Genomic DNA, 107839 nt, shown 5'->3' on the forward strand with positions numbered 1-107839 from the left:
TCCATCAGCGTCTAGCCCTCTTTACTTAGCATTTGCGGGCAGGCGGCGATACTCCTATCTCGTTAGATAAGGCTTAAACGAGTTAAATGTGGACATCGCCGTGTCACTGGGTCGCTAAACACCACTGAGCTTTGAAATCAAGCCGTTAATTCTTTTAAGAGTCAGGCATAGCTGTGTTCATGCCCGATCTGCAGCGCTTCAGTTTTCCGTGCCGTAGCATGCATTCTCCTCTCCATCATCATTATCAGCAGCAGCAGCACCAACAGCATCAGCATCCTGAAGGACCCGGTCATCCCGATTCTCCCTCCGGTTTGCTCCCTGAGGCTGCTGTCCTAGGAGCTCCTGACCCATCCTCGTTTTTCCTCGGGGAACAACCCAGCCCTGCTGGCGTCCCCCAAACCGCACTTGACCTCACGGGATCCTCTTATCTGCACTTCAGTCCATCCTTCCACTGGTCCCAACCTCCTCCACCTACAGCCATGGCATTGAGGAATGACCTGGGATCCAATATAAGCGTCCTGAAGACCCTCAATCTGCGGTTCCGATGCTTTCTGGCTAAAGTGCATGAACTGGAGAGACGCAATAAGATATTGGAGTTACAGCTACAGCAGGCTTTAGACTGCAAAAACACAAGTGGAGGTGTGGAGGATGGAAAGACCAAAGAAGTTGGTGTGCAGACTGGGTTTATTGGGCCTATCGCTGTCCGGCCTGGGTCTTTGTCCTTTCAAAACACCAACAACTCTGCTAAACGACCCACTACGTTGTTAATGCCTTCTCTGACAACTGTCCTCAAGCTTGAGCCCAATAAAGCTGACGATGAGACCACAACTGGCCCAAACACCAATAGGAACCCAACCATTATGGTTAGTCTTTCAACACCCACCACCCAACCCGCCTCGGCCAACACCAATAACTCCAACAATGCTCCGCATGTGAGCAGCGTTGGCACCGGGACGTCTCCCAACCTTCCCCCTCGCTTCCTCCCGGGGACTATCTGGTCCTACAATCACACCCGTAAACTGGGAAGCGGGTCAGAGACTCGGGTCACCAGTCCCGGAGTGTCGTGGGTCCACCCGGACGGCGTGGGTGTCCAGATAGACACCATCACCCCAGAGATCAGAGCACTTTACAACGTCCTGGCCAAAATCAAAAGGGAGAGGGATGAGTACAAGCGAAGGTGAATATGGAGAATATAGATGCTTTTTTGTGGCTAAATGTTTGTGAATGAGAAAGATGTTTCTGTGTTGGGTCCATATGACATCCTCTGCTTCAAAAAATCATGCTGGCTTTAAGACATGATTGCTGCCAGTCTGAATGACCTCCTGAGATCTAGAAACTATTTTGTATGTTCTTTCTTAATATATGATATAAATGTTCAAATTGTACCTGACACTGATAAGCCGATAATTGATTGATGTTATGGCTGAACACTGATAATTAAAACGAAATAAATAAATAATACACTAAAACTGGTGTAACACTGAAAATTCAGCTTTGCCATTACATTTGAAATATACATTCAAATAATAAACAGTTATTGTGAATTGTAACAACATTTCACAATATTAATGTTTTTACTGTGTTTTTGATCAAATAAATGCAGCCTTGGTGAGCATATTAGACATTTTTCAAAAACAATGACAAAAAAAATATTTTCCAAACGTATTATACTAATTATTCCCAACTTTTGAGCAGTACTGTAAGTTCAAAAATAAGGAGTTAATAAGTAATAGTTGAACAACTAAACATTGAAAATCTGAGATGCATGTTTTAATTCAAACCTGGAAATGAAAAGATTGTGGGATAGATAGATAGATAGATAGATAGATAGATAGATAGATAGATAGATAGATAGATAGATAGATAGATAGATAGATAGATAGATAGATAGATAGATAGATAGATAGATAGATAGATAGATAGATAGATAGATTTTAATTTGTAATCAGAATGTATTAAACTAGAAAAATTCTAACGATTTTCTCTATAGAGGACTCAGGCTGCATATATTGTCAAATCTCAGTGGCAAAGCCTTATTTCTGGATCCCAGGAGGATAAGACACCTGCACACTGGGTTATTTCAGTTCTGCTCCTGACTCGCTCTGACCTCTGATAACCTGTGCATCTGTCACGAACATCCCTGCTGTAATGCAGAGCAGACTGCAGACACAGCCTCACATGAAGTGGTTTCTTTTCAAACCTGAAAAGGCTCGACCCTGCAGGTGTTCAAGACAACAACAAAGTAATATTGGTCATGAAAGAGAGCGAGCTGTGACTTTTGTGGGATAAAACAAACTATAAATCATATACTTCATCTGCTAGTAGTCATGTGCAGAGACATGAAGTATATATTTTGGTCCTTATTTCTCATGACTGCTTAAGTTATTTGAACAGACTATTGCAAAATCTATGGGATAAATGTGAAGGTGATATGAAGAGGTTTTTAGGATGGGTGGAGACTGGGCACTGTAACATATACCGAGGGATTTTAGTAGTTTCAAAAAGCTAGAGGTGAACATGAGAAGCTAAAGCAAGGAAGATCATATGTACTGTAAATAGTCGATAAGAATCAGCTGGAGGGGAAATAACGGCCGTGTTTCTCATAAATGATGGTATTCAGTCAGTGTCACAGCTCTTTGTGTCCAGACCTGCAGCAGTCGGAGCTCCACATTCCACCTGCTGTCAGACACATATAGCAGCTTCATTTAGGGCTTGGACGGACTGTCGATTTGCAAACTCATTACAATCTGTTGACTCATCAGGACAGGTCAAAAACTGTTGAAAAGCAGAAAAGTCATTTTGGCTCTCTGTCTTAAACCCTTTTGCTCTCCATAACAGATGTTATCTTGTGTTCAGCGTCTCGCCGTCTGACTGCTTCACCATTTGCTCTGGTTTCAGCTCTACTCAGACTTTCTTTTCTAGATGTATGTTCTGTTTTGGCTTTCTAATTTAGTAAGAAATCTTTTGTTGTCTGTGGCTCTCATCCTCGAAAGGGTTTTTCTATCTGTCTATGATATAGCAAAAAAAAAATCTTGTTAAAAATAATCAAGGCATGTTTTCCGAACTCTTTTTGAACACAATGAAGAATGATATTTAATAATTTCTGTTTATTTCACACAAGTTTTTTTCTTCTTCTCATGATCACCAATAATTCTGTGATTAAAAATACAGTAAATAATTTTATTGGAACATTGTGAAATAATATCATAATTTTAAATAACCGCCTATTTTTATATATTTTCAAATGTAATGTATTCCTGTGATGGCAAAGCTGAATATTCAGCAGCCAATACGTTTAATTAGTAAAATAAACTTGAAGTCTTTAGCCTGATTATTACGTAACATTTTTTTGTAAAAACTGGGATACATTTTTCAGGATTCCATAGAAAATAGAATGGAAAATGGAAAAGTAAAAACAGTAATAGAAATGTCATAAGAACGGCATTTATTTGACTTTAAATGAATGATAGTATTTATTTTGAAATTTAGAATGTTAGTGTTTATGGCCAAAAGGATGTGGACACCCTTTTCTAAAAACCTAATGCTACACTGAAAACCAGCTTTGTTGTAACAGTTTTGTGAAATTCTTTTCTGTCCCAAGATAGCCTGTGCACAAAGCAGTCCATAAAGAAATTGTTGTGACTGTAAAGGTCCCATCACTCAACGTCAGTGCCCGACCTCCCTGATGCTCTTTTTTTCTTCTTAAATATTTCATTTCAAAAGGGTGGCAAGCACATTAATCCCCCTTTGCTGCTACAGATTTACACTAGATGTTGAAACAAGGATGCAGGGATTTGCTTCTATTCAGACCAGAGAGTACTTGGGCCTGGTTCACAGTCTGTGTTCAGATCCTAAACAATCACACGGTTCATATCCACAAATATAACAAAACAGTCATAAACAGCTAAAATCTGCCAATGCATTATTTAATGAAACAGTTAATATAAATTTTTTTTGAACTTTCTATTTTTAAAAGAATGAAAAAATTTTTTTACGAAGGTTTCCACAAAGTAGCTATTTTTAACAGTAATATGAAAACTGTTTCATCAAATCAGCATATCAGTACAGTATAATACAATGATTTCTGAAGGATTATGTGAAACTGAAGACTGGAAATTCAGCTTTGCCATCACAGGAATAAATGACATAAAATATGTTAGAATCTAAAACAATCATTTTTATTTGGAATAATTTTTCACAATATTACTGTTCTACTGCATTTTTGATCAAATAAATATGGTTGAGATTTCTTTCAAAAATATAATGCAAATCATACTGACCTTAAATAAAAAGCACATTAGATTCACATTAACATTTCTGAAATTAAACACACTTGCAATTTGTATAATTTGTCTCATCTAAGATGCTCCATTACAATCAGCCACAGCATCCAGCAGCAGTGATGGATGTTATATCTGCATTGCAGTACATGCATAAGGACTCAGAGAAGCTGCAGAGAAGCAATCTCTTTCTCTCTCTTTCTCTCTCTCTCTGTTCTCTACTGGCTCCTGTTATCTGTCGCTCCCTCTGTAATTGTATGTTTGCACCTTGAATTGGCAGTAATGCACGGCCTAAAACTAACCTTGCAGTCCAGTGAGGAAGTTGAATAAATGTAGAGGCTACTGCAATGCTTTGAATGTTAAGTAGCTTTACATAAGTACAGGGCTTGTTTGGTTCCACGTCACTGCACTATACTACTCCACTGGACAACATTACTGTTGAACAGCCATACAGTAAATTACTGTAGGGCTGACTGGGCTGATGGAGCATTTAAAAGGACTGAATGGATGCACTTAGGTTGAGCTAGAATACTCAAACACTTACACTTTAAGATCACACACACACACACTGAATATAAGTATGTTTTCCTGTAACAAGAGTAATACAGTAAATGTTTTGCATTTGTTTCTTCCTGCTTGACACAAGATCTTTCCTAGCAGCATTAAATTGTATTTATTTGATATGGATTTTATATAGTATTTAAAAGATTAGTTTGCACAAACAAGAAACTTTTGCCATTGTTTACTCACTTTCATGTCATTTATTATGTGGAACATGAAAGAAGAAGTTTTGACGAATGTACTGGTTGCACTTTTGCAAACAATTACAGTGAATGGAGGCTGAAGCTTTTACGCTAAAAAAGAAAAAAAAGGATGTAAAAAGAAGGAAATATTTTGCAGAAGTTGTATGGACCACCTTTTTCTTTTCTTTTCTTTTTTTAGCATTGACATTAAATGTTCCTGTTGTTGGGACACAGACAGGGCTGGATTTTTACATACCCTTACGAAAAAGAAGTTAATTCAAGTGTGCTATTAGTATACTTCTTTTAAACTAAAAATGGGAAAGTATGCTTTTAGTTTAGTACTTCTCAGAAATGGGCTTTATGTACTCCTCAGAAATATACTTAAAATGACATTTAAGTAAACTTGACTTATACTTACAAAAATTCTAAATTTATTTGAGCTATACTCCTAGAATCTGTGTTTTCATTATTATACGGTAGAGGGCGCTAGTACACATCTTCTGCACAGAATTTCCCAAAAAACACCAGTGAAGAAGAAAAAAACAACAGATACTAACACATGTAACTCGGTCATCTGACATGAAACAGCATCAAAACTGTAACATTATGGAATAAAATGTCGACCGATGAAGAGGTAATAATTACAGTCAACCTTTGGGGTGTTGATCGACTCCATCTATGTTTTGGTTATCATTCTGAATCCAATTCATAGTATTTTTTCAGCTTTTTGTTCAAAATGTTATTTCTTTATTTTTTATGAAACTTTCCCACATTAAAGTGTTTAAAAAAAATGCATGAAGCTAGAATAAGATGTTTTTGTTTACAAGCAGATACCCTGTTCTTTCTTTGGATGTTTTCTATGTTCAGATATTCATACAACAAAATATATACAAATTCAAACCTAAATAGGGACATACAGTAATAGTATACTTAAAGTATGATGTAGAGTTCCCTTAAATAAAACTTATGAGTATACTTGCAGTATAAAACTAGTAGTTTACCGAGACTATACTTCATAGTGTACAAAGTATTTAGTAAACTATCAGTATACATATACTGTAAGTTCACTTTTAGTATAATTGCAGCACAAACTACAAACATAGAGGTAAACTAGTTAAACTACTTAAAAGTATACTTTTATATACTAGAAAGTGGGCCAAGGAGTACTGAAACAGTACACTTACAAGTACACTACTAGAATCCTGATTTTTGTATACTTGCTACATAAAGTATACTTAAAAATATACTTGAACTTTACTTAAATATACTTAGTAAAATAAACTTGAAGTATACTACTATTTGGTAAGGGTAGACATTCTAGGAATGTGCTATGCTTACAAGTCCCAGGGGGCCCCTAGTACAATCAATTAATAGTTATTAATTCTATAGGATACCTACAACAGCAAAAGAAGCAAAACTAAATAAGACATTAACCAAGCAAATTAATCGAACAAACCATACGACCATTTTTTCAGACAAAATTACGTTTTATTCTCTACAAACAGCACACTTTCTTTCTCCTGCTCTTTCTCATAAAAACACACACACATACAGTATGACTCACAGTCCAGTGCACATACAGAAGTGATACAGAAGTGCGAATGCAGTTTTGAGTGATGTGGAGAGACACAGAGGAGACTTTTGACAAAGGAATTGTTGAATAAAGTCATTATTTTTTGTTTTCTTCGCTTACAAACAGTATATTCTCGTCGCTTCATAATGTTACGGTTGAACCACTGATGGCAGATGGACTATTCTGACAATGCTTTTCATAATTTTCTGGACCTTGACAGTGTTATTTATTTGGAAGTCTATGGGACAGTCATAAGCCTCACGGCTTTCATCCAAAATATCTTAAATTGTGTTCTGAAGACGAATTAAGCTCTTACGGACTGATTAATGACAAAATGTACATTTTGGGGTGAAGTATTCCTCTAAAGGCTCAAGTCTTCATTAGTAGCTCTAAATCATTTTGTAATCAGTAACGTGATTCTGGCGTAGAGAACACTTTTAAGATTTCCATGGATTAAAACAGGGAAGAGGGGCCCAAAAATGTATTTTGCCATATGTCATAATAAGAGGTACATCTGGATACAAACAATGCTGTTGGTTCTGATGTTCTGGTTTTCTGCTCTCAGATGGGAAGAAGAATACACCATGAGAATGGACATGGAACAGAGAATGAATGATCTACATGAGGTGAGGAACACCTTTTCAAGCCAAAAGATCGCCTTCCTTTTTTTGCATTGGTTCAATCAAAATACATTAAAACAGTAACATTGTGAAATATTTTTACAGTTTAAAACAACTGTTTCTATTTTAATATATTTTAAAATATAGTGTATTCCTGTGGAAAAGGCTGAATTTTCAGCAGCCATTATTTCAGTATTCAGTGTTACATGATCATTCAGAAATTATTCTAATATGTTTTTTACTTTCAATTCTGATCAATTGAAACATAAGAAACTCCAGGTGATTCATTTCAGCTTGAGACTTTTGGAATGTTTTACTTTTGGGATCAAAATTTAAATACGTTTTCAACAGATTTAAACTGTCAGTGTATAGACATTTAAAGGCAACGATTATAATAATTATATACACTAATATATTATATAAATATCATTTGTGTATGTGTGTAGGACCTACAGGAGAGTGAGGTGTGTCAGGATGAGTTGGCCCTCCAGGTGAAACAGCTGAAAGCTGAACTCGTGCTCTTTAAAGGCCTCATGAGCAATGTGAGCAGCAGAACACACTCTCAGTCCACTCAAACACAGTTATGAAAATTATCATCTAAAATTATATCATTTACTCACCCCTCGTGTCACCCCAGCTATACTTCCTTTATAATAATATAATAAAAATATAATTTATTTAGTTAATTTTATGTGCTTAATTTATTAAATATGGACTTTACATCACATCTTTCATGTAGATTAAACAAAACTGTCCTTGCAGATAATTAATTAAATAAAAGGCCACTTAAGTGAACTTGGGAGGACACTTTCATGTTTCTCAACAGACTTAACCACACTTTCAAAAAAATGCTCTTTGTAATAATGTCAAATTAAAAGATTTTTTATAAGTAGATTTTAATTTATTATATTGTAATAATTTGTTTCATGCTATAAAGAACTAAACTTATACTGATGTGTACTTGTTGACTAAAATACTAAAGCACATTTAAAGTGCTTGATTTTAACTTTACTTATAGTGTGTTATTTAGTATTATGTTTAAAATAGGATAGCTCACCCCAAAATGACATTTCTGTCATCATTTACTCAGCCTCATGTTGTTTCAAACTGTATGAGATTCTTCCTTCTGTTGAAAACAAAAGAAGATATTCTGAACAATGTTGGTAACCAAAAAAAGGTTGGTAAAAGCTATTGACATCCATAACATTTTTTCCCCCATACTGTAGAAGTCCAACATAATTTTTGGGTGATCCATCTCTTTCATATATTTTAAATGTACTAAATTTCAACTTCATCATCTCAAATGTGTAATTGCAAATATATTTAAATAACTGACATACAAGTTTCAATAGAAATGACATTGAATTACTTTTAATATACCGTAATTACTATTACAATCAAAATAATTATGAAATTACATATAAAGATGTACTTAAAGTAGCTAAAAGCTAATTGCATTTAATATAAATTTTCCATTATTTTACATGCATTTTTATTTAATTGCTCTGAACGTAAATATACACAAGATATTAGGTGTTAAGATCATATTGGTTGAATAGCACTAAGAGCAGCTCTAACCAGCACAAACCAGCAAGGTGATGCACAGAAATTCATTCAATTTACGATGGTCTAAGCTTTATATGACAGCCATTTGATTTAACTGCATTGCTCATGAAGAGTTAAAATCAACAAATCACACACACTCAGGGGTTTGTTTCCGGCTAGCTCATAAACAACAGGGTGTTTCATAGCAGCTACACTCATATCACTCACGTTTTTTGAGAGCAGACACAGTCATTATCACATTTTCTGAAGAAATGAATGAGCTTTGTGCCTTTGTTCACATAAATCCTCACACACAAGTGCATGCACTGAGTACACTTAGAATTTCCCACCTCCATATTTTCCACTATTAGCACTTTTAGCACACACTATTAGTGATTCATGGAATTTATTATCTGAAAATGAAACATTACCATCCTATGTATCAATACCTTTCCCAGAAATGACATATCAGAGTTCAAAGAGTTAAAAAAAGCTTGTTTTGTGAATGAGTTTAATACATACATGCTGTTCGCCGTAAATGCAAGGAACGATACAGACATCAAAGTTTGCCTCATTGTGAGCCACAATAGAAATGCCACTATGGTTTCAGTTTCATATAATTTGAAACTCCAGCATCATGAATATTAAATAGATTACCTAGAAATGTGTTGTTATTAGTTATCGAATTATTCTTCTTTCAAATGACAAACAAATACCCCCGCAAATACAGAACCTGTCGGAGCTAGACAGTAAGATCCAGGAAAAGGCCATGAAAGTGGACATGGACATCTGCAGACGCATTGACATCACAGCTCGCCTGTGTGATGTCGCCCAACAAAGAAGCTGTGAAGATCCAATCAAGATCTTTAAGGTATTCACACACTCCCACATCTGCACTTCCTCATTTTTCTGTTACTCAGACATTACAGTTATACTATTTTAATCTCTACTGTTGATATGTGTCGGTGAAATTTGTTGGTGCTTTGTAATAAAACAAAAAAAAATAATAATAACAGATCAAAAAATTCTTAAAGATGATAAAATTACTTAAGGATCAAAATTTAATTAAATATGAAAGAGGCTTTGAGGATGCAAAATTACTATTAAATTCAGAAACCACTGTGAATGATCCAACATTACAAAGTCTGCAGCTTTTGGTAAACGCTCTTCCCTTTTTTGATAAACGTTTAAATAATATGTAAATCAAACTGGCTTAAACTTTACTATATATCATGGCACATTATTTCAAACAAAATGAAATAATTAAAAAAATTAGTAAATTAGTAGACATACTGTTTATCATTAGTACACATACTGTTTGTGAAAAAAAATACTTTTTGCAAGTATAGATATTGAACTTTTTTGCCCACTTTCTGTTTCATTGTGGACTGATTTTAACTATTTTTTTATACAAAATTCTTAATTTCAAAACTTTTTCGAAATTTTTCCACAATATTTCTGAAATACAAAATTATGTTATAAATCTTTTAATTATTTTGCACAGTTTTATGTATTATTAAGACAAGAATGAATCAAAAGAATCTCAGACACTTACTTTTTTGTAATACTGCTCTATAGTGGTGCAATATGTAACTATAGAAATATTAAGATGTTATCATAGGCGGATGGTGAACCAGGCTAGCCAGGCTAAAAGCAGCCTAATCTATTAACTACTGTGTCTTTTTAGGCAAGAACCAGACATGGGTGACATGTAGGCTAATAAAATATGTTTAATGTGATTGAATTTGTGTTTAATGTGATTACAATTTAATTACAACATTAAAAACTTATAATAATATAACGTTTCCTTCCCATGGTTATTCAAACGGGGTATAAATTCTGTACAGAAATGACATTAACACTAAATTTGTCCTAAATTCTGTCCTAAAAACAAAACTATTGTTATAATCACTGAAGCTGTCTACACTGCGAAATGAATCTCTTACTTACATTGTACGTACATTTTCACTTGGTTGTTTATGATGAGAGAATTTGCGGATATCAATCATCGAACGTGCATGCATTCAACAAAGCTGATGAGTTTCAGCGATGACTCATCTGAACATCTCTGATTGGCCATTGCATTCCTAAGCTCAACAGAATAATGTTTAATTGGTTATAATGCGCAACACTGCAAAAACACCTAAAATGAAATACGTGTAACATGAGCATGTTAATTTAATGCCACAGTCAACACTTTCTATTCATTAACACTTTGTTAGCAACAGACGTATTCTATTTAATTTGTTTGTGCAGGGGCATTTTTGTCCAATTTAGTGACATTTAGTGCCATGGCCAACATGCTCCGCCTACGGATATTATAAACATTTACAATTTGATGTTCTATAAAGAATGTATACTGTGAAAAGCGCAATAAAAATAAATTTGACGACCTGTTTTCAGCACAAATCTAACTAATTTGTGCTTAGTACACGTGCAATTTAATGCCTGATGATTCTCAAGTAAATGTGTAGTTTTCAGTTTCAATCTTATTACTGGAAAACAAACCAAAATGATTTTCTGCACTGAACATCATCTATAATCTTGTAATCTTGCACCCTTGTAATTCATATGACATCCCAGCCTCCACCCCCATGTCACTGACTCAGCTACTGTGAGTTTCTGCTGATGCCAGCTGTAGTGTCTGAGACAGAGAACTGATGTCTATTGCATTATGGGTAGAAGAGCGGAGCAGTCTAACCTAAATATCTTTTTGCATGTTTGTTTCAGTACTATGTTGGGTCAGATATGTTAAGGTTATGAAATGGCCTAACCTTTTCTCTTTCTCTTGCCATCTCAGGTTCCCAGCCCTCAGAATGTCATCGCCTCTCGTGCCCGCAAACAAGCCTCACAACCTGCCAATGGCAGCGAGACAGATGAGCCGGTCAGCACTTCTGAGAGTGATGGAGGTGGTGTGCGAGAGGATGAAGTGTGCACCCCTTCAACCCTCCAGATCAATGAAGAGATGCAGAGAATGTTGACCCAACTGTGAGCGATTAAAAATGCTTTGCAGTGTTTGGTCAGACCTGTGGTTCCTAACTGTTCTTTTTACAGTCTATTTATAACTATTGTAGTAACTTAACCATGTCTTTGCCAGGCGTGAGTGTGAGTTTGAGGATGACTGTGACTCTCTGGCTTGGGAAGAGACAGAGGAGACGCTTCTTCTATGGGAGGATTTCCCAGGATGCACTTTAACAACAGACACCAGTCAGGGGGAGGTTAGTGCACTGCATTCTGGATTCAGTCTGGCCTATATGTGGTTGATATTTGTGGTTGAAATACAGTTCTTGTTATTTCTTACTACTTCCACTTCCATATACAAGAGACATGCCCATGCACATATAAGCTGAAGCCTATAAACACACATATCCTCACCCTCATTTAGTAAACGTTGTACATTGTCATGTTTTTGTACATATGAAAAGTTCCCCATGATTAATAGGCTTTTTAAATATTCAAGGGTCCATATAATAAAATGTATTTTAAAACTTCTTAATGAACATTTTCCAGTTCTAAAAATTAAACAGACTGTTTTTGCTACAGTAACTTTAACACTTTTATGCAAATGACCTCTGTTATGATTGCCAAGCCTTGGCAATTCTGCAGTTGACCTTGATGTCAGTTGTCACTGCGTGGGAGAGAGTGCTGCCAAGGTATGTAAATTGGTCCACTGCTTGCAGCTTCTGTCCCTTCACTGTAATGGTGGGCTCCTGGTGTTGGGCTTTCAGAGCTAGCTCGTGCATCACTTTGGTTTTCTTTGTGTTAATAAGGAGGCCGAAGTTGTCGCATGCTGCTATGAATTTGTCCATGCTTGCATTTCCTTCTCTGATCCAGCATACAGGGCAGAGTCTTCAGCAAAAAGGAGGTCTCGTAGCAGTCTCCATTATCTTGGTGACACCCTGGAGTCTTCGCAGGTTGAGCAGTTTCCCATCTGTCCCATATCTCAGGCTAACTCCCAAAGAACTGTTCTGAAAGGCATCTGAAAGCATGGATGAAAACATCATGGTGAACAGGGTCGGTGCCAACACACATTCTTGCTTGATGCCATTTGAGATGGGAAAAGCCTCTGAAGCTTTTCTGTTGTCCAGAACACGAGCCATCAAGCCATCGTGGAACTGACATACCATCAGAATGAATCTGTCATGGCACCCAAATTTTGACAAAATGCGCCACAGACCTTCACGACTGAAATTATCAAAAGCCTTGGCTAGATCCACGAAGATGATGCACAGTTTATGATTCTGCTCTTGACACTTCTCCTGGAGCTGTCGGGCTGCGAAGATCATGTCCACCATGCTCCTTAGGGAAGCTGAACTGTGTCTTGGGTAATAGACCCTGTTCCAGGTGGTCAGTCAGGCAATTCAGCAACACTCGTGCAAGGATCTTGTCTGCGATGGACAGTAGTGATATTCCTATATGATAATTGCAGACTTGTCAATTTCCTTTCCTATTATAGAGGTGTACAATGGGCGAGTGAGTGAGCTGAGTGAGTTTGTCGACAAGCACTGCACTACCAGCCTTATAGACTTCCACTGGGACTGTGTCAGATCCTGGGGCCTTGCCACTGGACATCTGGCTAATGGCCTGTAAGGTTTCAGTCTCTGATGGTAGGACATCCAGGCTGTAGTTGATATCCACCTGGGGCATTCTGTTATTTGCCTCATTATTGATGGAAGATGGGCGGTTCAGTATGGATTGGAAGTGCTCAGCCCAGCACTGTAGAATCAGTCTTCTCAGTAATGACAGTTACACTGAGTCCAGTATAGGGGAGCTCCCTGAGAGCTGAGGTCCATACTGAGCTCCCTGAGGGCTTCATAGAACAGTTTGGCATCATTTATGTCAGCAAACTTCTTGATTTCATCTGCACTCAACCAGGAGTCCTGCATCTTGTGAAGCTTTCTCTGTATGGTCCTGCAAGTGTTATTGAAGGCATTTTTCTTAATTGTTGACGATGGGTCGTTCTTATGAGCATGGTGAAGGCAGTACTTTTCAGCAAGTAGGGTCTGGATCTCTTCATCGTTTTTGTCAAACCAGTCCCGCTGTTTCCTGTGTGAGGGCCAAGAACCTTTAGTTCGGAATGCACAATATCCCAGAAGCCCAGTGGCGTAGCCAGGGGAGGGGCCATGGGGGCACTGGCCCCTCCTGAAAACTGATTGGCCCCCCAGTGTGCCCCCACCCTTCTACTTGTCTGTCACTCACAAATTCAAATCATAATCTTTCAGTTTAGTAAATAACTCATGATTGCGTCGCGATGCTTCTCAACGAGGACCAAGAATAGCGAGCTGCTGTTTTCCAATGAAAAAAAGGACACGGTAAGTTGATATATTTTATATAGCTTATGTTTTTCGATTAGCGAGTTGTTGCAGTGCAAGAAGTGTTTGGTACTAACGTTAACGTCTTTCGGTGTTAGACAGACCAGGTTCGATGACGATGTTATCTCCTAGAGCAGACCAAGATGCTAATCATTATATTTACTATGCTCCTCTGATGCTGAATGTAAAAGGGGTTTACTGCGTTACGATTTACTTATTTTTCAGCCGAACGCGCCGATATAGGCAACAACGCAATTTAAAGCAATGGTTTAAAAAAAGTATAATTGCAATTCTAATGTCATTATTGAATCATGCAGTCGATTAGCGACTTTTTTCACTTAAGTGAGGTGACGAAACAAATCGTATGATCTAACGCTCCACACTTGAGACTTTTTTTTACAGTCTAAGGGTGAGACACATGCAAAAACATTGTTTTTTTTACTGGTCGATTTTGAGATTTGGGGCTGTTTGTCTTCAATAACATGTCTTCTTTCAGACTTGTGGTGAAAAAAAGTCCAAAATACACATATAGGTCTTTATTTTACTACACCTTTAGTCTATTTGCGTCTGTAGATTTCTCATAAATTCAGTTGGTGTTCTAAATCACCATGGTGCTCCGCGATTGCTGTCTGCACCCTGGAAGGCTCTCTCTTGCTCTCTCTCCTGTAGTAGTGATGGGTCGTTCGCGAATGAGCCGACTCTAAGAGCCGGCTATTGTAGGTGAATGACGGGAGCTGGCTCGCATATCTGAAGAGCCGACTCTATTTAAAAAAAATAATATAGCCTATAGAAATGAAATAATTATGTAATAATGAAATAATGGATGCATTTTATTTTATTTAAAATAATTGATTAATTCAAAGAACAAAAAAAATATATATTTCGACTGTCTGATCAGCCTCACATTCTGTTCCTGTCAATCATACACGAGGTGTCAACCAATTATACGGCATGAGGGAGGGGCCAAGACATCACACACACACACACCACACACACAGTGTCAAACTCGGAGAAGAGGAGAGGAAAAACACAACAGCTTTTGAAAACAAAACAAAAGCAGGAAAGTGAGTCGGAAGCACAGCAGCATTTGGAATAATTTTAATAATCATCAGTCCCTTGCATTTCTGAATGCAAATCTCTCATAAAATTAAAATATGATCAGCATTGTGTGTGTGTGTGTGTGTGTTCATGCTAGTTATACAAAACATAATTATTGAGATAGTTCATGCTGACTATATAACATGCCAAAAAAAGAGGGACCAGTTTAATCCTTTCAGTTATTTATTTTTCTTTAATATGGGTTCTATTATCTTGTTCAGATTCAGATTGTATTTGTTTTGTAATGTTGTTTTCTATAGATTCAAAAGTTGTAATTTAAATGCAAATGTTTAATAGTATTCTTTTTTCATAACAAATCAATGCATTTTTAAGGAAATTGTGAGTATGATTTCATTTAATAATTTAATTAGAATTGTTTTTCATAGTCAAAACATTATTGTTTTTTAAAGAGCCGTTTGTGAGCCAAAAGAGCTGGCTCTTTTCAGTGAGCTGAATCAAATGAGCCGGCTCACGAAAAAGAGCTGAAATGCCCATCACTAAAATGTTCTCGGATCCAAATATGGTCATTTCCTTTTCATCAGCAACCAACTTTGAAAGTACAATGGGGCATTTAACACTAAAAGTGAATCTCATTGGCTGATGCCAATTTCCGACAACGTGATTCGTTCAGACGCATCACGTGACGTGCTCTGACATTTCCACAGTGTTTTTGACCGTTTTTCTGTTTAGTTAAAGGCCATAAATGCTGAGTTATAGGTTTTGATGTGTTTTAGTTGGTTTGTATTGTTGATTGCTAAGGATTTGACAAGATATTGTGTCTGTAAATAGCTGTTTTCCACTAAAAAAAATAATTAGCTTTTACATTACAAATTTTTAAATGCCGTTTTCTCAAAATGAGTTTTTTGTCATTCTTCAGTACAAACATCTTAGCCTATGTAGCAGCTATGTGCACCAAACTCTCCAGTTATACACTTATATTCTGTATTCTGAAGATATCTCCAGGGGAATTTGTTAATAAATCATTACTGGCCTGATTAATGAGACATTTTAATAAAAACAAAAAAATATGCCGAAAATATATAAATATGCTGAAATCCCTCTGAACATCTTTTTTCATCTTGTGTGTAATCAAAATGAAAAAAAATAATTTAGCTCCTGGCTTTATCATATGTTCATCATATGTCCGCAAATATCATACATAAATATTTAATGCATGATTAAATAGCAATATAAATAACTAATACTAAAATAACACTGGACTAATTAAGCTATTCTAAACTGTTTCTATAGGATCCACATATTTTACATGTTAAACTAAAGCTACCTTTTTGAACAAGTAGCTATCTAACAAAGTATGGATATATGATATTTTTAAATCAATATGCTCAAGATTAATTAGCCTTGACATAAGTAGATTTTGTTTATTCATCAATGCAAATTTACTGCAACTGCTGCTATGCAAATTGAAAGGGATGTGGATAATAAACAAAAACAATTTATTATATTAAATTTATATTAGTTTTATTAATTCATTAATTGTGTATTTTTTTCTATGAATTATTAATGTTATTCTGCATTTATATAAATAAGGCTATATATATATATATATATATATATATATATATATATATATATATATATATATTATATAAGGCTATTATAAATAAATTCTATTATTATTATTATTTGTGAGTTGTACACTGTTCATACATTGGATTCTTTTATTTATTACAGTTTTTCTTTCACTTTTGTAAAGTGAAAAGTTAATACAAATTCTATTTGATTGTTTTGATTTAGAGCAGTGAATAACTGCTATTAAAATATAATAGGGTATCACTGTTTATTACAGATTTTAAAGGTTACTGAACTCTTGAAATGATTTGGATATACAGTTCAAACAACACAAGATTGGCCCCTCTGTATTAATCGTGGCCCCCCAGTAAACTTGTGCCCCCCAGTTGACAAAATCCTAGAATCACCCCTGCAGAAGCCTTCCAATTAATTCTCAGCAGTTCCCTCTAATTGCAGCTCTGAGAGTTGGTTGTCAAGATCTTCTATTAGTGAAGCTGCTGTGTTGGGATTCCTCAGTTTGCTGACATTTATCTTTTTAATAACAGCTTTGTTTCCCTGTGGACGTCTCTTTTGCTTGTTGTAAAGGCTTAATTTTGAGATGATGAGTCTGTGGTCAGTCCAACAGTGAGCACTCGGCATGGCCTTGGTCACCCTTACATACTGTCTGTCTGTCCTCTGCACGATGACATAATCAATAAAATCCCAGTGATCGGAGCGTGGGTGCATCCAGGATGTCTTTTTGTGAGTGTACAGGCAGAAGATGGTATTGATTATGATCAGATAATGAGTCAGACATGTCTTCAGTAGAAGTAGGCCATTGCTGTTACATTTGCTGATTCCATTTTTGCAGAGTGATTCCAGGCAGAGTGATCAGACCCTAATCTCGCATTGAAGTCGCCAAGTAGAATCCACTTCACGGATGAGAGTAGTGCATCAAGATCTTCATAAAACTGTGGGTGTGCACTGATCGGTGTGGCATGCTTTCCACTCAGTAGTGGGAGATGTAGTGTCATGAGTCGGTTGTTCACGCCATTAGGAAGACTGGCAAGTTTGCGGACAAGATAATTCTTAACCGCAAAGCCAACTCCAAATTCACAACGTTCATCACTGCTGCATCCACACCAGAAGAATGTGTAACCTGCTCCTGTTTCTGTGAACTGACCATTCGTTGGCTAGGCAAGTTTCACACAGGGCCCACAATATCAATGTTAAATCTTGCGAGTTCTCTTGCAACCAGGGCTGTTCTTGTTTCTGGTCGATCTGCTGAGGGGTTGTCTTGAAGCGTGTGTACGTTCCATGTGCCAATATTGAGTTGTGTCACCTTACGTTTTGTTTGAAGCTTTGTTTTTCGACCGCATGAGATGGGATCCCCTCCAGCTGTGGAATGCTTGCCAGGTTTCTGTGAAGCAAACAATGTTTATACTACGGAGGTGAGCAGTGCGATCCTAAAGAGGGCTGCTCAGTCACTCAGGTAGACGCTGAATCCAGCTGGTGCTTGGGTCAGCAAGAAGACGACCATTAGACCTGAGCGTGTGCAGGTCCGCGGCTACAGCTTCCAGTGAATCCATACCTGCTGCTTCGTCGCTCGCCTATCACCACAGGACTTTAAGGTTTACAGGAGTTGGAGGATGTCAAGATGTCAAGACTTGCGAGTGGATTGGATTAAAGTGAAGGAGAAGTGCGCATAGTCAGCATCACTCTCTTTTCCCAGAATCCATCTTGCTCCAGTGGCAGGACTAAAGTCGAGACATTTGGAGATGGGCTGAGTGCAGTGGTTGACCAGGGTGTCTTTCATGTCTTGCCGTTCTCTTTGCATACCACAACGCTTGCAGAAACCACCTTCATGACCATTGATCCTATTTTGATAGGCCTCATCCACTCAGTCCGCAGGAGTCTGTCTTCACATGCTCAGGACATACCAGTTCCTATCTCGCCAAAGGTCTATGACCCAGCGGCTACCCTCAACCTGGTTTGGCCAGCCTGCCTGAGCTGATGGGGGGTGGTTCGACATTAAACATTACTGACATTAGTCAATGCGATGTTGGCTGTAAGTGTGTGGCATCTCATGGCAAGCTCAAAGTATTCAAAGTGTTTAAGGTTTTCCATCATTGGGGTCATTAATCTTGTATTTTTTTTCACTTTGGTAAAAATCTCCTCTGCTGGTGAGTGCTTATGGTTCAGTATGAGATAATGTGTTTGTCGGCTTTCTCTCCCTCTCCCTCTCTCTCTATCTATCTGTCTGAACAGGAGGAGTGCCTGGAAAAGGTGATTATGGACACAGAATGTCTTTTTCAGAACAGGGAGAAGGAATATCAGGAGACTATAGACCAGATAGAGGTAAAAAGTTTACATTAACCACAATTTTACTTTACATTCATGCTTTATTCATTCTGATGATTCTGATTCGTCAATTGCAATATTATGTTAAGCAAGATAATCTACAGTCAGCTGATCATTATCACAAAATAAACCCTTCTGGGGTTTCGGAAAAACACCCTGACAGGATTCGGCTGCATACATCGAGGCATTCTTGTTTTAGAAAAGCAACCGTTATATTGAAAAGAAAGAAATTGCAGTATTTTTCACCTCATGTGGGATAACAGTTCGTTTTATAAACATTGAAAAAATTAAAGATGCAGCTACAGTAGGAAATCATATATTTTACAAGTAAATATGACTATTTTCATTTCATTCTAACTGGCTGTTAAGTGCAAAGTGAATAAATGTACATATGAATGGAAATATAGAAGCCAGTCGTCCCAGTCTTATGCAGTCTGTTCCTCTGTAGTTAGAACTGGCCACAGCAAAGTCAGACATGAACCGTCATCTTCATGAGTACATGGAGATGTGCAGTATGAAGAGAGGACTGGATGTGCAGATGGAAACCTGCAGGAGACTCATCACTCAAAGTGGAAACAAGTATGCAAATATTAATTTTCACAAACATGGGCTTTTGACACTTAAATCTGTTAACTTGGTTATTCTTAACCCTGCTTTATATGGTTGCACTCCTGATTTTGAGATTTTACACAGTACCTTTATAAACCACATACTTTTTTTTCTCCTTGAATCTCTTCTTACCATACAGTGAATCCACTTCTCCTGGACCTGGAGGTGGTACAGATGCAAACGGAGAAGCAGACAGAGATAAAACTGAGTAAGGATGAAGATAATGATACCATCAGATCTGAAGAAGGTGTTTGCAAGAAGAAGAAAAAGTGCCCCTCATCTCTTCATGGCACCCATCATCAGCCCTTCTCATGTTTTTGCAGTCTGTCCAGTCACTGCCTCTAGTGGTGGTAGTGGAATAAAATTGTGTGTTTTCAGTGTACTGTGACATTTTCCCCCTGTGGTTGTGCAGAGCAGCTTAACTGTTTTCACACCTACATCCTTTTAAAAGATGAGAGTCCTGTCAACATTGTTTGCTTTTATCTGATTTCACCGAGCCCATCCACTGGCGGGTATCGATCATGTTTTCCGATCTGATCCCCAAATGTCTGAGTCATCATATTTTCAGCACTGAATACAATGACTTTTGTTTTCATATGTCTCGCAGAGAATCACTGACAATGTTTTTGCAAAGTTTCCATTTCCTAGAGACTTCAAGGGGACATTTGCTAACTTCTCGTTGCCACATTTAACGTTACGTGCCACTGCAAGCCGTGGGTCAGTAGGTGTGTTGTGCTTCCTGTCTGAGCTGTTGTAAATACTTGGCTGTTAATGCAAGTGAAGGGTGGAGGTAAGTGTAGCCTGCACTTCCCCCATCTCTGTGCTCAAATTCACACTAAACATATGATATTTCATGCTAACGGTATTGTGCTGATGCCAGGCTGTTTCAGAGTCTCGCTGTATGCGCTCTTAGAATAATGAACTTGACGTCCTCTCTTGCAGGTGGAAAACATGAGTGATAGGTGAGGTCAGATGATTGAGATTTGAGATTGTTATGGCTCAGAGTAGATGTCAGAGCGTTACGCATGTAAAGTTTTATGTTATTTCCTTTCAACTTTTCCCCTCATTTTTCGTCTTTGACATCAGCGATATTGAGTCTTTTCCTCTGCTGGTAGAGATATATTTCAGAAAATTTAAGTTCAGGAAAATGCTGTATATATAACGCTGCTGTAGCTGTGAGACCTGCTTCAGTCCATAAAATATCTAGCATTTCAAAGGTCTTTCGATTTCAGATAATAAAACCCTTCCCGTATAGTTCTGGCATTTTTCTGTTTCGTATCCTCTTAGCTAAGACCTTGCTGCGGGTTGATGCAAAGATCTGTCTGTTTGTCTGACCAGTTGTTTTCAATGGGAACTTTCTTGTAATCCAGAGTAAGTGATAAGGGGATGTCAGTGAAGTCCTTTAGAGCAAATTATTTTCATAATAGTGGTTCCTTGATCCTTGGGAGTTTTTGAGAGCATCCCATCTTGTTACAGTAGACAGGTCTTCCAGTGATCCTTTAGAAAGTGAGATCTTGATAGGTTAAACTCATTAATTAATGATCTTACTAAAGATCCCATTAAATATTTGACAAACTAATATTATTATTATTATTATTTGTATGCTAATCCCTTAATGCCTGACAGTTTAAAAAAGAAAATAGTGACTTTGTTTCTTGTAATTGAGAGTTAATATCTCAACGTTGCAACTTTATTTCACATAATGGTGTAACATGGAGGTGTGACAACGGAGTTGAGGATCCAAGTGGCAGGGCCAGTCTACAGTAAAAAGGTATAATACAGGATGAGACAAAAGAGTAATCCATTTGGATCCTCAACTGCGTTGTCATGCTCCCCATGTTACAGATGGCAAGGTTATATCTCACCATTGCGACTTAGTTTCTCTTAATTAAAACTTGACGTCTCATAGTTGTGACTTTATTTCACATATTTGCAGCTCTATATCCTACATTTGCAGCTTTATGTCTCAAACTTTAATTTGAACTCTTTGACGTCCTCTCTTGCAGGTGGAAAACATGAGTGATAGATGAGGTCAGATGAGTGAGATTTGAGATTGTTATGGCTCAGAGTAGATGTCAGAGCGTTACGCTTATTTCCTTTCAACTTTTCCCCTCATTTTTCGTCTTTAACATCAGCGATATTGAGTCTTTTGAAATTGTGACTTACAATTATAATATCTTTCGATTTTGACAGATAACTCACAGTTTTGATAAAATATTGCTCATATTTTGTGGCAATTCTGATGCCAATAAGAAGCACTGCAAACAACTGAGCCATTGGTCATTTACATAATTGTTTTATTATTATTTTTTATTTTAGTTCATTTTTTAGATTGTTTCGCAGCACTGTGCTGAACTATGTGTGTAAGACTATGTATGCATGCTTATATGAATGGAGTGAGCACTCCAGGTTTCTGCAAAAGTAACTGGTTATTTTTTACAGCAAGTTACTTATTGCTTGTTGCTATAAGACCTTAAAACAAAAGTCTTTTACTTTTGACTTCCTATCTCACAATTACAACTTTTTTTATTTCGATTTTGACATATCTGACAGTTTTGACTTAGTTTTTCTGTAATTTCAACTTTCTGTCTCACTTAATTTCTAGTACTAGTTCTAGTGACTTCATAATTTTATATCATAATTTGACATTGTTTCTCATGATTTTGAAATTATATCTCACAATTGTGGATTTTTCATAATTATGATTTCATGTCTCATAATTGCAACTTTGTTTCTCATAATTGCAACTTTATATTTTATATTAAGATTTGTTGACTATTGCTTAATATTGAGTGTGAGATCTTGATGGGTTTGGTCCATTGGATAAGACCCACTGGAGATCTAACAACCCCATGAAATATTTTAATGAACAAATTGTCTTTTCTATCCTCCTAAAAGGGTGAGATCCCAATGGGTTAGATTCACTGGAGAATGATCTTTCAGTCATTTTCTTGAGCAATATATTATGCAAATGAATGTGTAATCTGATTCTAGGCTTAGGTTCTCAAGAACCTCACATGATTTGTAATAATCTTCTCTTCTTTTGGAAGAGCACTCTCTAATTCTAACCAAACGCCTACAGGGACTAATACTGTAGTTCCAGAACAAACCGACTTCTTTTTCACTTTGTTGGTCATTCATATCTGTAGTCAAATATGTAGTCTGCATGTAAACCACATCTTGGATTAAAGAATAGAGACTAAAACTCTTTGACAGAGACATTTTGAGTGCCAAATGTGAAATAAAACATTCAGGAAAGACACTTCACACAGTGAAAATAAAAACCTCATGCTTTTGAAAACATGGTGTTGTACATCCAGCATGTAAATTTCCGCTGTAGAAAAACAAAGAGTGAAAGCTTTAATAAACATATTTCAGTACATATCACTTTCTATGCTCAGCCGGAACAGAATTTAATCATTGAAACAGTATGTTATGTACCCTCCTCTGGTTGTTTTTCTTTTTATCTTGTTCTTTTTTTTTGCATACTGACTGGTGAATAACACTGTGTGTCTGCCTTAGGTTTTTCCCTCTTACCACTGTGAAGTTCTGATGGGGTTTTGCTGATTTATTGTGATTTTATTTCTGTCAGCAAGTTATTTCATTTAAAAATGAGGTTCTATGAGTACGTAAAAAAAAAATTATTTGTTTGAAAAAAGAAAAAAAAACTCCCAGACAAATAAAAGGATGAGCTTGATGATAAAGTAAAATGTTACAATTTGATTTTGAGGAAAAGGCTTTGTCTGTCTGTGAACTAAATATTGCTTCGCATATGTTTTCTTGCACTTCTGCTACCAAGAAGCACTGTAAATATTGTTCATTCACAGAATTATTTTATTATGATTTTTGTTTTAGTTTATTTTTTTATATTTTTTCGCTGCACTGTGCTGAACTATGTGTGTAAGACTATGTATGCATGTGTATATGAATGGAGTGAGCACTCCAGGTTTCTGCAATGAGTAACTGGTTATTTTCTACAGCAAGTTACTTATTGTTTGTTGCTATAAGACCTTAAAACAAAAGTCTTTTATGAACAATTCAATAACCACAAATCTGGTCTTGTATGAAAAGGACAATAGACAGTCAGGAAAATGATTCATTGGAACTGACTGAATTTTTGGATATTCCAAATTAGCAGTGGCTACAAACTATGTGTAAACTCCACACAATATCTTAACCAAAATCAAAATTAAAAAAAAGTGCTTTAAAAGAATGCTTATTGGCAATAACTGTTTGAATGCAACGATACTGTAACCTAGAAGAGAGAAAGGGAGAGTTGTGTATGCTCCAATGCTGGCTATGCAAGCAAGTCCTGAACCTTAACAAGAGAAATACAACATGTGAAAAGATCGCTTGGGACGTCTGAATGATTTCATTCATAGCATCTCCGTGTCATTCTGTAACATCTCACAGGAATGAATCTTGCTTCTACTGTGGAATTGTATGGATGTTTCTGTTTTAGGGACATCGAAGGGTTCTCTTTAAATTTGCACATGTGCCTCTGGTTGTGGATAATCAGATGCTGTCCAGTGAATGTTTTGCTCCAAGGACCCACCCAGGGAGGAAAAGGACCCCGACTGCAGCAATGGCACATGTGTATTTTGATTTAAAGAGGACTATATGTATATAAATATGTGTATGTAACCAAACTCGCTTCACTGAAAGTGTACAGAAAGACCGGAGCTTTAAAATGATTTCAGAATAAAGGTTACTGCTGAACTAACATATTGCAAGGAGTGGAGTTTTTGTGTCATGATGTGTTTTTTTTCTTTTTCATTCTATACTAGGTATTTTTTTCCTCTAAGTAACTGCTGTTCTGTCAGACTGTTATGCACTTGTTTTCTTAATAAGGTAATACTGGAAAAAACGGGCCAAAAGAAATTGTATAAACTGAAAAGACATTTTTAAATCAAAACCACAGACATTTTCTTGTGAGTTGACCTTTACTCTTCATCTGCTTCATGGCGGTGGTTTTCAGTCTGAGAACGCAACACTAAAAAGGTGATTGTTGGATATAAAACTATTCTTTTTTTAGTCTATACATTTCAAAAAGAAAATCACTTAATCGAGTTCATTTCTTTTTGTGTGCAGCTCCATGAAAACATGTTTGCAAGCATATGAATGTGTTCATATATTTATATTTTCATGAGGCATCCCAAAACTACTCCATTTTTGAAATACACTCACATTATGAATGTATATTGCTTTAAATAAACCAGTAATAATGAAACGCCAATGAAACCGTGACAGCTGCACAGTGAAGCTATTGCTTGCTTTCTCTCTCTCTCTCTCTCTCTCTCTCTCTCTCTCTCTCTCTCTCTCCACAACAGTAAGCAGGTGAAGGGCAGTGTCAGAAAGAGAGGGAGGGGAATGACAGGAAGACACAGCAGGTAAGGAAACAATGAGATGAAGTGATCAGAACAGAAAACAGACTGGCAGAAGACAGAAAAAGAGTTTGAAAGAATTTGATGACATTTTGGATTCGACTAATTGTGAGGTAACAACTATTTTCACTTATATTGCAGTTATTGTTAGGTCATATTTTTTTGTTTTTTTTTTCACTTGCTTTCATTTTTCAAAAATGCCGATCTTTCTTCTAAGATTTTGACTACACTTTAAAATGACTTAAAGTAAACGAGCCGGTCACATGATTTTTTTGCATCAGATCCACAAATCTACTTCCCCAAAGATTTTTTGAATAATGCAATATGTTATTTTATTAGACATGAACATGTGAATATCGAAGTGAAACTTTAATCTGTGCTAAATCACACTTCTTTATTTGAAAGGTTGAATGTGTTTGTTCATAAGTTCTCTAGTGACTGATGGAGGGTGTGTGATATGGGGTCTGTGTTGATCACTTCTTGTCTGATAAAGTTGTATCATTTACAGATGCTTGTGACAGTGATATCTGTAGCCATGGTGATGCTGACAGGTCACCTGATATATGGCCTCCCCATGGTAAATTATGTTTTAATATGTACGGTATATATTGCTAACATCCTAGTTGCCAAGCCGCTTTGAGGTGAAGACTTGTACTATGTTGCATGCTCTGTGTTCACATGAATCAGTTCATCTGAATTGTGAAACGAATTAGCGCAGAACCGCACTTCAGTGTGCATTTTAAACTCTGTGTCACTCTATTGGATGCATCCAATACTAATGATCTCGTGTGTTGTCGTTTGTTTTGACCAGGACAGAAATTCTAGAGCCGTTTCAGAAGAGCTGTGTGATGCAGGTGAGAAAGCATTTCAGAGCAATATTTTTCAAGGTCTCTTGTATCTTGCATCAGTTTCTCTGAATTCTTTCCCTGTTTTGCGGAGTGTGTGAGTGTACCTTTCTGTCACAACACTTCCAAGTATTGCATATGTGGTCTAAGCAAGAAATCGCCCGAGAAATCAGTGGTTATTTATTAGGTTTTTCTTCATCTTTTTTTCTTCTTCCTTACCCTCTCTTTTTTCTCTCTCGTGATGGGAAATGGTATGTTCTGACACAGAAGCATAAACCACTTCCTTCATTAGAATGCCACTGCCTGTTTGAGCTACTTTGTAACGTCCTGTTTTTGATGCTATTTCTCATCTCTCCCCTTGAGAGACCTCAGTCAGCAAGTCTGCATAAAAGTGTGTGTGTGTGCACGTACGTGAGTGTGTCTGTGTGCGAGCACCCACATCCGCCTTAAAAAATTCAGTATATGCCCTTTGAGCTTAACGTCTTTGCAGTCAAATATAAATTTAGTTATTACACCTTTATATGTTACGATAGTCATTTTAGTATCTATGCTGTGCAATGCATTCATTAATTTTTTTTAAGATACTAAAGGGACATGATGAAGGTAAAAAGAAAAAGAGATGGGAGGAGATTTCAGTGTTTTTGCATCCTCTCACAAAGCGTTTGCACTCCCCAGAGAAACTTTTGCGTTCACTTGCAAAACCTTTGTTATGGAAATTATTTGAGGTGGGAGGGAAAGCTATATTGCTATATTTCAGATTCTCAGGGCAACACAATAGTTTTGCCAGAGAATGAGCTGTTGATTTAAAATGTTCAATTAGTGCAATTCCTTATTATTATTATTATTTTATTAATAAATCACAATAGCAAGTAAAACCATCTTATTTTTCAACAAAGAAGTAAGCTATTTATTAGCCACTATAGGTAAATAAGTAGAAGAATGATGATACACTGTAAAACTATTTGCATTACAACTTTGTGTGCTTAAATTCTAATAAAATATGTAGCTGCAAGCAGCAATTAAGGGCCCAAGCACAACAGAGGTAGAATGAGAAGCTAAATTTCAAGGCAGCAAGCATCAGGCCAACTGCAATTATTAGTTGATAAAGACATTTGTAGATGGTATTAAGCAAAATGGTTGAAAACTAATAAATAGAATCACTTATCTAATGTAACATAATTGCTTATTATGTTTGTTTAATAGGTGGCGTTGACACCAAATTAATGTGGTGTAGCTAATGTGAGATTACAGTGACAAAGTCTGGTGTCAGTATGTCAAAGCTGCAGACATACAGCCTCAGATGCATGCCATCAAATTTATTGATGTGGTATAGGAAAACTGTTCTATCAACACGAAACCCATACCTTTTTGCCAGCATAGTCTGAAGATGAACGGTCTAGGATAAGTAGGGTTTTGAATAAAATAAAATGGTGTACAGAAAAGTGTACAATTGGTTTATACTGTAGGCCTTTTGCCTATAAAAAGTATTTAACATTTGTGAAAATATAGCATTTTTGTCAAATTAAGTTTCTTGTTATTCGAGAACGGTTTGACTAATCAACTTTGCATAAGTTTTTGTTGGCATGGTCTGAAAATGGTTTAACTTTCATGAAGTCTAGGAGTAGTAGGTTTTTTTGACAATTCAAAATGGCGGAAAAATGTTCATGATGGAAAAATGTGTGCAACTTTGGACAGTTTGTGGCTCTAGTAGCGCTGAGTTAAAGACTCCAAATTAACTGTGATTAATGTCCATATTGTTCTCTATTAGTGTGCCAAATTTCATTTAATAACTAGTGGCTGAGACCCAAACCTTTGAACACCACAAGCTTTGTTAAAAATGGCTACACCTACTTTTCCCTTAAAAATAATGTACATATAAGAAAAGCACACCTCACTAAACCCAACTAGCAGGTGGAGGTAATTCACACAAATGGTCTCAAAGTTTTTAATTTTCGATTTCCAAGTATAAAGTGCATGATTTTAGGCTAAATTTTAATTAATAAATTTGTTCTCTGTTTTTTTTTTTGGATTTTGAGGACAAAAGCCCAAAATCTGAGGCAAATTGGTAATTGTTCATGTGAGTGATAATCGCATAGTGTGAATGATCAAAAACACGATCTGAGATAAGTGCCAAAGCCCAAGTGACCTCACTCCTTGTCACTCGCCTCCTCGTGTTGCAAAATACAGGTCAAGGGAAATCAGGGGTAGGAGTCGTAGTCTTGCATCATTCCCTGCCTGCCTTTTTGTACAAGAGATTCTTCCTGGTGAAATATTGTGTAATGTTTGACCCCCAGTCACTGATCCATTGTATAATGTGCAAACCACAGCAACTTTATGATACCCAAAACAGTATGAAAGAAACATTGTTCCGACAAATGGAAACTTTTGAATACACAGTGTCATCAATTCACGGCACTCACACAAATGAGAGATGTAATGGACCAACAAGTGAATGTCCTCTGTCTGCCTTAGACAGACTGACAAATTCGACTGACTCTAAGATGTAGCGGTGTGAACTTTAGTCCAGTGATAGGCTTTAAGTCACTAACATCTTTCTTGTTAGTTTGAATTCATTTGACCTTACTGTTCTTTTTTTGTCCTCTGCATTTCCACTTCCTCTTTTTCCTCTCTATCTTCCTGACTGTTCATCATCTCTTAGGATATTTCCAGACAGAGTCTGGTTGTGTTCAGTGCGACTCCGGTTTCTTCACCAGCCAGAAAAACAGAGAAACCAGTTGCCACCGCTGCTTACAGAACTGCAGACCTGGTATGAAGCTCCTTACACATAATTAACTCATAACAGTATAAACAGGATGAAAGGAGAATAGAAACAGGAAGTATGTCAAAACGTTTTGAAAACAAATGTGTTTGTTAGAATTTCACATGATGGTGGTGGAGGAGTGTACGCTAACATCAGATGTGAAGTGTCGCTGTCGGGAGGGTTACACTTGTACCAAGACCGATCCTTACAATGGCCAGTGTAAGGTGTGTGAACCTGTACCCACCCCAATCCCGTCCTCCACCTATGCTGATGTCCCTTCATCCACTACATCCACCACGTCATCAACAGAGGCAGCTGAGATCGGGCTGGGTAAACTGGGTAAGGTTTGTTTGTATTTTGAGTTTTGCCCTTCATGACATCATATAGGGCGGATTTCCTTGTATGGGCGCTTCTCCTGGATGAGTGTGAAAATCAACATTGTCACCAAAGAAGTGTGTTTTTCGATGTGAGGGAAAAATAACCTTGTTCAGCTTTCCAAAGAACCAATGTTAAGGGAATTAAGTCGATGTCACAGCTTGCTAATTTACACCCTTGTATTTATTTTACAGGTGAGCGTAGTGTTGGGGTGTGGATTTCATGTGGATTCATTTCTGTAATGTTATCCCTCATCATCCTTATGCTGTTCCTCCAGCTCTTCAGGAAGAAAGAGAAGGAATGTTTCAAGCGTTGTGAGTAACACAATGCACAGACATATGTACGCAAACACATTTCTTCTCAGAGGTTTTGTGGGTTAATCTTACCTATCGCCCTTCTCTTCTCTTCATTAGTTGTCAGGAAGTGCTCGTTGGGTAATATGGAGGTACGTATCGAGTTAATGCACATTTCTGTAGTATGTGAACGTGTCATGAATCATCTGACTCACAGTCCTTCATTTTCTTCAGATGGACAGTGAGAGTACACCTCCTACCAGCCAAACAGATGAGCAGCCCCATGCCCAGGAGATGATGTCACATGGCAGCACACCCACCAATCACAACAACGACTGCTCGTTTCATCAGCCAATCAGCTTAGAGCAGGCTGTGCCTCCAGCCGGCAATTTAGGTACTATAAAGAGCTGCTTTTTGTGATTTTCTTCTTTTATTAAAAGAATTGTGATGCTCATTTATCCAGATCTACTAATTTGTTTAACAATATGACCAAAATATACATCTTTATGGCATGAAGTGAGGGGCATAAACTAATAAATAAATAAATAAATGTGCAATAAATGAATTAACATTAAAATGATTAAATTCTTGAAAAGTAAACATGTGAAATCATGTCATGTGGCCAAACTTATATGCAGTAAAAACAAACAAACGGGAAATGACATCATAGAGATAACTACTGCAGACCGTTATGGTCAGTAAATTGCTTAAATTGTTTTTGAATTTATTGAAAGGATTGCCCCTTGAGATGTAACATCTTATTTGCAAGGGGGTCCTATAAACACAAAAACATAATATTACAACATAAATAAAATACTTTTAACTTGCACCAGATGACATTTGTATGAATTCTTAATAATACAATAATAAATTACATTTTATATAAGAATTAAATAACCAGACATATAAAATAATAAAATATTAATAAAAAAAAAAAAATATATATATATATTATTATAATGTGTGTGTGTGTGTGTGTGTGTGCTTACATACATTATATATATATCCATAGAAGCCTGTTTCCGCAACTGAATAAAAATTTAAAAAGTTTACATCACACAGTTCAGAATTTCTTTCTCAGAATTGACATATAAACTTGCAATTTGACCATAAGCACAGAGCGCTATTAAGAACTTCCAAATAAAGACGAGCCAGCTCGTAATCTTCCGGTGAAGCTCATTTTATATGACCTATATATAGGTAGAGACTCTCACAGAAACCTCTCCTTCCTCATTCTTATCAGAAACTGAGAAACAAAATAAATGCAACACCATAAATAATGATAGCGGAATTATCATAGAGTTTCATGTTATTATGATATACATGATTTTATACCCAGGGTCTGGTAATCCCAGGAAAGTGCCCAGACACGTAACTGTACATTTAAATGCTGACAAAAAAACACTATTGTATCTGTTTAGGCAGTTAGACTAAGCTCTCAAACGTCATCGTAATGGTATTCTCGATAATCAGTATCTTACCTTATAGCTATGAACACATTTTTAAATCTTATACAATTTTAAAGCCTTTGTTATTTCTCTACTTGATGTAGTAAAATTTGCTTTATTAAAAGTTCTCTTGGTGAAAAATAAAAACTTTTAAAGATGAAAATGAAATTATAACAAGGAGACGGCAGCAGAGGCTCACTCATTGGCCAAGGCTGCAACTCCCTAACTTTTGATTTATTACAAATTAAATACTATAGCAAATTTAGTATTTTATTGCACTGAAGTATAATGCTGTGTTCCAGGCAGGTTTTTGAGCCCGTAAATCACAACTTCAGACCATGACTCACGACTTTGTAGTATTCCAGGCAAGTCACGCCAAACTGCCTGAGAGCAAGGAGTTGTGATATCTAGATTATTAATTTTAATGCAACGCTATATTGTCCTAAAGTCTTTTTCTCACCTTGTACCACTTGCATAAACACCGCATCTGTAGGCAATATTATCTATAGGAGATGCCATTGTTGTCTGGCAGGCTATGTGACGTCAGAGCGCAGAACTGGGAGTACATCAATCTAGTACGAGTTCACGAGTGGGAAGTCACGGGTTTGATTGGCGTTATGGGGCACTTTCACGGGTAGAAGTTTTAAAAAACACAGGTTACGTGTTGGCTGGAACATCAAGTATAGCAAGTGCAGGAAGTCACAAAGTCACTTGCAATTAAAAAAAATAATAATTATAAATAAGGCCAGACAACAGCCTATAAATCTGGATTATTTAAATACCTATATAGTCAAATACAAATTAAGTAAGTTGGTATGACAATTAAATAATGCATTCAATACTTTGAAATGTTTAGATGAAATTTAATAATTACATTGTTTATGTTTTATCCAACACAGATTTGCTGCTGTAGTTGGGTTATTTAGTCTGAATCACTTAATGCACAGCTCTGTATTGACATCGGCTCATCAGATGACTCATTCCACTGTCACATTAATGACTGGCTGCATGATTTAACGGATTCACTCGCGTTTGCGTTTGTCATTCCTAAAACTCTATAAGTGGACGTTTGGTCCTCTTAGACAAACAAAACTTTTCTTCAAATTGTGAATGGATTATGTAGAGAAACAAAGGGAGCACCACTTAAGGCGCAGTACAGTTCACCGGAAATGACTGAGCTTGCTTATCTAAAACCAGGAAGTAACCTACATGTGGTCGATTGTGAGAAAAAGTCAGAATTTTGAGATTTAAACTCACATTTTTTTTCTCCCTCATAATTGGACTCACTAACTCTTAAAACGTTTAAATCTCACAATCAGAACTGTGTTTCAAAATTGCACGATATAAACTTGCTGTGAGAAAAAAAAATGTCTGAATTGCGAGTTTATATGACGCAATTCTGAGAAAAAAAGCCGAAATATGAGTTGTAAACTCGCAATTGTGACAAAAAAAGTTGGAATTGTTGAGATAAAAAGTCGCAATTACCTTTTTTGTGTTTTATTTTTTATTCGGTGGCTTCCATGGGCTTCCATGCATGACACCCCTCACATAAAAACAAAAAAGAAAAACTAGCAAACATGCAAATAGTATGAATATTCAACATTCTCACTTTCTCATAGGCCCTCTTCACATCTACGGCCCCCAGACAGTTTTTGTTAGCCTGCTCAATCAATTTGGATGGGATGGCGGCGAGAAAAAAGCACAAGAACTCCAAGAAGAATCACTAAACAACATCAACGTGTCCTGCCCTCAGTCTCCCCCCGTCCATCTGTCTGAGGAGGAAAGGAGCAGAGAGAACGATTTCATCTTCTTCCCATCTCAGGAGCAAGGGAAAGAGTGCCACATATCTAAAGAAGAGGCGCTGTGAGGGACGATGGATTATTTGTGTCCGTTCTTCCTCCGTGCTGTTCAGCTGCTGTGTGGTTTGTTTTAACTGATATTTCGTGAGTACCCAGTATTAAAACTCTAACCGTGGCAGGGGATTTTTTCTTGAGAGCAACAGGCTGCGTTAGGGGAAGACCTGGATATGTGACTAACAGTGTGGACTTCATACGTGTGCGTATGAGCTTGACAGTTCATGTCAGCTTTGCAGTATTATGCATAACCTACTGATACTGCAGTGGGATGCTGATGTTGACTGCATGAAGAGTCGATACTAAAGGTTTATGATGGTTAAACTGACTCAGGAACAATGCTTGAAAGTGTTTGAAAGCAAAGAGCAGCTCTAAGACATTCACACATGTTGAGATATTTATTTTATGTAAAGTTCATTCAAGTCACAAAACATTTGTATTTATTTGTAACTCTTATTAATCGCAGTTAATCATGCAGTTTATCAGTGTTCGATCATATCAAGTCCTTGGATAATGTTGTCAGTTTTCTTCCTCTTTTCTTTGGTTTTTATGTGACAGACATGATGGATTGTACCTTCAAAAAGCCCTGACATTTTGAAGGTGGTCTGGAAATGTCAACATCATTTCTTCATTCAGAAGTGTATAAGCACACGCGATAGCAATCGATTGATCATGTATTATGTTTTATATTCACTGTAATATACATTTTTTTATGCTTGATATTAACTGTAAAGTGCAATAAAATCAATAAAAGTTTATTTTTTTTATATGTTTCCCTGAGTACTTCACTGCAAGACAGCAAATACAAATCCAACTACAATTCTCTATTTTAGCAACCAGGTAGCTGACAAAAAAGTACTTCTTATAAGTGAAACGTTATATATCTTAGATTTGAATTATTGTGTTCATTCTGTTATCATATTATACATGCAGCTTCTTCATAATATTTTGAGACATATCTTTAGTTATTCAAAAATAGTGAAAACTTTACATTCATATACATTTTAACATAAAATCTTGATTTGAAAAAGTCCATGGGCTTGTTGTGCAAAAACTACCCAATTATAAATACAAACAAGTGTGCAGAGAATAAAACCTTCATTTGTTGAAAAAGATTAGCTCTGTGTTGTATGTTAAGTGTCTCCTTGTGTGCAGTGGTAACTCAAATCTCTCTCTATCTCAGCATTTCTCAGGAAGGACAGTCATTCTCACAGAACCTTCATATGGGCCACCTGAGTGCACATTTTCTCTTGCGTAAATGGCAGCAGCAGGTTTGTATTAGAGTAAATACTCAATCCGTAGACGCATCAGCGGTCTTCTTCCTGCTCTTTTCTCAGACATCCTCCAGTTTTTCAGTCTTTCCACACACCTCCTGCACTGGCATTGGTACCTCCTCTTCCTCTGTGCACTGACTGGAACCAAGGCTGCTCTTGTCGGAGGAGCAGAGACCTGATGACCCAGTACAATACACATTATTAGAAGCGTTTTCCTGTTATGCAGTACAATTTCATGCCATGTCTTAATATATTGAGGAAAATAATAAACTCAAAATTGTAAAATATGGAAATCACATTAATTAGATTCCCGATCATAATGTTATAATAAGGTGATCATAGAGGTGAATCGAAATTAATAATTTCACAAAATTGTAAGTCTATTAACTTGGTGCTCTGTACTTCGAACATGTCTAGCTTTAATATTGTTTTGATCACTTAAAACAGTTTTAATTGATGACATATGTATAGGTTTTCCTGTTATCGTCATTGCTTTCCAATCCTTTTAATTATTATATTATATTATATTATATTATATTATATTATATTATATTATATTATATAAAAAGTTTGCATTTCATTTACTTAAAATTCAAATATATTTTTTTAAATACTTGTAGAAATACTTTTTAATTATAATTTTTTTATTAGTTGGGGTTAGGTTTTATAGGTTTTAGAATATATTATATTATATTATATTATATTATATTATATTATATTATATTATATTATATTATATTATATTATATTATATTATATTATATTATTTAAAAAGTTTGCATTTAATTTACTTTAATTAATTTTTTTAATAGAATTATTATATTATATTATATTATATTATATTATTTAAAAAGTTTGCATTTAATTTACTTTAATTAATTTTTTTAATAGAATTATTATATTATATTATATTATATTATATTATATTATATTATATTATATTATATTATATTATATTAAATTTTATATTATTAAGAAGATGATTGGGCTAAATCAGATTTCAGTATTAAAGTTTACATTTAATTTAATTCAGTTAAAAAATGTCTGAGCTTGACCAGTGTCAGTTTCATTCATTCAAAAAGTACTGCAAAACAGGAATGACCAAAACACAACTTGTACTGCCGTTCTAGATTCTACAGGTAGGTATACTAAAACTATGCATGCAATGTAGTGTCCGTATATCAAGCACTCATGCAAGTGTATAAAGAGCAGTTCCAAGGTTTTCTTTCTGAATTAAAAGATTGATTTGTTGTTTATAGTGGCACTGACCGATTGATGTCGACATGATCCGTCCACATGGTCGTGCATGTCTGCTGATGAGAAGGAAACAGGTGAGCAGAGCGCACACACACACACACGCAAAACACAGACTCACCGAGATCCACACATTATCTGGAAGAGGTTGATAGAAAGGGAGCAAATAGATGGGGAAAAGGAGAGAGAAAGAGTAAACAGGTCAATAGAGAATACACCTGATATACTCTGTGTGTGTGATAGTCTGTTTGCCTTCAACAGTGACTATTTTAACACACTGATGACAGTGTGTCAGGGTTCAGGCACTCACCATGGGTGGGCGATATTGTTTTAGTAGAAGGAGGAGTAGTAACAGTAGTTGTCTGAATTTTCTCACACGACTCGCATTTGCTGTCACTGCATCTGTAGCCGTCGTCACATGTACAATTTGCATCGCTTGTCACCGTACAGTCCTTCATATACTTCATATCTGCAAAATTAAAAGGGTTAACGAGGTTATGTAGAACTGTATATCAGTATATCAGTGTTTCTTCAACTTTTATTCAGAAAGGTCACATCATATTGATCAAAAGAGACCACCAAGGCATTTCTAATGTTACAAAAGATTTCAGATTCAAATAAATGCTCAGCATCTTACAACTGAAAGGTAAAGCTGAAATCTCCTAATTCGAGTATGAATAAACCGTCTAGGACACCAATGTGCCTGCACTCATTTGTGCGTACAGTCATTTCAACAAGACACAAGTGTCAAAATAAAACAGCAAGCTCGAACACAGGTTTTTTTTCTCTTTCTGCTGACTCACAAATAACTCATGCCACCTCAGGATATTCACTTTTCATTTCTGCTCATCGCTTTTTATCACAAGATTGTTCAGCCTGGTTATTTGACCATAGACATCTACAATCTGAACTACAGTATCATTACATGTCTGACAACTCTGCATTATTAACCAGCAAGTCTAAAATTTATGCTGGACTTTTCGGCGAGTCCAACTAAATACATGTTTGTTCAGTTACTTCAAATATTAGTTTCTCTTATATGTCTCCTTTTCTTCCCAAACGACCATTTTTTCTAGTTGTTATCTCATTGTCAGATTCGATCTTTGGCAGGACATCTGCATATCAAAATATCTCAGACATCTAAGTAGGCAGTTATTTCCGTTTCAAAGAACAACTTCCACCACTCAGGTGCTTTTTTCCCCAATGCTACACGTGTATTTTCAAGATTTGATGTCCTATATCATGTTTGTTACCAGAGACTCAGACGTTTTTCAGACCCCCACCTACCTCCATACTAAAAACCCACCTAAATCTGCTGAAGGGGAAGCCCCTGCTTTGTTTTACTGTCATGTTTGGTATTTCTAGTTCATGACTCTTCATACCGATTCATCTAAACATTCAGAACATAGCTGAACATATCATTCTAAGAACCTACAACCTGTTTTGTGATCATAAAGAAACTGAGTAGACATACTTTCCTTGGTGCACGTTGTGCAGTGTTTGCACCATTGGTAATTGATGTTATAGTCGTCCGTGAAGTAGCCATTTCCACATGCCTCGCACACAGTTTCAGTCGTTCCTTTACATGTCACCATCATAAGCTCCCCTGTATAAACACACACAAAAGCAGGGAAACATGCATGTAATGAGACATTAGTGATGCTGACTGTACAGACATTTATGAGTATGGCATTCAACGCTGACTGGTTCGAAAGTCTACCAGGTTGAGTTTAGGGAACAAGTCATCCTCATCCGAGAAACTTGATGTGTCATTCTAAGACCTTAGGTAAATGTCAATCAACCATACTATAGCTAAACTCTGAAAAATTCTTACATAATGCAACCAGGTTTTGATATGTTGAAAGATTACATCCTGACTTTTTCAAATGAAATATGCCTCAAAAAGCCGAACAACGTTTAAGCAGCAGATTCTTTTGCTTCAGTGCACTTTATGTTAATTATCTAATCTTAACTGAAGAACGGCTTAGTTCTTTTAACTCTGACTCAACTCTGTTCTAAGTGATGAGGCAGCTGATTTCGTTTACCTGGTTTACACTTTTTGCAGCACCGGTTGTCTTTCAAATACTCTGTTCTTTCATCGCACTGCAGTGACTGGACGAGAGGAAGGACATGTGATGAGAGCAGGAGGACACTGAGCAAGGCAAGCATCTTCCTGGAAGAGAAAAAAAGAAGCATGTGAAGATTCAGAATGACACATGACACCTGGAATGACTTTAAATGCGTTAGCAGAGAATGCAAAGAGTCATACAAATCATGAATATATTACTTGGCCTTACTGTTAAATGTTTAGTGCAATAATTACTGATAAATATGACTGTTTGTTTATATATTTGTCACACTTTTGTCAAAATGATCGATTATATATATATATATATATATATATATATATATATATATATATATATATATATATATATATATATATTGTATTTGTTTCAGAATAAAAATGATTTTAAATATATAACTTATTACAAAAAGTAATATATACATATATGTGTGTTTATGTTTGTGTGTGTGTTTATTAAAATGGAATATTTTTATAATTTTATAAACACACACACACACACACACACACACACACACACACATATATATAACTTTTATTCTGAAACAAGCAATAAGTCAATAACGTTATGTTGCCATTTCTCATCTCTATACTCTGTACGAATAAGTGAATGAAATAAAACATTGTGTCAAAGATTATACAATGATCTTTTGAGCATAGTTACAACAAGCACCAGACAGATCCGGTCCCTCGCTTGCTTAATTCAGCTTGACCTAGTTATGTGCGTTTTTGTAGTTGTATGTAGTTGTTTTTCATCTGAACTTTTAATTGACATTGATCAAAACATTTGTATCCTTACAATAAGATCATAGATTTGCTTTTTTTACCATCCCTGTTAAATCACACATGCTTTAAATAAGCACCAAGAGAGCAAAGTCTGTAGAAGACAGTGAATGAAGACTTACCTTGAAAGTGTGTACAAGACAGTAGACAGCGAGAAAAAGACGAGCGATGTGAGTTAGGCGGGCCCCTCTGAAACTTTGAAGATGAGGGGACAACTCTTCAGCATTAAATCTTTATCAGAAACGTCAGATGAGTCATATATAAACTAACGTTATAGATCACTCTGCTAAGGACCCCCAACAGCAGCAGCATGTGCTTTAAGTTTATTCTTCTCCTGAGCCTCTTTTTCCTCTAGCCCAAATGTTCCATTAAAAGTTTTCTGTCTAGTTTTAACTTGGTTCCAACTTAGTTTTAACTAGTTCCAAAACAAACTGTCTCTTTCTCTCCACCTCCCTTTGAAACGAATATGTGCGCAGACGAACACTCTAGATGAAAAGGGTCTTGTGTCTCATTCTGAGTAAAAGCATGAGTAAAAAACACTAGCTCTTCTGCAGCTACTCATTCTGAGATTATGATATTAGTATATTAGAGATATGAGCTTAGTAGTGAGGCTAGTGGTTGAATAACGTCCAATCACACAGAATCCATGAAGCTCAACATTTCATCCTGAGTTTAGATTAAAACGTCTGGTTAGCATAAAGTACATTATGTCTGAGAGCTGCCATAACGGTTTCTATTTTGGGTTTATTTTCCAAAACATCTTTATCTACCGTCATCTAATCTTAATTTGCTAATTCTTTCTCCCCAACTTTTACACTTATGAGCTGTCAGCTCAGTTTTATTCAGTGGAACTGATACCACTATGAGAGAAGAGTCATGTCCTTCTTGTAGTTTGTAGATTAGACATGCAACCACGGCACACGTGCACACACCAAGAGCAATTAGTGTTTACAGTAAAAGGAGGGCTCACCACAACACCGCTCGAACTGCTAAGATATAAGAAATGTGACATCAACTCCTGCAGATAACATCACCTGCTGACAGGCATGCAGCTTTACAGAACTCTAACCTTCAAGTAAAAAAGTTATCCCCTTATGAGTGAGACCCCTCTTCAAAAAGGTCCTATTAGATCAATCATAATTTCTGTCATGTCACATACCTTTTACTGGTGTGGTGTGCTTTGCATTCAAGTATGTTTCTTCTAAATATTTTCACACTTTTCCTTATAAGTGACAGTTGAAATTGTCAACTGACGTTCTTTCACATCAAATGTTAGATGAAATGGGAACAGGTGTTAAGGGCCAGAGATGGGAGGTGCTCACTCTTGGGTTAAATTATCAACTCCTGCAGATAACATCACCTGCTGACAGGCATGCAGCTTTACAGAACTCTAACCTTCACGTAAAAAAGTTCTCCCCTTATGAGTGATACCCCTCTTCAAAAAGGTCCTATTAGATCAATCATAATTTCTGTTATGTCACATACCTTTTACTGGTGTGGTGTGCTTTGCATTTAAGTATGTTTCCTCTAAATATTTTCACACTTTTCCTTATAAGTGACAGTTGAAATTGTCAACTGACGTTCTTTCACATCAAATGGTACATGAAATGGGAACAGGTGTTAAGGGCCAGAGATGGGAGGTGCTTACTCTTGGGATAAATTTCTGGTAAGTGGACATAGTATCTGCAGGGCCATGTCCGTGGCCTTACTTACTGTAGTTGGGCCAACAAACTAACTATAACCTTTCAAGAAGGTGTCTCCCATCAGATGGTCAACTTCTGCTGTATTCTTGAAGTATGATTCTGTAAGATGGCTTCCACAGTCAAAAGAATGCAGCTTCAGACAGAATTCTCAGCAATAAAAATTTAACAAACAAAAAGAAAAGCAGGTAACATACTCAAGTCCAACAGAAACAAACAAAGTCTGTAACATGAGTCTTATGATTAGAATGTCGAAGGCCGGTGAGGATAATCGCTTGACATGTATGGCTAAAGCAGGAAATGAGGGTGTTACAGCAGGATCTAAAGTGTTATTTTGCTGCAATTAGCTTGTTGCAGTGTTATTGCAGGTAAGTATAACTTTCCAGAACCAGTGGTTCATCACCAGGGGCCTCATTTTTAAAATGTGTAAGTTGCAGTGGGTTTTAGTGTATGCATACTCTAAGATCAAATCTGTGTGTAGGCAAAAATCCACAGCAACGTTCATATTTATAAAAATATTTTTTGACATGGAAAAATACTAAGCGCCACGTCAGGGTCTGAGCAGGCGTACACACTTTTCCTTGTGGCAAAGTTGATTACACGTACCTGAGAGATTATAAATATACGTGAAACGGACATATAGGAGCACAGAGGATGCAGTATGAACAGTGCTGCACTCTGCACTGACACACTTGGACAATAACAACACATATGTATGGATGTTGTTGGTTGACTTCAACTCAGCATTTAACACCATCATTCCCTCCAAGCTGACCACAAAACTTGGAGACCTGGACATTAACACCTCCCTCTACTGGATTATGGACTTTCTGACCAGCAGACCTTACCACACCTGCTCCACCACCATCACACTCAACACCGGCGTACCACAGGGCTGTGTACTGAGCCCATTACTTTACTCCCTTTACACCCACGACTGGAATAACCTGCTCCTTAACACCAGCAAGACAAAGGAGCTCATTGTGGACTTCAGGAAGAAGAAAGGAAGCACACATGACCCCATCCACATTAATGGGATGGTTGTTGAACATGTCTCCAGCTTCAAGTTCCTGGGAACCACCATCTCGGAGGACCTGTCCTGGACCACAAACACCTCCAGCCTGGTCAAGAAGGCTCACCAGCGCCTATTCTTCCACAGGACACTGAAGAAGAACCAATTGTCTTCAGCCATCCACTTCTACCAGTGTGCAATCGAGAGTATCCTGACCAGTTGCATCACAGTCTGGTATGGGAACTGCTCAGTGGCTGACCGCAAGGCACTGCAGAGGGTGGTGAAAACTGCCCAACGCATCACAGGGACACCACTTCCTGCTATTGAGGACATCCAGAGGGAACGCTGTCTACATCGAGCTCACAGCATTCTCAAGGACTCCTCTCACCTTGACCACAGGCTGTTTAACCTCCTGCCCTCTGGGAGGTGCTTCAGAGGACCAGCAGATTCAGGAACAGCTTTTTCCCTGCAGCTGTCTCCTTGCTGTACTCTGCCCTCTGACACCAACACCCCCCACACCACACACACAGACTCCTCACCCCTCCTCATCACTACATCTGATTTATTCATTTATTTACAACAAGCAAAAAACAGTAAACTTGTTATTCCTTGCACTACTGTCTGTCATCCAGAAACACTGAGTAATCCATTTGCACACTGAAATATTTTCTATGCACTTTACTGTCCATTGCACTAGTGTAAATAATGTTCATATGTTCATAGTCTCTCCCTGTAGTGTACACACACTTGACATAATCCATCTGTATAGTATGTTCATAGTACACCTATCTGTATATCATGCTGATAGTATTTAAAATCTGTAAATGATGTCCATAATACTTATCTGTATACTGCTACTACTACTATGGCCATTCATGTCGAGTATGACGAACTGCTTCTCGTTTTGAGCATCTCTCTTCCAGAAATGACTTGTAGGCCTCCTGAGAGTCCCTGCGACCGTTGTCAATTGCTGTGCGCCAGTTGGGTCTGTCATTTGCAAGTGCCTCCCAGTTGTCCAAGTTGATGGAAAACGCATGAAGATCCCTTTTAATGACATCTTTAAAACGTAGATGGAGGCGACCATGTTTGTGGGGGGCATTTGCCAGCTCGCCATATAGCAAGATTTTTGGGAGGCGGGTGTCTTTCATTCCACAAATAGGCCCAGTCCAGCGGAGGTGGCGTTCACAAAGAATGGTGTACATGTCACTGAAACCAGTTCTCTCAAGTATGACAGAGTTTGGCTCATGGTCCTTCCAGCATACACCCAGTATGGAGTGAAGGCAGCGAAAATGGAAGGCGTTGAGGCGATGTTCGTGCCTCCTGTATGTTTGTCACTGTCTCACTTGCATATAGTAAGGTGCTAAGTACACATGCATGGTACACATGCATGGCATGGACTTTGAGGAGCAATGAGAGATACTTGTTGTACCAGACAGACTTGCACAATTTTCCAAACATTGATGATGCCCTCCTAATGCGCATTTCAAGCTCTGTGTCAAGGTTATTGTTTTTTGATACTGTGGAACCCAGGTAGGTGAATTTGTCTACCACAGATAGTCATGTGTTATTAATGTATACTGTAGGGTTCAGGGTTGCAGGTTGGGCAAGGATAACTGTCTTTTTAAGACTAATCTGCAAACCAAACTCTAGACATCCAGCGGCAAAAGATGAGCAGAGTAGTTGTAGATCTGCCTCTGAGTGGGCAACAAAGGCAGCATCATCAGCATAAAGCAGCTCAAATACTAGAACATGGCGTAGTTTAGTCTTCACCCGCAGTCTGGCCAGATTAAACAGTTTTCCTGAGTTGCGGGTGTGTAGAAGAATACCTCAGTCATCAGGGAAGGCACGGCGTAGTAGGGCAGAGAAGAAAATTCCGAAGAGGGTAGGAGCAAGGACACAACCCTGCTTTACCCCACACCTTATCTGGAACTCTTCAGAGCGAGTGCCTTCAGACTGTACAATTGCCTTCATGCCACCCAAGAAACTCAGTGACCACCTTCAGTAGCTTTGGAGGGCAGCCAAGTCTTTGTAGGATAAGGAAAAGTCCAGATCGATTAATGTAGTCAAAGGCCTTGGTCAAGTCTATAAACACCAAGAACAGAGGTTTATGCTTTTCAATACAATTTTCCTGTAGTTGTCGAACACAGAACACCATGTCTGCTATAGAGCGGCCTGCACGAAACCCACTCTGGCTTTCGGGGAGGATACGGTCAGCAAGGATTTGTAGACGTGGTAGAATAGTGTGAGCAAATATCTTGCCAGCAAGACTGAGCAGAGATATTCCTAATTAATTTGTTACAGTCTGCACGGTCCCCCTTGTTCTTATAGATGGTGATGATGTTGGAATCTCTGAGGACATCTGGTGATGATGTAGGACAGAGGCATCATCACCTGTGGGAAGTTGTGGCCTAATGGTTAGAGAGTCGGACTCCCAATCGAAAGGTTGTGAGTTCGAGTCCCGGGCCGGCAGGAATTGTGGGTGGGGGGAGTCCATGTACAGTTCTCTCTCCACCTTCAATACCACGACTTAGGTGCCCTTGAGCAAGGCATTGAACCCCCAACTGCTCCCTGGGCGCCGCAGCATAAATGGCTGCCCACTGCTCCGGGTGTGTGCTCACAGTATGTGTGTGTGTTCACTGCTCTGTGTGTGTGCATTTCAGATGGGTTAAATGCAGAGCACAAATTCTGAGTATGGGTCACCATACTTGGCTGAATGTCACTTCACTTTCACCTGCCTTATAAGCCTCAGGGGAGAGGCCGTCAGAATTTTTCAGTGCTTTAAATGAAATTTTATTAATAAGATTCAGGAGGAGCGCGTCAGATACTTAGCCTAATCAACACAGGTGGACCATAATCAAGTAATCAATCCCATAGTATAAATATCGCTGACTTCCCTCTATCCATTGACGGTTTATCAGTGTAGCGGTTGTCCCTCTGCGTTGTGTAATTTCTTTTTTTTTTTTAGAAATAAAGGACTGTCCACACAAACTAGTTTTGATGCGGGTGATTTAATTGTAGTGCCTGTATTAGTAACCAAAACACACACAGGCACAATCAGCGTTGCTTGTTCTGCAATGCCTCTCTCCACTAACACCATCGCCGGAAAGAGAGAGGGCACCATTCATAACATTTACATACACATATTTACATTATATATAACAATATTATAATATCATATATAGTATAATAATATAATAGTATAAACAATAATATAAAGTGAAATTCATATAAATTTTTGTACATTTATACCAGAAATACAGTGTTTAAGACATCAATTAACATACCTGTATTAGTAACCAAAACACACACAGGCACAATCAGCGTTGCTTGTTCTGCAATGCCTGTTAACCACAAAAATGTACGATAAATGTACCAGGTAGTTAATCATTAAAACACATATACTTTCACTTTTTAATATAAGATTCGTTATCTTCATAATACAATACATCTCATTATAACCATATACATATATCTCTTATATATATATATATATATATATATATATATATATATATATATATATATATATCATCTATCTTTATATCTCTCACACACGACACATGTCTCGCACACAATACACACTCGGCGCCGCCATTTTGTATAGTTCGCTGTTCACCCGATAATTAAACTCATAAACTTAATTTAACACACTGATAACTCGAACGAACAGTTTGACATAACATCAGCTTGAATACTTTCACATATTTTATCGTTTAAACATGACGTGAACACTTATGAAACATACTGAAACATGAAATGTACAGAGCTCGTGAGATCGTACCTCTCTCCACTAACACCATCGCCAGAAAGAGGACGAACCTAGATTGCACCGCAATTTTCTTCTCTCACCTACGAATGACGTCAGCCGACGTGCATACTGTGATTATTACTTTTAATATGAGCTCACAATAGTCTTTCAAAATAAAATACCCCATAACAAGCAATAATAAGGAATAAAATGAAATACTATAAACAAATAAAATGAATAATCTGGTGTAACAACATATCCCTGCTACATCCACCCCCACTGTTTTACACCAGATTATGAATCACGTACAAAAACTTTGCAAGTTAACAATGTCACATGTTCTGAGATCACATTAGATCCGATCAGCTCTCAACTATCTCTTCTGAGATTAAGGTAACCCAGGGGTAGCTAATCCCCAAATTACCTATAGAGAACTATGCCTTTTACATAGTTCAATACATGACATCCAGAATTGTACCCATAAATGTACATCATACAAAGTATATGGCCAAGAAAAAAAAAAAAAAAATGTCGTCAAACAGTGTAACATCAATTAGTTTTCGTTCAACACTTTAAATCTCATGAATTGCGTGTACTCTCTGTGTAGACATTGACTGTATTAGCCTGTTTACTGGTCTAATGAGCCTTCCAAATCTTGACCTTAGGCCTTCTTGACCATTTGATTCTCTTTCAATCCTCTGATCTTGCACACTTGACACAGGAGTTTCTGTAACAGCTAGATTATTAGGCTCATCGACGTTGGAAGCACACTCATCACTCAAAACTGCTGATACAGAAGAATCATCAGACACCATTGAACATACTGACAGAACTGAACTGGGTAAGTTGTCGGAATTTCTCTCACACACAGATTTTCTGTCCATCTTAGTGTCACATTCTGCAACCATGTCATCAGTTGCATCACTCTGATCAACGTTGAAACACTCAACAGACTCCTTTCTCGTCACATTCGAGGCATCAGTAAGATCGGCCACCCAACGAGATGTACGATCTTCACTCTGAGTTTGATTGTCGTCTTCACAAGAAGCACAGACAGTGGAATTCTCAACACTGTCACCACTATCACTGCCTTCATTCCAAGCAGGCACTGGCAGGAAGTTGACAGGCATCAACAGATTACGATGTACAGTCTTGATTTGACCTGTCCCAGGATTTCGTATCTTATACGTGTTCAAAGTGTCACTTTTTCCCACAACAACATATACTACCCTCTCCCATCGATCTGCTAACTTTCTTTTCCCACGTTCCCCCTTATTCGCAAGAAGCACTCTGTCACCCAACTCAAGAGAATGCCCTTTTCCTTTTCGGTCATAATACTCCGCTTGTTTAGTCTGTTGCTGTTTGGCATGCTCTTGCGCGACTGACATTGCTTCCCTCAGGTCTTTCTTAAGTGACTGAACGTACTTATGAACATCAACAGTTTCATGATCCACGATGACACTTTCAAAAAGGACATCCACTGGTAATCTTGGTGTTCGTCCGAACATCAAGAGAAACGGTGGATACCCAGTGGTTTCATGTCTTGTACAATTGTACGCGAAAGTAAGAGTGTTTATCATCTGTGGCCACTTAACTTTGTATCTCGGAGGAAGTGAACGGATCATATCACCCAGGGTACGGTTAAATCTCTCAGTTTGTCCGTTCCCCATGGGATGATATGGAGTTGTGTGTGATTTTCTCACACCGGACAATCTCAATAGCTCAACCATCAACAAGCTCTCAAAGTTCGCACCTCTGTCGGAATGTATGCGACCCGGGAATCCATAAATGCAGAAAAACTTGTTCCATAAAACACGGGCAACTGCTTCTGCAGTTTGGTTCGGACACACATACGCGCAAGAGAACTTAGTAAAATGGTCAGTGACCACTAACACATCGACCGACTTATTGTTCGCATCTTCCGCTGACCAGAAGTCAAGGCACACCATTTCTAGCGGAGCAGTTGTCTGAATTGATACGAGTGGAGCCCTCGCCTCTGGCTCAGGTCGTTTACTCAAAACGCACCTCTCACACTCATTAACGTATTTCTTTATGTCTTCCTCCATAGACTCCCAAAAGAACCGTTGTCTAGCCAACCAGAGGGTGCGATGCTGGCCTTGGTGGCCAGCATTATCATGCACACCTTTCAGAACAGTACTCCGGAGAGCTGTTGGCACCACAAATTGATAAGTCTTTTTCTTAGACACCGGATTCTTTGAGATTCTATAGAGAATACCCAACCTCAAGTTAAGTTTGCCCCATTGCCGCAGATTTTTTAGAGTTCTTTTAGACTCAAACACTTTTTCTCTGCGAGACGGACGTCTTCCTCTCTCTACAAAGAATTTCACTCTGTCAATTACAGGATCCTGACTCTGCTTTTCCAGCAACACATCATGAGTAAGACTGTGAAGCTGACTCTGCTCTACATCCGCCAAGCATTCCAAGTGTTGCAAATATGCCATACTCCTAACGGCTGCACCATGCTCCCAGTCCTGATGAGATCGAAGAACAGCTGACAAATCTTGACGAGAGACTGTCCCAATAAAGTAAGTAGACCCAACATACACATTTTCACCACCATTTGTACGTTCTGAAGCCCCATCCACATCAGTGCCATCACACTGCCTTTGCTCACATGTAAGATGGAACGTATCCTGCACCTGCTCAACAGCAACAGACTTTGCCTCATGCCGCAAAACATCGTATGGTGTTCTAGTTAGTCTATGCAGAATTTTTGAAGTCGCAAATGGGTGTCTGCTTAACGCGTCCGCCACTACATTTTTCTGTCCTGGGATGTATTGAATGTCAAAATCATACGGCGACAACTTCGCTACCCACCGCTGTTCACATGCATCCAGCTTGGGTTTTGTGAGGATGTACTTAAGTGGGTTATTATCAGTCCACACAGTAAACCTGTGTCCCCGGAGCCAATGACTGAACTTATCACTAATAGCCCACTTCATCGCCAAAAACTCAAGTCTGTGTGCTGGGTACTTTGATTGTGCATGATTTAAAGATTTAGACGCAAACGCAATGGGCCTAGCCACAGCACTCCCCTCCTGAACCTGCGACAAAACGGCACCAAGCCCACTAGTAGAGGCATCCACAGACAACAGAAACGGCTTCGAAAAATCTGGGTGAGCAAGCAAAACTTGACTCACCAAGACAGTCTTCAAATTTTCCAGGCTTTGCCTGCAATCGTCAGTCCAATCAGATGAAGAGAGGGCTCGACTTCTTTTCAATCGCTTCATTCCTCTCCCCATCCTAGGTCTTTTCTGTCCCGTCAAAAGCTGAAACAATGGTTTAGCAACTGAAGAGCAATTCTCTATGAAATGCTGGTAGTACACTACCATGCCTAAAAAGGACCTGATTTTACTCGCTGATGGTGTTACGCCGTCATTCTCCATCAAGTCTTTCTCTGATATATTCACAATAGCTTCAATTTTTGCTGGATCACTGGCGACCCCTTCCTCAGACACGATATGACCCAAAAATTTTACTGACCTTCTCAAAAAACGACATTTTGAAGGAGACAGTTTCAAATTGTGGTCTTTCAGACGCCGAAACACCATCTCGAGCCTTTCCAAACTCTCCTTTTCAGTCTTTCCGAAAACTAATAAATCGTCCAAATAACACAAAAGGCTCAAGAAATTCTGGTCCCCAAACACAGTCAACATCATTCTCATAAATGTTGCTGGACTGTTACACAATCCTTGGGGTAACCGATTATACTCGTGGAGCCCCAAAGGTGAACAGAAAGCAGTGAATTTCTTATCGTCTTCGTGTAAAGGAATGTTGTAGTACCCGGAAGTCAGGTCCATGGTACTAAAGTATGCATTCCCCCCCAAAGCCGCCAGCACATCAGCTTGATGTGGAAGAGGGTGAGCATCCTTCACAGTGCGTGCGTTTAACCATCGGAAATCAGTGCATATCCTTAACTCACCATTTTTCTTCCACACCAAGACCAATGGAGACGCAAACTCACTGCTCGACTTTCTTATGATTTCTTTTTCTTCCATTTCATCTAAAGTCTCTTTCAACTTCAAGTAATGTGCGGGAGATAGACGACGATATGGAAGACGAAAGGGCTTGTCGTCTGTAACTCTGATACGATGACAAAACCCCTTCGCTTCGCCACAGTCCAAACTGTGCCTGGAAAACACACTTTCATATTTCTCAATGAGGTCAATGAGCTTGTTCTGCCAAAAGGAAGATACTTCACAGTCCCTGACATTCAGATCGCTCAGCCCCAGGTCACACAACCTACGGTCACCTACTGAGCTTGCTGCAGATGAAGAGCCACTCGTCATCATACTACCACATGACCTATCAAAACGTACTTCACCTGAATTTTGGCTAACCATCACATCTGCGCTTTGAGCGAGATCCTCCAAAGCAACACAAGGATACACGTCGGCCACCTTCGCATTTCTCCTCAGCACAATTTCTGCACTGGTCGGATTGATCATCTTTACAGGAAGCCAGCCATCACCCCACAAAGGTGACACAACCCTCCCAACCAACACGTTCCGATGCACACAACGCGAAGTACTTGGTTCAACGACCACTGTGCTCCCTGCTGACAGTACTGACCCTGGAGGCAAACGACCCCAGACAAGGTGTTCACTCATAGGCCGCAGTGTCACAGACGACCTCAGCCTCAGCGTACCCACCCTGTCAGGAATTGAATCACCCCTCCATCTCTCTATACATGAAAGCATTCGCAAAAAGTGGCTATTCTCAGATGGTACAGCTGCGTCAGGTCTATTCACCACTCTCCAAAATTGGTCTGTACATTTCATCTGACTTATTAGAGGTTTCAGAACATTAGTTCCGAGGATGATTGGGTCCTTTTGACCACTCACAATTAGAACAGGGACACTGAAACTAACCCCGTAGACTTCAAGCTTCAGATTACATACACCATCAGGACTAGTTTGTTTTCCACCGCAACCTACCAAGACAATATCTGAAGAACTCAGGATATCCTGGTCCAGCACCCCAGCACTTCTGAGCTGCGGAACTAAATCAGCGCTCAGAGTAGTTGCCATGGAGCCACTGTCCAACATCCCCTGAAGTTCAACTTTGTCCTGTAATAACACACTAGCATAAAACAAACTGCTACTCTGATCAACTTGCATGCTATTCTGAAAAATTACGGTTTTCGTTTTGCAAATACTCTCACAGAAGAAAGAATAAACGGACTCAATATCAGTCTCACCAGAGGAATTGCTACACAGCCCCACCTCGTCCTCTGCCCGAAGGGAGCTGTCTAGTTTCCCTGTGGTGTGACTTCAGTTTGCCGACCGGAGCCCACCCTGGACATTGTTCGGTCACAGTTGTAGCTCACGTGTCCAGCTGCAAAACACTTGAAACACAAGTTATACATTTTACAATGAGCAGTCGTGCTGTGCTCACTGCTCCGACACACTCTGCATTCTCGACTTCTATTCCGTTTGTTTAGGCCAGGGGCCCCGTGTAGACTGAGCGTTGCACACTAATGCTTTTTCTAGCAAGGTTAAGACTTTGTCCAGCGCATTCTCGTCATTCACGCCTGCACCCTGTTCAGACTTAGATGGTGGGGGAGTCACGTTAACTTCTGGTTCAGAGACAACTGTGGTAAATTGTTTGACAGTTTGATTAGTCAACTTGCGTTCTCTCAATAACTCATCAAGTTGCTCTTGGACTTCTGATGCAGTCCATGACTGTACAGGTTTACTCTTGAAAACAAAAGCTAACTCTCTGTCAGGACAGTTGCGGATAAACATAACTGCTAACTCTTTGCTTCTGTTATGCAGAGTTCTGCCTTCCAATCTCAAGTTCTGCTCAGCAACATCTGCTGCCTTGTTTAATCTTATCCAATAATCCCACGCACCCTCTTTAGGATATGGTCTCACAGAATAGAAGTCAGCCAACGGGATACCTGAACTGCTCTGGTCCCCGAAGTGCTGCTTCAAAACAGAAAAGAGAGAGTCAACAGTAGGAGTTGTCGTACCATTGCGCAGCCACACTTTCATTACATCTCTGGCCCGCCCCATTACTCTGTTCATTATTTCATCAACCATGTCAGAATTGGTCACATCTAGTTTGTTCAAATATACCCTCATCATGTCTTCCCATTCCATGATTGAGTATATATATATCATCTATCTTTATATCTCTCACACACGACACATGTCTCGCACACAATACACACTCGGCGCCGCCATTTTGTATAGTTCGCTGTTCACCCGATAATTAAACTCATAAACTTAATTTAACACACTGATAACTTGAACGAACAGTTTGACATAACATCAGCTTGAATACTTTCACATATTTTATCGTTTAAACATGACGTGAACACTTATGAAACATACTGAAACATGAAATGTATAGAGCTCGTGAGATCGTACCTCTCTCCACTAACACCATCGCCGGAAAGAGGACGAACCTAGATTGCACCGCAATTTTCTTCTCTCACCTACGAATGACGTCAGCCGACGTGCATACTGTGATTATTACTTTTAATATGAGCTCACAATAGTCTTTCAAAATAAAATACCCCATAACAAGCAATAATAAGGAATAAAATAAAATACTATAAACAAATAAAATGAATAATCTGGTGTAACAACATATCCCTGCTACATCAGCATGCTGGTTCGCTTCGTCTGTCACCTTACCACAGACCCAATTTTCGTACCAACGAAGAGAGCTACACAGGGGATTTATAAGACCTGCTGCTTTTGCCGGACCCGAGATCATTTCTACTAGGGCTGGGCGATATATCGAATATTAGCGATACTATCTGAATAATTTTGACGACGATGTACAATTTTAATATATCGGGAATATCGAATATTTCAAATTCAAGCATTCTTTCCCGAAGGAACGCGCCGAATGTCCAAAAAAGGAACCTGTAACTGCTGACTGCTCTACGCCCCTCTACTACGAGAGCTGTAATGATAGCGGTCGCCAGATAACAAGAGTTTAAATCTCCCAATCAGACCTCCAATGTTACAAGGATACATTTTCTGCCCGGTGTTTGCTTATTTTAAGCAATCTGGCAACCATGCGCACGTGCTCACTCCTCATTGCGGAAGAGCCGCCGACGATAATCTGAAAACACTAACAAGCTGGAATTGAGCGATCTAATGAAAGCGTCGTTCAGCCGGTCTGTGTTCTGTCGTGAGATCTCAACTGTATTGTTTGCATTTGTGATCGCAAAATAAATGCACTTACTCGACCGCTGATGTTTGAATAGAGAAACATAGGCTATGGCCATTTGGAATTACTATCGGGGAATTTCACTGATATGTTTACCAGTTTCCATAATATAGACAGAGAGAATGCAAAAGTCTTTGGTATTCATTTATATATATTTATATATAAGAAATAGCTATGTGCTTCAGCAACTAGCTCCCCATCTAAGAGGGATTTTAGTGTCAGTAGGAACATAGTTTCATGCCACAGAGCTTCTCTTAAAACCACAGACAGTTGACAGACTTGTGTTCTTAGCTTAAAAACTTGTTAAAAAATTAAAATAAAATACTTATCCCAGTTGCATAGTTTAAATTGTGAATTGCATGCACTAAAAAGTTGACAGAATGCACTTTCTGTAACTGTTACTTAATTTGCACTGCTTCAGTTACATAAAGGCCTACATGTATTCATTAATAAAAATCAGTAAGTGATCTCTTGGTCTAGATTTTTTAACTGCTTAAATTAGCTGTTTAATCTAAATGTTTTTTTTTTTAATGGGCAAAAGAAAATCATGTTTTATTTTTTATTATTTAAATGCAAACATATCGAGATATATATCAAATATCGTAAAAAATTTGACAATATCGAGATATCATTTTTTTTTGTATATCGCCCAGCCCTAATTTCTACCCAGCCAAACACGGCCGTTGAGCAGCATTAAGCGTCATCGTGACAGCTGCTCTCCTCGCCAAGCCACACGTCGCGGCCAATAGACCGTGCAAACTCCGAGCTCGCCTCGCTCGACACAACGATCGTGCCGCCCGAGACCGAGCTCTCCCCGAGCGCTGGATTGCAGCAGAAAGAAGCCAACCAGCCTGGGCCGAGCCCCAGTTCTCACCGCGGCTCAGCCTTTCACCCTGGCGTTCCGGCCGGGTGGCAGTTTGAGGCCGCTTCCTCTAGCGGCGCAGACCGCGGGACGTTAACCAATACATTTTCAGGCGAAGACGCTAAAAACAGGTTCTTCTTTTTCTTCATTGGATTTTTTCGGCAGTTGGCATCCAAAGTGTTGCATCTAAAAGCAGGTTCGCGGCTAAAGTTTGTTAACCGACGTCATGACGCAGTTCCGTCTTCTTCTGCTAGTGTTTTGGCAAACCAGCGTAAAGGTGCATTACCGCCACCTGCTGATCTGGAGTGTGGATTGCGCATAGATTTGGACTACAGATACAAACGTTCCATCGGATGATGATGCCACTTTTAACCACGAAGCAAAGGCATTACATTCGCCTTACCGCGCACGTTTAAACCTCACGGAAATGATACAGACATAAGTTCCATGAAAAAAAAAAAAAAAAAAAGCTCGTAAGTCTCTGGATAAAAGCGTCTCTGCTAAATGCTTAATTTAATTTTAAATTTTAATTTCCATGCAAGTTTTCTGGTAGGACCAAATCATTTAGGGACCTATCTCACCATTCACCGGCGTGATCACTCAAAATTCATCTAAAACGCATCTGCCCTAGTGTTCCGACGCAGGATAGCAAGTGCCTTTTAAAGTCCACATGAAATCAAAATTGACTATATTTACTTTGTTCGCCTAAATTGATCGTTTTGTGCTGAACAATTCATCCATGCGAAAAAATCCACACAAAAAAAACAAAAACAAAAAATTTTTTGGCTTCATAATCTTTAATCAAAATCTGAAAATGCCCCTCCCCTCTGCATTGGAGGACCTTCACTGATGACGTAGGCTTGAGGAATTTAGTGTCTGCTTAATCCGTAACCATGCCCCTCCAACTAACACTGACAGTAGACAGGCTGCCTGTGTGTTTGCGAGCATTGACAGCGCGTGAAAGGAGAGATGGCGAGGAGGTGCATTTTTGTAAATGATACTCCTCGTGTTCCTGTTCTTCATCTTCCTCCTCCTGCTGAAAACTAAATTGCGGTGATTCAGGTGGCGAGTAATCCTCAACAACCGATCGTAAATTTGCGTTTAGATCTGCCTCCATTTTTTGAATTAAACACCTACTTATCTAGATCCAATCAGGTGCTAGTTGGAAAATAAGCCATGCCCACTATTTTCCTCATGTATTATTCCGTTTCTCTCGGGAATACGTCACAACACTGGAGAAAAGTCGTTTGCAACTTCCGTTTCAAGGGGACTTTAAGGACCGTAATACGAAAAAACTGACAAGTAAATATCTTTAGAAACCACTTGGAAGCGATTAGCACATAACTGCTATTAACCCATTTGCTTGCAAGCATCGCCAACGGCCCCAGTTTATTATCGTTTCACTTTCACAGCACGTTAAACATCACTCTCTTACTTGATCTGGATAAACCCTGCATCAATTGAAAGTCTAAAGACTTTGGCTTTGATATTTGACCAATATTTCAATAAAACATCATTTCAGTGACAGTTATTTAGTAATTATGTCAGGAAAACGATTCCTATTCCCGAATGGTAAACGTCGAAGTGTTAGCTCATGGACAAATGTTGATCATGGATCTAGTCAGAAAGAATCATGAGCAGAAACATCTTTATCTTGGGTACGTAATTTCTGTCTCCATGCCAAAAATGGGGGGTGACTGCTTAGGGGTTAACGTTACTGCTGTAATCATGTCTTTCGGTACAACATCTTACAAGACTAAACATGCTTCATCGTTTCCAAAAGCCTCTGTTTCCACAGTCCATACTACAACGTGAAACAGCGTTCCAAACGTATCCACTCGGGAGACCGTCTAAAGAGCCCGGAGGCCAAATGAGAGGAAAGATGCTTTTCCAACAGGAACATAATAATGTGGACAAGGCTTGAGGAATTGTCAAATCAGGCAACCAATTGCTGAGCTGGTGACACAGTAGGCTACCCATTCATTTTTAGCTTGCCCCATCAAACGTCACTAACCCTTTTTTTTTTCTCTTCCCACAGCCAACATCTACAGCAGCCGAAGCAAGTAGCCTTGCACGTACCTCCTCACTGCCGCAGCAGTGTCTGCTCCCACAGGAGCCTTTCCCGTATCTCTCCACTGCCGCAGCAGTGTCTGCTCCCACAGGAGCCTTTCCTATACCTCCTTACTACCGCAGCAGTGTCTGCTCCCGCAGGAGCCTTTCCTATACCTCCTCACTGCCGCAGCAGTGTCTGCTCCCGCAGGAGCCTTTCCTATACCTCCTCACTGCCGCAGCAGTGTCTGCTCCCGCAGGAGCCTTTCCTGTATCTCCTCACTACCGCAGCAGTGTCTGCTCCCGCAGGAGCCTTTCCTGTACCTCCTTACTACCGAAGCAGTGTCTGCTCCCGCAGGAGCCTTTCCTATACCTCCTCACTGCCGCAGCAGTGTCTGCTCCCGCAGGAGCCTTTCCTATACCTCCTCACTGCCGCAGCAGTGTCTGCTCCCGCAGGAGCCTTTCCTGTACCTCCTTACTACCGCAGCAGTGTCTGCTCCCGCAGGAGCCTTTCCTATACCTCCTCACTGCCGCAGCAGTGTCTGCTCCCGCAGGAGCCTTTCCTGTACCTCCTTACTACCGCAGCAGTGTCAGCTCCAGCAGGAGCCTTTCCTATACCTCCTCGCTGCCGCAGCAGTGTCTGCTCCTGCATGGAGCCTTTCCCGTATCTCCCCGCTGTCGCAGCAGCGTCTGTTCACACGCAAAAAAAAAAAAACCACACACATCACCTCCGCTTATAGGTATGCCATGCATCCTAAGTTGCGGTGATAGCATCATGTATCGACAATCGCCAAGACGATATTAGGCCCATATCCACCTAATAACATTCAATCTCCAATCCACGTTTTTTTTTTTTTTTTAATAATTTTTAGGCGGCCTACCATAATTCGGCTATCAAACCGCTCCGTTATCCCATCTCAGCACTCCACTTCACGCTCGCCCGTGCTCTCAAAGGATGATGTGAGCCTGTAGGTGGCAAAGAAGTCTCCATCCACAAATAGACATGCATCGTTAGCAGATATAAGGTATTCCATCGTACTTTAACAGGTAAATCCGATACGTGCCATATTTTAAAGGAGCTCCCCGGTTCTCTTACCGGTTTTTGAATACCTTATATTTAAGGCATTTGTTTAAGTCAATATTAGGGTTAAATCGTTGGACTTTAAATGGAATCTACTATCGTAAAAAAAAAAAAAAAAAAAAAAAATTAACAGGACAAGCGAGATGACAGTAGTGCCGACTACATGAACCAGCAGTTTTAAATATAGTATTTTATATTTAATGCCAGTTTATCAGCACGTCCGAAAAATATATATTTTTTCGATTATTGGTGATTCCATAGGCTCTTTCGTGCACCTGCATGGTTAAAATAGCAAATAGTAAGCTCAGACAAGTATAAAGAATCTTTCTCTTACTCCACCCATGCACGATTACATCGTCGATATGTACCATCTATCTCATGTGCTGACAATATGACAATTCGACAACGACCACATCGCCGATACATGGCACCTATTTGGGGTACACTGGCACAGGAAATCCAATTTATTTTTGCACACTTAATTTCGAATACAACGACTGCACCAAAATTTTTCGGACTCATTATCGGAAGCAGCTTATTGGATTCGCTAAACAATTATTCAAGTAAGCCTCACAGCGTCTACCCTCGTAGTCAACCAAATCCTCCTTAGTATCGAACTCTCTGTCAGGCGCTGCAAGAGTGCTCCCGGTTTAGCCAACCTTAGCCTTCTCCGTTCAACTATCAACAAAGCTTACTCATATGACATCATGAGTATTAAACTCCTGTCAGATGCTTTCCCGCTTAAGCAATCTGGGACTTTCCATCCGACCACCAGCGACGATAACCAGATAACTTTACCTTGTTCTATCCTATGGCCGGCAAGGCTTCTTTCTTCGATGCCAAGAGCTCGAGCTCCCATCGGATGCTGACGAGAGCCTCCCGGCCAGACAACCTAACCTTTTCCATTCTGCGGCCAGCAAGGCTTACCCGTTCTTTGCCAGGAGCTCACACTCCCTTCGGACGTAGGTGAAAGCCCCCGGCTACCCTTTTGCCATTCTGTCTTACGTACGGAGAGGTTTACCCATCCAATGCATGGAGTCAAAGCTCCCATTGGATGTAGGGGAGAGCTTCCCGGCTAGACAATCTTACCTTTTCCGTCCTTTGGCCAGCGAGTCTTAACCGTTCGATTCCGGGAGCTAAGCTCCTGTCGGCCGAAGGTAAGAGCCTCCCGGCTGGACAACCTTTTCCGTCCTTCAGCCAGAGAGGTTTACCCGTTCGATTCCTGGAGCTAAGCTCCTATCGGACGTCGGTCAGAGCCTCCCGGCTAGACAACCTTACCTTTTCCATCCTTGGCCAGCGAGGCTCACCCGTTCGATGCGAGTGCTCCCATCGGACGCTGGCGAGAGCCTCCTGGCCAGCCAACCACGATCCACGTGGTTTAGGTTACAAAACCTACAAGCAAGCCGTTCGATGCCGCGGGTACCAAACACACAAATAAACCCTCCCTCCTTCCTACGGTCGTCAAGGCTTACCCGTCTCTTGCCGTGAGTAGCAAACTCCCATAAGACGCCGACGAGAGCCTAACGACCACACAAACTTATCTTTTGCATCCTACGGCCTGCGAGGCTCACCCAGTTGTTTTGGGGAACAGGAAGTCCCCGTTGGATGCTGGCAAGAGCCTCCTGGCCACCTATCGTTACCTTTTCTGTCCCACATCCGGAGAGGCTTACCCGTTCGATGCGAGCGCTCCCTTCGGACGCCGGTGAGAGCCTCCCGGTTAGACAACCTCACCTTTTCCTTTTCTATGGTCAGCGAGGCTTACCCGTTCGATGCACGTGCTCCCTTCGGACGCTGGCGAGAGCCTCCTGGACAGACTTGCTTTACGTTTCCACTCTACAGTCGGCGAGGCTTACCCGTCCGATGCGTGTGCTCCCTTCGGACGTCGGTAACAGTCTCTCGGCCACGCAACTTACCTTTCCATTTGACGGTAGGCGAGGCTTAACCGTCCGACGCTACGAGTCTCGTCCTCTCGCCAAATCCTGCAAAAAAAAAAAAAAAAAACCCAACAACTCTCAGCTGCCCTCAGCTACCCTCACATCTTTTAACCCCACCTGGCGAGGCTTACCCGTTCGATGTTCTGAGTTTAATGCCCCATCGGATGCCGCGAGAGTCCTCCCATTTGGGTTTTCCTTTCCACTCTCCCCGTCCGGCGAGGCTTACCCGTCTGATGCGTGTGCTCCCTTCAGACGTCTGGCGAGAGTTCTCCCGGTCGGGCCTATGCTTGCCGGCCGCAAGCGAGTCTCATCCATCCGATGCCGTGAGTCGGGATCTCCCTTCGGATGTTGCCAGAGTCCTCCTTGTCGGCCAGCCCAAAGCTTTTTATTTGCCAAACCGAGAGGACCCAGACGTCCGTCATTCTGAGTCTCAATCTCCTGTCGGAGGCTTCATGGGCCCTCTCGGTCAGCATTAGACCCTTCACCCACTGAATAGCAGGGGCTATCAGCCAGTAGGGCCCGTACGCCGACACGTGACCTATTCCGGTCGAGGCAACTCGGGTCCTCCCGGTCGGGCACCACAACCATGCTGCTCCTCCTCATCGGCCGGTAGGGCTCACCGTTCCAACGCCACAAGCTCCAGTTGAGCATCGGCTCGAGCCTTACCGACCGGGCGCCAACAACTACGTAGTTCACTAGCTGCAGCCGGTAGGGGCCTACTCTCCCAACGCCCAAGTCGCTCCCTCTGGAGTACGTAGGCCCTTCCAGCCTGCCAACGAGACGACTTCTCAGGAAACCAAATCAGCCCCCGCCAGTACTCTATGCTTTTTGCTGTCCTCTTGTATATTTGCTTTTTTGGGGGGTACTTTAGGTTCGGGCCATTCCCGAGCTCGGAGTCCTTCCCCGGACAGCACGCCAAATACGCATACCATACCTCAGCTAATTATATGTAATTATATAATTATATGCAAAGCGTGAACTAGTGAAATGAAATTTTATTAATAAGATTCGGGAGGAGCGCGTCAGATACTTAGCCTAATCAACACAGGTGGACCATAATCAAGTAATCAATCCCATAGTATAAATATCGCTGACTCCCTCTATCCATTGGCGGTTTATCAGCATCCCACCTCCACCCCATCTCCTCACTTTAAGTTCACTTTATAAATAGACGGGGAAGGGGGGGTACTCTAGGTTCGGGCCATTCCCGAGCTCGGAGCCCTTCCCCGGACAGCACGCCAAATACGCATACCACACCTCAGCTAATTATATGTAAGCGTGAACTAGTGAATTGCAAATTTGACATCCTCAATGGTAATATCTGCATCCAGGTCAGACATAGGGGGGAGTTCAGGAACAGCAGAAGTTATTGCCAGTGTGTTGGCTGTGACAGGCTGAGCATAGAGAAGGCTGTAGTGCTCTGCCCATCTCGCCAATTGAGATTTTAAATCAGTCAGAAGTTCAACTGATAGGGAACAAAGTGGAGAGGATTTTTTAGGTACTGGGCCCAAGGCTTCTTTCAGACCTTCAAAGACTACTCTGATGTTTCCAATGGATGCACTTGACTCAAAACGGTCACACAGTGTGCTCCAGTAAGTCTGCAAGGCTATGCGAGTGACCCGTTGGACATTGCTGCATGCCTGCTTCAATGCTGCCTTATTTGAGCGAGTGTTATGCTGCAGATAGGACAGTCTGGCTTAACGCTTCGAATCAATTGCAGGTAGGAGCAGGCTGGCATGGGTTTTGAACCAGTCAGGTTGGAATCTGGATCGCTTTCCAAAGATGGAGAATGCAGCCTTTGTGGTAACAGAGTGGAAGTGCTGCCAAGCAGCCGTGATGTCTGCATGAGGAGGTGAGGAGTCAAAGCTGGAAGCAAGTAATTCCTGAAACGCATGCTGCGACCCAGGAGCATGGGTTGCAGAAACATCCAGACGAGGAGTAGGCTTGGGCCTGGTGTAATGAAACTTGCTTGGGACCATTCTTAGTTTGCAACATAGAAGGGCGTGATCAGTGTCACAATCTGCTAAATGCACTGTATAGTTATCTGTATAGTTATTGTACATAATGTAGACCTTGTATATTCTGTACTTACTGCTTATTGCACTTCTGGTTAGATGCTAACTGCATTTTGTTGCCTTTTACCTTACATTTGCAATGACAATAAAGTTTAATCTAATCTAATCTAATCTAATATCCTTAGGTTTCTTTGACTTCAAGGACCGCATTGTGTGTGTGTGTTTGTGAAAAGCAAGTGTTTATCTTCCACAAAAAAAGTGTATGAGGAGTTACTCGAAGTAGTAACTTGAGCATTTGAAAGGTTAAAGCTAGACTGCCCACAGGGGCAGGAGGCCTCCAAGTACTCGAAGATGGACGACAGATTTCTGTCAGGTGGCTGTGGGGAGGGGCCTCAGCGACAGTCTCTCCCCTTCTTTGGCGACCTCCACGACAAGGTAACTTGTTCATGAGTAAGACCTATTTGTTCTGTGTCTTTGTGCCATCGTGTCAATTTAAACGACCATCATGGATGCAAAAGCACGGGGGTACATAATGATGCCCTAGGTGGAAGAGATGTTTGCGGGCTATCTTTCGCCTGGAAGCTCATCATCTTTAAAGAAACCTATGCTCCCCACCAAACCTTGTAGACTGACATCTTCACTGGTGGGGAAAGCTTTCCAAGCAGTGGGTCAGGCTGGTGCTTAACCGCTACCTCAGAACATACACTTTCAAAATGTTGATAACCAGGATGGTTGTGTCTCAAATCCAATCAGGCGATTGGTTTGTGACAATCAATCTTAAGGACGTGTACTTCCACATATTCCACGATCTTGCCACAACACAGGAAGTTCCTGAGGTTTGCTTTCGAGGGCGAAGCTTACCAGGTATCAGGTTCTTCTGTTTAGCCTAGCCTTGTCACCTCGCACATACACAAATTGCATGGATGCAGCTTTGGCTCCTCTACGACTCCAGGACGACTGGCTGATTTTGGCTCAGTCTCTGGAGCTAGCACTTCGGCATTGGGATGTCGTCCTAGCTCATCTCGAATCTCCGGTGTTGAGACTCAATGCCAAGAAAAGTGTTGTCTCTCCTGCTCAGAGGACAACTTTTTTGGGGATTGAATGGAATTTGATCACGATGCAAGCACAGCTGTCTCCTACACACATCAAATCAATTCTAAGCACCCTAAATAACATCAATCTAGGCCAAAAAGTTACAGTTAATAACTTTCAAAGGGTTATAGGTCTCATGGCAGCTGCATCCATTGTAATACCTTACGGCCTACTGCACATGAGACGTTTCAGTTGTAGCTCAGAGCCATTTCATCCAAGGGCCAATCCCCAGAGGCAAATAAGGGTTACCCACCAGGGGCTTCATACCCTTGCTTTGTGGTTCAGACCCCGGTTTCTGACTTTCTAAGTACTAGGGCTCCCTCCACTTGAAGAAGTTATGAGCCAAGTAGTTGAGGCCACCCACTAGAGTGACAGTCCCTTTATGGGACTTAGCTATAGTGCTTGAAGGTCTGGTTGACATCCCTTTTGAACCACTAGAGTCAGCACCTGTCTGGTTTCTGACCCAAAAGATTGATTTTCTAATGGCTATTACTACTCTGAAAAGAATTGAGGATTTGCAGGCTCTGTCAGTCTCGCCATCCTGCCTAGACTTTGTCCCTGGGCTGGTCAAAGCTATTTTCATCCTCACCCTAATTATCTTCTGAAAGTTCCATTCTCGACCATACATCGGGTCGTTCCTGAAGCCTTCTGCCCTTCCCCCGTTCCCCAACACCAGAGCAGGAAAGACTTCACTTACTGTGTCCAGTACATGCTTTTCAGATTTACATCCACTGCGCCAGCCAGTGGCATAAGTCAGAGCAGCTTTTCACATGCTATGAGGGCTGCAACTGGAGGGCGGCTGCCACTAAACAAACTATAGCACATTGGGTGAGGGATGCTACTGCCCTAGCCTATGAGGCACGTGGTAAAGTTTCGCTTTTGGTTATAACAAGAAGTGTTCCCTTGCAGCAAGTGTGTGACGCAGCAGGCTGGTCCTCTCCGCACACATTTGTCAGATTCTATAGTTTGGATGTCCATGCTACTCAGGGCTCACAGGTCCTTGAATCAACATCCCAGAGTCATGTCTGAGATCCCGTCAATGCTTGTGCGTACACACTACACAATCTTGGGGGGTCCAGACACTTCCAGTATGGTGGTGTTGGTTTTTCTCATTCCCATAAGCATTATTGAATGAAGCATCAAGAGTAGCTTTTGATAGGGAATTTCTCGGGTTAGATGACTGTAACCCTGTTCCCTGGAAAAGCAGGAACAAGATGCTGCATAACAATGCCGAAAAAGACAAGATAAAGACCTCAGACACCGAGGGATGTGTCCATTTCACATGTATTTATAACCTCTCAAGTGCGTGTAATCAATGACGTCAAATGAATGTTCTCATAAGCGTTATATTTGAATAAAATACAGTACATATTTTTGTGTCAGTGCATTAATTTCACATTTGAGTAGCATTAGTAAACTGTGTAAATATAAAGAAATGCCAAATCACAATAATCGAGTAATAATTAATTTTAGTATTATGATATGAAACGTCTGTTGTTTTTTTCTTTTTTGTGCTAGTCATTCTCATAGAAAGTTGGATATTTGGCGTGTGCTCTTTAATATGGTAATGATATTAATTAGGAGGCATTTACAAGGTGGAGATCTGACACCAGTCGGCTGCTCACAATTTCAAGATTATTTTCTATTTATAAATGTCACATCTGGAAGAGAGGCGTATGCATGTGTTTTTGTGTGCACCATTTGTTTTCTCTGAATCACCTTAACACTTTTGAGAAATGATCTTTAAAAAAAATTAGAATGGTTTATATGCAAAAAATTTAAATTAGGCCCAAGGAGTTTCACAGTTGAATGGTATTATGTGAAAAATGACTTCAATAAAAGTATATACCATCAATAAACAACCTTGTTACCTCACAATAGGTCTGTTTTTAAATGTTGATACATTTTCATTAAAAATCAATTGCCCAATGTAGAAAATTAATGGGATTTTTCTTCTGGAACCTGACTGTTGAACTCAGTGGCATCAGCCAAAGTGATTACCCTCTGCATCCTACTCTGCTGACATCTGGAACAAATATCTTGCTTGAGCATTACATTTAGATCTGATTGGCTGTGTAATGTGGCAGCAAACCATGTTGGTGTAATATCGGCCCTGTTAGTCAAGCTAATGAAACAGCACCATCTTTCTGGTTGAGCAGGCAAATTGTCAGTGGTTTATAAACTTAGTAAGGCCTGGAATCAGTTGTGCTATTTATGCACTCATGGACAGAGGTGTGATCTCACCTTTCACAGCCACACCATTCACCAGAATTTTAGTACAGTTAATTAAATATATTTCCATTCAATATATAGGTGGAAGGAAAATAACTAACAATTGTGCCCAACAACAACTGAACTGTCCCAGGAAAACTAAACTTGTTATCCAGGGATAACATACCTCGGAATGTCGCCACGGACCAATCAGAATCAAGTATTCCACAGAGCCGTGAAATATATGTGTGTGTGTGTGTGTGTGTGTATATATATACATATATATATATATATATATATATATAGAGAGAGAGAGAGAGAGAGAGAGAGAGAGAGAGAGAGAGAGAGAGAGAGAGGCCTATAGAAATCAAGATTGTTAGCTTTCTGTGTTAGTGTATTTTCAACTACCATCAGACTGAAAATTAAAAATAACTAAATAAAAAAATATGTGCTTAGCATACAATGTGAATTAAATAATACCCAGCAAACTATGTTTTTTGTTTTTGTTTTGAATTGGTTTTGGTACTATGCTAAAGAGCAATCCGTGGGCATTTTTACAATCTCCATGGTTACATTGCAGGTCACAGGGGAAATAGAGACAGGATGTGGTTTTAGAGGTGAGGAAGTTATTTCTTTGCCTCAGTATGCAGCTAAGTAAATACATTCTGTCTGAGATAACCAAAAAAAGTATTTAACCAGTCTTTAAATCTATTTATTAGGTCATATTGTACCTGGAGAAAAATGAAGACAAAACATGATATTGTAACAATGCTAACAGAGCTATCTTTTCCCCCCATAATTTCATCAGTTCTTGCAATGCAATGCAAAAAAATAAATAAATAAATATATTGAGTCTGAAAAATATTAAATTAAAATTCTCTCACTCACCCTCAGTTGAACTCATATGATGAAGAACTATTATTCTTTACATGCATTGCATTGATGAACTGTATTGATTCCATGCATTAATGAATGGTGACTAAAGATGAATGAATGAATGAATGAATGAATGAATGGATGAATGAATGAATGAATGAGGCATTTACATAGCACTTTATTTTGTATTGCTATACACCCAAAGTGCTTTACAATCATATGAGGGGGGTCTCTCCTCAACCACTACCAGGAAGTCAAGCCTCCAAAGGGAGGGGAGGTGGGTGGCGTATGTGCAAAAATAAAAATTACCACAACATGATAAAAGCAGTGCATATAATGGTGCATATAATCAGTTTTCTGAAGTCATATGATGGATTTGTGTGTAGACTGTAAACGTGCTTTGTCTTTGGGTAACTGGTGTTGGGTGCAAGTCAGGGGCAAAAGTCATGTAAGTAGAGATGTCTGATTTGTGAAGAATGATTTGAGTCCGATCTTTTCAAAGAATCTGATGATTCTATTTACAAAAAACCTTTTTGAATGATTCAATCTGATCTTGTTCTAAGTTCAGATAATTCCCTCAGAGATGTAGTTGCAAGTTTCAACCATTAACCAGAATATTCTTCAAAATGTCTTATTCCAAGAAATAAGAAAGTCATGACATAAGTGCGTTTAGGCTCAATTATGATTTATTTATTTATTTATTTTTACTCTAGTTTGACTTTCTGATAGGCCTACATAAAAGCTATGTGTATTAACCAACGTTCAACAAAAGACATTCAACGGCACAGTAATACATTGTCCAAGGACGTTTTGTCTCCTATCACTGTGTAAATACGTTAGCCTACTGTTCTTTTCTCAAAGTTGCAACAGAAGCTTTAGAGTACTTTCGGTTTCATCCAGCCTCTAGAATTCCTTCATGAGAACTGTCACGCGAGGAGGAGCGGACTGTGTGACGCATAACACTTCCAGTCAAGACTACCCTTCTCCTCCGAGGAAATGCACGGTAGCGATTCTTCACCAATCTCACATTTTAAAAAAACGTTTTTTATATATATATATTATTTTTTAGCTCAATTGGTGATGACGAAAAGCTTATGGGAGAGTAGGAAAGGACCGTGTTGGATCGCCATGAGTAGAGGTAAGGTCGCGCGCTGTGAATGCTCCACACGGAACTCGATTGTTATCTCCACTGTGGCACTTAAGAGTGTGGGTGTCGAGATTGTGTCGTGGCTTCGAAACGGATGGAAATGCTAAAGCGTCACCTCATTTGTCTTCTTTCCTAGCGTATATATCTGTGGGGGTCTCAGCTGGCATCAACAATAAAAACTGTATTTTAGATGTTACTGTGTGTGGTTTTGGTCTGATTGTTAGTTTCTCATTTAGGCACTATTTCGCAACAGGTTACTGTAAGAATATTCTCCTTGATATACAAGGACAAGGAGTTCATGAAAACTGTTGTTGTTTTTTCTTGACTATATAATGCTTGCTAAATTAATAATTGGAAAATGATTAACCCTTACTTGCTCATCTGTCCTCCGCCGACCCGCCGCGCTGTCCGGTCAGCGAGTTTGGGGAAGTGAGAAGTGCTGCTTTAGCGCCCCCTTACAACGGCCATGAGGAAATGCCAGCTGTGCGCTTATGTTTTTCTGGTAAGATATGAGCCATAATTTTCAAAAAGTGCCCCAGCTGTGTTGATATGTTTCATGGTTGATGATCAAAGAGGTGTTTTTATTGGTTAATTATTCAGCGACTTTATCTATGCATAGAATGAACAGTTGGGTTCCATAAATTAAACAACAACATATAAATCTTTTAGGACAGACATGCAGGGAGGTTTTGTAAGTTATGGTGAGCATAAGCCATGAATCAGTGTAATTTCATTCAAATAAATAAATAAATGTAATAATGAAGAAACATCCACCAATAACAGAAGTTACTCATTTATAGCGTTATAGTTCATTCCTCCAAAGAATTTAAGTGAAGCATTTTTTTTATTGTGGATTACAGTATTGTACTGTGCACTCACACATAATAAAAATGGCATGCTATTCAAAAGAATAGTCACAGTCATTCTCCATTCCTTTTTTTAACCTAAATGATCCTTTGTTCCCCACAGGTTCTAATCAGCCAGTCAAATACAATAGCATATTTTGCACGTGGACGTGAAAATTGTTCTGAAAGTGAATACTGGAATGAGAAGGGATTCTGCTGTAATAAATGTCATCCAGGTAAGGCAAATTTAAATACAGGCTTTATATAGCTTATAGATGTATATCATGTACCTTTGAATAAGAACATTAAAAGAATAACATTCATCATATAATGAAGCAAAGCTGTTAACATTTAAAATAGTTACCCATGGATAAAAACCTATGGTAGCAACTGGGTGAAAAAAAACTTTTGTTTTGTTTTGTTGTTATTTTTTTTTTTTTTCAAAGAAAACTTTTGTTCAGCTTTCATAGATGGTTCTTTCTTGTCCTTTGTCCTTCTGTTTTCCATTCTAGGGTCTAAATTGAAAGCATTATGTCCTGAACTAAACATGAGGTCTGAATGTGAGAAATGTGAGGCTGGAACCTATCAAGATGTCTCAAACTATCATAAAAACTGCTTCAGATGCAAGGAGTGCAACAAACGTAATGCCATTTTATTACTTAAATTTTCATATTTCTTGTTTTTGAAGAGATAATTACCCCAAAAAATGAAAATTCTGTCATCGTTTACATAACTGTTACATAATTTCAAATCTGTGTGACTTTCTTTCTTCTGAGGAACACAGTTTTGAAGAGTGTTTTCAAACAGTTTTTGTCCAAACAATGAAAGTCAGTCGGGTCAGAAACAACACTGAACTCCAGTGACTTTAATTATATTGACAAAAAACACTATATATATATATATATATATATATATATATATATATATATATATATATATTGTTTTGTGTTCCACATAAGACAAAAATTTTGGAAGAACATGAGCGTGAGTAAATGATGACAATTTTCATTTTTAGATGAAATTATCACTTTAATATGTAAATTATTATTAAAAACTTCACAAAGCCAATTCATTTGATTCTTGCCCAGGTTTCATATGTCTTTCATGTTTTAATCACAGCCCATTCCGAAGAAATATCAAAATGTACAACCAAAAGCGATCGGGTGTGTGGTTGTGTGCTTGGATACTACTATAAGAAACTAGATGGGTTGACATGGGTTTGTAAGGAGTGTAAGAAGTGTGGACCTGGTCAGCATGAAACTGTGAAATGTAAGTTCCTTGAGTTTAAGAGGTCATATGATGTTTTTTTAAAGATCATTATTTTGTGTATTTGGTGTAAAGAATATGTTGACGTGCTATTATGTAAAACAAAAAAACACATTCATTTTCCAATTCTGTACATTATTTTAGTTCCTCTATGCCCCGCCTCTCATAAATGCATCATTTGCAAATGCAAGTCCATCTTTCTGACAAGTGCACTCTGCTCTGATTGGCCAACTGACCCAGTGTATTGTGATTGGCCGATCACCACAAGCACTCGTCAGAAAAATTACTTCAACACTAATTCACTAATTGTGACGTAGACTTGTGGGGCGTGTTTGAACGAGCCGTTTTAGGGGGGCGTGGCAGAGTCTTAACTTTGATAAAGAATATCTCTTTGGTTTTGAGACTTTAGTCTTTGCAACTTCAGGGAACTTATCTATGCACAATTAAGCTTGTAAGATTCCAAAGAGAAATGAAAACTTGAAATCGCATCATATGATCCCTTTAATAAAGCTTCCTAATTAATTATAGTTGTATATAAATTTTGTACATAGATTGTAGCAAACCCTTGGATAATGTTTTCACTTTTGACAGGTTCTGGTGATCAGAATACACAGTGTAAATGCAATGAAAACCATTACCAAGTCATGGGAAAAAACATCTGTGAGCCGTGTGCTAAGTAAGTCATTCTTCAGTACTCTTATTATAGTGTGGCACCTGTTCAGGGGTTAAGATGATGAATTGAACTCATTCATCTTTTGATTACAAAAGTCTACAAGTACAGACTTTCTTCCTTGGAAAGAATTTATGTCTGCTGTCCTAAAAATGTTGTTATACTTAAAATACTTACATCCATGCTTAAAGTACAGAGCCAAATGCAGTACATAAGTACATTTCTGAATGCAAATGCATTTACCTACAAAAGCTCAGTTTTGTGCGTTATTGTGTTTTGAAATGCGTTTAACCAGTATTAATAACTAAGTGCAAGTACACATCTTGGATATTGTTATTTTAGACATTGCAGACAAAATAATCAACATGTGTGTTCTTTATGCCTTATAGATGTCAGAAGGACTGTCCAGACGTGTGCATAACCACCACACCTCGTAACCCTGTTGAGTCCGCCAGCCCAATTAGTCCTTCAGGTGAGTACTATCTGTGATCTGTCCAAGGGAGGCAGTGCCTCTTCATAAAATTGGATGAGACAACTATGCAAATATTACAAAATATGACATCAAAAAAGAAAACATATCATTTTTTGTTATAATATATATTTTTAAGTAGCACTACAACATTGGTTGTCTCTCCTAAGCCTATTGAGTTTTATACTTATAAGCGTGTGGTGGGTTTAGTAATTGAATAAATGGTAAGTCACGTAAGAAGAGGCAATGCCTCCATCGCGCTATGATTGGTTCATGCAATAAAGCGCGCCTCCTGTTTTTGTATGTGTTATGCATTCGATAATCAGTCTGAATGAACAAACTGATGTCATTAATGGGAAGTCTAATTAAAATGTAAGTAAACCGACTCAGATATCACCCATTCATCACGTCAAAATAAAACTTGAGATGTCCTGAGAACATGATCGGTGGGGTTTTTTTTTTGTGAGCAATTAGCTTGGTGAAATTACTTATTTACCGAGCTTTGATGACTAATGATCCGAAAAGTTAACTATTAATAAGAACAGCTGAATAGTTATTATTTTGGAATGAATGTAAAAAATGCTTAAAACGCTTGCTTGATGAGATTTCTGCTTGGCTTAATAAACAGAACATTAATTACATTGTTACTGTACAAATAGAAAATAGAATCGTATTTGGTTTCTTTCTTTCATTCTTTCTTTTTGATTGTGTAAATAATATTTAACCAGGAAAATGAGTAACTGGACAAGAATTTACTGTTATTTCAAAAAAAAAAAAAAAAAAAAACCTTTCCGCACCCCACTGGTACTCATCAACATTTATCCAAAAATGTGTGCCCTTCAGAGACTAAGAAAATATGGCACAGCTGTTGATGTCTGTTGGCCTTCCTAATATTGTGGATGCCAGACAGGCAACTGTTGCCAAACCATGGCTTTAGAGTGTTTCAGTGTTTTTAAAAAGCGTGAGTAATCTTGGGAAGTCCCCTCTCAAGTTCTTGTGAATTTGTCTTGCCATGACTAAGCTAAACGTATCTGTAAAAACATAATGTGTCTTCAAGCAAAATATATATATATATATATATATATATATATATATATATATATATATATATATATATTAATGAGTGGTTTTAATTTCTTTGTTTCTCGTCACATTGATGTTTCAGGCACATTACCACAAATACTGGTCCCCGTTTGTGGATGTATCACGGCTCTAGCACTGGGAGTGTTCATGTTATACGAATGCATCAGACTTTGGAAGAAAAAGAGGCAAGCTTTGTCATCGGAGAAATCATTAACTGCCCTCGAAGATCAGGTAAAATACTTGATTGTCCTATGACAAACAATGGCAAGGACACCACAACCCTTCTTCTTCACAATGCGAGTGATTCATATTTGATGCTAAACACATTATTACTGTAGCTCTGTTTTCACAGAAGATGATTCATGTTTTATGATAAATACTAATACTTATACTGTATTTCTGTATTTCTGTCACATGATAAAATAATACTAATACTTAATAGCTCGAATGTCTTCATAAATAAATGCTAAACTGGTGCTGTATTAACTGTTTTCTGTTTCACACACACATATATATATATATATATATATATATATATATATATATATATACATTTTTTTTTTTTTTATGTAATTCATTCCTGTGATGGCAAAGCTGAATTTTCAGCAGCCATTAACAAGTCTTCAGTGTCACATGATCCTTCAGAAATTATCTAATATCCTGATTATTGTCATTATTGAAAACACTTTTGCTCCTTAATACTACTTTTTAATATCTTTTGTGAATTAAAGACCCCTGATATATAATTACTAAAATAAATGTTACAATGATTCTTAGTCCATAGACTCTTGCAGGACCTCCGTGGAAGCCATGCGTTTCCTCAAGGTCGTGTAATGATCATGTGATGTGTTATATCCTATTTGACTGGTGTTGTTTTGATTATTGTGTTGTTTTCTGCAATGTTATTAAGTAATTAATATATATTTGTAACGTTCTTCACAGAAATTGATTATTAGAGTGGAACCAAACACAATATGTGAGAGTGTTTCTTTTGCAAACCAGCCGTGTAAGACAGAACAAAGTGGAAAACTCCCAGACTGCGTCCCAAGAGAGATCAAAAGTATATCTGAGTTTATTTGTTTCAACACATAAATCATTGGAGGCTTAAGTAATGATGCTTAAGGATGATTCACGTCTGTTGTCTGTCTCTCACCATTTCTTCCTCTGACTTTTGCTTTTGTAGTTCACGAATTCTTCTATTTTGTGCTGGACGAGGTGCCGATTGGACGATTTAAAGAACTTGTACGTCGGCTCGGTGTTTCTGAGCAGAACATTGACAGGGCAGAACAAGACCACCGGAACTGCAAAGATGCCCACTACCAGATGCTGAAGGTTTGGAGTGACAGTGGCAGAGGAGGAGGGAGCAATGTTTTGCCATTTCACCGCATCCAGATGTTCGTATGCACTCTGAGGGACATGTGTTTGGTTAACTGTGCAGACAACATCGAGAACATGTTCCTTTCACAGGACACAAGTGCTTCACGCTGAAACTGCTGAAAGAGAATGAAGAAGAGGGCATTAATAGAGAACTTAACCTTTCACCAATTTCCAATGGATTCCTTTAAGAGCAAAACTGGGTCTTCAGCTGAATTTTTGTCATTTTATTTCATGTTTCCAGTTGTTTGAAGATTTCACACTAATTTTTTTTTTGTTTGTTTTTTATGAGCATGCATATGTTCTGTGTTATATGTTTGAATGTTATCCAGACTTTTGTTAGTGAATGTATCTGAATGAGAGTGGTGGGGTGGTTGGGATTTGGGTTGTAATTTTTACATATATGTAATGGATATAACATAATCATGCATATTATCTCCCAGATCAGTTCTCCTTATAGTACACATCTCTTAATAACATGTCCAGGTTACACACACACTGGTTTCTGTTTAATAGGGTCATTCCATAGGTATAAAGGTTTTATACTCTACAAACTGTATTTTACCCTAACCCTAACCTTCACTCAAATGTTTTTTCAAAAAACTTCATTGTTGTATGATTTATAAGCTTGCTTGATTCCTCATGTTCCTCAAATTTACTTGTATTACTGTCCTTTTGGGGAAATGTGGTCCCCATAATGTAATACCAGGTGTCACACTATTGTTCCAAATTTTGGGAAAGGTTAGGTTATTGTTCTGTTAGTTGTTGTTGATGTTTTTGTTTTGTTTAGTTTTTCTTCGCCAAGACTATTACAGTCAAAACTACAGTCCAAATAATGTTCTGTAATTTTTAGCAGACATTTTGTTTTTGGGGATGGGGGGGGGGGGTTGCTCTTGATAGGTTTTGTGAGAAGCCTTATTTACCCAATTATGGGGTCTGTATAGATGAATGTAATGCTGATAGCAAAGGTATTTACATGTACAAAACAAAAACTATAATTTCATTTGTACTTGAGGGGTGATTTGTATAATTGCATTATTCCACAGGCTAATATGGTGCTTCAACTGGAAACTAGCATTAAAATTCAATGCAAATTAGAAAGCTGATTTGACCCCATATTATTTAAAAAAAAAAAAAAAATTATTATTATTTGTATTTTTTTTTTTGCCTCAACCCTAAAAAAGGCAAGAGTAGAAAAATGATCAGCAAAAAAAATCCTTTCACGTCAACTTTTTATATCATATGGTCTTAAGTAAATCATATTCAAAGTAATTTTTGTAATATTTGATATATTTAGAATTTTATGAGTTCCCTCCCAGGATACGTTGCACTTTTAGGGAATAAGAACAGCTTAAGTAATCAATAATTCTATGATTTTTTGGATGCAAACAAATATACAGTATAATATTTAAAATATGCTGCACATATGAAATATATTTTAAGTGTCCTTAATTTAAGGCACAGACATTTCTTGTATTTTTACATTTCTCGTTCCCCTTGAGGTCCATGATTCCTCACGGTTCGGCTCCATCACTTAGCAATGTTTGCAACCTTTGATGCAATTTATCTCCACCATACCCCCCCCCCCCCCCCCCAACACCTCATGGGAGAATTTTATCAAAGGGGCTCCCCCTAGTATTTTCTGTGATTTTTACACCATCTACATTTTCTGAATTGGTGTACATGTTGGCTTTAGATCAAACTGACAAAACAAGCACAGAAACTTTTAACCAAGTCATGTGACCCCCAAACTCCAAACAACCTCAACTATGATTATAATGAGAGTATTGGATTAAAAATTATTCCTGGTGCCTCCTACAAAAGAATAAATAATATGTATCCTGTGGTACACGTTGCCTGTTTAAGGCTTAATGAAAATGACTGTGAATAACCCAGAAACACAGAAAAAAGGCTGTAGAAGCAGAAAATGAATTGCAAACAAGTAACACATTGAATTAAACATTTATAAGTAGGACTGAAGTGGTATTTTCTTGTAAAATGTACTTAAATAATTTTTATGTGCTACTTGGAAATATATTATTTACATTTGGTGAATATATATATATATATATATATATATATATATATATATATATATATATATATATATATATATATTGCCCATTCCACAAATTATGCTTATATTTTTAATTCATGTGTAGTTTGCTTTTCATTTGAAGTCATTCCCATGTTAGATGAAACCTGGAAGTACATGCTTTGATGAAAAGCCTCATATAATTAGAACATCATCAAAAAGTTGATTTATTTCACTAATTCCATTCAAAAAGCGAAATTTGTATATTATATTCATTCATTACACACAGACTGATATATTTCAGATGTTTATTTCTTTTAATTTGATGATTATAACAACTAACGAAAATCCCAAATTCAGGATCTCAGACAATTAGAATATTACTTAAGACCAATACAAAGAAGGGATTTTTAGAAATCTTGGCCAACTGAAAAGTATAACCATGAAAAGTATGAGCATGTACAGCACTCAATACTTAGTTGGGGCTCCTTTTGCCTGAATTACTGCAGCAATGTGGCGTGGCATGGAGTCGATCAGTCTGTGGCACTGCTCAGTTGTTATGAGAGCCCAGGTTGCTCTGACAGTGGTCTTCAGCTCTTCTGCATTGTTGGGTCTGGCATATCGCATCTTCCTCTTCACAATAACCCATAGATTTTCAATGGGGTTAAGGTCAGGCGAGTTTGCTGGCCAATTAAGAACAGGGATACCATCCTTAAACCAGGTACTGGTAGCTTTGGCACTGTGTGCAGGTGCCAAGTCCTGTTGGAAAATGAAATCTGCATCTCCATAAAGTTGGTCAGCAGCAGGAAGTGCTCTAAAACTTCCTGGTATATGGCTGTGTTGACCTTGGACCTCAGAAAACACAGTGGACCAACACCAGCAGATGACATGGCACCCCAAACCATCACTGACTGTGGAAACTTTACACTGGACCTCAAGCAACGTGGATTGTGTGCCTCTTCTCTCTTCCTCCAGACTCTGGGACCCTGATTTCCAAAGGAAATGCAACATTTACTTTCATCAGAGAACATAACTTTGGACCACTCAGCAGCAGTCCAGTCCTTTTTAAAGCGAGACGCTTCTGACGCTGTCTGTTGTTCAAGAGTGGCTTGACACAAAGAATGAGACAGCTGAAACCCATGTCTTGCATATGTCTGTGTGTAGTGGTTCTTGAAGCACTGACTCCAGCTGCAGTCCACTCTTTGTGAATCTGAATGGGTTTTGTTTCACAATCCTCTCTAGGGTTCAGTTATCCATATTGCTTGTACACTTTTTTCTACCACATCCTTTCCTTCCCTTACCCTCTCTATTAATGTGCTTGGACACAGAGCTCTGTGAACAGCCAGCCTCTTTTGCAATGACCTTTTGTGTCCTCCCCTTCTTGTGCAAGGTGTCAATGGTCATCTTTTGGACAACTGTCAAGTCAGCAGTCTTCCCCATGATTGTGTAGCCTAAAGAAACTAGACTGAGAGACCATTTAAAGGCCTTTCCCGGTGTTTTGAGTTAATTAGCCGATAAGAGTGTGGCTCCAGGTGTCTTCAATATTAACCTTTTCACAATATTCTAATTTTCTGAGATACTGAATTTAGTATTTTCCTTAGTTGTCAGTTATAAACAAAAATTAAAAGAAATAAACATTTGAAATATATCAGTCTGTGTGTAATGAATGAATATAATATACAAGCTTCACTTTTTGAATGAACTTTTTGAACTTTTTGATGATATTCTAAATATATGACCAGCACCTGTAAGTGTTTTGTTAGTAGACCATTAACCACTAGACAAGCACCACCCAGCTGTGTTTCCTTTGAAGGAGCTTGTGTAATTAAGTCCTGGTGTGTGTCGGTAAAAATCTTGCTCAATGTTGCCTTCAGCATTCCTGTCCACTGAATTTATTTCCATCTGATATTTCTCAGACACGCTCTCTCTTCCTTTTTTTCATCATCTGAGCTGCACATTTTCACAGCTTGACTGGAGCCATACACTCTGTACTATAGACATCAGTGATTTTGACAGTTGATCAAAAATCAGATTTACACTAAAGCAAGAACTTTTAAATCTACAGCCAAATCTTGGTACCTATATATTACCATGGCATTATGTTGATGGCTTTTTCTTGTGTAAGCACCTTCCAAAACCTCCCAGCATTTTAATTTCCTGATTGTAGACCAAATAACATCTTTCTTCCTTATTTTGTTTACACCTTTGTGTGTGTGTGTGTGTGTGTGTGTGCGTGCATGCGTGCGTGTGTGCGTGTGTGTGTGTGTGTGTGTGTGTGTGTGTGTGTGTGTGTGTGTGTGTGTGTGTGTGTGTGTGTATGTGTGTGTACACATGCTTGTCTTTCTGGGACTAAACCACAAACCTATCATCCTTGTCTAAAGGATTATAACCTTACATGTTGTTGTGTACCTATGATCAACAGCTGGTTGGTTGTCAGTCACAGCAGAAATCACTAATGGTCCAATCAGGTTTATCTTCTCAGGGTGCAGCCATGCCTGCGATCTAAGTCTGAAGAATCTGGTCTCGCTTGCTTAACCTGTTACTGAAGGAAAGGTTAAAGAAAAATGATATAGAAAGAGACTGAAGACTCTGAAAGACAGATACAGGAAGACAGGAGGGAGAAAAAGACAACTTAAAGATGTCTGACTGAGGAAAATGGACTCGGTTAAATCCAGGTATCTATTAACTGAGAGTCACTGTGAGTGTGTGTGTGTGTGTGGTAAAGGAGATTGTCTAAAACACATCTAACTAATTAAAGAACTGAGACTGCACTGTAAATCTACTTTCACTTCAGACTTTGTGTAAATGGGATGTGAATCTACTATTATATCACCAATGGTGAATTTGTTTTTCGAAATTATGTGTTATGACTTACGTGTTTATATATATATTCCATGTGATGCCTGTATTTGTAAGTATATGTGCATGTATGTGGCCATGTGTGTGTGTGTGTGTGTGTGTGTGTGTGTGTGTGTGTTTGTTTGTTCAGGGTATTTTACCCTAAATTGATGGCTGGTGATAAAGTTGACAAGGTGAGTCTGAGTAGAACTGGTGTATTGCCAGAAGTGATGTCAAACGTGGGTGGATTTTTAGATCTTTCCCTGAACATGTGTTTGTGAGTCTCCTGAATCACACAGCCATGACTTTCATACATGACTGGTTAAATATGGCTCACCTGATTTACAGTGAATTGTATGACTCACAGTTAGCGTGCAAGGATATGTGTGTTTATAAGCTTCAGCTTGTCTGAGCACGGACATGTCTCTTGTGTATGGAATCCTGGAATGTGATGTGTGTGCGTGTTTAAATATAGTGTATTTACCACTAGATATACTTACATTTTAACCGACAAATCTGTCCCCTGAAGTAAGCTAAACCTTCCTATGGGGATAAAAATAACACTATTAAATGTACAATTTTGAGAAATAAACGAACAAGTCATCTTATGATTTACAATGAAAAACTGTCATTCCCAGAATTCCCTGTGTGATGCTTCACATTTGATGGTTCTTCATTAAAATAATTATACTGATTATGCTTTTTATATATATACCTGTATATATATATGTATATATAAAATATACGATAAAGACAAATAGTAAATATCGAAAATATATATTTTAATAATTCAAATAATATTTGTGTAATATTAATATACAAATTTAACAGTAAAATAAAAAATATGCCATATTAATTTAATATTTCTACACTTTATAATAATACTTTTATTAATATTAAGGTTTAAACAATGATATATAATAATAATAATAATTATAATTATATATATATAGCCTATATATAGGTTTGTGTGAGGGTTCATATTGGGTGGGGGGGAGAAGACATCATTAGATCAATATAAAAACAAGAGACGTCAATGGAAATAATAGAAAACCCACCATGATAGAAAAACAAGCTTGTGTGTGGCATGCTGGGTAAGGTCATGTGATGTGAGATGTTTCGAGATTTAAAAGGTCACATCAGTGGGCTTCAGAAGCTTGGTATCAGTTCCTTCCAGTACTGGTTTACAGTTTTTTGTGGGTTATAAATGGTTGTGAGAACACAGTGAGAAATGAAGAACTATTTTTTTTTGTTTGTTTTGCTTTATTAATTACTCAATGCTGTTACTACTTTTCATTCTACTTTTCGTTGGCCTTTGATCTTATTAATGTGTTAGACTATTAATCGTCATAGTGCAATCTTATCTGTGTCTATCAGTAATCCGTCAAAACCGGAACTGATCAATATGGCCCCAGAGGAAACTGCCCTCGGTGACAAGAGTGACGGACAGTGGGAGGAAATGAAGGAGGCAGACACAGACACTCCTGATGGAGCTGTTGCAGTGCCATCAGTCGCTCAGCGGAGGGCACGACAGAAACACAGATACAACACCGTCGGCTACCAGGTACCAAACTCATTATATGATCGATCATGCCTGCATTATGCAGATGCTTTCATCTAAACTTTTAATGCATTGTAGATAGTCGAAAAATTCAAGAAAAAAAGTCCTGGTAAAAAGATGAAATTCTTCAAAAGGACTCATAATGTTTATTAGCAAAAATCTTTTGTCATATGGCGCAAACAACAAAGTAAAAAAAATCAATAAAATCAAAAAAAGGTTATGATGTCAGGACCCCTTAAAAAAAACGAGTGTTGTGGTCAATAAGTCTCATAAAATATTAGTCTATTCATAACATGATTAGGTTAGTTCAAGTTATGTAAAATATTGTATGGTAGGCCTCAGCCTTCCAGTATGGAGCTCTAAATTACACAAAATTAAATAATTAAAAAAAAAAATTTAGATAAATTAATAGATTTATTTATTATCATTATTGTTAAATAGTCAATAAGAGCACAGATATGCACTGCAGTCATACAGAACTTCAAAAAAAGTTGGTCAATCAGGATTTCTGTCAATTCGGCCTGTCACATTTAACAATTTTGTATTGTCAGAAAAAGAAGCAGAGGACAGCTGTGGACTTTTCTACAGTGAGCAAGGGAACATCTGCCGGGGTGAAGAGCAGAGGTGCATTAAAACAGGCGCTTTTTAACCAAGGAGTGTCTGACAAAAATGGCACATTTGAGGTATTCATTTTTTGCCTGAACCAGGTATAGGCCTAGTTCATACTTCATAGGTACATAGGTTGCATAAACAACTGATTACATGTATTTTGTTCCCATTTCTGTCCCAGGACCGATCGGGTGCTGTACAGGGGCAGTTGGACGCACTGAAACAGGTTCTGGACTCTTTCAGCATACCTGCGGACCTGAGGTGGACATGGGGGGAGGGAGGTACTGAGAGAGCGCTGGAAAAGAGCTGGACAGACATAGTGCACTCTCATCAGGTAACAGAGAGAAACAGGAGCGATGTAATACTTTCGTAACTTCCAAAATACGACATATTTCTACTGAACCCCTGAACGGGACAATGCTTTTCAGTTCTTTCGCGTTCTCGCCAATACATCCGCATGGCTGTTTGTTACTTGAATAGTCTACGATTTGCCCAAATCGGTGGATAATTCGTATGAATTCGTAAGATCATTTATTTTGTAGCATACTTTTAAATGATCTGCTTCTGCCACATTGACTATTATGTTTCAGGCATGTCCTATTAAAATTGTACCATCTATAAAAACATTTTCTAACATTTATAAAAAAAAAAGTTAAAAAGATAACATCATATGAATTAATATGAAATCATCACCTTGTAAAAACAGTTACTTTTTACATTCCTTAATGGTTGCAAAGCATGTTGGGTGATTAGTGACGTCTGCCAAAAGCATAACACAGAATCATGCTCAATAAGAAGGTGTACTTATTTATTTAAAAGCAGAAAAAATCAGTCAGAACTGAGAAGACAGCAGAAATGATGTTGTATGTTGTATGACCCTTTCTATTTCTCTCCGTCTCTGTTTGTAGTCTATGTCTAGACCCCAGCGGCACCAGCAGGAGGCGCTGTGGGAGCTTCTGAATACTGAGCTTACCTACATCAACAAACTTACTATTGCCAAAGAAGTATGTCATAACGTTTACGTTTTTTAACATTATAGATTTATTATAATTTATAGACCGTCAATTCACTATAACAACAATAACTTGAATAATAATATCCGTATGCTGTTCAGCTCTTCTTTAACACATTGCTCCTCAGTCCTTTGTATTTTCATTCATGCATTTTAAATGTATTATTTAATAAATGATGCATGTAACACTTTTGCTAAAGCTGTGGCTAATGCACTCTCTCATTTCTGCACAGCTCGTTTTGGCAGCACTGTCACACTGTCACAGATATGGATTTCTTCAGGAAGTATGTTCATCTTGTTTCATCTTACACATGTTTACGTGGAACCCTTTTTCTTCTGAATTGATCTAGAGTTACATACTCAGCATATCTAAATGGCAGGCAGAAGGACAGCACAGCTGTTAATGATGGCAGTTCACTGTCATCTGTCTGAGATCACTCATTCTGTTCAGTGTATGATCTAGAGCATTACTGGTGATGTCACAAATGGAAACATTCTGTATGTGGACAAGATGGAAAATTATTTTGCTCTGCTGTAGAGCGTGTGGGCGACACAACCTATATCAATTAATCTTTTTCCATTACTGTCTGTACTTTCTTTCTTTCTTTCTTTCTTTCTTTCTTTTTCAGGTAAGCCCCACAATGCTCTTTTCCAATCTTCCTTCTATCCTTGATGCACATCGACTTTTTTGGCATGAAGTGATGTATCCAATGTTACAAGAGGTCCGTCTCACTGGAAGGCCTTTTGACCCTCTCGGACTTGAGGCAGGATTTTTGCAGGTATGATACAACGACTGTATATTAAATTATACAGTGGCATGCAAAAGTTTGGGAACCCCTTGCCCAATCTGTAAAATAACAGAGATGTCCTGTCCTGAGTAAGATATTGTACATAAAAGATGTTTACATTTAGTCCACAAGTCCCAAAATTCTTTTTGCTAAAACTAATAAAATAACCTCATTCAAAAGTTTGGGAATCCTGTGTGTGGTTACCTGGATGATATCTACGACAGGTTTTTTTTTTTTGTGATGGTTTTTCATGAGTCCCTTGTTTGTTCTGAACAGTTAAACTGAGAACTGTTCTTCAGAAAAATCCCCCAGGTCCTGCAGATTCTTCAGTTTTCCAGGATCTTTTGCATATTTGATCCCTTTCCAGCAGTGATTTTATGATTTTTAGATCCATGAGGACAATTGAGGGACTCAAACACAACTATTAAGAAAGGTTCAAATGTTCAATGCTACTTTAGAAGGAAACACAATGTATTAAGAGCCTTTTGGAATTTAAAGATTAAGGTAAATTGTACTTAATTTGTGTTCTGGGAAACATACAATTATCTTCTGTTGCTTCCGAAAGGCAGTACTAAATGGGAAAATATATATTTTAGCAAAATAAGAAAAATTTGGACATCTTCATCCTTTTCAAAAGTTTTCTGAGTCTCTCAGTTGTCCTCAGTGTGAAATAATGGATGTCAAAATCATACACTAACTACTGGAAAGGGTTCAAATATGCAAAATAAGATGGAAAACTGAAGAATCTGCAGGACCTGAAGGATTTTTCTGAAGAACAGTACTCGGTTTAACTGTTCAGAACAAACAAGACACTCATGAACAACCATCACAAAACAGAAAACAGTCGAGGATCATCCAGATAACAGCACACAGTATTAGAACCAAGGGTTCCCAAACTTTTGAATGGGGTTATTTTAATAATTTCAGCATTTTCTTTTTGTCTTGTGGGCTAAATTTAAACATCTTTTATGTACAATATCTTACTCACAGCAGTACTTTAAAATATATATATATATATCATGCAATTTGTATGGTCTGTCTTATTTTGTTACGATTATTCACATTTTCACAGATTCTGCAAGGGGCTCACAAACTTTTGCATGCCACTGTAAGCAATAAAGCTAAAAATAGATCCACTTTTGTTATGCCTAACACCCCCTTGCCTCATTTTTCATCTTTTTATAGTTTCCTGACCATTTTCCTGCATACTTTGAATACTGTTTGGAAGAGGAGAGAAATGTGGAGTTTACACGGAGACAGCTTAACACTAACCCACAATTTTACACTTATCTTACGGTACTGCAAATCATAACTATATGTTAAAAGCAGGGAATTATGCCATTGGAAAAAAGTTCAAGTTAAGAAACAGTATCAAACGAGCTGACCGAGCTTATGCAGTTTTTGAGTGAAAAAAAAGCAATTTTTGTGGACAATTTTGCCAATGTTCACTCAAGAACTGGTCTCAGATCAATGGGGAAGTACTCAGGAATTTTGGGAAATCCTCTTCAGGTCAAAACACAACACGAAGGTTAATAGATCTTAATGTGCAGAACATGTTTGAAAATGTTTTAAACTTCAAAAGGAAACAGCTTGTTAGATTATGAAAAAAAAAACAATAACATAAACAAACAGAAGCTAAATTAAGGCTGGAAAAAATTGTCCAAAATAGACATAAAAATGGGTAGCGGGGTGTGAATTTGTTTTCCACATTTCTGATGAAATGTTTACCACAATAAGTTCCCCAGTCGATGTTTTTTGCATCAGTGGACACTATGCAAAGTAAGCAGGGTGGAAATGACTATGAGATTTGCTTGCCTTTGTGGTTTGTCTGTAGTGGTAGGTTATGGGGGTGGGCTGTTTCCTGAAGGGTACAGAGTTGAAACAACTGCACATTAAATTGCTTAATTCAATTTATATTTAATTGACTATCTGTACAGTAAAATGAAACTCAACATACCTGTATAGAATGTCATTTTTAAAATCAACGTGCTAATGTGTGATCATTTAATCATTTAATGTGATCGTTTAAGCAAAAAAAACAAAAAAAGTTTCATCAGATAATGAGTTGAAGTGCACAATTCAACAGATTGTATAGATTACAGTATGGGAATGTAAACAGCATGATTACGCCTAAGTAAGATTACGATCGAATGTGTTGCATGAATATAGGTGCATGCATGATTTTCCTGATTGTCTTGGTGTAATGTGTTCTGCAGTGGGTGGAGAATCATCCACAGTGTGGGCGAATGAGACTGGGTGATATGCAGGCCAAACCACACCAGAGGATCACCAAGTACCCTCTTTTGCTGAAAGCTGTTCAGAAGAACACAGAAGACCTCCTCACCAAAAATGCACTTGAAAGAATGGTGAGACTGTGACACAGTGGTGATGGATCACGTCATACACTGTAAAATTCATTTCAAACAAATACTAAGTGCATTATGAATGCAACATAAGTTATTAAATAAAAAAAAAAGATCATTGGCATTTATGTTGTCACTTTGCTAAAGCAAAAAGACTTTATGATATTATATGGAAAATATAACTTTATTTAAATATTTAATAATTACTTTTTATTGATATCTAATTAGATTAATTTTCAGGATCTGAAGCATGATCGTAACAATATATAAAGTGCACATAAAGTGCATGTGTTAATGCAGTTCATGCACAAAACATTTGTGCTGCTGTCAATAAAGCAATTAAAACTGTAATTATGAATGGAACAGAAGAAAAATAGAGGCACTTTCACTAGTTGGTCTTGACTTTTCTCATATTTTTTTAGCTTGACACAATCCTTTCATTGTGTGATATTTCCAACTCTTGAGCTGCATTGCCTTTTATCGTCTTTGTAATCTCTCAGCATCTCGTATAGGAACTGCATGCACAGTCTTTATTCTATCATTGAAGTTAAAGATAAAGATCTGCACTCTCTCTCGCTCACTGTCTGTTTTTCTCCTGCAGTTGAACGCTGTCAATAATTTTCTGGAATCTATCAATAATTATATGCAACTCAGAGACGATACTCTGGCGCTTTCTGCCGCTGCTCAAAGAATAGAGGGATACAAGATAGAAGGTCTGAGTGAAGAAGTAGACAAGGTAAACAAAACAAAAATATCTTGAATAAATAAACTATACATGCTTTGCTTATATATATATGTATATAAGTCTAACAGAAAGATTTCAACAACAGTATGTTCGTGACTTCTGCTGCTTTGATTTGATGAGCCCGGTGAAGGGGGTGGGACCAAACGTCATACGGAAGCAATTAATGGAAGAAACTTTGAAGGTCAAAGTAAGAAAGGACACCAAGGCAAGTAAAAAAAAAAAGACAAACAAGGCGAATGATTTTTGTACTGACCTCAGGATTTCAGCATTTATTTCTGGTTATGTTAGGAGTTTGTGGTCCTTCTCTTCACTGATGTATTACTGATGACCAAAATGCAGAAGAAATCAGACAAGCTGAAGGTAGTTCGCCCCCCTCTGCCTCTGGAGAGATTATACTGCATTGAGCTCAAAGATGGATGTGAGTGTGACCACTAACTCCTACATTTAACCATTTTAACAGGTTTTAAACTAGGCACACATCATTATGAAAGGGCTTTTATACCTTTTGATACATCACATGTATCATATGCACCACACTGTGAGAAAAAAAAAATCTGTAGAGAACATTCAGATCATTTTCTGCCAGGACATTATTAGTTGAGTCTAAGAACATTTATCAACTCTAAAACACAATTCAATGCAATGTGTTAATCTATAATACTATCACTAAGATCAGTTGCATTACAGTATATTAACATATTTTTACTGAATTGTCTAAGATTGCTTACCATAGGCCTATACAATGGGGTCCAAAAATCTGAGACCTGAAAATCTCGGTTCAAAGTTTTATTTAAACCAGGAAATGAGCATAGTTTAGCATAAACAAGTTCTAGAATTATACATGATTTTAAAAACTAAGTATTTAGGAATTTCCCCATTTTTAGGTCACTAAAGAAATAAGCAAATCTGTGGCGTGGATCATTCGAACTCCTACAAAAGGTCATGTTATTATTTTCATTGTTAGATTATGCCGGTTTTACCTCGACTTTATGTAGCTCGAGTGTTGCTGTCACTAACCAAGCAAAACAAAAGTATGGCATTAATTTTAATATTTTAATGCAACTTTTTACTTAAATTGTTGTGCTAATACAATAATGTGTAATAAATAAATAAATAAATAGCATTGGTTGATGCCCTATAGATTAGATTTTTAGATTAGATTCAACTTTATTGTCACTGCACATGTAAGGTACAAGGCAACGAAATGCAGGATATATACTGTATACTATACTGTATATGATCATATATTGATGCACCAGTTAGATTAGTATAAGTGCATAGTATGTTATATGCATAGTATGTTATTTGTATGCTTCTAAAAAATTTTAATCAGGATGTTTTAATCTATGTATAATGTAAAGGGAGTCTTAGAAAACAACGGTAGAATTAAATTCCAGTCTTTTAAATAAATTGATAATCATGAAGGTACAAGAAACAATAGCACAAGACAGAACTACAATAGACACACTGCCTGTCGGTTTCAAAATGCACATTGATTTTCCACCTGGAAAAAGCATTCAAATAGTTCTTTTTTTTTGCGTCATCTAGAATATTATTCTTAGCATGTCAGGGCCCAACATGGCATGATATTACTTGATAAACTGGTTTCTGATTGGGCTTTATGAGAATGGCTCCGCCTGGGTGTGTCTAATACCTGCTCACACCTAGTACATGTACATGGTCCCAAAAGAGAATTCAATTGAGAATTCAAACAAGCAAATTGCCTGAATTTGTATGTACTGTGGTGCACATTATAACCTCAAGAGAACTTAAGTTAAACAGAAAAGGTTTTTTTTATTACTTATTTATTTTATGATACTAGATGACGTCTCATACTGGGTCTTCTTCTCCCCTCTTTGCTCTGTCTGGTAGATTCGTTTATGCTGGTGGAGGTTGGTGATCTAGGCTGTGCTGTCAGTGTGAACTTCCTGTCCACACCCAGTCCAGACAGCTGCGCGTCATGGGTGTCTGCTCTGCGTGAGACTCAGGTACTTACATTCCTCTTGCAGCAAACACACACAACAACATTGTGACACGATGTACAAGCCAAACCCTGAAGAAATGTTATTGTTTTTTTCCAAAATGAATAATTTGTTCCTTCTACCTTTGGTAGTAAGGGCCTAGAAAGTTGTACCTCACAAACATTACAATTTGTTGAATTTGAGAAAAGTAATGATATTATTTACTTTTCTTTACTCATTGTTTTAAAAAGGAACTAATGAAGTTAAAGTGCCCCTGTTATGGCTTATGAAAGGTTCATATTTTGGTTTGGGGAGTGTAAGGGTGTAAGGGTGGTTTCCCGACAGTGGTTCAGGCTAAAGGATCGCCAAATGACTAAAGAAACGTTATCAGCACGTTGGCATAAAACGGTATATTTCTAGTCTATTACCACCCACTGCCACTTATACCAATGAATGGAAATAAGTGCAATTAGAATAGTTAAATATGTGGGAGAGCATTGCTATTGAGTAACTATATTGTATTGCAATGGGTAGCACTTCAATGTTAAGGTTGAATCAAGATTAGTTAACACATAATTAATTATTGATTTGTTATGGTTACACTTGAATCGGTTACTAAATAGATTAAGGATGGTAAAACATAAACAGTTAATTGTACCCAGCATGTATGTAAAATATTACCTCCTGAGAGAGAAAGAGAGAGAGGAAGAAAAAAAGAGGGAGAGAGGGCAAAGTCCTGAGAAGAGAGTGCCAGCAAAGAGAAAGAGCCAGAGGAACAGTTACAGTCTTCTTTTTTCTCTTCCTTGACCATGTGACTAAAAAACAAATGTGAGACATTCAAACTGACCAATCAGAAGCTTACAGTTTCACTCACTGTGCAAAAGGTGTGACAATTAGAAGACCCCCGATGTATACACGTGTTGGCCAACAGGCCTTGATTAGCCGCATTTCCACTGTGGAGCCAGTGCGAGCCAGGGCTTAAAACGGGCCAGGCCGGGCTCATAGTCTCGAGCCAGTAGCACCGAGGCCAGAATAGCGCAGGGTTTCCACAGTCAGGGCCTGAAGTACGCTGCACGTCACTAAAACATGCCCTTTACACGCCTCTCAGAACAACGTCACGCAACCCCATCATTTCACCAACAAAAAGAAGTTATCAGAAAACTAAGAAATAAGTCACTGGAACTAGTGCGATCACACATGAACACGAGAAAAGCGGCCGTTTGTTTGCATGCTATTTAAATATTTAAATTCAAAAGCATCAATGTTTTACTATAGAATACGTGATACGTGTGTCACACCCAGGGGCTGGCTATGCTTTAACTAAGCCACACCCCTTCTCAACTTCCACCTCGAGGAGGTCCCCAAACCCGACCCAATGGCCAAACAACACGAGAACAAGTAAGTGATAAAACAATCTTTATTTAAATATTTAAAAATAGCTTAGGGAATAGGGAAAGGGCAATTAAAACTAAACTCTGACTCGGCCCTCCAGATGGGCTATGGCCGGGAAGAGGTCAGGGAGCAAGGGGGCCACGGGGATCCGGGGCGTGGGGCTCGGGCCCCGGCCTGAGTCTTAGGTATCCGTAGCGCCCTCCTTCTTCCTCCTCTTCGCTGAATACAGCTCACGGTAAGTACTGGTTCACACAGTTCGTTCTCGAGGTGCCCACTCTCTTTCTCTTCCTCCACAGGCAACGGCTCTTCGCTGATTACAGCTCACAGTAAGTACTGATTCACCCAGTTCGTTCCTTGGGTGCTCACGCTCTTTCTCTTTCTCCACAGGCAACGGCTGGGACACACAGGCACAGTTAGTTCAGCTTGGTTTTGCTCTCACCTCTTCGCTGATTACAGCTCACAGTAAGTACTGGTTCACACAGTTCGTTCCTTGGGTGCTCACTCGCTTTCTCTTTCTCCACAGGCAGCGGTCGCTTTCTCTTTCTCCACAGGCAGCGGCGTAAGTACAGGTTTCCTCAGTCTCTCCTCGTGTTACCCACTCTCTCTCCTTTTCTCTCCACAGGTATCAACTTGGGCACAATAGCACAGTTAGTTTGCTTCGAATGGCTCTCACCTCTGGGCTGGACACAGCGTACTGTAAGTACAGGGTTCGCTCTATTCCTCCTCGTGTTATTCACTCTCTCTCTCCTTTTCTCTCCACAGGTATCAACTTGGGCACAATAGCACAGTTAGTTTGCTTTGAATGGCTCTCACCTCTGGGCTGGACACAGCGTACTGTAAGTACAGGGTTCGCTCTATTCCTCCTCGTGTTATTCACCTCTCTCTCCTTTTCTCTCCACAGGTATCAACTTGGGCACAATAGCACAGTTAGTTTGCTTTGAATGGCCCTCACCTCTGGGCTGGACACAGCGTACTGTAAGTACAGGGTTCGCTCTATTCCTCCTCGTGTTATTCACTCTCTCTCTCCTTTTCTCTCCACAGGTATCAACTGGGGCACAATAACACAGTTAGTTTGCTTTGAAAGGCTCTCACCTCTGGGCTGGACACAGCGTACTGTAAGTACAGGGTTCGCTCTATTCCTCCTCGTGTTATTCACTTCTCTCTCCTTTTCTCTCCACAGGTATCAACTTGGGCACAATAGCACAGTTAGTTTGCTTTGAATGGCTCTCACCTCTGGGCTGGACACAGCGTACTGTAAGTACAGGGTTCGCTCTATTCCTCCTCGTGTTATTCCCTCTCTCTCCTTTTCTCTCCACAGATATCAACTTGGGCACAATAGCACCGTTAGTTTGCTTTGAATGGCTCTCACCTCTGGGCTGAACACAGCGCACTGTAAGTACAGGTTTCCTCTGTTTCTCCTTGTGTTACTCACTCTCTTTCCTTTCCTCTCCACAGGTATCAACTTAGACACAAAACACAGTTACTCTGCTTTGGATGGCTTTCACCTCTGGGCTGGACACAGCGTACCGTGCTGTCTCCGGAGATCTGAAGCACGCTCACAACATATACTGTACTGAACTAGGCCAGGACCAGCGATCTCCTTGTCCTCCCACGCCGAAGTGCGTGAAGGCGGGGGTTTATCTGACAGGACACACGGCAATACACAGCAGCCCACAGCAATATACAACACCACGTCAAAATTATAGGTTTTCACAGCACGAAGACTCACCCACCACACTCAGTGTACGGAAAGGACACCCGTCTTCCTTCACTTCGCTTGGTTCGGATCTGGCGATGGAATATGCGGCCTAGCTAGTGATGTCGTCGTTGCGACTACTTCAATAAGTATTCCTTCGGCTCTCCCACCACACTATATTAGGGGTAGGGCCACCCTCCTCCTCCTGGAGAGATCTACACAACGCCAGGTCAATATACAGGGCACTTTCGACTGGCTCTTAGTACTCACATCAATGCCACTTCCAATCCCCTTTTTCACGTCGTCTCAGTTCGCCGTATAATCTGTTCACTTCTCAACCTTTAAGGTTCGCGATGTCTTCACAATCATACAATTCCAGCCTGAGGGAGAGAGAGAGTTAGACAGCTACCAGCAGCGTACCAAGACGGGCACAACCCAGTGCTTCACACACACCAAAGAGAGCTTCCCAGACTGTGAAATAACTTGGCCTTAAGTACTGCCTTGTCCAGCGTATCCTCCAATCACCAACCGCTGTCCCTAACTAGGCACAGGTGCATCGAATTCCCTGATTTTCCTTCTTACGGCGCTACCGGAAGTTCCGGTGTTCTGTTTTTCCGGTCCGGGCGGAAACACTTCCGGGCGGAACCAAACTTCCCGAATTTTGGTTCCGCCCCTAAAGATCGTCACCTTGTGACATCCTCCCCCGCCAATCCGTTCTAGTCCCTAGAACGTCCTCGGGCTGTCCACTCCCCATAGCGGGCAGGGGGTCGGCCTCGGTTCTCTCGCTGGGATCGTCTCACTGGTGAATCGGGCTCAGCTTGTTCAGGGGCTGCTTCTGGTTCTCTCGGGGCGATCGGGGGTGGTGCCACCACGGGTCTCCCTGGTACCACAGCCCAACCTTCAATCCAGGGGGCCGCTGGTACAGGTTCCGTGGGGACTTCTTCCACGGCTTCAGGGTAGTTAGGGCATGGGCGAATCATGTTCCGGTGCACCACACGGTCGGGGCCTGACTTCCCTTCTGGCCGGATAGTATAGACCGGCTGCCCCGGCCTCTGCTGCCGGCAGACTACATAAGGGGTGGCCTCCCAACGGTCACTCAGTTTCCCCTTCCCCTGCCGCCGATTATCTCTCACCAACACCCTCTCTCCTGGCAGTAGAGGGGCTTCTCTAGCAGTCCGATCATACAACCGCTTACTTTTCTCTCCTGCCGTCTGTATCCTTTTCGACACCTGCTCGTAGGCGAAATGCAAGCGCTGGTGATGGCGCCCCACCCACTCCGTTACACTTGCTTCCTCTTGGTCGGCTATCACTCCTAGGACCAGGTCAGTAGGCATTCGTATGTGTCTGCCAAACATCAGGTAAGTGGGAGCGTAACCCGTAGTACTATGTATACTGTTGTTATAGGCCTGTAGGAGGTTTGGCAAGGCACTCACCCAATCGTCCTGCCGTTGTTGGTCCAAGGTCCCCAGCAGCCCCAATAGGGTCTGATTGAATCTCTCACAGCCGCCGTTCCCCTGAGGATGATACGAAGTGGTGTGAGTTTTCGTGCAACCGTACAACTGGCATAGTTCTCTAATTACCCTGGACTCAAAGTTGGCTCCTTGATCGGAGTGCAGAAACTCCGGGCATCCGAACGTCTGGAAGACGGCCCGCCATAAAACTGTAGCGGTGGTGGTTGCAGTCTGGTCGAGGGTGGGGATAGCCCAAGCGTACTTTGTGAACAAATCCGTTATTACCAAGATGTTCTGGTAGCGATCTCGTGGTCGGCCCAGTGTCAAGAAGTCCATAGCCATGATATGAAGGGGGGCCTTCGCATGGATGGGTACCATTGGCGCTCGGACCTCCCGTCTGGACTTAAACAATATGCATCTCGGGCAAGCTTGAATTAGGGCGTGCACCGATGCCTCTAGCCCGGGCCAAAAGAAGAATCTCCTAAGCAGGGACACGGTCCTCTCCTGTCCCTGATGCCCCAACTGGTTGTGGTACGCCGAAACTAAAGCCGTTACCTCATCTGCGGGTACCACGATCTGGCGTACTTCTTCGCCCAACTTCGGGTCACTGACCCTTCTGCACAAAACGCCATCTCTCAGCTCCAGCCTGTCCCATTGCCCCAGCAGCCTCCTCCCAGTATCCGTCTGGGCTAACCTCTCCGCTGGCGTCAGCCGTCGGCCCTGTTCCAGCCATTCTCTTACCAGCCGCACATCTTGATCCCTGGCCTGTCTCTCCCTCCACCGACGGGGATCCCATCCCCAGTTCTCAGGCACGGCCTCTTGTCTGCTGCCTGGTGCCTCTACTGCTCCTACCATATAGCCCTCCTCCGGGCTGGCCCCTCCGGGGCTTTCCGCTTCGGGCAGCCTTGAGAGGACGTCCGCGTTCATGTGTTCACGCCCTGGTCGGTACTGTAGTTGATAGTCAAAGTTGGCCAGTTGGGCCACCCACCGCTGCTCCACGGCTCCCAGCTTCGCCGTCTGTAAGTGTACTAATGGGTTATTGTCTGTAATGATCGTCACCTTGGCACCCCAGAGGTAGTCTTTAAATTTCTCACTTAGGGCCCACTTCAACGCCAGCAGCTCCAATTTGAAAGAACTATAGTTCGCATCGTTCCTCTCGGCTGGGTGGAGGCTCCGGCTGGCGTACGCGATGACCCTCTCAACTCCGTCCTGCCGTTGAGCCAACACCGCTCCCAGCCCGAGATTGCTGGCATCTGTATACAAAAGGAATGGTTTTGTGAAATCTGCGTATGCCAAGATAGGGGCCTGTAGCAGCTCCTGCTTCAATGTCTGGAACGCCGACTCACAATTTGCATCCCAGTCTACGTTGGGCGACCCCCGGCCCCGGTTACGACCTGTGCCAACCAGCAACTGATTAAGGGGTTTAGCAATTTTTGAAAAGTCCTTTATGAAACGCCTATAGTATCCCACAAATCCTAAAAAGGATCGCACTTGCCTCACTGTCCTCGGGGCCTTCCAGTCCTTCACGGCCGATACCTTTCCAGGATCTACGGACACTCCAGCCGCACTGACCACGTGGCCCAGAAAGTTGACTTCTCTCCGTAGTAAGTGACACTTATTGGGCTGTAGTTTCAATCCGTACTTCTCCATGGCCCGAAAGACTTCCTCGAGGTGCCTCAGGTGTGAATCAAAATCTGGGGAGTAGACAATCACATCATCCAGGTAAACTAATACTGACTCCATTAACTGACCTCCCAAGCACCGCTGCATCAGCCGCTGGAAGGTGGCCGGAGCGTTACAGAGCCCGAAAGGCATCCGGTCCCATTCAAATAGTCCAAACGGGGTTGTAAAGGCAGTCTTCTCCCGGTCTGCTTCGGCCACCTGCACCTGCCAGTAGCCACTGGCCAAATCTAGGGTAGAGTACCATGCCGACTGCGTGAGGCTGGCAAGCGAATCTTCGATCCGTGGCAAAGGGAAAGCGTCTTTCTTAGTCACGAGGTTCAGCTTACGGTAGTCCACGCAGAATCTCCAAGCCCCCGTCTTCTTTTGCACCAGCACTATGGGGGCCGCCCACGGGCTGCTGCTTTCCCTAACAACTCCTCGCTTCAGCATGCCTTGCAGGAGTGTACGTACCTCGGTATACAAAGTGGGCGGAATTGGGCGATACCTCTCCCGGCTGGGCCCTGCATCCCCGGTAGGTATATGATGTTGTACCACCTGGGTGCATCCGTAGTCTTCATCGTGGGTGGCGAACACATGCTGCCATCTCCGAAGGAGGGCCTGTAACTTCTGTGTCTGTGCCTGCTCTAAATCCTCCCCTTGTAACGACTCACCCGCCAGGTGGCTCGGCACACTCCTCTCCATACCACCCCATGGGGTGTCTACTTGTGTCAGGGCCACCTCGATGACAGTGGGGCACACCTGACGAAAACTAATATCCCTCTCTTCCCTTACTTGGTGGGATGTAACCGTTGTCAGACGGGCTAATCGTTGGTGCCGATGTAGTTGCACCGCGTATGGATGTACATTCCGTATCCTCACGGGGACTCTCCCCCGCCGGACCGTCGATAGTCCTCGTGCCACTTCCACTTGTGGACAATCCACATGGGGCTCCACCAGCACCCACTCTTCTGGGCCCGCTCTTCGGGGCGGTACTCGCGCCCACACAACAGCCTCACTTTTTGCGGGGACAGACAAAGCAAAACGACACATCACTCTTCCTACCTCTTCCTGTTCCCTGCGGACTTGGCTCATTTGCACCCTTCGACAGTCAGCTACCACACACTCCCACTTGGGCCTCTCTGCAGGTGGTATCTTCGATACGGGCCTAGCCCGAAATAGCTCTTCCCAGCAATCAGCGAGGACATTCATGCCCAACAGGGCTCGATGTGCACCCAGACAATGGTCTTGCACGATAATCACACCTTTCTGGGGGACCATCACTCCGTGAACCTCTAGGTCCGTCAATCGGTAGCCAATATATGGGATGTCGAGGCCGTTTGCGCCCTTCAGAGTAAGCCAGGGGGCCTCCGCCCCTGGTGCCCCTTGTTTCCCAAACACTTCTTCGGATAAACTCTCAGCAAACAACGTCACTTGGGAGCCTGTGTCTACCAGGCATTGAATCTCCTTGCCGCACACTCTCACCTTCGCCACGGGGCTACGCCCAATCATCTGGCTCCTAGAGCCATATCCTCTTCCAGGGTCTTCTCGAGGGGTCCCGGCCACACGACCCACAGTGGCCGGCCGACCTAAAAACCCCCTTCTGACGCCCTGCGGGGCCCACACTGGCGGCTATAGTGACCTGGTTTGCCACAGCGGTTGCAGATGGGTCGCCCTTGCTCGTCCCATTCGAAACGGGGCCGGTTAAAGTGGTTCGGGCGCCTGAACGGCTCTCGGCCTCCCTCTGAGTACACTCGGTCTCGGGGCGCCGGCCGTGGTTCCTCCCGCGCCCGTCCTTGGCGCAATTCTCCTACGAGGGCTTTAGACAGTTCAGACATCTGATCGCGGACATCTTTCAAAAGTTCAGCCTTCAGTGCTTGCTTCCAGTCAGGGCCTCCGGGTTGTGCTGGTGCTACTTCACTGACAACCGCACACACTGGGGAACCACTCACCTCAGTCTCATCACCTTCCAGGGCCAGTGCCTCTTTCTTCAGATCTTCAAACGTAAGACCCGGGTCCCTTCGAAACTGGATACGTAGGCTCTGTCTCACCGGACCCTCCTTCAACCCCAGAAGAAACTGGTCCCGCAATAGAGTCTCTCCATCTCCCAACCCGTGGTCCCGACGGGTCTGTAGTCGGGCGAATTGCTCTCGCAACCTCAGGGCGAAAGCTCTAATCGGTTGGCGGGGGCCCTGCTTACAATTGAAGAACTGGGAGCGAAGGGCAGCTACGGGGGTGTGGTCACCATACTGTTCAGTGAGGAACTGGAACACGGTTTGGGCGTTGGCTCTAACGGCTTCGGGGGCGGCATGCACCTCTCGCCGCGCTTCTCCATCCAGGGAGTTTAACACAAATTGAAGCCGCTGGGCTGCACTAAGGCCCTGTAGGTCGGCCAAGTACTCTAGTTGAGCCTTCCATTCAGACAATCGTACCTCGGATTCTGTCCCCCCATATTTTTGAATCCAGGGGCTCCCCATAAAAACGGGCATGGCACGGGGTTGGGCTGAAAGCCCCGCGTTGTCGGTCATTGGACGACCTTGGTTACTCAACTCGAGGTGGAAATCCTGCCGACTACGCCAAATCTGTCACACCCAGGGGCTGGCTATGCTTTAACTAAGCCACACCCCTTCTCAACTTCCACCTCGAGGAGGTCCCCAAACCCGACCCAATGGCCAAACAACACGAGAACAAGTAAGTGATAAAACAATCTTTATTTAAATATTTAAAAATAGCTTAGGGAATAGGGAAAGGGCAATTAAAACTAAACTCTGACTCGGCCCTCCAGATGGGCTATGGCCGGGAAGAGGTCAGGGAGCAAGGGGGCCACGGGGATCCGGGGCGTGGGGCTCGGGCCCCGGCCTGAGTCTTAGGTATCCGTAGCGCCCTCCTTCTTCCTCCTCTTCGCTGAATACAGCTCACGGTAAGTACTGGTTCACACAGTTCGTTCTCGAGGTGCCCACTCTCTTTCTCTTCCTCCACAGGCAACGGCTCTTCGCTGATTACAGCTCACAGTAAGTACTGATTCACCCAGTTCGTTCCTTGGGTGCTCACGCTCTTTCTCTTTCTCCACAGGCAACGGCTGGGACACACAGGCACAGTTAGTTCAGCTTGGTTTTGCTCTCACCTCTTCGCTGATTACAGCTCACAGTAAGTACTGGTTCACACAGTTCGTTCCTTGGGTGCTCACTCGCTTTCTCTTTCTCCACAGGCAGCGGTCGCTTTCTCTTTCTCCACAGGCAGCGGCGTAAGTACAGGTTTCCTCAGTCTCTCCTCGTGTTACCCACTCTCTCTCCTTTTCTCTCCACAGGTATCAACTTGGGCACAATAGCACAGTTAGTTTGCTTCGAATGGCTCTCACCTCTGGGCTGGACACAGCGTACTGTAAGTACAGGGTTCGCTCTATTCCTCCTCGTGTTATTCACTCTCTCTCTCCTTTTCTCTCCACAGGTATCAACTTGGGCACAATAGCACAGTTAGTTTGCTTTGAATGGCTCTCACCTCTGGGCTGGACACAGCGTACTGTAAGTACAGGGTTCGCTCTATTCCTCCTCGTGTTATTCACCTCTCTCTCCTTTTCTCTCCACAGGTATCAACTTGGGCACAATAGCACAGTTAGTTTGCTTTGAATGGCCCTCACCTCTGGGCTGGACACAGCGTACTGTAAGTACAGGGTTCGCTCTATTCCTCCTCGTGTTATTCACTCTCTCTCTCCTTTTCTCTCCACAGGTATCAACTGGGGCACAATAACACAGTTAGTTTGCTTTGAAAGGCTCTCACCTCTGGGCTGGACACAGCGTACTGTAAGTACAGGGTTCGCTCTATTCCTCCTCGTGTTATTCACTTCTCTCTCCTTTTCTCTCCACAGGTATCAACTTGGGCACAATAGCACAGTTAGTTTGCTTTGAATGGCTCTCACCTCTGGGCTGGACACAGCGTACTGTAAGTACAGGGTTCGCTCTATTCCTCCTCGTGTTATTCCCTCTCTCTCCTTTTCTCTCCACAGATATCAACTTGGGCACAATAGCACCGTTAGTTTGCTTTGAATGGCTCTCACCTCTGGGCTGAACACAGCGCACTGTAAGTACAGGTTTCCTCTGTTTCTCCTTGTGTTACTCACTCTCTTTCCTTTCCTCTCCACAGGTATCAACTTAGACACAAAACACAGTTACTCTGCTTTGGATGGCTTTCACCTCTGGGCTGGACACAGCGTACCGTGCTGTCTCCGGAGATCTGAAGCACGCTCACAACATATACTGTACTGAACTAGGCCAGGACCAGCGATCTCCTTGTCCTCCCACGCCGAAGTGCGTGAAGGCGGGGGTTTATCTGACAGGACACACGGCAATACACAGCAGCCCACAGCAATATACAACACCACGTCAAAATTATAGGTTTTCACAGCACGAAGACTCACCCACCACACTCAGTGTACGGAAAGGACACCCGTCTTCCTTCACTTCGCTTGGTTCGGATCTGGCGATGGAATATGCGGCCTAGCTAGTGATGTCGTCGTTGCGACTACTTCAATAAGTATTCCTTCGGCTCTCCCACCACACTATATTAGGGGTAGGGCCACCCTCCTCCTCCTGGAGAGATCTACACAACGCCAGGTCAATATACAGGGCACTTTCGACTGGCTCTTAGTACTCACATCAATGCCACTTCCAATCCCCTTTTTCACGTCGTCTCAGTTCGCCGTATAATCTGTTCACTTCTCAACCTTTAAGGTTCGCGATGTCTTCACAATCATACAATTCCAGCCTGAGGGAGAGAGAGAGTTAGACAGCTACCAGCAGCGTACCAAGACGGGCACAACCCAGTGCTTCACACACACCAAAGAGAGCTTCCCAGACTGTGAAATAACTTGGCCTTAAGTACTGCCTTGTCCAGCGTATCCTCCAATCACCAACCGCTGTCCCTAACTAGGCACAGGTGCATCGAATTCCCTGATTTTCCTTCTTACGGCGCTACCGGAAGTTCCGGTGTTCTGTTTTTCCGGTCCGGGCGGAAACACTTCCGGGCGGAACCAAACTTCCCGAATTTTGGTTCCGCCCCTAAAGATCGTCACCTTGTGACACGTGATCATAATGAATTAATTTATCAGGACTCAAAATTAATCACACAGAAATAAAGGTATTTATATTACACGACTGTGATAGAGAATAAGAAGCTGATATCTGATTTCCTCAAGCGGTCATATTTACCATGTTTGCTATGGTAATGTTAATGTTTAGCGTGCACAGTCTTTTGCATCTTTTATAAATATTTCTGCCTTGTATGGTGATTATAATCCACATTGGATCAAGTTATTTCAAACACTCGCTGTTGACTGAAAGTGAGTTTTGAGCTCAACTTATTTAAAAAAAAAAAAAAGTGTTTATTGCTGGTGTTATACCTGTTAGCTTTCTGAAATGATCTGCAGCGCAGACTCTCTATTTTTATAAAAGCTCCCGCTATTATATTTTAATGATATGCTATGTGGAGCTAAACTCTCAGACAAGACGACAGATAAAATATGTTACTAAATAAATACACGATTGTGATAGAGAATAAGAAGCTGACGTCTGATTTCTCCAAGTGGTTGCATTTACCATGTTTACTATGGTAACGTTAATGTTTAGCGTGCATAGTCTTTTACAATGCTTATAAATATTTCTGTCTTGTTTAGTGATTGTAATCCACATCGGATTGAGTTATTTCAAACACTCGCTGCTGACTAAGAGTGAGTTTTGAGGTCAACTTATTTTAAAAAATGTCTTTAATGCTGGTGTTATAGCTGTTATCTTTCTGAAATGATCTGCGTCGCTGATGCTCTCCAGACGCGGAGAAACCCCGCCTTTGTTCATAAACCCTCCTCTAGCCCTAGCTGACCCGTTTTGGCCCAAGGTTTTCGTCGAGGCACGATCAAGCCCCAGAAGTGACAGTGGAAACGCGACTGGCCCTGGCACGCACTAGCACGCCCGCTTTAGGCTCGACAGTGGAAACGCAGCTATTGATATCATCACCCCTGTGCCTTTAGCAATGCCAAATGGCCCTTTTGTTACTCAAGATAGGTTTGGGACGGGAAAACAGAAGTTTTGGATCATTTTTGAGTGTAACACTCAGGAGACAAACAAACTCCGCATAGACACACATGCAACTTACAATTGCTAAACAAATGTAATCTTTTTTATCTTTTTTTTTTTTTTTACACCAGACATATGGTCTAGATACAGAGCATCTACAACCTTAAACCTAAGTGTTTCACACACTTACAGTAAAGCAGTCATGTGTTTTTTTTAAGAATAAATTCATACAGTATGTCTACATGTAGTAGCACAAACAACTATACTGTGTGTTTTATACACGCAATGTCTTAAGCACAAATACAAATTTGAAAATACAAACAGCATAATTGCAATTTGGATGTTTCCATATTAAACTAATTGTTAATAAGCTGCTAAACCACTTGCAAGTGAAGTCAGTAGCTGGAGGCCTTGCATGAACAATGCAATCAACTCACTGAGTTTTATCTGCAAATGAGCATTGATATCTGCCTTTAGAAAGTGGTTTCCTATCTTTCTGAAAATAAGGTGGAGGTCTACCCCAACCCAGTGACCAACATCTTTCCTCTGTATGGCCTAATTTGTGACAGGAACTACAAAACCTACTATCTTTGCCCCAAGGTTGTTTGAGGATTTTCATGACTCTCTAATGCTTCCTTTTCACCATGTATCTGGTACATGATTCTGCGCTATTACAGTGCTGCATCACCTTAAGAACTGAAATCAGCACACTTTCTGGAGCAGTGGCATATGCTTCCTCTGAACAAATCATTCCAGAATCATCACAGCAAGTCATTTCCTCTAAGAAGTGAACACGCTTTTTAGTCCAAATGCTGTTAAGTGTTTTGGGAGACATGGACTCTTGTGCCTTAAGCTTAGCACTGAGATCTGCAATGATGTCCTTATGATTTTTATACTTCTGCTCAGCTAGTAAGTTATTTAGCTGCAACTGAAGATCTTGAATCTTAGCTTCTGACTTCTGTGCCTTTGTCTTTTTAGAATGCAGTTCTTCACATTTAGCATCTAAGTTCGACATATTGTTAACTCACTTAGCCTTATATAATGCATGTAGTTTAAAGCCTCAATTATTTCACCTTGCTTAGATTTCCTTTCATGTTTACCCATTATGTTCCACCATATGTGCATAAATTAAGTTTGTGAGCAGAATACTGTATCAGAAAGTCAAATATAGTTTGTAATTATAAACTGGTTCTTGTTCCGGATCACAGGCGGCCTTAGAGACTTTGAGGAAGAATGAGACAAATAAAACACTGACGACAACAAGTACGACAGAGTTTGGAGAATCAGATTCCATTCAGGACGAACTGGCTAAAAAAGTCTCAGAGGATGCTGATGGCCAATCAGTATCTGACAGATCTGATAGTGATACTGAGTCAGCGGAGTCGTTGAGGCTATATGCTTTACCTAGGTGCCAGTCTGACCCAGAAATGTTGATGGATGTAGAGCAAAGTAAAGTTCAGCAGCTGGCAGAGGACAGGAACTCTCCACTGATTGGTCAGCGGAACGATCAGAGCCAATCAGCTCATGAAGAAGTTGCGGCAAAGACTGAAAGGAGAGTTACATGGAATCGTAGACGACGATCATCTGCAAATGACATTACACAACATGACCTGTCAAATGGATCACACTCATTGTTTCTTGGTGGAGATGTGGAGAAAAATGGCACTTCTAGCCAATCCCTGCCCTACAAACCAATTGCAGAAACATGGGAACCAATGCATCAGGATTCAGATGATGACTCTCAAGAAATCAGGAGGAACTCTTTCTATAGTCAGTCAGATGACGATGGGTTCCTCACAGAATCAGGGAGGTTCTCCAGGAAACTGAAGTCTCCTCGCATTCAGAGGAGACGTGTAAATCATTTGCATCCATCTGTTCCCTCACATAGTCCCAGGACATCCGACCCTTGCGTTAAACCCCAGGATTCCCACCGAGTGCTAAAGCTGGGATCTCTTAAAAACAACCATGGGGTGTTATGGAATGTTCCTGAAAAAAGGTGGTCACCAGACCCTGAGACGCACTTTGAATCTGAGCAGACACATGATGGAAGGGTTAAAATGAAACCAATCAAACTAAAGACACAGAGAAGTTCCTCCATCCCAAAGATCAGCTCCTCTCAGAGGCCCCTGCTGCCTTCTCACAGACGCAGCATCTCGCCCCCTCCAGGCCCGGACCCCCAGCTTCACCCTTCTCCGCTCCAGGACGTGCTGCAGAGGGCGAAGGACCGGGAAAAAGTACGTGGACTGGGAAGAAGAGAGGGAAAGATCAAAAATTCTCCTACTATCTTCGCCTGTCCGTCACCGTCGGTCAGTGAAGGAGAGAGAGAGGCAGAAAGAGAGGATGCTGCAGTACCTGGTGTGATATCTGCACATGGATGGAGAGAGGGGAATGTGGATGGAAGTGAGGATGAGATGAAAGAGAGGTGAGTCTACACATCATCACTGTTACTAAATGAGTCATTGCTAAATATGATCTGAAAGCACAATTTGAATACAGTTTTTGACAGGGTTGTATCATGAAGAATCTCAAAACATCAGATGGCGTCATCATACAACAATTTCTTTGGGCAACCGGTTTCTGTTGCGGCTGCTTATTCTAAAAATGCAACAAATTTCTTGCAAATACCAAACATATCATATGTTGTTGTGGTTTTAACTGCATAGACATAGATTTTGAATTTTATTAGTTAGTAATGTAGTGCTGAATGGAAAAAGAGTCATGTAAGTTATGGAAAGTTCAGTTTATTACAGATTGTTCAGGTACATGGCTCACAAAGGTTAAAAGTAGGTCATATTTTTTCCATTAAATTAATATGTAAATGATAATAGATTTTTTTGTCATTTATTTAACATTGGATAATATACAATATAATTTGTAATGTACATATAAAGGAAGCACAGCATCAAAATGAAAATGAAAATGATAAATATATATATATATATATATATATATATATATATACACAGATGAAATAGGAATCTCAATTTCGAAATAATATGCAAAATATGTGTGCATAAATATGAAATATGACCTGGCCTCCATAAAATCTTACAGCATGTGTTTCAAGTTTTAAAACACCACTTTGAATGTGTATTTGTGTCTGTAATTTTTTTTTTTTTTTTTACTTAAAATTTCAATAGTCTTTCTTTTTAAATTAACCCTAAAAATACCCTTAACTGCCCAGTGGAAAATCATTTTCATTTGAAGTATATTTGTTCCATTTGTGAGATATGACTGTAGAGAGGCTTCACTTGACAGTTTCATGTGCGTTATTTCTTCTCTCTGCCCACACACACAATTCATCTGTGTACTGTTACATAAAATTCTCTCTAAATTATTACATTAGAACCTTCCCAGAATATTCTACAACATCATTGTCCTAAAATTATATATAAGCACTTCTTCTCTCTGCTTCTCTGGTACTGCATTATAGACAAGTTAAGTTCTTCATTGGGACCATTAGGAGTCAGGCTTTCCCCGAAAAATAATTACATGCAATGATATTTTACTTACATTGCATTACATTTAGTCATTTATCAGACACTTTTATCCAAAGCCACTTGCAAATGAGGACAATGGAAGCAATCAAAATCAACAAAAAAAGAGAAAGGATAGTTAGTTTAACACAATACACATAGCAAGTTTTTTTATTATAATAAATAGAAAGAAAACAGGTCGAATAGAAAAAGAATAGAGCAAGCTTTTTTAAAGAAAACAAGCAGTTATTTAATGAATAGAGTGCAAGTCTAAAAGGGGTAAGTTTTTTTTTTATATGTAAAGAATAGAATTGGAATAGAGAGTGCTAGAGTTAGAGGGTCAAATAAAGATGGAAGAAATGTGTTTTAGCCTATTCTTGAAGATGCCTCTTTTTAAAGTAATAGTAATTTAACTCATTAAAAGCTATGTAATGCTCAGAACAGATGAGAAGATAATGTGCATTCAATCTTCTTAGAAACACGTGAATTTAATGACATTTTAATGACATTTCTTATTATTTGAATGTATCTTAAGCTTCATATTCATTGTTTTCAATTAAAGGTCTGTGAACTCCAGAAGGTCTCTTAAGGGTGTCTGTGAAAAAAATAAAATAAAAAATCTTTTAGTCTTTTTTTTTTTACAACTTCGAAAAATACATTTTTACAGTGTAGTGAAGAAATTACAACCTTTAAATTTTCTTTTTTTTAAGACATTTACCCATAAACCCCTGTTTTCTCCCTTGTAGCAATAATGTCCTAGAAGGTATCAGCGTGGACTGGCCAGGCTGGTGTTTTGATGATGAAGAGGTTTTTGACTTTGAGGACTTTAACAATGAAGACTGGCTTAACAAGAAACCGACCACAAATACGCCCCAGAGATCAGAGACGAAACCATCAGAGAGGCAAGATGAAATAGAATGTAGTGAAGTGTAGTCTATTAGGTGTGTAGAGTTGTGTGAAAAGTGTTTGGAGAAATGTAATATATATAGTTCTGGGCGTTGTTTTATTATTATGTAGCAGGACTATTATAGTCAAATATATTTGAGAGATACATTTGAGAGTTTTTTTTTATTAACATTGTGTCTATTGTTATTATTATGTTTATTTCTATGTATTTGTGTACAGAAAGTTTTCTCTGTATAGCGATATTAAGAAACCTTTTTTATGACTTGTATTTTCGGTGCACAAGAAACTAAAATAATTAAATTAAGACATGAGAACTTGTTTAAATATGTTTTCGATTTATTGTTCTATATACATAGATTTTACATTCATATTTGAAAATATATTTGCACCAAAATGAGTTTTTACAAAATGTATACATTTATATGCCAGTGATATATTTACAGAATAAATGGACTGCTACGATTGTCTGCATTTAAAACACCCACATCCACGTAGGCATCTGCCACACACACACACACACACGTTTACACACACACTGGCTTCGGATCTCCAACACAAGCTTCAGCCATTTTTGCCCCGCTCCTTGCTCTCTGCTCTCGTTCAGTGGCAGACTGATGGACGATGGTTTCCATCGCAGGGTAAAGATGGATCATCTTCTTCTGTAAGGACGAATAAATGGGATGAATATGAGAGATGAGCTACAAATAACTCGCACTAAATCAGAGAAGAGAGAACTGACTGTTGCAGCATTGAAATAAACTTCGATAGAGTAAAAAAAAAAAAAACTGAAACGTACCCGGCGATAGTTTCTGTACATCTGGAACAAAATCAGGAATACCACCAAGAACAAAAATCCTAATCCCATCACCATAGCAGTTTTGTTGCCAGAGCTTGAATTTTCACTCTTCATAGCACCTGTAGAAATGGACAAAATGGAGAATCAGTGAAAATGTAGTGCTTCTAACTCCTGATTCTACAAATGTTCTGAAAAAAAAAAAGGTTTGTACTATTTTACAATTATTTACAGCATGCTAATTTAATTTATTGGTATGCAAATGCTCATGCAAATATAATTTCCTTTACTGTAATATAACCGCTCTACTTACCCATGACATGCATTTGATAAGTCACGTTCCCCAGAACTCCTTGATTCCTGTAGTAGCGACACATCCATTCACCAGCATCTTTCTCAGTCACTTCTTGAATCCTGTAGCTCTTACTCTTTTGAACAGAGGTCAGCGTTTGAGTGTTGTTTGGTCCGTAAGTCACACGGAGCCATTCATAAGACGTGATCTGGCTGGAGTTGCTGAGATGGCAGGTCAGGGTCACGGGTCCATTAACGCTGGACGACGAGGATCTCAAAACTAAACATTCGAATTCAGAGAGGAATTCAGCAAATTCAGAATCCCACAAAACAGAACTTGACAACATTTTGATGATTATTTTGCCGAACTTTATGTGAAAATAGGCATTAAAGTCTGCTGACAAAAAGATAAACCACGCAGTATTCTGAGTGTTCTAGTGATATATTATTCCACTCACCTTGAGTTACAACTAGCTCCATCCTTCTTTGTACTTTAATCCTCCCTCTATTCAATCCCTTCATCATTCCTGAGCATGTATACATCCCCTCATCTCCATCATGCACTCTCTGTATAGTAGCTGATGCTGAGGGCCCAGCAGATTCGTTGAAAGATGCAAGGAGAGGAAGACTAGAGTATGATGTTGTGGGGCTTCTGTTCCACACCACAGTGTACGGGATCAGACCATCAGTAAAGACACAGGGCAAGGAGACGGAAGAACCCACAGCGGCGTACACCACTGAAGAGTCATCCTGAGGGGTGGCGATTCCTGGAAAACCAATGGATAAGGGGGATGAGCGACTCTTGCCAATGTCATTTTGAAGAAGAAGCTGGTATTTAAACAACTCTCACCTTTGACCTGTAGGGACGCGGTTGCCTCTACTACCACACCATTGTATGCAGCCTGACAGGTCCAGTTTCCCGCATCTCTCTGAGACACACTGGAGAGGCTGGTTCTACTTGTGAACATGCCATTATGTTTCCAGTTAATTGTGACAAACTGTGTCCGAGGACTGACATCGCACTTTAGGTCTGTTCTTGAGCCTTCAACCACCATGGCAGAAGAAAATGACGCTGTGAAGAAAGAGAAAATATTACAGATACAGCTTCCAGAAGACAGTCTATGGCTTAACAAAGAAGAAGTGACCAATTTTTGGTTATTACCTCTTACAACTCTGAGACTGATGACCTTCACCATCCGAGTCTTTCCCTCAACTTCACAGACGTACCTCCCTCCATCTTCGATTGTCGTTTCAGTAATATGAAGGCTGTAATCTGCCTTTCCGAAGTTCGGGATGGGGCAGTTAGCCCGTGGAGGGTTTCTAACCGGACGAAACTCTAACCCACTCTTATCTCGTCGCCAAACCGTCTTCAGTACACTAGGATATTGAGAAAGAGAGCAAGCTATTAAAATGCTGATGCTGCTATAATTGACTGGATAATTGTGTTTATGGATGGATGAAATGATCTTACTCTCCAACCATCCTGCTCCAGTAGACAGCAGTCGGATGTGAGATGGCAGAAGTCTCGTCTACACATGGCAGCACTGCTACAGAGCCCTGAGCTACAAACACTTCAAGTTGGCACTGACCTCCTGCAGAACACAGAAAGATTGTACATGTAAATCTACAAGAAGACAGAATTTAAAATGAGGTGAGAGAGATGTAACAAGATTTGATTCATTCATGGTACTCTAAAATGAAACACTCACCTTCAAAAACCAGCGCTAACCCCAGAACCATCAGAAAGTGTGTCTTATTCATGTTTAGCGCTTCCAAGCAGATGTTCTTTTTCTTTTATGTTTAAGTTGCTTACCCCAAAAACCCTTGTGCATTTAGTCCCGTCTCTCAGTTAACGTCTGCCGTCTCTGGTGTTTGTTCTTGAATATATAGTGTTGTGGGTGGTTAAGTGGGTTGCGGTGTGGGAGGCAGGAGTTGCTCGCTGTAGGTAGTTCCTCTTGTTCTCTGCTTCTCAACATCACATGACTTCTGAAGATGCATATAGTGAAACTGTTGATGTGCAGTCTGACTGACGTACTTAGGAAAAAGTTTGAGAGAAAGAAAGACACAGAGAGAGTAACAGAATGAGGGAGAGGCAACACTTGAGGTTTTATTCTCCCACGGATTCACCAGGTCTATCTTGAATTTTCTTTCACCACGTGAAAATCTTTTATCTGAAAGTATGTCAAACTTCAAAAGGAATGGAAACAATTATAAATATATTTTGTTGATATAAAGCAAACAAAAAAAGCAGTTTGGAAAATTTACACAAGAAAGAATGTCTCTTTAAATAATTAGGGTACTACACTTTATTTTATATATGCAAACACTGTAAAAAAATTATTGTGATTTTAACAGTAAAAGACTGTAAAAATGCTTCAGTAAAAGCCTGTTAACAATAAGTTTCCATACTACATACGGTGAATAAATGTAATTACATTTAATGTAATTTTACAGTAAAATACTGTTAATGGTTAATGATTTTTGAAAATGAATAAGAAAAAGTCACTGCATAATTTACAGTGGAAAACCATAAATTCACACTCCCGGAATTCCCTGCATGACACTTCATATTTGATGTTTTTGTTGTTGTTGTTGAAATAATGTTTCTCTTTTCTTATCAGTTTAGTACATTAGGGTTTATTCCTACATGTAATGTTGTTAAATTAATGTTTATAGCATTATTTCAGTATCATGTGTGTCACCAATATGGGGTTTAGTGTTTGTTTGAATGACACTGTGTGCACCTTCAATATATAAATATTGCCCTCCTCGGCTCGTAGAAAAGCTGTTTGTGATGAGCTTCGGTTCATCGTGTGACTCTCTCATCACTACCAGTTGGTTACAATTACAATGGTTCAAAACAGATATTAACACTTCAATATGTTGGTTTATTAACATTACATCAGTTAATGAAATATGGTATTTTATTGTGAATTTAAGTTAAGCCTGTAAAACATGAAATGTTGCTACAATATTTTTTGGTGAAGTTCTGGCAACCACAGCTGCTGGTATTTTACCGTATTTTTTTTTTTTTTTTTTTTTACAATGTACATAATTGAATTTATCTGCATAGCGCTTTGCACAATACATTCTGCCTTGAAGCAGCTTTACAGAAAATGCATGCACTGTAAGAAAACAGATAATATCCTGGCTGATAATGACTAGTACATTTTCTAGTACTTATTTACAGACATTTCTTTTAACCCTAAAACACCACAAAATGCAATGTGGAATTCAAAATATGGTTAGAACCTCTAAAAAAAATCTAAACTCAAAATTCCTTCACATTGACACATTAGGGTGTAGTTTTTACAGACTTTTTTTAGACTATGTATGTATCATTAATAGTAACAGTATTTTATTTTTTAATCTCTTTCACATTGACACAAAGGACTAGTTTACATATAATCTTATATATATTATTATATATAATCTTTTATATATATGTAGCTAATGATGCAAACACATCCACAAAAACCTATGTGTGTGTGTGTGTGTGTGTGTGTGTATGTATATATGTATTGTATTTATTTATTTATTTATTGCAATACTAAGCAATATTAAACAACATTGTGTAATGAAACCTTACCCACCCTCAACCAGTGGGTAAGAAACACAGATGGCATGTGTAATTTTAACCTGCACCTTAGCATCATTGTTTGTTTATGTGGTTGTGTAAGTGCTGCTTTCTGGTATGTCAGCCTAGTATCAGACCTGAGCTTCGGAATGCACTCGATTCAGCCATTGATATGCGGATGTGCAATCAGCATATTCTAAAACAGCACCACTTCCAGTAAAGGCTGTAAGAGACTGTGTGCGAGTGACATGAATATGGGGGTTGGAGTTGTTTTGATGAAGAAAAGAGCTTGTGGCTGACTCAATCGCTCCCCTCCCATTTTTGCTTTGTTTTTCACTCCTCCTGTCTGCCCAAAGCCAGTTCAAGAAATAGTATGTTTTGTAATTTTTAGCATGTAGTGTACAACTCTAATAATCTGAATCATTTAAACATCAAATTACCTTCCTGTTTATAAAGTGACCCAATGATCTAAATGTGTACACTATTGGATTGGTGAAGTTCTCACTGGTGTTCTAGTAAAGTAACAACAGTTGGTAATCATCACATTAATTACATGTATGTGTTATTAACATTTGGCAACCATAAAGTGTCCAAATACAGTTTTGAAACATTCTTAATTTCTTGATATTTACCTATAAAATGTATCATTTTTTAAATTTTAAATTTTTTTCTGAGGTCGCTGTACACCAGTTCGGTGATGTTAAAACTTTTAGCCAAGTGGAAACAGTAAGCTGGCGACTGAATATGCAAATATGTAAATCCATGGAAAAAGTGGCAGGTAGGTATGCCTTCATGAGGTAAAGTATGGGAGGAAAACCACAGATCTTGAGACTCTTTCATTCTTAGATTCTCATCATTTCCTTCCTTTGTGTGTCTTGTGAGTTCTCATGCCCATCAGGCCCCCGTTTCACACAAAAACATATATCAACCATGGTCGACGTGAACCAATGCTATCTGGGACATGCTGTGGTTACATACAGCACACAGATATCAGCGTTGACTTTCATGCTCTCCGTCTCTTCGGATCAGAGGGGGTGATATGAGAGTGTGATGGGGTCTTTCCTATTTACTGTATGTGGCTGATACAGCTTATTTGAATAACAAGAGAGCTGGGGAAGACCTATCTGAGCCCCTGATGTGGAAAAAAGAGACTGTCATGAGTGGGAATATTATATGCATGCAGATAGCAGCGAGAATGGAACATATTAACACTGATAATGCATGATGGAGGGATTATGACAAAGATATTACATATTCCTTCCCCACTGGCCCCATCAGTCATTTTCCCAGAAGCACAGACACCAACATTCTCCAGAGTCTCACTCTCAATCCTTTGCTCTCTTGAACATGGGCATCCTGAATTAAAATGTTATTTAGAATTGTTCGAACAAATTTCATTTCAAGTTAAACATACTTTAACAATTGTTAAATGCAAGTTCTTACTAAAGTTGTCTCTAAGTATTGTAGTTTTTATTTTTGAAACCTTAAAATATTTTCTAGTTTGCCTAAAAATGTAAATATTTATTTATTTAAATACAATATTTATATATACTGGTCATTTTCTGCCAGGACATTATACATTAACACATTTTTTTCAACTCTAAAACACAACGCAATTTGTATTTAAAATAATAATTTAATAAGGGTAAAACAAACATATGAAAAATCCCCTCTTATTAATAAATTCAGGTAAGATTCTTAAGAAGAAAAAGAAAGGTTGCGACTGTTAATAGAAATAAAATAAAAAAAGTGGAAGTGTGATTATTTACAAGATGTCCATTACATATTTGGGGATTATATATGAATGATTGCAAAATGTAATGTTAGATTTTAATTATATTAAATATTTAAGAGTGCATTCGGAATCAAATGGGTATTGTAAGAGGCCTTGTATGCATATTCATAAAAACCCACTGACATTTTATTCAGAATGCCATGAAAAGTGTGGTTCATAAGAATTTATTTACTG

General features: G+C 39.7%; 6 protein-coding genes across 11 annotated transcripts in view; 4 read left to right on the plus strand and 2 right to left on the minus strand.

Moving 5' to 3' along the window:
- The window catches only part of LOC132102813 (non-homologous end joining factor IFFO1-like), a 21885-nt gene extending 492 nt beyond the window's left edge, over positions 1-21393 (plus strand). The window contains exons 1-9 of the mRNA XM_059507472.1: positions 1-1177; positions 7162-7222; positions 7663-7758; positions 9492-9632; positions 11562-11749; positions 11859-11979; positions 18952-19041; positions 19493-19623; positions 19793-21393. The exon at positions 1-1177 is cut by the window's left edge and continues 492 nt beyond it. Coding sequence (XP_059363455.1) covers positions 180-1177; positions 7162-7222; positions 7663-7758; positions 9492-9632; positions 11562-11749; positions 11859-11979; positions 18952-19041; positions 19493-19623; positions 19793-19865 — 1899 coding nt within the window. The 5' untranslated portion in view covers positions 1-179 and the 3' untranslated portion in view covers positions 19866-21393. The remainder of the gene's footprint in view (positions 1178-7161; positions 7223-7662; positions 7759-9491; positions 9633-11561; positions 11750-11858; positions 11980-18951; positions 19042-19492; positions 19624-19792) is intronic.
- Positions 21394-24983: 3590 nt separating this feature from the next.
- On the plus strand, positions 24984-33379 carry LOC132102814 (uncharacterized). Its single transcript, XM_059507474.1, has 9 exons — positions 24984-25150; positions 25546-25623; positions 25849-25891; positions 28542-28649; positions 28758-28973; positions 29213-29332; positions 29432-29463; positions 29546-29705; positions 32379-33379. Exons 2-9 carry the CDS (start codon positions 25546-25548, stop codon positions 32624-32626), a joined length of 1005 nt encoding a protein of 334 aa, XP_059363457.1. The 5' UTR covers positions 24984-25150; the 3' UTR covers positions 32627-33379.
- A 212-nt stretch (positions 33380-33591) lies between these two features.
- Positions 33592-65443, minus strand: LOC132102816 (tumor necrosis factor receptor superfamily member 5-like). Of its 3 annotated transcripts, none has more exons than XM_059507478.1 (6): positions 65319-65443; positions 37186-37313; positions 36615-36746; positions 35451-35609; positions 35156-35278; positions 33592-34061 (listed from the first exon to the last, which is right to left on the minus strand). In XM_059507478.1, the coding sequence occupies exons 1-6, from the start codon at positions 65324-65326 to the stop codon at positions 33946-33948; spliced, it is 666 nt and encodes a 221-aa protein (XP_059363461.1). In that variant the 5' UTR covers positions 65327-65443; the 3' UTR covers positions 33592-33945. The 3 variants fall into 3 exon arrangements, with proteins under 3 accessions (XP_059363461.1, XP_059363462.1, XP_059363460.1); XM_059507479.1 differs by lacking the exon at positions 65319-65443 and adding an exon at positions 38132-39339; XM_059507477.1 differs by lacking the exon at positions 65319-65443 and having other exon boundaries at positions 37186-37502.
- On the plus strand, positions 64124-71106 carry LOC132102815 (tumor necrosis factor receptor superfamily member 1A-like). Of its 2 annotated transcripts, none has more exons than XM_059507475.1 (12): positions 64124-64246; positions 64660-64801; positions 64868-64936; positions 65362-65447; positions 65915-66026; positions 66303-66431; positions 66910-67059; positions 67648-67732; positions 68116-68198; positions 69361-69509; positions 70221-70338; positions 70462-71106. In XM_059507475.1, exons 4-12 carry the CDS (start codon positions 65412-65414, stop codon positions 70764-70766), a joined length of 1167 nt encoding a protein of 388 aa, XP_059363458.1. In that variant the 5' UTR covers positions 64124-64246; positions 64660-64801; positions 64868-64936; positions 65362-65411; the 3' UTR covers positions 70767-71106. The 2 variants fall into 2 exon arrangements, with proteins under 2 accessions (XP_059363458.1, XP_059363459.1); XM_059507476.1 differs by having other exon boundaries at positions 64131-64246; positions 64699-64801.
- A 3927-nt stretch (positions 71107-75033) lies between these two features.
- Positions 75034-101533, plus strand: LOC132102817 (pleckstrin homology domain-containing family G member 5-like). Of its 2 annotated transcripts, XR_009423293.1 has the most exons (16): positions 75034-75362; positions 76903-77089; positions 77638-77769; positions 77877-78029; positions 78604-78699; positions 78941-78991; positions 79337-79486; positions 80681-80791; positions 81712-81861; positions 82460-82594; positions 82689-82808; positions 82892-83021; positions 84476-84591; positions 98036-99249; positions 101050-101303; positions 101365-101533. XR_009423293.1 is itself a non-coding variant. In XM_059507480.1 (15 exons), the coding sequence occupies exons 1-15, from the start codon at positions 75343-75345 to the stop codon at positions 101234-101236; spliced, it is 2952 nt and encodes a 983-aa protein (XP_059363463.1). In that variant the 5' UTR covers positions 75034-75342; the 3' UTR covers positions 101237-101533. The 2 variants fall into 2 exon arrangements, 1 of the variants encoding a protein (XP_059363463.1); XM_059507480.1 differs by having other exon boundaries at positions 101050-101533.
- A 49-nt stretch (positions 101534-101582) lies between these two features.
- On the minus strand, positions 101583-104204 carry LOC132102818 (lymphocyte activation gene 3 protein-like). 2 transcript variants are annotated; one of them, XM_059507482.1, is made up of 8 exons: positions 103997-104204; positions 103765-103882; positions 103456-103670; positions 103144-103365; positions 102752-103060; positions 102316-102573; positions 102006-102124; positions 101583-101868 (listed from the first exon to the last, which is right to left on the minus strand). In XM_059507482.1, the coding sequence occupies exons 1-8, from the start codon at positions 104052-104054 to the stop codon at positions 101734-101736; spliced, it is 1434 nt and encodes a 477-aa protein (XP_059363465.1). In that variant the 5' UTR covers positions 104055-104204; the 3' UTR covers positions 101583-101733. The 2 variants fall into 2 exon arrangements, with proteins under 2 accessions (XP_059363465.1, XP_059363466.1); XM_059507483.1 differs by having other exon boundaries at positions 101584-101868; positions 103765-103885; positions 104003-104203.
- Positions 104205-107839: the final 3635 nt, after the last annotated feature.

This window comes from Carassius carassius, chromosome 24 (genome assembly GCF_963082965.1).
Source record: "Carassius carassius chromosome 24, fCarCar2.1, whole genome shotgun sequence".
In the NCBI taxonomy this organism is placed as follows: domain Eukaryota; kingdom Metazoa; phylum Chordata; class Actinopteri; order Cypriniformes; family Cyprinidae; genus Carassius; species Carassius carassius.

Coding starts and splice junctions, on each gene's coding strand:
- LOC132102814 (XM_059507474.1), top strand. CDS start 25,546: ATGCTTGTGACAGTGATATCTGTAGCCATGGTGATGCTGACAGGTCAC. Junction 25,892..28,541: donor AGAAGAGCTGTGTGATGCAG/GTGAGAAAGCAT, acceptor ATCATCTCTTAG/GATATTTCCAGACAGAGTCT. Junction 28,974..29,212: donor GGCAGCTGAGATCGGGCTGG/GTAAACTGGGTA, acceptor TTTATTTTACAG/GTGAGCGTAGTGTTGGGGTG.
- LOC132102816 (XM_059507477.1), bottom strand. CDS start 37,336: ATGCTTCTTTTTTTCTCTTCCAGGAAGATGCTTGCCTTGCTCAGTGTC. Junction 36,747..37,185: donor CTGCAAAAAGTGTAAACCAG/GTAAACGAAATC, acceptor GTGTTTATACAG/GGGAGCTTATGATGGTGACA. Junction 34,062..35,155: donor GATCATGTCGACATCAATCG/GTCAGTGCCACT, acceptor CTGGGTCATCAG/GTCTCTGCTCCTCCGACAAG.
- LOC132102815 (XM_059507475.1), top strand. CDS start 65,412: ATGAGGAAATGCCAGCTGTGCGCTTATGTTTTTCTG. Junction 66,027..66,302: donor CTGTAATAAATGTCATCCAG/GTAAGGCAAATT, acceptor TTTCCATTCTAG/GGTCTAAATTGAAAGCATTA. Junction 67,733..68,115: donor ATCTGTGAGCCGTGTGCTAA/GTAAGTCATTCT, acceptor TATGCCTTATAG/ATGTCAGAAGGACTGTCCAG.
- LOC132102817 (XM_059507480.1), top strand. CDS start 75,343: ATGGACTCGGTTAAATCCAG. Junction 77,770..77,876: donor ACAAAAATGGCACATTTGAG/GTATTCATTTTT, acceptor TTTCTGTCCCAG/GACCGATCGGGTGCTGTACA. Junction 78,030..78,603: donor ACATAGTGCACTCTCATCAG/GTAACAGAGAGA, acceptor CTCTGTTTGTAG/TCTATGTCTAGACCCCAGCG.
- LOC132102818 (XM_059507482.1), bottom strand. CDS start 104,054: ATGAATAAGACACACTTTCTGATGGTTCTGGGGTTAGCGCTGGTTTTT. Junction 103,366..103,455: donor CAGTCTCAGAGTTGTAAGAG/GTAATAACCAAA, acceptor CTTTCTTCACAG/CGTCATTTTCTTCTGCCATG. Junction 103,061..103,143: donor CGCGTCCCTACAGGTCAAAG/GTGAGAGTTGTT, acceptor TTGGTTTTCCAG/GAATCGCCACCCCTCAGGAT.